Below are 144,179 nucleotides of genomic sequence, written 5' to 3'. Positions count from 1 at the left end.
AGAGCCTAAGCTGGACTCAAATCCTCTTGTCTTAGCTCTCCAAGAGCTGGGATTACAATTGCTTCTATACCCAGCCATAAAAGCATTTTTATGCATAATTGTTTTAAAGCAAAATTTTTACTTTTAGCAGTTGCAGAACAGGAGCTGTCTGTAGCAGCTTGAGAACTCTTTTCAGAGACCTCTACTCAGGTGAAGCCAGGACTCTTAAATGTACCTCAGCAAAGAATTATGGATAAGTCATTATGAAGCAAAGTTGGAGTTTATGAAGAGGTTAGCATAGATTTAATCATCAATTAACAGAAAGAGACACTAATAGAAAAGGAAGTACACACCCAAGTGTAGTTGTGGTCTTCTCAAGAGAGTCCTTTTTAAGTGTCTTAACAATAGCCGTATATACAATCCTGTTACTTCTTAGCTACATTGTTCAAAGAGTTACTAAAGGGCCTTCTCCTTTCCTGTTTTAATAAAATAAAATCACTGTGTAGTCCCTCAGGTGCACTGGATAGGATTACAGTGAATAAGGTAAAGTCATTGGTCACAAGGGTTGCATAGGAGAATTAATACATGTTTTTACAGTAAACAATGTATATAGTCTTGTCAGATTCCAGGAAAATTCAAGTTTACAGCTAAGAAGGTTCAAAACCATATTCTAAAACCATACATGCGTATCCCTTAAACATGTTTATTTCTATTTTAACTTCTTACTTGAAATATTTCTGTGTAAAAGAAATATTGTCTATATGCAAGTCTCCAAAGCAAATTTTAATTGTGACGATTTATTTTCTTTTCACCATCTGTGTTTTATTAACTTGAAACTTTAGAGTTATAAGCAAAAGTTGGTTGCCTAAGGAAAAACAATTGTATATTCAATTTAAAATAAATAAAAGAGTATTTCAGGGGGTTATTGTGCTGGGCCAGCCCCACCCTTTACTGGCCCTAAGATAGCTGGCCCAGCTCTCACTGTATACTACAGAGGAGAGCTGGTCCCATCCCTCAGGGTAGAGCTGGAAAGATGTCTCCACCACTCATCACAGCTGGGTGTGGTACACGTCACCTGGGCACCACACTTGAGCTGACCCTGTTGTCAGGGGCACAGGTGAGCTGGCCCTGAGGGTGTGAGAGCAGGAAAGCTGATCCCACCCTACCTTCCTCTTTCACCCCTTACAGCAGTCAGGAGAGAGGGCCCTGCACCTCATTTGGGCAAAACAGTAGAGCTGGCCCTAGTGGTGTGAGTGTGGGTGAACCAATTCTGAGGACCTAAAAGCAGGAGAACTGGCTTTGCTCCTTGCTGCTGGCTGCCTAGGGTGAGCTAGCTTAGGAATGAGTGCTGGAGAGATTGCCTAGGTAGCCAGGGAGAGCTGGTAGACTGACCAACTCAGCTAACACCCAGGCACAGAACAAGGGCTATGAGTTGGCCCACCCCTAATATCCATACCATCTATGAACTGTCTAGGGGACAAACCTACAGATCCAATGCTATAGGATAACCACCGCACAGGGCAACAAGAGGAGTCCAAGTGAGAGCCCATTACTGGTGGTGAAGCAGAAACCAGAGGCCTCGAGCCAGACCAATGAATCATGGCAATGAACACTTGCAAATAAAGATAAATTGAATAAAGTGTAAACTGTGCGACTCAATGGGCCACATTGCAGCTTCCACTACGAGATTCTCTTTTTTTTCTTTTTTATTTGTTAGTTTAATTTAGTTTTATGTTTTTCTTTTAAATTTTGTTTTGTTTGGTGGAGGGGTTTACAAGATCATAGGGCAGACTCAAGCGGACAGGGATAAAAGAGGGATACAAATGCATGATGTGAAACCCACAAAGAATCAATAAAAGTTTTGTTTTAAAGTGTCTTAAGCCGGGCGGTGGTGGCGCACGCCTTTAATCCCAGCACTCGGGAGGCAGAACCAGGTGGATCTCTGTGAGTTCGAGGCCAGACTGGTCTCCAAAGCAAGTTCCAGGAAAGGCGCAAAGCTACACAGAGAAACCCTGTCTCGAAAAACCAAAAAAATAAAAAATAAATAAAATAAAATAAAATAAAGTGTCTTAAAACACAAGGCTTTGATTCATGCACCTAAAGGGTTTAAAAACTCTTCACAAGTGAAAATGATTTATGCCATTTGAGCATTGGAATGTTTAAGTGCAACACCAGCTTCTTGAAGGAAAAGCAGAGGTCTTTGTTAATTTCTTACTTTAATGTTGCTTCTCTTTTAGATCCCTCCCCAACATGGGTGAGCAACCAAGTCTAGTCTGCAGAGGCCAGAAAAGTGGAGGGTCTGGCCCTGACCACTGATTACAGAATGAGAGCATCCAGGAGGAGGTATTTGTGTTTGGATAGTTTAGTGAAAATTGAGTCACAAAATGTTCCTGTTTGAATCCTTCCATTAAACAAGAAAGAAGAAAGGAAGGAAGCAGGGAGGGAGGGAGGCAGGCAGGAAAGGAGGGAGGGAGGGGTGGAGGGACAGAGGATTGGAGGGAGGGAAGGATGGAGGGAGGGAGGGACAGAAAGTAAGTCTTGACTCTAGTACAGTATAATAGCATTAGTAGCCATTCAGATTCCACTGGTGAGCACAGAAGGTTGAGTAGAATGAAAGAAATTACCAGAAGGGGAAAGAAAGACAAAGAGAACCCAGGAAAGATGACCATCACCACCACTGTCACTGCCTGCACCCACATATACTGCGTGCTTAAGTACAGAGCTTGTGTATAGTGATTAAGGTAAAGCTTCCAGCAGGGAAGTCCAGCTTCCACCACTAGAAAATGTACTGCAGCCACCACAGTCTCTTTGTGTGCCCCTTTCTGTCCATTACCAAGAAATCCACAAGCTCTTAGCTACTGTGTGCCTCATCTACAATGGAAGGAGAGGCTCTCAGACTTTCACTGGAGAGATTCATCTGTGCATTGAAAATTCTCTGCAGACCCACTCTGCATCATGTATTATTTGGAGATCAGCTGACTAGCAGTGAATAAAACAATCTTCACGACATCAGGAAGACAGGTACCAGTTCTCCCACAAATCTGTGTAATTGTACCTAGGGTTAGTATGTGAATGGTAATGATTAGTCTAACCAAAGGTGCTGAGCTGAGCTCCAAATGATTGGAAGGCTCAAGAGCTGAGCTGAAAAGAGGCTCATTCCAGGCAGAGGTAGAGGCTGTAAGGTAAGAGGCAGCTCAACTGCTCTAAGAAATGGGAACCCAGTTTGTGCAGCAGTGCTTCTCATGGAGCCATAAGCACTAGACAATGCCCAGAAGTTCAATAGACATGTAGCTTATTGGGCTCCAATCATAACCACTGAAGCAAAAGAAAGCATCTCTGGGGTGGTTCTATCTTCCTTCAGTGGACTCTGTGTTGATAAGCTGTCCAGGAGATATTTAAGCACATTGACTTTGAAAGCCACTGACCAATGGACACTGAACAGAAAGACAGTGACGCAGTAAGGTTAGAGGAGAACAGGAGCCAGAACAAGGCCCTTTGAACCATGCTAAGAATATTATTTTCCCTCCAGAAGCAATGAAGAGATTAGTCCTTTGGCAGTAAAGGAATAGATTGGACTCGTATTTTAAGATCACCTACTGAAGCTGAAGGAATGGCTCAGTCATTAGGAATTTGCTCTTCCAGAGGACCCAAGCTTTGTTCTTGGCACTTGTACAAAGCAACCTATAACTGCATGTAACTCCAGATCCAGCAAAATCTGATTCCCTTGGCCTCCCCATGTACCCCCACACACATATACACACACCAATAATAATAATAACAAACCTTAAAATCACTTACTGTGTAGAAAGTAGTCTAGCAGAGAACAACAAAAAAGCAGAGAAGTCATTTGAAAGACTTAGCAGATCACAGATGTTAGCTATCAGACTAGAATGGAAGTCATAGAGGCAGAGAGTGGAAAATTGAAAGGAGGATGTGTTGAGAGAAATTGTCAAGGTGATCATCTGCCAGAACGAGTGACTTTAGAATACCAGAGACTGGGTAATTTACAAAGAACACAGATTATTTCTTACAGTTCTAGAGATTTAGAAGTGTAGGATCTAATGTCTTGTATCTGGGGATTGCATTCTGTGTCTTCCCATGGGAGAAAAAGAAATAATAGGAACAACCGCCCAACTAGTCAGAATATCTGCCCAACTAGTCCCCAGTTGCCGGCCAGCAGACAGGACTCCTGAGGGAAGGCTCCTTGTACACCAAGACCACTCAGCAGCAGACCATGTAATCTACACACCCTGCTCCCATTCCCATCTACCTGAGACCCCAGCCACTTCCTGAGGCCTGGAAACCAATCACCAGCTCTATTGGGACCTAGAGTTCTCATCAGGTCTAGAGAGAGAGTTCTCATTGGACAAAGGGCTGTCATTGGGCCAAGAGTAACCTCAGCAGACAGGGAATCTGCCAGCCCTCATAAGACCAAGAGTAGCTTTCTGAGAAGTAGAATCTGCCACCTCTCATTGGACCAAGAGAGGCTTCCTGAAACACAGAATCAGTCAGCTCTGACTGGACCAAGAGTCCTGAGAAGACCAAGAAAGCATCTGTGACTCACAGAATCAACTAGCTTGGGTTGATCCAAGAGCTGCTCTCTGAGACACAGAATCTACCTGCTCCAATAAGACCAAGACCCAGAATAGCCCCCTGAGACACAGACACAACCAATAGCAACTCACTCAGACACAGGTACCTCTTACACCCATTAGAGGAGGAGATGGGCAAACGTCAAGGCAGAAGTACATACAACAACATAAAGAGCAATACAGTACCACCAGAATCTAGTCCTCCTCCAACAGCAAGACCTGAACATCACAGGGTAGAAGAAGCAAAAGAAATCGACCTTAAGAATAGCATCATGAAGATGCTAGAGGTCTTTCAAGAAAAAATGAAAAATGAAATTGAGGAAAAGATAAACAAAAAGTGGAAGAAATCAATAAAGAAATTGAGAAAAAGACAAACAAAACTTGGAAGAAATAGAGGAAAAGACAAATAAAAAATTGGAAGAAAACAATAAATCCCTTAAAGAAAACCATGAAAAAAACAATTAAACAGGTGAGGGAAACATTCAAGACCTGAAAAGGGAAATACAAATAATGAAAAAGACACAATCAAAGGAATGCTGGAAATAGAAAATCTGAGTAAATGAACAGGAACTAAAGATACAAACATAACCAACAGAATACAAGAGATGGAAGAGAGAATCTCTGGTATAGAGGATAAAATAGAGGAAATGGATTTGTCAGTCAAAGAAAATACTAAAGCCAAAAAAGTCATAACACAAAATGTCCAAGAACTCTGGGACACCATGAAAAGACCAAACCGAAGAATAATAGTGATAGAGGAAGGAGAAGAATACCAACTCAAAGACACCGAAAATATATTCAACAGATCATAAAAGAAAACCTTCCCAACTTAAAGAAGGAAATACCTATGAAGATACAAGAAGCCTATAGAACACCAAACAGACTAGACCCCCCAAAAAAAAGTCCCCTTGCCACATAATAATTAAACAAGTAAGCATACAGAATAAAGAAAGAATATTAAGAGCAGCAAAGGAAAAAGGCCAAGTGACTTATAAAGGCAAACCCATCAGAATAACACCCGATTTCTCAATGGAGACTTTGAAGGCCAGAAGGACCTGGACAGATGTAATGCAGACATTAAAGAGACCATGGATGTGAGCCTAGACTAATATACCCAGCAAAACTTTCAATCATCATAGAAGGAGTGAACAAGACATTCTAAGACAAAACCAGATTAAAACAATACCTATCTATAAACCCAGCCCTACAGAAAGCACTAAAAGGAAGTGCTTCCAACCTAAGGAAGTCAGACACACCCACAAAAACACAAGCAATAGATAACCCCATAGCAGTAAATCCCATAGAAGAGAAATACACCCACACTACCACCAAAAGATAACAGGAACTAACAATCACTGGTCATTAATATCCCTTAATATCAATGGACTTAATTCACCTATAAAAAGACACAGGCTAACAGAATGGATATGAAAGCTGGACCTATCTTTCTACTGCATACAAGAAACACACCTCAATTTCAAAGATAGACACTACCTCAGAATAAAAGGCTGAGAAAAGTCTTTCTAATCAAGTGGTCTTAAGAAGCAAGCTGGTGTAGCCATCCTAATAACCAGCAAAATAGACTTCAAACTAAAATCAATCAAAAGAGATCAAGAAGGACATTATACACAAATCACAGGAAAGATCCACCAAGATGAAGTTTCAATTCTGAACATTTATGCCCCAAATACAAGGGCACCCACATATGTAAAAGAAACATTACTAAAGCTTAAATCACATATAAAACCCCACACATTAATAGTGGGAGACTTCAACACCCCTCTGTCACCACTGTACAGATCTGCAAAATTGAAACTTAACAGAGAAATAAGGGACTTAACCGATGTTATGACTCAAATGGACTTAATCAATATCTACAGAACATTCCATCCTAACAAAAAAGAATATACCTTCTTCTCAGCACCCCATGGAAACTTCTCTAAAATTGACCACATACTTGGCCACAAAGCAACTCTCAGAAGATACAAAAAAAAATTGGAATAACCTCCTGTGTTCTATCAGACCACCATGGTTTAAAGTTAGAATTCAACAACAAAAAAATTACAGAAAGCCTACAATCTCATGGAGACTTAATAATGCTCAACTGAATCACCAAAGGGTCAAGGAAGAAATAAAGAAAGAAATTAAAGACTTCCTAGAGATCAATGAAAATGAATATACCACATACCCAAACTTATGGGACACAATGAAAACAGTGCTAAGAGGAAAATTCATAGCACTAAATGCCCACATAAAGAAGTTGGAGAAATCTCACACTAGTGACTTAACAGCACATCTGAAAGCCCTAGAACAAGAAGAAGCAAAGTCACCTAGGAGGAATAGATGCCAAGAAATAATCAAATTGAGAGCTGAAATCAATAAAATAGAAACAAAGAGAACAATACAAAAAATTAATGAAACAAAGAGTTGGTTCTTTGAGAAAATCAACAAGACAGACAAACCCTTATCCAAACTAAACAAAAGGCAGAGAAAGAGCATCCAAATTAGCAAAATCAGAAATGCAAAGGGAGACATAACAACTCACATTGAGGAAATCCAGAGTATCATCAGAACATACTTCAAAAACCTTTACTCCACAAAGCTGGAAAATCTAAAAGAAATGGATAATTTTCTGGATATGTAACACATACCTAAGTTAAATCAAGACCAGATAAACTATTTAAATAGACCAATAACCCCTAAGAAAATAGAAACAGTCATTAAAAGTCTCCCAACCAAAAAAAAAAAAAATCCCAGGACCAGATGGTTTCAACACAGAATTCTACCAGATCTTCAAAGAAGAGCTAATTCCAATACTCTTTAAATTGTTCCACACAATAGAAACAGGAGAAACATTACCAAACTCCTTCTATGAGGCTACAATTACCCTAATTCTCAAGCCCAACAAAGATGCAACAAAGAAAGAGAACTACAGACCAATCTCCCTCATGAACATTAATGCAAAAATACTCAATAAAATATTGGCAAACAGACTCCAAGAACACATCAAAACAATTATCCACCATGATCAAGTAGGCTTCATCCCAAGGATGCAAGGGTGGTTCAGCATATGAAAGTCTGCCAATGTAATACACCATATAAACAAACTGAAAGAAAAAACCACATGATCATCTCACTAGATGCTGAAAAGGCCTTTGACAAAATCCAACATCCCTTCATGATAAAGGTCTTGGAGAGATCAGGAGTACAGGGAACATACCTAAACATAATAAAGAAAATTTACAGCAAGCCAACAACCAACATCAAAGTAAATGCAGAGAAACTCAAAGCGATCCCACTAAAATCAGGAAGAAGACAAGGCTGTCTGCTCTCCCCATACTTGTTCAATATAGTACTTAAAGTTCTAGCCAGAGCAATAAGACAACACAATGAGATCAAGGGAATACAAATGGGAAAGGAAGAAGTCAAGCTTTCACTATTTGCAGATGACATGATAGTATACATAAGTGACCCCAAAAACTTGACCAAGAACTCATACAGCTTGTAAACACCTTCAGCAATGTGGCAGGATACAAGACTAACTCAAAAATATCAGTAGCCCTCCTATATACAAATGACAAATGGGCTGAGAAAGAAATCAGAAATACATCACCCTTTACAATAGCCACAAGTGATATAAAATACCTTGGGATAACTCTAACTAAACAAGCAAAAGACCTGTATGAAAAGAACTTTAAGTCCCTGAAGAAAAATTGAAGAAGATGTCAGAAAATGGAAAGATCTCCCATGCTCATGGATAGGTAGGATTAACATAGTAAAAATGGCAACCTTACCAAAAGCAATCTACAGATTTAATGCAATCCCCATCCAAATCCCAACACAAATCTTCACAGACCTGGAAAGAACAATACTCAATTTCATATGGAAAAACAAAAAACCCAGGATAGCCAAAAGAATCCTGTACAATAAAACAACCTCTGGAGGCATCACGATCCCTGACTTCAAGCTCTACTATAGAGCTACAGTAATAAAAACAGCTTGGTACTGGCATAAAAACCAACATGTGGACCAATGGAACAGAACTGACCCTGACAAGACCCTGACATTAATCCGAACACCTATGAACATATGATTTTCAACAAAGAAGCCAAAACTATACAATGGAAAAAAGAAAGCATCTTCAACAAATGGTGCTGGCATAACTGGATGGCAACATGTAGAAGACTGTAAATAGGTCCATATCTGTCACCATGCACAAAACTTAAGTCCAAGTGGATCAAAGACCTCAACATAATCCAGTTACTCTGAACCTGATAGAAGAGAAAGTAGGAAATAGTCTTGAACACATTGGCACTGGAGACTACTTCCTAAATATAATACTAGAAGCACAGACACTGAGAGAAACAATTAATAAATGGGACCTCTTGAAACTGAGAAGCTTTTGTAGGGCAAAGGACATGGTCAACAAGACAAAATGACAGCCTACAGAATGGGAAAAGATCTTCACCAACCCCATATCTTACAGAGGGCTCATATCCAGAATATATAAAGAACTCAAGAAATTAGACATCAAAATACCTAGCAGTCCAATTTAAAAATGGGCTATAGAACTAAACAGAGAATTCTCAACAGAAGAAACTCAAATGGCTGAAAGACATTTAAGGAATTGCTCAACATCCTTAGTCATCAGGGAAATGCAAATCAAAATGACTATGAGATACTATCTTATACCTGTCATAATGGCTAAGATAAAAAACACTGAAGACAGCTTATATGTTAGAGAGGATGTGGAGCAAGGGGAACACTCCTCCACTGTTGGTGGGAATGCAAGCTTGTACAGCCACTTTGGAAATCAATATGGTGCTTTCTTAGAAAATTGGGAATCAACCTCCCTCAAGACCCAGCTATACCATTCTTGGATATATTCCCAAGGAATGCTCAATCATACCACAAGGACACATGCTCAACTATGTTCATAGCAGCATTATTTGTAATAGCCAGAACCTGGAAACAACCTAGATGCCTTTCAACTGAAAAATGGACGAATAAAATGTGGTACATATACATAATGGAGTACTACTCAGCAGAGAAAAACAATGACAACATGAGGTTTGCAGGCAAATGGGTAGAACTAGAAAAAATCATCCTGAGTGAGGTAACCCAGACTCAGAAAGACAAACGTGGTATGTACTCACTCATAAGTGGATACTAGATGTAAAGCAAAATGTAAACAGACTGCAACTCACAATTCCAGGGAGGCTACCTAGTAAAGAGGACCCTAAGAAAGACACAGGGATTACCCAATGACAGAGAAATGAATGAGATCTACATGAGAAAACTGGGGGGGGGGGATTTGAGGGCAAGGTTCAGGGGTAAGAGAGCTTAGGGGAGTGGGAGGTCCCAGCTGGATCAGGAACAGAATGGGAGAATGGGGAGGGAGACACCATGATGAAAGTAGACCCCAGGGGAATAGGAAGTTGCAGAGTGCTAGAGAGGTCCCCAGAAATCCATAAAGATGACTCCACCATGGACTACTGGCAATTGTCAAGAGAGTGTCTGAGCTGACCTGCTCTGGTAATCAGATGGCCGAACACCCTAGCTGTCATGATAGAACTCTCATTCAGTGTTTGATGGAAGCGGATGCAGAGATCCACAGCCCAGCTCCAGGTGGAGCTCCAGAAGTCCAATCAGCAAGAGAGAGGAGGGACTGTGTGAGCAAGAGATATTGAGACCATGATTGGAAAAAGCACAGGGACAAATAGCCAAACTAGTGGAAATGCATAAACTGTGAACCAATAGCTTAGGAGCCCCCATGGAACTGGAGCAGGCACTCTGGATAAGTGAGACAGTTGATGAGCCTGAACTGTTTGGGAGGCCCCCAGGCAGTGGAGCCGGGACCTGTCCTTGGTGCATGGGCTGGCTTTTTGGAGCCTGGGGCCTATGCTGGGACACTTTGCTCAGCCTTGGTGTAGGGAGGAGGAGACTGGACCTGCCTCAGCTGAGTCTACCAGGCTGGACTGACTCCCCAGGGAAGACCTTGCCTTGGAGGAGGTGGGAATGGGGGGGGTGATTTGGAGGGCAGGGCTGGGGAGTGGGAGGAGGAGGATGGGGGAATCCATGGCTGATATGTGAAATTAAGTTAATTATAAAATAAAAATATTAAATAAATAAAAAATTACTAAAAAAATATGTATAAGAGAACAAGACAGAGCCAAACTCCTTTTTATCCCAATCTCATACTTATTACAAAGAATCCATTTCTGCAATGATAGCTTATACTGTTCTTGAAGGCAGAACCTTCATGAACTTATCACTTCTTAAAATTCTCCTGCCTCTGTACATTGTTGTATAAGACACTAAATTTGTGATACAGTTAACACTGAAGGACACTTTCAAATCACAACATTGCTGGGGGAGTGAGTTTGATGCTCAGTTGTGCTCAGGGATTAGTTGGTTTTGTGCTCTGTGACTGGTTGATTTTCATGCTCAGAGATTGGTTGGATTTCAATTCCTGAGTTGGTTATGGGGAGAGGGTTCTTTCACTGACCCCTTTTACATTACAGTGTCAAACTGACAATAAACCAAGAAGCACATTGTCTTAGTGTCTTTTTCCCACTGCTGTTATAAAAATACCCTAACAAAAGCAACTTAAGGTAAAGTGGGCTTATTCTGACTCAGTTCCAAGGAGATACAGTCCATGACAAAGAAGGCATGGAAGCAGGAATGTGAGCCTGGATGGTCATATTACATTGGCAGCCAAGAAGCAGGAACAAAGCAAATAGTGGAATAGGGCTATAAAAGCTAAAGACTCAGCAGTAGTGAAGTGATGTGCTTTCTCCAGTAAGGCTCCACCTCCTAAAGGTTCCATGACCTTCCCATACAGTGCCAACAACTGGGTCCAATCACATGATCCTATGGGGAATATTTCACATTCAAACTAATATCCCTCCCCTGGTCCTTGTAGACTCATGGCCATCTCATGATGCAAAATTCATTTAGTCCAACTTTAAAAGTTCCCATATCCTTTAATAACCTCAATGTTGTTCCAAAGTTTAAAGTTCAAAGTCTTTTTTTAACTCAAGGCAATCTCTTAACTGTAATTTTCTAAAATAATTTAAAACATATTATACACTCTCAGCATACACTGACACAGAGTAAACATTCCCATTTCAAATAGCAGTGGGAGGCATCGTGGGGCATGCTTGAACCAAAGCAAAACTACAATAAATTTACATGGAAAACACCAGATTATTGGTGAAATTATTAAGGCCACTCCACATAGTTAAAAGGGAGGTTTATTTAGTAGTGTAACTTACAAGTGAAGGGATAGGTAGGTTGCAGGGTCTGGGAAAGTTGTGTCGCAGTCCGGTGGTGTTCTCTGGAGAACTCTGCTTGGTCTACCTCCAGCATCCAGGGTCCAGGAACCAAGAGAGCCAGCGCATCTGGATCTTGGGTCTCCAGGGTCCTCTCTTGGCCCCGCCTTGTAGACGTGACAGTTACTGAAGCCTCAATGGGAGTTGGAAGTTCCAGGTCAAGGTTGGAATGGCTACCCACTACACCAGATCTTGTATCTTCATTTCTAGCACCTGGGGCATATGATGGAATCAACTCAATTCCAAAGAGATTAGGCAATCTCATTTCTCCAGCTTTGCTGCCTATGACATGTCTAGCCTCTCTCTTGGCCTGCTTCCAATCTCTGTACACAGCCTCCTTTGGCAGACATTCTACAGCTCTGGAATTTCCAACATCTTGAAGTTCCTATTACAATGAAAGTTTTACCTTCACAGCTTCACACAATGGCCTCTCGGGGTCTCATTGTAGGATTCCATAGGGACATGCTGTACATTGCTTGTCTTCAACAGCTCTCTATAATCATGGAATAAAACTTTGTGACCTCTTCATCTTCTACCTTTCAAATCTAAAACTAATACAGTATAGAAGATTTCACCAAGTTCTGCCATCTTGAGATGGATCCTGGCCCCCTTGGACCACAGACATTGCAGTTTCTGTCTGCTTTTGCTAGGAAAAATTTCCTTGGGCAGTTGCTTTCCAGGATCAGGGAATCTCTTTGGCATTTTGAGCTTAGACTCTTTTCTTTAAATGAATTCATATTTTCATAAGTTGAAGCCTTCAATGGATTCCTACTCTCAATGCTTCTTTCTCATTGTACTGATCATAACTTAGTTGGTTTGAAAATTTAAAGGTTATTAAAATTCCTAAGGTCAAAATTCAACATTCAGATAGAACTGATGTCTAATTCTCTGTTTACAACCATAAAATCTCTTAAATATTAATCTGCTTGTAATATTGTCTTTTTACTAGGTAAAATATTAAAAAAATAATAAATACATTTATCTTAGTGCTAAATATGTTTTCATTATGTGAAGCCTCCACTTGTTGGAGAGCCACTGCCCTAATATTAGGAGAAGTTCTATTTAAAATAATTATTCCTACCAGGGAATGTAGGAAAACAGAAATAAAAAGAGGACATGACTGCTACTAAGGAGTTGAAAGGAAAAATTTTGTTGTAGACATGAGGGAGAGCATAACCAGAGGCATCTGGAATGGTCCAGACTGAAGATGACTGGCCAACTGAACCAGGCCATGTGAGGATAGTGGGGAGGAGAGAGGAGAGAGGCTGAAGCTAAGAGGCCAGGAGGACAGGAACCAAGAGCAGTGGCCAAGAGGCAAAGAGATTAAAAGACCGAGCAACCAAAAAGACTGGTTATATAGTGAAGAGCAACTGGGGGATTGGAAGTGGAGATTAGGGACTGGCGAGGCTGAGGGTACGGGGTGGGGTATGCCAGACAGGATGATTCTGTAATAGGTAGGGACTGAGGGAGACTGGTGACCAGAGTTTGCTTTGATATACTAAATAGGCACCTAAGCCCTTTGTCCTGAGTTTGAGACCTAACATCCTAGCCTTTTGTTGATGGTAAAAGGGCAATGTAGTCTTTCCTATAATTACTTCCAGATGAAATTGGGGTGTCATTAATGGGGGGCCAAGAAAGCTGGAATTATGGTTACTGGATGGATCAAAGGATGGGCTGTGGGACATCTATTTTGATCACTGCTTCCTGCCCAGATTCTGCAGGACCACCTGGGGCTAGCCACTTTGGATTATTTTGTAATGCAGAGGCTCAAGTGGGACATTCCTTCAGAAGCATCTAGGGCTGGTGTAGCACAAATCTTAAATGGTCTTATTAATAAGATCAAACCCAGAGCCAGGTATTGAGTTAAAGCTGGAAGATAAGAGAAACAGAACAAGCCACAGCTTCCTCACTTCACCAATTCCTCAGCTGATCCTATTTCCTCAGACTGGAAGCCTCTGAGTCCTCATCCAAATGGATCTCAGCTGAACTGCTGCTAAAAGTCTAAAAGCTTAACCAGGCTAGTCCCTGGTTTTCACGCCTTTTATACCTTTCTGCTTTCTGCCATCACTTCCTGGGATTAAAGGCGTGAGTCACCATGTCTGGCTGTTTCCAGTGTGGCTTTAAACTCAAAGAGATCCAGATGGATCTCTGCCTCCCAAGTGATAGGATTAAAGGCGTGTGCTACCATTGTCTAACCTCTGTGTTTAATATTGTGGCTGTTCTGTTCCCTGACTCCAGATAAGTTTATTAGAGTGCACAATATTTGGGGAAACACAATACCACCACAGGCTGGCACATTTGGAGTAGTTTGTAGTCTTCAGTTGATTGGAAACCTGCTGGGACAGATATAGACTAGAAACAGAAGGTAAAGTTATGGAGCTTAGGAGAAAGTTTTTATCTTGAGTATATGCTTGAAACTTCTGGGCCCACGGTCCTGGTAGTTGGAAAAGAAGAGTCTCAAGACCAGGGAAAGGGGGAGAGATCCCACCCTCAGGAATAGGCAGGTGGGAAAACTTAGGCTGTTGACAAGAGTACTTTTCTGGAATCCATTTGACCTGTGAGAAATGAATCCAAGCCAACTCCCTGAAGCTTACATGAACTTTTTGGAGAAGCATTTTCAAGTCTATACTTAGAATACAACCACAGGAAATTTAAAATTTTAAGCTTGTGAGTATTTTAAAATTAGTGCTTTATCAGGGCTAGATTAACAGCTTATCAGAACTCCAGTGGTTAATGTTATAACTCTGAACTTTGAACTCTTGGTATAACAATAGCATACAGAGGGAAAGAAGTCTGAAACATTTTTATTTCTTACATATCTTAAATCATTTCCTTAAGCCTTTACAACTTGCATTTACATACCTTAGAACACTTTCTTAGCCCCTCAGAACTTACATAACCTTTAAAACTTTTTTCTAACCAATTATTTACCTTGATACACCATTTAAAGGTATATTAGAAAGATACTTTGAAACCTGTTTTATGAGTTTGTCTTTATCAATGTGAAGTCTGGCACCAAGGTAAACTGTCCGGGCCTGCCTTTCTCAGCAGGAGACCTAGCAGCTCTAGAAAAGTGAGGCTTGATTGACATATGGAATGAACTGACAAGGCAGCCATAGACTTCCAGAATGAGTTGGTATGCTTGCTGCTGTTAAAATGACAAAGCTACAGTTAGCCTAGCTTTCAATGCTATCAGAGATCTGAGAAGCAAAAAGTGTAATCCAAATGGCAAATACACAGCAACTTAAATGACAGAGACTTGCCTACTCTCCAGGTAGTTACCTTAGGCTCCTGTGGTCTTAATGGCTTCATTAGAGACAGAAATAGTCAGTCTTTGGCTGTCATACTGTACAGCGTTACATCTTCAGTTACCGCTTTGTACCTGTGGGCAGCATCTGCCTTTGGCTGCCAGATCCAGAAGGTCTGAGAGATTTTCCTGTGGATGAGATAGTTAGGAAGATTGGTCTACCTTGACTTAGGCAGAGTATGGCAGTTAACCCAACAGTATCCACACTTTCTTCAGAGTCCTGGTGGCAGATGAGGCATAGGGCAGTTTTGCCCAGTGGCCAGATTACCACAATCCAGGCAAAGTTATCATGTCCCCTCTGTCTTCTTTGGAGACTTCAGGGTTGCCACTAGGAGTTGGCATTTCTGTCTATTGTGGTAAGCCTTTTTTGTTTTTTTTTTTTTTTTTTTTGTTTTGTTTTTTGAGGCAGGTTTTCTCTGTGTAGTTTTGGTGCCTGTCCTGGAACTCCCTCTGTAGACCAGGCTGGTCTCAAACTCACAGATATCCACCTGCCTCTGCCTCCTGAGTACTGGGATTAAAGGAGGGCATCACCACTGCCTGGTATGGTAAGCTTTTTTATTAAACATTTTGGATTCAGCAAATCTCTAAAGAGTTGGAGGACCATCTCTTAAGTACATCTGAGCTAACAAACTTTATTTGATTTTAGTTACTTGCTTTAGGCTTAACCTTTTGAAAACACATACAGGAGCTGAATAAAGCTTGTCACTAAATGAATTACATAACAGCTTACAAGTTAGTGTTTTTATAAGATTTGGATTATATAGCTTTGTCCCTATTAAGTTTGAGCCTTAAAAATTTGAGTTGAAGAGTTAATTAAGACCCTTTAACATCAAAATAAAACATTAAACCATAAATGTAGCCCATAGGTAGACTGGGAACTTTACAAAACCATAAATACAGTTCACAGAGAGACTGGGAAATGTGCCTTTTCAGATCCTTTTTAGCACACCATTACAAAATATCAGGTTTTTTTTAATGACTCAGTTAGCAAAGACAAGCAGGCTAGACATATATTATTGTGAACCTGAGTAGATCTTAGGAATTAAAAAAAATATGTTGTTACTTATTTAAATTTTCTAGAAGTCTGGTATTGAGCAGTTAGCAAGGATATACATAGATAGATAGACATACATCTCTAAGTCACTTTTTGTTAACACATATGCTAAAATTGGAGTAATACAGAGAAGATTAGCATGGTCCCTTCACAAGGATGACATGCAAATTCGTGAAGCATTCCACATTTTTATACTTACAGTTAAGAAGTCTAATGAAGCCTACTACCTGGTTCAAGACCTCTGGTTCATTAACTCTGCAGTGGTCCCCCTTTATCTTGTGCTCCCCAATCCTTATACACTTCTTTTCACTATCCCTTCAAGAACCTCCCATTTCTCAATTCTGGATCTCAAGGACACTTTCTTCTCTATTCCTCTCAGCCCTCAGTCTAAAAATATTTTCACTTTCACCTGGACTGACCCTGACACTCACCTTTCCACACAGCTCACCTGGACTGTCTTGCCACAGGGATTCAGAGACAGCCCACACCTATTTGGTCAGACCCTAGCCTCTGACTTGCTCTCTTTGTCTCTCCCTGGCTCTAAACTCATACAGTATGTAGATGACATTCTACTCTGCAGCTCGTCATTATAAGTTAGCCAAACTAACACCTCTGTTCTCCTAAATTTCTTGTCCAGCCAGGGTTATAGAGTCTCGCCTTCCAAGGTCCAGCTGTCCATTCCTCAGGTCACCTATTTGGGTCTAACCATTACTCCAACCCACAAGGCCATTACTTTAGATGGAAAGCATCTAATCCAGTCTCTTGTAGTCCCCTCTACTAAACTCGAGATTCTATCGTTTCTGGGAATAGCTGGCTTCTTATGATCCTGGGTCCCATCTTTTTCTCTTCTTGCTCATGCCTTATATGAGGCATTTCTTGGCTCCCTGCATGAACCCCTTCTTCACTCCATTACTAAATATTTCCAGAAGCTCCAACAGGCTCTCCTCCAGGCCCTAGCACTTCATCTCCCAGACCTAATTCATCCTTTCTCCCTCTATGTAACAGAAAGAGAGGGATATGCCCTTGGGACCCTTGGGCACCAGCTGGGACCCTCCTTTGTTCCTGTAGCATACCTGTCAAAAAACTAGACCTTACCCCTCAGGGATGGGCACCTTGCATATGTGCTTTATCAGCTGCTGAGCTCCTTACTCGTGAGTCAAAGAAACTAGCCTTTGGGTCACCCATCTATGGGGAACTTCAGGGGTTCCAACTCTTCTATAGCCCTTTCCCAGGTTCCAGGAGAATCTATGACCAGCTGATAACCTAGTCTTTGACAATGTTAAATGAATCTATATACATGAAACTCTTTAGTCCATTCACTTTATTTTTCTGAGTCAAGATTCTATCTACACAGCTTCAGTTCTATTCTCACAATCTGCTCCTCTCTGTCCCTTTTCCTCCTGTCCCAGTCTAGTTCTAACTAAGCTCTTTTTTCCTTGTCTTCATCTTCATCTTCATTTCTCTATCTTGGTTCCTTCTCCTTCCTCCTCTGGAACTGGTCTCAGCTCTACTCGCAGCCTGACTCTTATGATACAATGCAAAAGCTTACAAGGTTTCTACAAGAGCTATTATAGCCAGCTTCATTTGCAACCCAAAAGGGGAGTGAATAGAAGAGGTGGGGTCAGATAAGGCCTGGAATAAGTCAGAAAGGGAATTTATGTGCTCAAAATACGTTCTCATAAGTGGTTAGGTGAAATGTTACAAGTCTATCATAAATGTGCTCAAACTACAATCTTACAGGTGGTTAGGTAAAAGAGTCCATAAGTCATTAAAATAAAACTGTCTCTATTTTCCTATGCCACCATATACTGGCAGAGTGGGGTAACTTTGCTCAGAGCTAGGAAAACCTGTCTCAAAGCTACCTTGCACCTAGTATGCAAAAAAAAAACTTTTATTCTGAGTCAATTTCTCTGGAATGCCACTTAGCCTGTGAGAGGAAGGAGGGTCTGAGCTTCATTAGCACAAGAAACAAAGCTATGTACCTTGTCTCCAAGGCAGTGTCTCTGGAATGATGTTTACCTTAATTCAGGAGACTGCTTGCCATTGGCCTAGGATGCTAGGTAAAATACATTGTTAAAAGTTCTTGGGGAAGTTGTGAGTGCACGTGAAATTCATAGCAGAAGACAGCTGATAGGTTAATAAAGCTGAATAACACCAAATACTCCTTGAGATTTGGGTTCCTCTGGAAGAATGCCTTGATTTTTCCAGGTATAGCTTTATTATATTCAGCTGAATTCTTACTACAATCCTGCAGCTCATAACACCCACCATTATCTTTTTCCGCCATGACCTGTCCCATCTCTTAACTTATAAAGGCTTACAAACTTTACCTCCTTCCGAAGTTCTTTCTCTCCAAGTGGCACACTTATTTTCTAAACTTTCACATCCCTTAATATCTCAAGACTCCCCCCTCTACCTAATACTGACTATTCTCCATCTCATTCCTGCACCAAAAACCCTAGAGGAACTATTGCCCTATTCTTCACATATACAGGAGGGCACATTGCCTTGGGCCTCTTATACCTGGTACACAGATGGCAGATGGCAGCTCCTTTTTACATGAGGGGAACTGTAAAGCAGGCTATGCGATAGTGTCAGATACTGGGGTGGTTTAAGCACAGGCATTCCCCACCCACACTACTAACCGTCAGGCTGAACTAATAGCTCTCACCTGAGCCTTCCAGTTAGCACAGGGACAATCCCTAAATGTTTATACAAACTCCAAACACGCTTCTCACATCCTCCAGTCCCACACTGCAATCTGGAAAGAGCATGGGCTTCTTACAGCAAAAGGAGGATCCATATCTAACACAGGCCAAATAATGGTGATGCTAAAAGCCTCCCATCTCCCCAAAGCTATACAAATTACTCACTGCCAGTCTCATCAGACTGACAGCTCCATCATCTCTAAGGGAAATAACTGGGCCAACCAGTCGGCTAGGACAGCGGCCCTCCAGGTTCCAGATTCACCCTGCCCACCACAGGGAATCCATACACTACAACCCACATCCTCACAGTCACCCCCTGACACTTGGCAAATTCTGTCCTATCTACATCAGCTCTTCCACCCTAATAGTCAGGCTCCATCTCATTTTGTCAAGGCTGACCTACAGCCTACCTTTGAGGACTTACAGTTCTAAAGGACTATTACTTACTCTTGTAAAATTTGTCAAAAGTCAAATCCCAACTCCAAATATTGGAGCCAACCTTTTCCCACCCACCAAGCTAGGGGCTCTCTTCCAGGAACTGACTAGCAACTCAATTTTACCCATATGCCCACTGTCAGACAAATTAAATATCTTCTCTTGCTTGTAGATGGATTCTTTCTCAAGCTGGGTGGAGGCTTTTCTGGTTTCTAATAAATGGGCTCAGACAGTCTCTAATCTCCTTCTTTGAGAGATTATCCCCCAATTTGGGATTCTTGCCTCTTTCTAGTCCAAAAATGGCCCAGAGTTCACCTCCCAGATTTCCCAAACCTTATCTAAAAGTCTTAATATCCCTTGGCATTTCCATATCCCTTACCATCCTCAGTCCTCAGGGACTAAGGTGGAATGGACCAACTGTTCTTTAAAAACCTTATTAAGATGTCACAGGAACTTCACCTTGACTGGGTAAAACTATTACCTCTGGCTTTTTTCAGTCTCTGGGCTGTTTCCTTTTAATCACACCACTTGAACTCATCTATGGGAGGCCAGTTCTAATCCCTGGCCTTCTATCCAAAACTTCAGTCCTCCCTGACCACCTGCTCATGGCCTTACTCTGTCATCTCCCTTCTCTCTTATGGAATTTTGATGACAGTTCCCTACCCCAGCCATGTGACAACCCCTGCCCACCCCAAATCAACATGAGGGATCAGGTCCCTCTTTCAAGAGGGAGCTGAGAGATAGTGTAGTGGCCCTGAAAAGTTTAGAGAGGCTTCTCGACTATAGGCTGCTCTTAGGAGAAGGAGACATGGGAAGGGTTACAGGTAAGTTGTAGGATGGAACTGTAGCCCCCAAGGGGAAGCAAGAGAAAGGTCCAGGAAGGAGCTGAACTGGGGTGGATAAAGTGTCCTTGTGACAAAAATTTCCATCCAGGTCATCTCCAAGTGGAATGGGAAACTTGTTAGAGGGAAATGTTCTGAATCATAGAGGAAAGGTGTCCCTTCCCATGAGGTTGGTGGCCCAGCAGGGAGTCAGGAGGTTCCTGGCAGTAATACCTGTGGCTTTTGTAGTAATAGCAGATAAAGCAGGTAGCTCCAGGGTGACACTTATCCAATAGAGAAGGAGAGGAGAGAACAGCTGAGGCTTTTGGGAAAAAGAGAAAGGCTAAGTGTCTTTAGTAGAAAGATGCTCTCTTATAGGCATAGAGAAATACCCAGATGGGTGTAGCAGGCTAGAGCCAAGAGATACTAAACAAGTGCCCAGGCAGATGCAGAAGGTTCTAGAACCTGAGGGACACTTATGAAGTGGACAAGGAGTAGCAGAAAGAGAGGGAAAGCAGCTGAGGAGTCAGACTTTAGAAACTGAATCTAATTTGGTGAGTGGCAGAAACCAGCAGAAACAAATGGTCCATACATACTTTCATAGAGTCAAATTGGCAGCTTGGTTTAGAAGGGCTGAGGTTTTTTTTTTTGGAAAGGAGCTCAGGACATGGTATGTAGCCAGGATAATTCTATTACAAGTAAGGACTGAGTGAGACTGGTGGCCAGTGTTGGCTTTGATATGTTAAATAGGCACTTCGGCCATTTTTCCAGAGTTTGAGTACTAAGGAGGACATTCTTACCAAAATATATAAAATCATTTTTTTTAAAAAAAAAAGCACATTGAAGTAACAAGTAACATGATTATATTGAGAGAGGCAAGGGATGAAGTAAAGGTTTTTTGAATATTCCATATGAAGTTTTAAAACACATATGTGAGGGAAATCATGTGGGTGGGACAGTGGAATTCATTCTATTACCTGGGCAGTTTTAGATTATGTTTGTTTAATATCTTATCTTTTATGCCTTGGATGTGTGGGAGAAGAGGTTACTTTGAGTACAATTAAACCCTTATGCTCCAGGTATGTAAATATGAGGTGGAGAAGGTAACTGGAACACAGAGAAGAAGGGAGGAGAGAGAGAAATAGCCTTGCTCTGTGAGGTGGGTGTGGCTCAAGGTATTTTGCTGGTTAGAGAAACAGCTTTGGGTCTGCCAACGAAATACAGAAAAGCTTTTCAAAATGTAACTTGGAGATGATTCAGGTGTTGAGATGAGCTCTTTAGAATAAGAGAACATTGTGTTCCCTGATCTGATACCTGGGGGAAATTTTTTTTTTTTAATCACAAGTCAACAGTGAGGGGTGGAAAGTTTCACCATTCCAGGAAAGTAAAGAATTTGACTACTTGTTTTCATTAATAAGTCTATTTGGTAAGAGAACTGATGGTAGAGTTGGAAAATTGGTGGTTAACCTGCATCCCTGGAGGAAGGCCTGGGAGAGGATGTAGGCAGAAGGAAACAGCCAACAGAACCCTGGTCAGGGAAAGCTGATGTTATGATGTAGCAGAAGACAGAGAGAGCATCTGATTGAAGTCTAAGATTTATTTGGCCTAAGCCCAGGTATCCAAGAAGAGCCTGAAATAGTCATATTAGAGGTGGCTGCTGGGATTGGAAAGTCAATGTTGTCCAGGAAGGTGAGGAGAGCCTGGCGGAGGCCAGCTCTACAGGTATCACTTCCAGCATGTCTTTTACCTCAACTGCAGAAAGCTGGCCCAGTGCAAGCAGCTGAGTCTGGTTGAGCTCATAGCAAAAGACCAGGCTGTGCCCAAAGCTCCCATCAGGCAGATCCTGTCTCACTCTGAGAAGTTGCTCTTCATCATGGATGGCAAAGATGAGCCAGCATGGGTCTTGGAGCAGCAGAATCCCAGGCTCTGTCTGCACTGGAGCCAACAACAGCCCATGCACACATGGCTGGCCAGTTTGCTGGGGAAATCCATTGTGCCTGGGGCTTCCTTGCTGCTCATAGCTCAGAAAATAACATTGCAGTTCATATGAGAAATGTTTCAGATTGCTTTCCCCTTCTATTATACAAAATTTCAGAGCTTAACATTTAATAGTATTCTGATAAGCTGGTCTGGTACTGTTGGTACTGTTCAGTTACAAGCTTAAAATTTTAGATTTATTTTGGTTGTCATCTAAATATAAACTTAAAAGTGCTTCTCGTCAGGCCCAAGATATCTCTGTCCAGTCTATACCTGGCTCTCTGGACAAAGGGAAAATGTACATGCTTTTAACCCAAATCTGTAGTTTTTGCTAGGACTCAAAGGTATGGGTTCACTTCTGCTGTTTTATAGATACCCATTACTTGCTTTGTCTATGATATGGATTTCAGTACATATTGGTAATACTAATGTATCTAAAACTTTTTATGTCATTTTATAAAATAAAAATTCATATAGGCCTCAGAGGATTAAAAGTCATAAAACTTGGATCCACTTTGCAGAGGTCAAAAGGACACCCAATAAGTACATCCTAAGTTTTACCCACATGCCTATGCCTGAAGATGGTATTTTTCTCTCTCCTGCTTTTGGGATTCCTGCTTTTCCCAATTACTAAGACTGTGGACCTAAAAGTTCCAAATAAGTTCATAAATTTTAATTTCTGTTCCTAGTTTAAACTTGTCTCAACAGGTTTTCACTTGGCTAACAGACATATTCAAGCACCAGCTGCTGACAACAAGCTCTGGACTTGCTGAAAGCTGATGTGGATCAGCCCAGCCAATGTGATTGTTCCCTGTTTCTACAGCTGGGCCAGATAACTGCATGCTTCTGACTAATGCCCCACTGCCTGAATTCCCTTCTTGCCTTTGACCAGCCTTTCAGCATTTTGGAGCCCTAACAACAATGCCCCAGTGTCAGTTCAAAGCAGAAGAGAATACATGACTCCATGCTCCCTGCCCAAAATAGGTTGAAAGGCTGAGTCAAAAGGAAACTCCCTGGCATAGGGGGCAAAATGGTTAACTATAATGCCCATTGACATACCAGGAAAATAGGCCTAGAGTTATCAATTGATGGATTTATTAATTAAAATGATTCTGCAATTAATAAAATAAGATAATTGACTTTCTTTAGCAGAAACAAAGAGATACTATATGACCTTAAGAAATTACTATTTCTATAAAAATCATTCACGATTATAATCTGGCTGTTCTCAAAGATCAGGACTAAAGGGTCTAAGAACGGCAATAGATGCAAGTGTCACTGTCCTAGAAAAATTTGTTAGCTAATGGTTCTTTGGTCCCAATACCCTTGAACCACTGGACAGATAGGACTCATGATTGAGTCCTGTCATTGGTACTTGTAATGGGAGAATGAGGGGGGTGGGCAAAACAGTTTGATCACACAGTTGCCATGACAGGCTTAGAGGCCCAGACATAGCTGCCATGAAAAGCTTACTGGCAGGCAACACTCAGGTCCAGGAAAAGCCATAAACTGACACCATGCAGGAATCTACCCAGGGATGGGCCAGCATCTAAGTGGAAGAACCTGATATCCCAAATATTCCAACCATTGGATAAGATTAGATAAGATCACCAGATGTCCCTGAGTCTAGCATACACCTATTCCACTTTTACAGATACCCCTAGATCAATCAGGATCCTGAACCCCAGAAATTCCCTCACTCCAACCTCTGCTATGATAAAAACTCTACCCAACCTGGGCTTGGGACTCTCTGCTCTCAACTGCTGCATTGGATAGACAGTCCAAGCTTGAGCTTGAGTAAAGGCTCTTTGCTTTCACATATAGGATTTGGCCTCCGTGGTGATCTTTTGGGGGTCCCTTGGATCTGGGAGTAACAGGAAGCATTCACATTGAGTAGGAGTCCTGGGTTTCTCTGAGTCTGAATGGAAGGAATATTTATACAAAAACTTCATATGGGACAGCCAAGGTATTAGAACCCATTGCTTGGTTGAATCAAACCCAGTGCTCTAGACCCCATGTCTGGTGCCCTAGGTATCCTAATTGCTCTGTACTTTCCTGAAGGAGCAAATGCACTTGGGGGAGGAGACATCTCTCACTGACTTCACAGATCACCACAGCCTTCTGTCTAAATTACCTTTACCTCTTCCTGGTCTTCCTACCTTATCTGGCTGACTCTAGCTCTCAAGTCCCACTTTCAGCACTTCCTTTTTTCTGAGATCTTTGTTTGTTTGTTTTGTTTGCAGTGCTCTGGATGAAGCCTGGAAAATGCTAGACAAGTACTACTACTAAGTCACAGCCTGAGCTTTTGTAACTTAGGCTAGCCTAGAACCCACTATTACAGGCATTCTCTGCTGTTCTGAGCTAATGTTTTGTTGTTGATATGTCAGGTTCATGCTTCTTAAGTTGTTAAACTTAAAATGACACTTAGGCTTTTAGGAGATGGCAATATCTGTTGTCCTCACAAATCTCTGAGCAGCAGGTACACTTGCTGGCCTGGTTTTCCAGTAGACACTGAGTGAAGCATAGCTCTATGTGCAAACAGCAGACTTGTAGCCTCTGTATGGCTCTGTAGACCTGGAGTGGAGATGAATTTGGAATGAAGACACACCAGTATCTAGTAAGTCAAAGAGTTACTAAGGTATTGCAGTAGAGGTATCTGGAAAGAAAATAGAAATAGCCATTTGAAGTTCAAAATTAAGCCTGGATAGCTGAAACATGGCAGCAGATGAGCTTGCTAATGGAATGTATGAGAATGGAGAGATTAAGTGTGAGGAGTTATACAGGGAAAAGTCCACCCAGCACTCTTAGAATCCTCTCCCACTCAGGATACAGACATTCTCTCCCAGAATGTTCCCCTTTGCTCTTTCCATGAACCTTCTCTGTGGTCTTCTATCCTTGGAAGGGATTGATTTCCATGTGAACCAAAAAGGCTACAATGCTTACAGCCATGCTCAACATCCCATCACAGAGTAATTTTAACCAACTTTCCTGAGCACATTACCATACTGTCTGTTTCTGGTTTCTTTTGAGGTCGCTGGGACTCTGGAATTCTGTGTCAAAGGAAGGCAGGTATGTTCACATCCAAGGGAAGAAGAATGTCTGAATTACCAAGATCCTCCTTTGTGTTAAGACCTGTGCTTAGCACTGTAGATTAAAAAGAAAATATGCCAATTAGATGTTTATGCCCTTGAGAAACATTACAACTGAGACACAAGTGAGCACACAGCATGCTATGCTAAAAGTCATAGATAAGGAGCCACACAAAGGAAGAGCCCAGCTAGTGGCAGCAGCTTGTCCATTTTGAGGCTAGCATATTGTAGATGATTAGTAAGACAGTCCCACTCTGCTGTATGGGTGCTGTGTATCTCAGACCATGCACACACAAATAATTGCTCTCCTGTCCTCTATCTCTTCTTCAGGTTCAGGTGGACCACAATCACAAAAGGCACTTGGCAGTTACTATTCTCCAGTGGTATCCTAATAGAGCCAGACCTAAGTTGAAACTCACTGTTCTGTTCAGCAGTGCACATTCTTTATAGGACATTGACACACCCTGACTACCACCTAAAGACTCTGTGGGTAAGTATAGCCTGTTTTCTCCCATAAAATAAGAGTGGATGAATAGAGAAACAAAGGCACTGAGTCTAGGGTGAGGTTTGGTGTTTGTATTCATCAAATATTCACTGAGCACTTTTGACCATTCTGGTAGTTTGAATATAACTGGCCCCCATAAGCTCATAGGGAGTGGCACTCTTAGGCAATGTGGACTTGTTGGAGTAGGGGTGGCCTTGTTGGAGAAAGTGTGTCACTGTGGGGGCTTTGAGGTCTCCTATGATCAATTCACACCCAGTATGACACTCAGCTCACTTGCTGCTGCCTGTGGATCAAACTGAAGAACTCTCAGTTCTTTCTCCAGTACCATGTCTGCCTGCACTTCACCATGCTCCACCATGATGATACTAGACTAAACCTCTAAAACTGTAAGCCACCCTAATAAAATGTTTTCCTTTTTAAGAGTTGCCATGATCATGGTGTCTCATCACAACAAGAGAAACCCTAACTGAGACAGAAGTTGGTACCAGAGACTGGGGTATTACTGTGATAGACCTGACCATCATTTGTCTGGTTTTTGTTTGTTTGTTTGTTTGGTTGGTTGGTTGGTTGGTTGGTTGGTTGGTTTTGTTTTCTTTTGAAGAATTTGGACTTCGGTACTTTGGGTTAGGAAAGCAGTAGAATGAATGCTTTAAGCACTGCTTAATAGGCCATATTAGTAGGAGCATGGAAGATTTGAACTGTGGGGGCCTGGTTCAAGAGGTTTCAGAGGAGAAGAATTGTAGCATGCTGCCTAGAGATCATTCTTGTGATACTTTGGTGAATAATATGGTTGCTTTTTATCTTTTTCCAATGAGTCTGTCTGAGGCTAAAGTGAAGAGATTTGGATTAATTCTATTGGCAGAGGAAACCTCAAAACAGCCTAGTATAGACTCTGTTCTATGGTTATTAGCAGTTACTCTTATGAAGATCCATAATGAAAAAGAGCAAGCTAAGCAAGGAAAAATACAAAATGTACAATCTGGGAAAAAAAGGAGCACCAGGAATTGGAAGGGAACTAAGTCTTGTTTTCAAGGAGATAAACAAATTTAAGAAATGAAATAAAGGGAATGGTGACCTCAGGGAAAGATCCCACCCAATTAAGTTTCCAAATTGTAAAAAGGAATTAAAGAAAAGCTTAGAGCCTGGTATGGTGGTGCATGCCTTTAATCCCAGCACTCCAGAGGAAGAGACTGGTAGATCTCTAACTTTGAGGCCTGTCTGGTCTACAGATCCAGTTCCAGAACAGCCAAGCTTAGGTAGTAAAGGAAACTATCAAAAACAGAAAGCTGATGAAGTAGGAGCATGAAAAATTTGAACTGTGAGGGCCTGGTTCAAGAGGTTTCAGAGGAGAAGAATTTTAACATGTTGCCTAGAGATCATTCTTGTGATATTTTGGTGAATAATGTGGCTGCTTTTTATCTTTGTCCAAAGAGTCTGTCTGAGGCTAAAGTGAAGAGATTTGGATAATTCTATTGGCAGAGGAAACCTAAAAACAGCATAGTATAGACTCTGTCCTGTGGTTATTAGTCAGTTATTAGATGTAATTGAAAGATCTCTGAGTTTAAGTCCAGCCTGGTCTATAGATCCAGTTTCAGGTCAGCCAAACTTAGCCAGTGAAGGAAAACAGGGAAATCAGAAAGCTGGTGAAGACATAATAGGACCAGGTGGCCATGTTCCAGACCAAGCAAGCTCAGAACTTGGTAGCTTCAGCCACATAGTTCTGGTTTTAGTGTCAAGGATAGAAGAAATGGGCTATGGATTCTTCCTCAGTGACTAAGGAAAGCCACTGAGGCCAGGCATGTGTTAGGGATATCCCTGAATGGAGGGCTAGAGAGGCCATTGTATGAATCTCTGAAGGTAAAGCCTGGATTGCCTTGGAGACTCCAAGATGTTGGATATACCAGAGTTGTGGAATACTTGCTGGGAAAGCTGCTAACAGGGAATGGAATCAGTTCAAGAGAGAGAAGTGTCTTGCAGTCAAAAAAGCTGAACAGAGTTGGAGACCTGAAGAGTATTTTGACATTAGACATGGAGATGCATAGTTTGGAGTTTGTCCAGCTGGTTTTTGGTCTTGCTTTGGTGCAGTATTTCCTCAATATGCTTCCTTATGTTTTAGAATAGTAATGTATATCCTGTGCCATTATATGTTGGAAATATGTGATCGGCTTTTTGATTTTTATTTTATAGGGAATTATAGTTAAGAGATTAAATGAATCTCAGGACAGACTTTGAACTTTAGACTTTAAAATAAGTTTGAGACTGTTGTAGACTATGAGGACTTTTAAAATTGGACTGGATGCATTTTTGCATTATGATGTAGCTACAAGCCTTTGGGGCCAGGGAGTAGATTGTAGTGGTTTGAAAGAAAATGACTCCCAAAAGGAGTGGCACTATTCAGAGGTGTGGCCTTTTTGGAGTAGGTGTGGTCTTTTTGTAGGAAGTGTATCACTGTGGAGGTGGGCTTTGAGATCTCAAAAATGCTCAAGCATGCCCAATGAGACAGACTTCTTTCTATTGCCTCTGCGTCAAGATGTAAGGACTCTCAGCTTCAGCACCATGTCTGCATGAATGCTGCTATGTCTCACCATGATGATAATGGACTAAACCTCTGAAACTATAAGGCAGCCCCAATTAAACATTTTCCTTTATAAGAGTTGCTGTGGTCATGGTGTCTCTTTACAGCACTAGAAACCCTAACTAAGACAATCATGCCTGTGACAGATTCTGGATTTGCTATGATAAACAAAAGGGATTCTGTTCTCAGGGATTGTGAGAAAAACTAACATTAATTTGGGAACTCCATTAGCTAATATGAAACAAACCTACAAAGGCTCCATTGGATCAAACCTCCTGAGGCAGTATGGTAAAGGAGAGCTAAAGAACATAGAAGAGGTAAAATAAAGCAGAAGGGATGAAAGCTCTAGTCCCTGGGAATTGTATGTCTCAATTTCCTCATGACAGTCATTCCATTCTCTTTTTCCATGAACTTTCACATGCCTTAAAATTTCAAATGCAAGTGAGATAGTGTCATATTCTGCATCTGGTTTCTTTTGCTTCTGGATGGCTCCTGATATACAAAATTAACTGTCCCTGAGATCTTGATGCTGGGCCTCCTGTAATACTAAGAGCAGAAGAACAGTGAACCCCTGCCTGTATTCAATTGTTCTTGCAGCTCAGCTGTGGGAATCATAAAATTGCTTACCTAAATAAGACACACAGATCAGAGAGTGTATTGCTTCCAGCATATCATGCCAGATGCAGACATGGCTCTAGCATGAGACAACATACACACCACATCACAAAATAAAACCCAGGATAAGCTCTTAGTTCCAAATGAATTTGTAATATTCCTCTTCAACCTCTGATATTATACTAGAAGCTCACTGGTTTATTTCCTAGTCTGGAAATGAATTCAATACTGAAACTACCAGGGCATCATATACCCACTGACTGTGATTATTTGGCTGGGCCAATGTGGTTGACAGTTAAACACAGATATACCCATAGAACATAGAGTAAATTATACATGGAAGATTGATGTGGTAGGTGGGAATGTTCATGGGAATCACAACAGGAATGGGGAAAATATCTGGCCTGAATCCCGAGATACAACTTATCTGCAAGAAGGAAATTAAAACTCTGAGATTACTGCAAGAAAAATAAGCCCCCATCTTTCTTCAATGAGAGCTTCTCTCACTAGAAAGGCAGATCTGTTGTTGACTATGGCCTAACATTCAGCTGCTACCAGGACCTGGCCTCAGTAATAATCAGGAACAACCCCAGCTTGATGGAGCTAGACCTGCAGCTGAATGACCTGGGTGATCATAGTGTGGGGCTGCTGTGTGAGGAGCATGGGAATTCCACCTGCCGCTTAGACTCCTAAGATATGGCCCTGTGTGAGTCCCTTATGGGAACAGGGTAGGGAAGGTAAATAAGTGGGGCACCAGAGGATGGAAGGTAGACAAAGGACAGATAAATGCATAGTCAGCCTGGCTTCTTGACAGCTAGGACATTTATATACAGTGACTTGAACAAGTCATTTTCCTCTCTGAAATTCACTTTTAATGGGAATGTCAAAACTGCCTTGTGGATTATAATGACACAAATATACACATGTAAACACAAGGGTGGTATCAAGAATAGAGCTAGACATCATGAAATAATATTTATTAGTGAGGCTGCATGTTCTAAGAAACTTTCAAGTTCAATTCACTCCTGTGCAATAGTTTACTCATTCATGCATGCATTCATGGCAGACCCATGTGTGGCAAGGACTGGTCCAGATCTTAGGGTGTGGTGGCTATTCTCCACTGTCAACTTGACTACGTCTGGAGTTAACTAAAACCCCAAATGAAGGGCCACATACATGAGGGATTTTTGACTAATTTGAAGTGAGAAGATCTACTTCTAATCTGAGTCTCTGAGGTGGGAAGACAAAACTTTAATACAGATCTCTTGAGGTAGGAAGACCCATCTCTACTCTGGGCCACACCATCTGTTGGAAGCCTATATAAGGAGGACATGGAAGGGTATATCATGGTACTTCCTCTTGGAACTGCTCCTCTCATAATCTCTCTGCCTCCTGTCCACCAAGGGGTGAGCAGCTGTCCACTGCCATGGCATCCCTACGCCACCATGGTGTTTTGTCTTGTCCCAAGCCCACAGGGTTGGGGAAAATTGATCAATTCTGAAATTATGAACCAAATAAATATTTCATCCTGTAAGTTATTCTTCTCAGGGATCTTTTCAAAGCATCAAAATGCTAAGCAATACATACCATTGCCCACACTTACAGCCTCAGGTCATAGCTGCCTCCATTGAATGGTAGCATGTGTTTGAACCAGGCTTGTATGAATTTAAAAGGAGTTTGAGTCCTCTCCTATGACAATGGAAGGGACATGTGAGACTCAGAAATGATACATCACATACCAGTAATGCAGGTTATCTGAAGAACTAGACAGTCTTTGTAACAGGTCTTAAAATCAGGTGCCCATTGTATGAAGCCCTGTCAAAGAAAGCATAACCAGGGCTCAGTTCATTATGGCAAGGAAGGTATGACAGAGTCAATGGTACCAATAGTGTGTGACTGAGACTGACTCCTCACATCTTGAAGGAAAGAAAGCAGAGAATGAGGAACACTGGCACTTGGGTAGCTCTTTCCTATTCAGTCCAGATCCCAGACCATGCTGTCCACATCCAAAATGAGTCTTCCCTCCTCAGTAAAACTAGAAATTCCTAGAAACACCCTCACAAACATACTCAGAGTTGTGTCTCCTATATGTTTTAAATCCAGTTCAGTCAACAATGAAGAGTAGCTGTTACATCTCCCTGTCAAATTATTCCAGTTGGCAGCAAATAAACTTACATCAAGAAGTATTGACTGTGGTGGAAACTTCCTCTGTGTCTACCTATGGGTTTTAATGTATGCGGTAAGGTGGAGAGTGATAGATCCAACCATCTGTTAACTATTCAGCAGCAGCTCTGACCTGAGAAAACATACAGGATAATTTTATTTTTCTTTAAGTGATAGAAGGAATAGATAGAAAATGAGGAATAACAGGGCAAGATTAGGGTGATTATGTTAATGTTTAGAGGGTTCAAAGACAGAATAATAAACAAAGGTCAGCAGTAGAAGACAATGATGGGAAAGGTGTTGAAGAATGAGGGAATCATCTTTTTCTGGCATTCCATGTGGAACTGTCTACTTCTGAAGATGGAAGCCTCTGAAGATTTCCTGAAGGTCCTGTTCAATGTCTTCAGATGGACCATGTGTCCCATAGTTAGAGGAAACTACAGTTTATGTTTTGAGTTAGACACCATGAACTGAAGAGTGAATATTTACTAATCTCCCTATAGTGTCAGTAGTTAACAAAGCATGAAAGAGAAGCATGGTTTTATTATTCAACAAAGACTAACACAGCTCAAGTGAAGTGTTTCCATGGAGACACTATAGTAGACCTGACAGAAAGATTCCTCACATTGGGAAGGAGAACATCCTGGAAGATGTGACCTGCATAGATAATGATGACTGAACACAGCAATATCAAGCATTATGGAGTAAATTTAACATTGTGAGAGAGTGACTGTCACTTTGACTGGAAGGCCAGAGAAGTATCTCTGAGAAGATGTCACTTGAGTGACAGGAAAGCTTCAAGGGGCTGGGGAAATGGGTCAGTCAATGATTGTCATGCAAGCATGAGCACCAGAGTTTAAAACCCCAGCATCCATATAAAAGTCACACAGGCATGGCAGCCCACATATAATCAGGAGGCAGAAACAGTGGATCTTTGGGGCTGCTCGGTAGATAAACTAGAAGAGATAAGCATTAGGGCAGTGAGAGACCCTCCCTCAATAAAATAAAACAGAATGATCAAGGTAGACACTGGATGTCAACCTCTGGCCTCCCCATATTAGTACATACATATTCACAATATCTGAACATATACACATACACAGTGGAAGGAGAAAACTGACTCCTGCATGTTGTCCTGTGCCTTGCAAATGTGTTCCATGGCATGTGCACTTGCATGCACACATGCACACACAAATAAATAAGTACATGTAAATTTAAAAAATAAAAATAATCACCTGTCAGATACTGTGGGCACCTCTGTGTTTACTGTGTGTCAGGCACTAACTTGGGCCCAGGAGACAAAATAATCAAGAAAACAGGCTAAATTCTGTCTTCTAAGATCCTCTGCCAGTATTCATTATCTTTCCATAGTGATGAAATTTCCTCATTAGTTAAAGATACTACAATTTCTGCTAGGTCCATTCCTGTCAACTGGCAAAGTCTTAATTTACCTTTTTGAATCAAATCAGAGATCTTTTCTATATAAGTCTTTAATTTCTTATTTGGTTTATGTGGTAGGAATATCCATTTTGATATAATATCTTCCCCCTGCTTCAAAATACCTGTGGGGGAATATCTGGAGGGGAATATGACAAGAATGCATTTAAGTTCTGAATCCACATGATCCACATGTGCTTCTCAAATTGTCTTTTCTACTAGAGCCAATTCCTTCTCAGCTTTGGCTGATAATTCTCTTGAACTATTTAATTCTTTATCCCCTTCTAGAGTATTAGCCAAATTTTGTAGTGCATCTTTGGGTATTCCCATGATACCCAGTAAGTTGGAAATGCTTCCTAACAACTTTTGAAAATTACTAAGAGTCTTCAACCCATCTCTCCTTAGTTATACCTTTTGGGGTCTAATTTTTTGCAGCTCTATCTTATATCCTAAGTAATTAATAGAATCTCTTCTTTGTATTTTTTTAAGGAGCAATTTGCAGTCCCCAGCGAGGCAAAACATTTTTTACTTCTTCAAACATGCTTTTTAATGTGTCTAATTTTTGGATCAGCTAATAGTATATCATCCATATATTGATAAATTATGGATTGTGGAAACTTTACACGAATTATCTCAAATGGTTTTTGCACAAAGTATTGGCACAAGGTAGGGCTGTTTAACATTCACTGTGGGAGGACCTTCCATTGATATCTCTTGACTGGCTGGGAATTGTTATAATTAGGTACTGTGAAGGCAAATTTTTCTCTATCATTTTCTTGTAAGGGTATGGTAAAGAAACAGTCTTTTAAGTCAATAACTATTATAGGCCATTCTTTGGGTAGCAGAGAGGGCAAGGGCATCCCAGTCTGTAGGGGGCCCATCAGCTGAATTACTTTATTAATAGTTCTCATATCTGTCAGCATTCTCCAATTACCAGACTTTTTTTTAAAATAACAAATATAAGAGAATTCCAAGGGCTGGTAGATTCTTCAATGTGTTGAGCATTTAACTTCTCTTGAACCAGCTGTCTAAAGCCTTTTGTCAAAGGTTATTGTCCAACCCAGGCAGGTTTATTAGTTAGCCATTTTAAAGGTAAGGCAGTTGGTACTTCTGAGAGTTCAATAGCAGTTGTGCTCTGTTTGTGTTTAGCCTGAATGGTTGGTGACTGTTTTTTATAGCATGTTATGATATTATTCCTAGAAACATGCGTTGATCTATATTATTTTTCAGAGAGTGTAGGAATTTTAATCTGGTTATTCCACTGTTGTAACAGATCTTGGCCCCAAAGATTTACTGCTACATTTGTTACATATGGTTTTAGCCTTCCTCTCTGTTCTTCTTGTCCTATGCATTCAACCCATCTCGAACTCTGTTTTATCTGAGATAGGGTTCCAATCCCTAGAAGTTGGACATTTACCAATTCAGATGCCATGATTTTGGTGTAATTATAATTACATCCACACCTGTGTCTACCAGGCCTTTCAGAACCAGGCCATTAATTCGAATTCTAAGCTTTGGTCTTTGTCCATTTATGGAAGTCTGTCAAAATATTTGTTTTATTGTGTTCTTCGTAAACTGTGATTCATTTACCAGAGCTGTTTTATCATCCATTGCAGTATCAGTTTTTACATTAGGCATTGGTTTATTCAGTTGTCCTGGAGAGAAATTTCTTCCACAGTGGCTGGGAATGTTCATACCACGTTTGATTTGGGGGCCTGCAAGAGTCCCCTGAGGCATTTCCCACCAGTAAAGGGTTGCCTCGTATATCTATTTTTGAACTGCACTCACTGGTCCAATGTCGGCCTTTGCCATATCTTCTACATAATCCAGGAGGTGGTTGGGGTCTTCTGTTTAGGCTATTCCTAGAAGGAGTATTATTTCTAGGAGTACCCCATGTACAGTTTTTACTTATATGACCTGGTATACCACATTTAAAACATTTGGTACCATAGGGCCTTCTTTCACCTCTGGGATGTGTCTCTCCCATCCAAGCCCCATTACTGTAGTTAAGAGACTCAACACCATTAGTACATTGAATCCATTCTTCCAAAGGAGCTGATCTGATCTTTAATGGTATAAGTACTCTTTTGCATTCTGCATTAGCATTGTCGAACGTCAAGGACTCAGTTAATACTTTTCTTAATTCTTTATCTGACACAGCTTTTGTTATAGCTGTGTTCAGCCTTTGTAAAAAAAAAATCAGTGAAGTGTTCATGCAGTCCCTGAAATATCTTTGTGTATACCTCAGTTGGTTTTCCAGGTTCTGGATTTTTTTTCCCCAAGCATTTAGAGCTGCTGTATGGCATAGGGATACTGTACGCTCATCATAAGTGGCTTGTACATTCTTGTCAGCAAAACATCCCTCACCAAGTATTTGATCTTGGGAGATCACAAAACCTCTGAGTTTACCTTATTGTTCTAAATTTTTTTGTCTCTTCTCTCAACCAGCTTTTCCACTGTAACTGCTGGCTATACTCTAGAACAGCTGAAATTAACTGATGCCAGTCATCTGGAATGATTCTATGTGAGGTAGACCACGAATTTAACATCTTTCTTACGTATGTGGAGTGTATCCCATATGTAACTACTGTTTCCTTTATATTTTTAAAATCCCTTGTTGAAATTGGTTGTAATGTATATGTCATATATGGCTCGGGGTGTGTGTCATCTGCTGGCTTCTCATGAGTGATAACAGGATAAGCCATTGTATGAGAGCCATTTGGAGATGTTACAACCTGTATGGTCTTGCCCTCCTGCTTATTAGTTCCCTTGTCATGTTTATTGAGTGCTTCCTCCAGGGCTTGCAAACGAGCACCTAGGGTCTGTTCTAGGGAGTAATCCTCCTCTCTTGCAAGGGATTCCAGAATCATGGAAGTTTTTATGTTCTTTTGAAACACATGATTCCATGGACCTTATCTTATCAATTAATGATAATCTTTTTTTTCTTATATAGTGTCTGAGTAGCCACAACTTCACTCTGGAGAGTTAGTGTTCGATCCATTAAATAATTATACTTATTATCAATAAAATCAATTTTGGGTACAAGCCTGTTTTGTAAGTTCTCGTTAGCAGATTCCAGAAAAAGAATATTTTTATGTAAATCTGGTTAGCAGATTCCAGAGAAAGAATCTTTTTCTGTAAGCCTTCATTGCTATTTTTTAAAGCCTGTATCAGTCCCAATAATAACTCATCTTTGTTCTTATTATTAAACCAGTGTTTGAACACTGTGTGAATTATTACAATGAATGCCAAAATGGTACAGGCCAGATATGCCTTAGGAAGGTCGTATATTTCCAGGAAAATGTCATTCATCATATAGGCAAAAAGGATTTTAAATTCTTGTGAAGTAATGTTGTTGGCCATATTACAAGAATTACTCAAAATTTGTTAGTCAATTTTAAGGTTTAAAATTATCAAGAACTTTTAGTTGATAAGACGCTGGTTTGCCTATCTTACCTTTCCATGGTTTTGGGGGTGTAGTAGCACTTTTCAGCCAGCAGGAGGCGTTAGTATAGCTCCAAAGCAGGTCCTGTTGAATGGCTTGGCTGGCCGCAGAGTGAGCACAGGCAGGAGGCAGCAGTAGGCAGTTGTTTTGGTGACTCCCTGGAGCTTCAGGGTGTGGAGAGTTCCAGGCCGCTCTAAGCCCCTCTCTGCCTCTGCAGACAGAAGGTCTGCCAACAGGCTCAACTCCAAACCCTCTCTGTGCCTCTGTAGGGTGCCGCTGCTGGGGACAGTGCCTTGTCTATTTTAATTAGGTGAAACTGTGGAAGCCTCAGGCTAGGGTGGAGAGCCGGCACTCAGGGAGGAGGGGAATGACTCACTCTGTGGTTTCGCTGGTCTGGGGTTAAACTTGCTGCAGAACTGAGACTGGATTAGCTCCTTTTCAGGAATGGAACTCTGTAGGTTTTTCCTGGTTTTAAGAAGCTGTGGTACCCTGCAGCTTCAGGTACCCGCCAGCCGGGGAGGAAGCTGAGGGTGGGAGCCACCCAGGCCTTTGGAATTTGCCCCACGTGAGCACCAGATATTGGTGAAATTATTAAGGTCACTCCATGAGGTTTATTTTGTGGGGTAACTTATAAGTGAATGGATAGTTTACAGAGTCTGGGAAAGGCGTGGTGCATTCCAGCAGTGTTCTCTGGAGAACTCTGTTCAGTCTACCTCCAGCATCCAGGGTCCAGGAACCAAGAGAGCCTGCGCATCTGGATCTTGGGTCTTCAGGTGTGACAGTTACTGAAGCCTCAATGGGGGGTTGAAACTTCCAGATCAAAGCTGGGATGGCTACCCACTACATCTTTGTAGGTAGAAGTAAAAAAAAAAAAAAAAAAAAAAAAAAAAAAAAAAAAAAAGCAAGTTTGTGATGTTAGATGGTTAAAAAAAAAAAAAAGAAAGAAAGAAAGTTTGTGATGTTAGATGGTAAGAAGTGTCAGGCAGAAGAATAAAGGAGGGTAAATTATAGAAGGACAGTGCTTCTTCAGAAAGTAGGTAGCCTTTCCAAAAGAATGGTGAAGCCATCACAAAGGTCCTGAGGTGAGCATCTTCCTAGTGTGTTCAAAGAATAGGAAGATAGAGTAGATGATGCACAGCAGGGTGAGTGAGAAGGATTTAATGCCAGAAAGGACAGGGTGGAATAGGGCGTATCATGTAGAGCCTTGTGACCTAGTGGAAAGAACTTGTGTTTCACCCATAGTGAGACGGGGAGGATTTAAAGATATGTTAGGAGGTTATTTAAAATAATTTACATACTAGATGTATGATTCTGACTTTGAGACTGAGAATAGACCATGAAGCATCAGCAGGGTGAATTAGGAAGCTAGAGCAGAGACCCAAGATTCTGGCTGGACCAGCAGTCTCCTTGGACACAGTGAAAAAAGAGTCAGATTACAGAACTGTTTAAGAGACTTTGTAGGGGCTGGGTAGGACTCAGTAGATAAAGCACTTACTATACAAGCATGAGGACATTTGCTCTGATCTACAGAATCTTCACAATGCCTGCTGGGCATGGCTGTCTACAGGCTTGTCATCTCAGAGCTCAGGAGGAGAAAACAGGAAGTACTCTGGGTTGGCTGGCTAGCTAGACTGTATTAGTCAGGGTTCTCTAGAGTACCAGTACTTGTAGAGTGAATCCCTCTCTATAGAGAGAAAGGAAGTTTATCAGAATGATTTATAGACTGTGACCCAACTAGTCTAACAATAGTCACTTATGAATGAAGGTCCAAGAATCTGGTAGTTGTTCATCCCACAAGGCTGAATGTCTGAGCTGGTCTTTGGTATGCACTGGAATCCCAAAGAAGTAGAATCTAATGCTTGTGAAGAAATGGACTTGCTAGCAAGATAAGAGCATGCAGGCAAAGAACAAAAGTTTCCTTATACAGGCTTTAGGTTGGTTTGAAAAATAATAGCCCCTAAAGGGAGTGGAATTATTAGGAGATATGGCTTTGTTGGAGTAGGAATGGCATTGTAGGAGGAAGTGTGTCACTGTGTAGGTTAGCTTTGAGGTATCCATTGCTCAAGCCACACCTCATAGAGCAGTGGACTTCCTGATGCCTGTGAATCAAGATGTAGGACTCTCAGCTCCTTCTCCAGCACCATGTTTGCCTGCACACCACCCTGTCACATCATGATGATAATAGACTAAACCTCTAAAAGTGTAAGCCACTCAATTAAATGTTTTTCCTTTATAAGAGTTGCCATGATCGTGGTGTCTCTTCATAGCAATAGAAAATCTAACTAAGACAGAGATTAATACCAGAGACTGGGGTATTGCTTTTATAGTCCTAACTATGCTTTTGTTTGAAGGAATATGAACCTTGGGACTGTGAATTAGAAAAGTAGTTGAACAATTTAAGTAATGCTTAATGGGCTATACTAGTAGGATTATGGAAGACAGTGGTGCTGAATGTAATTTGACAAACTGTAGGGGCCTGATTCAAGAGGTTTCAGAGGAGAATTTTAGTATGTTGCCTACAGATCATTTGTGTAATATTTTAGTGAAGAAAGTGGCTGCTTTTTGCCCTTATTCTAAAAGTCTGCCTGAGACTAAAGTGAAGAGTTTTGGGTTAATCCCATCAGCAGAGGAAATCTTTAAAAAAAAAAACTAGTATTGATTTATTGACTCTGTCCTATAGTTATTAGCACTCACTCTTATAAATATTTATAATGAAAAGGAGCACACTGAGAAAGGAAAAATACAAAATATACAATTTGAGAAGAGTACTAGGAAGTAGAATGATGCTAAGTCCCATCTTCAAGATAAACAGATTAAGAAATGGAATAAAGGGAGTGATGACCTCAGGAAAACATCCCACCCAGCTAAGTTTTCAACTTGTGAAAAGGAATTAAAGAAAAGTTTAGTGATGGATGTGATGGTTCATGCCTTTAATCCCAACATTCTGGAGACAGAGGCAAGCAGATCTCTAAATTCAAGTCCAGCCTGGTCTACAGATTGAGTTTTAGAACAGCCAAACTTAGGCAGTTAAGGAAACCATGGGAAACAGAAAGCTGGTGAAGATATAATTGAATGAGGGGGCTATGTCCCAGCCCTAGCAAGCAGCAGATCTTGGCAGCTTCAGCCAACTAGTTCTGACTTTAGAGTCAAAGATAAAATAAAGTGATTATGGACTCTTCCTCTGTGCCTAAGGAAACCTGGGAGAGGTCATGCATGTGTCAGGGGCGTCCCTGAATGGAGGCCTGAAAAGGCCATTGTGTGAAGCTGTGAAGGTGAAGCCTGGATAGCCATGGAGACCCCAAGATGTTTAAGATACCAGAGCCATTTGATACCTGCTGAGAAGAGCTGCTAACAGGGGGTAGAAACAGCCCAAGAGAAAGAAGTGTGTTTCAGAAAGAAGTGTGTTTCAGTCAACAAAGCTGAAAGGAATTGGATATCTGAATAGCATGTAGACATCAGACATGGAAATGCAGAGTTTGGAGCTTGCCCAGCTGGTTTTGTGTCTTGCTTTGGTCCAATATTTTCTCAATACACTCCCTTCTTTATGTTTTAGAATGGTAATCTGTATCCAATGTCATTATGTATTGGAAGTATGTGATCTGCTTTTTGGTTTTCATTTTGAAGGGGATTACAGTTAAGATATTGTATGAATCTCAGAAGAGATTTTAAACTTTAGACTTTGAAATAAGTTTGAGACTGTTATAGCCATGGGGACTTTTGAAGTTGGGCTGAATTCATTTTTGCATTATGATATGGCTATAAGTTTTTGGGTGCCAGGGAGTAGAATGTGGCTATTTGAAAGAAAATGGCCCCCAAAGGAGTGGCACTATTAGGAGATGTGTCTTTGTTGGAGTAGATGTAGCCTTGTTGGAGGAAGTGTGTCACTGTGGGCTTTGAGGTTTCCTTTGTTCAAGCCATACCCAGTGAGACAGTTCACTTCTGTTGCCTGTAGGTCAAGATGTAGGACTCTTAGCTCCTTCTCCAGCACCATATCTGCCTGCACACCACATGTCGCACCATGATAATATTGAACTAAACTTCTGAAATTGTAAGCCACGCAATTAAATGATTTTCCTTTATAAGAGTTGCCATGGTCATGGTGTCTCCTCACAGCAATAGAAAACCTAATGAAGACAGAAGTTCAGCAGAGGGGGTTGCCCAGATTAGAAGTGAATCTTGTCACCTCAAAGGTCCAGATTAGAAATGTATATTCCCTTCAATTAAGTAAATATCCCTCATATGTGTGCCTCATCATTGTTTTTTAGTTAATTCCAAATATAGTCAAGTTGACAGCCAAGAATAGCCATTACATTAACCAAACATATAAGTTCTCAGGGTCACACACATACATACACATGTGAGTCCACATATATATGAACATGCACACACATTACACATCTACAGAAAAAAATATGATGTTAGTGGGAGTCAAAGACTGGGTGTGAGATTTAGGAGAATCAAAAAAAGACCCAAGGTTTGGTACCTAAGGATCATTTACTGAAATGAAAAGTGTGTGGGCTAGGCAAGCTACAGGGGAGGAGAGGAAATGCAGAGATCCAAAGCACAAATCTGGGGAGATCCAGGAGCTTTTGCTGAACTGGGACCTGTTGGCAAACCTGGGAGGCCCACATTAGTAGATGAGTGAAGTGAGGCTCAGACATGAGTCCTGCCCTCAGGAGGCAGGGCCTCTGCAAGCCAAGACAAAGCTCTCAAGTCTGATCTGTCCCAGGCATCTGCAGATTGTATTTCACAACAGGAAATGAGTTGAATAATGTTCAGCATTTACTCCCAGAGTTCAGAGGAATATCTGCACAGGCTTTTTGATGCCTGGCTTCCCGGAGGAGACAGAGTCTCTTTAACTTTCAAAGAACGAGTTTACTAGAAGAGGGCTCAAGAGCCTTGGCCAGGGACACACACACCAGTAGACTCCATAGAAGAGCAGGGTAAGTAATGGGATCAACAAAGTCCACCAAACCATTGGAGTTGTGGAAATGTAAGTTCTGGCCCAATTCCACTAAGGAGTATTGTGGCAGATATGGGGACCTGTCCCGAGAGCCAGGGCCCAGGACCCCAGCACCTACTGGGAGAGCCAGCACAAATCAGCTCTGGTAGGTAGTAGACTGCTGAATTCACTTGTATGCTTCATGTGCCTGTTTCTGTCATAGTCTATCTTATACTTTTCTCTCTCCTGTCTGATCTGAACCTACAGGAATAAGCATCCTGAATGGTAAGGTGTTAAGTGGGAGGATGAGGATGAGAAATAAAGTAGACAAAAGCAATAGCTGGGCATAGGAAACCTTGCATAATAAGCTAATATGTTAATACATAATAAGCATAAGCTGATGTCCTATGCCAAACAAGTTTATTAAGAAATATAGCATCATAAATACTATCTTCATGGGGTGGGGGGATGGCAGAGGTCAGCAGAGAGCTAAGTCAGATAAAGCTGGAAAAGAAGATACAGGATCCCTCAGACGCAGCTACCTTAGGATTGATAACCACAGACCATGAGAAGAGTTAGGTCCCCAGAAACTACAACCTTTATTCTTCTGAGCCCCTGACTCCAGTTTCAGACCAGTTTTGTCAAGTCCACTCCTGGACAAGAACACAGAACTGAAGTTCTTTCTGTCCTTTCATTAGAGCTCCTGAGAAAGTCTTGGGTCAGCCTGGCTCCTCACATATCATATCCCTCCTTTTTAAAAACCAGATGAGTAATAAACACCTGAATGTCTACAAGACCTTGATATTCCTTAAACCAGCAAATGTCTACTAATATTGTCAAAAATTGCCAATACAAGTATTCTGAGTATAATAATTAATGTTGAAGGATGTTAAAAGGGGTTACAGCCTATAGCTTGTATAATAAATCTTGGACAGCTCTAAAGGAGAATTGAATGCAAGATGAGAATGGCCCACATCAGTAACTAATTGCTTAATGGTTAATAAATCTAAACTAACATGTTCATGATGTCATATTTCCTGTAAATGTTTTAAAATTGTATGTCTTTTTTGTATAGATTTATTATAGCCTATAATATCTAAATATCTAAATAATACCTACATATCTAAAGCCAACATGGCACTGTAAATTTAACTGTATCTCCTAGGTATAATACCACAGGTGCTAAAGAATTTAACTTAGTTTTTCATTTTTATCTATATAGTTTTGTGTTGTCAAAGCTACAGAAGTATTATAAGCAAGTTCATTAAGAAAGCTGTTTGCACTTGCTGTGTAAGGATCACTATGGAAGCAGCTGTAGGCACTATAGCAAGGATTATTTAGATTATACTAGTTAAAATAGGGAATATACATAACTAGCAAAGATACAATTGATATAAGTACTTTTGAAGTATCTCCCACTCTTTTGAATGGGAGGACTCCCAGTCAGTCACATATATGAAGAGTGAATCTAAATGTAAAATGATGTCGTATTGGGTGGTTTTGTGTATCAACTTGACACAAGCTAAAGTCAACAGAGGGGAAGGAGCCTTGGCTGAAGAAATGCCTCCATGAGATCCAGCTGTAAGGCATTTTCTCATTTAGTGATCAGTGGGGGAGGATCCAGCCCATGGTAGGTAATGCCATCCATGGCTGCTGGTCCTGGGTACTATAAGAAGATGAGCTAAGCAAGCAATGGGAAGCAAGCCAGTAAGCAGCTCTCCTCCATGGCCTCTGCATCAGCTCTTGCCTCTGGGATACTACTCTGTTTGAGTGATGAACAGCAATTCCAAATAAAACCTTTCCTCCCCAACTTGATTTTTGGCCATGCTGTTTTGTCACAGCAATAGAAACCCTAACTAAGACAGATGTCCATGTCATAATTGCTCATTTTTCTCCAAAAGTCCCATAAATGGTCACATTGTTCAGGGCTGTGGCTAACAGACAAAGGTGACTGAACCTTCTTTTGGAGACATTACAACAGGATGAGGGTTCCTAGGAATTTGACTTCATCCAGATCAGTCGAGTATCTTCAGGACAAGTCAACCAACACCTCAGGTTGTCCACTCAGAGGCACAGAGTTCTTCAGGACCATAGAGCATGTCATCTAAGGGAGAATTCTATCCTGAAACCAAGGCATCAGATTCTCATTGTATACTTGTGAAACATTCATTCAATGGGGTAACCCCATGGGTGGTTAGACTGGAAAACTGAAGTGGTGATTGAATTGATGATGCTTGAAAAACTACAATTGGTCCCTCCCAAGCCCAAGTCCACATGGATCACTCAGATGAGAGGGATCTACCCATAATGATCTACCAACAACAAGCAGGAGTAGTGGATAATATCCCAGTATAGAGAATAAGAAACATCCAGAAAATCAGTTAACTCAGTCTGACACTTATAACATTATGTAACATTTTAATAGCCAGATACTTTTAAACAAATGTTGATTTGACATATATTATAGCCATTTTTGTAAATGTTAATCTTAGGCCTTATAAACTTCAATATCATATATATTGTCTTTAAGTATTATTCTTTACATACCTTAAACAATTTGCTAGGACTTCTGTAGCTTATAAAAGCCTTTTAATGTTTTATTCTATAAACATATATCCACCTCAACCTTAATATATGAATATATGTTTATTAAAATAATTTTATCTTTTAACATATATTTTAAAACAACTTTATCATTATAACATCTTTTTTATTTTTATTTTATTAAAATAGACTCTTTTCTCATACAATATATCCCAATTATAGTTTCTGCTCCTCCCAGTTCCTCCTCAACTACTCTCCCTTCTGGATCCACTTTCTTTCTGTTTCTTATTAGAAAAGAACAGGCTTCTAGGAGATAACAACCAAATGTGACAAAATAAAATTAAAGCAAAAACCATCATATCAAAGTTGGGCACGGCAACCCAATGGGAGAAAAAGAGTACCAAGAGCAGACACAAGAATCAGAGACCCACTTGTTCTCACACTCAAGAGTCTCATAAAAACAAATGTTATATATGCAGATGACATGGTGCAGATCCATGTGCTTGTTGCTTCAGTCTCTGTAAGTACATATGCATCTTGCTTAATTTATTCAAAGGGCCTTGTTCTCCTAGTGTCCTCCATTCCCTCTGTCTTTTACACACTCTGTGCCTCCTCTTCTGCAGGGTTCCATAAACTCTGCCTGGAAGAACTTGTTGGAGACATCCCATTTAGAGCTGTATGTTCTAAGGATGCCCTCTCTGCATAATGTCTAGCTGTGTGTCTCTGCTCTTTTCTCATCTGTTGCTAGAGGAAGCTTCTGTGATGATGATGTAGTATTGAAGTGTCCCACAATTAGGTATGGGGTTCAGTGTATGATTTGTGCTGTAGTATTGTTTCTTTTACAAACCTGGGTGTCCTTGTTTGGGGCATGGATGTTAAGAACTGAAATATTGTCTTAGAGGATTTTTTCCTTTGGTGAGTATGTAGTGTCCTTCTCTATCTCTTCTGATTAGTTTTAGTTTGAAGTCTATTTTGTTAGATATTACAATGACTATACCAGCTGGTTTCTTAGGTTCATTTGCTTGAGATATCTTTTTCCAACCCTTTATCCTGAGGTAATATCTGTTCTTGAAATTGAGGTGTAGTGGTGGTTTGAAGGAAAGTGGCCCCCATAGGTTCATAGGGAGTGCCACTATTAGGAGGTGTGGCCTCGTTAGAGTAGGTGTGGTCTTGTTGGAGGAAGTGTGTCACTGTGGAGGTGGGCTTTCAGGTCTCATATATGCTGAAGATACCACCCAGTGTCTCAGTCCACTTCCTATTGCCTTCTGATTAAGATGTAGCTAGCACCTTGTCTGCCTGCATGTCACCATGCTTCCCACCATGGACTAAACCTCTGAACTATAAGCTGCCACCCAAATTAAATGTTTTCCTTTATAAGAATAAGAATTTCTGTGGTTATGTTGTCTCATTACAGCAATAGAAGTCTTAACTAAGACAGATAGCCTGTTTGGAGCATATCTCTCTCTCTTCTCTCTCTCTCTCTCTCTCTCTCTCTCTCTCTCTCTCTCTCTCTCTCTCTAATTAATTAATTAATTAGTTAAAAATTCTTCTCTTGTATATTACATCCCAACTGCAATTTCTTCTCCCTCATCTCCTCTTGGTCTTTTCCCCCCAGCACCTCCCCTCTCCCCCAGATCCACTCTTACTCCATTTCCCTTCAGAAAAGGGTAGGCCTCCCAGGGATAGCAACCAAACATGACATGTCAAGTTGCAATAAGGCTAGGCACATACCCCCATCTTAAGCTGGATGAGACAACCTAGTAGGAGGAAAGGGGTCACAAAAGCAGGCAAAAGAGTCAAAGACAGCCACCACTCCCACTGGTAGGAATCCCACAAGAACACCAAGCTACACAACCATAACATATATGCAGAGGTCATACCTTTGCAGGCTCCCTGATAATTGCTTCAGTCTCTGTGAGCCCCTAGGAGCCCTGGTTAGTTGATTATATGGGTCATTTTTCTTGTGGTATCCTTGACCCAGATGGCTCCTGCAATCCTTCCTCCCCCTCTTCTGCAGGATTCTCTGAACTTTGCCTAATGTTCAGCTATGGGTGTCTGCGTCTGCTCCCATATGTTGCTGGGTGAAGCCTCTCTGATAATGATTATGCTAGGCTCTGGTCTAGAAGTATAGCATATCATTAGGAATCATCTCATAGACTTTTTTTGTCAGTCATGTTTGGTTCTATCCTAGGTCTCTTGGCTATCCAGCCTCTAGTTCCTGGCCCTCCAAGCAGTGTCAGGCTTTGGCTCCCTCTTGTGGTATGGATCTTAAGTTGGATCACTCACTGGTTGGCCACTCCTACAAGTTCTGCACCACCTTTACCCTGGAGCATCTTGCAGGCAGGACAGGTTTTGTGGCTGGGTTGGTGTTCCAATTCCTTCACTGAAAGACTTGCCTGATTACAGAAGATGGTCATTTCAGACTTCATATTTCCCATTGCTAGGAGTCTTATCTAGGGTTTCCCTCATAGATTTCTGGGAGTTTCCATTGCACTAGGTTTCTACCTTGTTCCCTAAATTTCCCCAATTTCAGCTGTCTAGCCCAGTACTCTCTCCTTCCATCCCCTCACCTGATCCTTCCTGTTCCCATCTCCACCTGCCCCCAGTCAACCTTTGAAATATATTGTACTACCCCTTCCCAGAGAGATCCATGCATCTCTCCTTGAGTCCTCATTACTTAGCCTCTCTGCATCTGAGGATTGTAGCATGATTATCTTTTACTTTACAACTAATATTCACTTATAAGTGAGTATGATTTTTTTTCTAGTTCCATCCATTTGCCTGCAAATTTGATGATGTTATTTTTTTAAATATCTGAGTAATACTCCATTGTGTAAAGGTACCACATTCTCTATGTCCATCCTTTGATTGAGGAACATCTAGGTTTGTTCCAGTTTCTGGCTATTATGTAAAACTGCTATGAACATAGTTGAGCAAGTGTCCTTGTGGTAGGATGGAGTGTCCTTTGGGTATATTCCCAGGATTGGTATAGTTGGGTCTTGAGGTAGATCAATTCTCAATTTTTTGAGAAACCATCATATTGATTTCTAAAGTGATATACAATTTTTCAATCCCACCAACAATGGAGGAATGTTCCCCTTGCTCTACATCCTCACCAGCATGAGCTTAGATCTTTGATTATAGTCATTCTGATAGGTGTAAGATGGAATTGCACAGTCATTTTGATTTGCATTTCCCTGGTGGTTAAGAATGCTGAATATTTTTTTTTGTTTCTCAGCCATTTGAGATTTCTCTATTCAATATTCTGTTCAGACATGTACTACATTTTTAATTGGATTATTTGTTTTTTATGTCTATTTCTTTAGTTCTTTATATTTTGGACATTAGTCATCTGTCAGATGTGGAGTTGGTGAAAATCTTTTTCTGGAGGCTGCCATTTTGTCCTATTGACATGTCAGTTGCCTTAGAGAAGCTTTTCAATTTTATGACATTCCATTTACTAACTGTTGATATTTCAGTTTTATGAGGTCCCACTTATTAATTGATAATCTTAGTGCCTGCACTATTGGTGTTCTGTCTAGGAAGTTGTCTCCTGTATCAATACATTCAAGGTTATTCCCTACTTTCTCTTCTATCAAGTTCAGTGTATGTGGTTTTATATTGAGGTCTTTGATCCACTTGGACTTAGGTTTTGTGCATGGTGATGAGTACGGATCTATTTACTTTCTTCTACAATCTGATATCCATTTAGACCAGCATCATTTGTTAAAGATGCCTTTTTCCCATTGTATATCTCTGTTTGTTTTTCAAGACAGGGTTTCTCTGTGTAAAAGCCTTGGCTATTTCTGATTTCTTTATCAAAAACCAGGTGTCCATAGTAGTGTGGATTTATGTCTGGGTCTTTGATTACACTCCATTGATCAACCTGTCTTTTTTATGGCAATATCATGTGGTTTTTATTACTATATCTCTGTAGAGCAGCTTGAAATCAGGGAAGGTGATACTTGCAGAAGTTCTTTCATTGTACAGGATTGTTTTAGCCATCCTGGGTTTTTTGTTTTTCCATATGAAGTTGATAATTGTCTTTTCAAAGTCTGTAAAGAGTTGTGTTGGTATTTTGATGGTGATTGCATTGAATTTGTAGATTGATTTTGACAAGATGGTCATTTTTACTATATTAATTCTACCAATCTATGAGCATGGGATGTAGCACGAATCCTAAAGGGTCTTACTACTAAAAACAAACCTGGAGCCTGGTATTGGGGTGAATTCTGGAAGATCAGAGAAGCAGAACAAGCCACAGCTACCTCACCTCGCCAGTTCCTCAGCTGATCCTGTTCCCTCAGACTGGAAGCTTCTGAGTCCTCATCTGAATGACTCTCAGCTGAACTGTTGCTCAAAAGCCTAAAAGCTTAACCAGTTATAGTTCCTCGTCCTCATGCCTTAAATACCTTTCTGCCTCCTGCCATTACTTCCTGAGATTAAAGGCGTGAGTCACCATGCTTGGCTGTTTCCAGTGTGGCCTTGAACTCACAGAGATCCAGGTGGACCTCTGCCTCTGGAATGCTAGGATTAAAGGTGTGTGCTACCACCACCTAACCTTTATGTTTAATATTGTGGCTGTTCTGTTCTCTGACCACAGATAAGTTTATTAGAGTGCACAATATTTTGGGGAACACAATACCACCACAATGTGAAATCTTTCATCTACTAATATCTTCTTTAATTTATTTCCTCAAAGTCTTGAAGTTTTTTTTTTAATCAGATAAGTTTTTTATTTGGTTGGTTAGAGTTACCCCAAGATATTTTATATTATTTGTGGTTTTTGTGAAGGATATTGTTTCCCTGATTTCTTTCTCAACCCATTTGTCATTTGTGTATAAGAGGGCTACTGATTTTTTAGTTAATCTTGTATCCAGCCACTTTGCTGAAGGTGTTAATCAGCTGTAGAAGTTCCCTGGTATAATTTTTGGGATCACTTATGTATACTATCATATCATCTGTGAATTTAATTATTCCTTTTCAAAATGTATCCCCTTAATCTCCCTTAATTATCTTATTTCTCTAGCTAGAACTTCAAGTACTATTTTGAATGGATACAGAGAAAGTAGACAGCTTTGTCTTGTTCCTGATTTTAGTGGACTTCCTTTGAGTTTCTCTATATTCAATTTGATGTGGGTTATTGGTTTGCTATAAATTGCCTTTATTATGTTTAGGTATGTCCCTGTATCCTTAATCTCTCCAAGACTTTTATCATGAAGGTGTGTTGGATTTTGTCAAAGGCTTTTTCAGCATCTAATGAGATGATAATGTGGCTTTTTTCAGTTTGTTTATATGGTGGATTACATTGACAGATTTTCATATGTTGAACCATCCCCTCATCTCTGAGATAAAGCCTACTTAGTCATGGTCTTCTTTTTGATGTGTTCTTGGATTCACTTTATAAAAATTTTGTTGAGTATTTTTGCATCAATGTTCATGAGGGAAATTGGTCTTTAATTATCATTATTTTTTGAGTTTTTGGATATTGGGATGACTATGACCTCATAAAATGAATTTGGAAATATTTCTTCTGTTTCCGTTTTGTGGATATAATTCTGCAGTAAAACTGTCTGTCCCTGGGCTTTTTTTGTAGAGAGACTTTAATAACTGTGTCTATATTCTTAGGGGTTATAAGTCTACTTATATTGTTTAATTAATCATAATTTAACTTTGGTAGGTGGTATCCATCAAGATACTTGTCCATTTCTTTTAGATTTTGCACTTTTTTGGAGTAGAGGTTTTTGAAGTATGACCTAGTGATTCTTTAGATTTTCTCAGTGCTTGTTGTTATGTCCCCCTTTTTATTTCTGATTTTGCTAATTTGGATATTCTTTCTGTGTCTTCTAGTTAGTTTGGATAGTTATCTTGTTGATCTTCTCAAAGAACCAACTCTTTGTTTCACTGATTCTTTGTATTGTTCTATTTGTTTCTATTTTATTGATTTCAGCCCTCAGTTTGATTATTTCCTGCTATCCACTCTTCTTGGGTGTGTTTGCTTCTTTTTGTTCTAGCTCTTTCAGTATGCTATTAAATTGGAAGTATGAGATTTCCCTGATTTCTTTATGAAGGCACTTAGTGCTATGAACTTTCTTCTTATCACGACTTTCATTGTGTCCTATAAGTTTGAGTATGTTGTGCATTCATTTTCATTGAATTCTAGGAAGTCATTAATTTCTTTCTTGTTTCTGCCTTGACCCAGTAGTCATTCAGTAGAAAGTTGTTCCATTTTCATGAGTTTGTAGGCTTTCTGTTGTTTAAATCCAACTTTAATCCATGTTGGTCTGATAGGATAAAAGGAGTTATTCTAATTTTCTTGTATCTGTTGAGACTTGCTTTGTGATCAAGTACGTGGTAAATTTTAGAGAATGTTCCATGACTTGCTAAAAAGAAGGTATATTCTTTTGTGTTTGGGTGAAATGTTTTGTAGTTATCTGTTAGGTCCATTTGGTCATAATGTCTGCCAGCTCCAGTATTTCTCTGTTTAGTTTTTGTCTGGATGTTTAGTTTTCCATTGGTTAGAATTGGGTATTGAAGTCTCTCTCTATTAATGTGTGAGGTTTTGTGTGTGACTTAAGCTGTAGTCACATTTATTGTATAAACTTGGGTGCCCTTGTTTTGTGGCATAGGTGTCAAGAATTAAGAAGTCATCTTGGTGGATTTTTCCTTTGATGAGTATAAAGTGTCCTTCCCCCATATCTTTTGATTAATTTTGGTTGGCAGTCTAATTTGTTAAATATTAGACTAGCTTTACCAGCTGGCTTCTCGGGGTCCATTTGCTTGGAAAATCTTTTTCCAACCCTTGCTCTGAGGTAATGTCTATCTTTGATGTTGAGCTGTGTTTCTTGTATGCAGCAGAAGAATGGATCCTATTTTTGTATCCACTCTGTTAGTCTGTGTCTTCTTATTGGGGAATTAAGTCCATTGATATTGAGAGATATTAATGACCAATGATTATTAATTCCTGTTATTTTGATGGTGGTGTAATGGTGATTGTGTATGTGTGGCCGTGCATGTGAGTGTGCATGTGCCTTTGTGTGTGTCTGTGTGTGTGTGTGTGTGTGTGTATGTTTCACTTTTTTGGTTTTGCTGGTGTGAGATTATTTATTTCTAGTGTGTAGTTAACCTTTGGTTATAGTTTTCCTTCTACTACCTTCTGTAGGGCTGGATTTGTGGATAGATAGTGTTTAAATTTGACTTTATCATGGAATATCTTATTTTCTCCATCTATGGCGATTGAAAGTTTTGCTGGGTATAGTAGTCTGAGCTGCCATCTGTGATTTCATAGAGTCTGCAAGACATGTGTCCAGGCCCTTATGGCTTTTAGAGTTTCTATTGAGAAGTTGGGTGTAATGCTAATAGATCTGCCTTTATATGTTACTTAGCCTTTTCACCCTTGCAACTTTTAATATTCTTTCTTTGTTCTGTATGTTTAGTGTTGTAATCATCATGTAGTGTGTGTAGGGGGGTTCTTTTCTGGTCCAATCTGTTTGGTGTTCTTTAAGTTTCTTGTGCCTTTAATAGACATGTCCTTCTTAAGGTTAGGAAATTTTTCTTCTATGATTTTTATTGAAAAGATATTCTGGTCAAGGCCAGGCAGTGGTGACACATGCCTTTAATCCCAGCAATTGGGAGGCAGAGCCAGGTGGATCTCTGTGAGTTCAAGGCCAGCCTGATCTACAGAGGGAGATCCAGGACAGATACCAAAACTATACAGAGAAACCCTGTTTTGAACCCCCCCCTCAAAAAAAAGATTTTCTGGTCCTTTGAGCTGAGATCTTCTTTTTCTACTTCTATTATTCTTAGGTTTGGTCTTTTCATAGTCCTAAATTTCCTGGTTGTTTTGCATCAGGAATTTTTTAGATTTAACATTTTCTTGGACTGATGTATAAATTTCTTCTATTCTAGCTTTAATGCCTGAGATTTTCTCTTCTATCTCTTGAATTCTGTTGGTGATGCTTGTATCTGTAGTTCCTGTTTGCTTACCTAGATTTCCATTTTTCAGGATTCCCTCAATTTGTGTTTTCTTTATTGCTTCTATTTCCATTCTCAGGTCTTAAAGGCTTTTATTCATTTCCTTCTTGTGGTGGTGGCATTATTAGGAGGTGTGACCTTGTTGGAGTAGGTGTGGTTTTGTTGGAGGAAGTGTGTCACTGTAGAGGCAGGCTTTGAGGTTTCATATATATGCTCAAGTTACTGCCCAATGTTTCAAACCACTTACTGTTGCCTGCAAGATGTAGGACTCTCCACTACTTCTTTGTGGATCTGCCATATCCCACCATGAAGATAATGGACTGAACCTCTAAACTGTAAGTGAGCCACCCCAATTAAATGTTTTCCTCTACAAAAGTTGCTGTGATCATGGTGTCTCTTCACAGCAATAGAAACCCTAAGACACTTCAGCTGTTTGTTTTTTCTTGGCTTTCTTTCAGGGATTTATTCATTTCCTCCCATTGTTTGTGTTTTCTTGGATTTCTTTAAGGGATTCATTAATTTCCTTTTTCAGGACCTCTATCATTGTAATAGAGTTGTTTTAAGGTCATTTTCTTGTGCTTCAGCTGTGTTGGAATATTTAGGGGTTGCTGTAGTAAGATAGCTGGGCTCTGATAGTGCCATATTTGCTCTAGATGTTGTTTACTGTGTTCTTACACTGGCATCTAGGCATCTGGGTTGGGATAAATATAGTCTAGGTGCCAATTTCTGAGTTTGTCTTTGTTGGATGGGTGTTTTATTAATTGGTTTCTGTTTCTTCTTTGGTCTTCTGATCTTTGTGGTCTATATTTCTGGTGACTGGTGTGACCCCTGGTCTAGCAGGAGGTCTCCATCAGAGTTTAGGGCTGGATTTCTGGCAGCTAGTGTGACCTTTGGTCCAGCAGAGGGGGTCTGTATTCTTCTGACTACCATGGCCTGCATTTGAGCAGCTGATATCCACCAGTGTAGGAGCAGGGGGCATGGTAGCAGCTGATGAGTGGTGGGTGGAAGGGGATATCAGTGGCTTGGGTCTTTGGGCTCTGAACCAAGTGCTTGAAAAGATTCTGAGGGTAGGTGGGTCTCCTACCTGTTCTGAAGCAATTATCTCTTTTGGCATTAAGACCCAGTAGAACCTACCTTAGTAGCTCTTTAATGACAGTAGCTATAAATATCCCTTGATGTGTGTGTGTGTGTGTGTGTGTGTGTGTGTGTGTGTGTGTGTGTTGTTCAAATTGTCAATCTTAAAGTGTTAGCTTTTTGGATAGTATGTTAGTGTTGTGTTTCATATAAAAACTGTATAACTAAAACAAACCAAAACATTAAAATCATAAACGTCTTTCTGACTCAGGGAAGCTGAGCCAATAGGTAGTGAGAGAGCAGTAGATTTTTTAGATGGGAAAGAGAAAAGGGGAGGGGATAGAGTCAATTTCCCAAGTCTGTCTAAGGAGTGTTACCAGTTCAGTTTTAACTTTTACGTATATAATGCCTTAGGCTGTTTTGTTTTCCTTTTCTTTTTTTGTTATAAAATCAGAAGGTCATTCTGACCCAGGCAAGGGGTTAAGAACATACAAGAAGCCGGGCGGTGGTGGCTCACGCCTTTAATCCCAGCACTTGAGAGGCAGAGCCAGGCGGATCTCTGTGAGTTCGAGGCCAGCCTGGGCTACCGAGTGAGTTCCAGGAAAGGCGCAAAACTACACAGAGAAACCCTGTCTCGAAAAACAAAAAACAAAAAACAAAAAAAACAAAAAAAAAAACAAAAAAAGAACATACAAGGAAGAAAACATGCTTTAATTTGAAATAGGAGTACCAAATCCCATATTTCAGAGTCACTAACTCAAACCTGTCACAAGACAATTAATTGGGCAACAGCAGCTGTTTTGTTTTGATGGAGGTGGGCGCTTATTAGCTTGATTAGCATCCAAATTTGAGCTGGTAAAACCCAACGTGTAGAAATGAAGTGAAAGATACTTGAAGGTGGGAAATACTCTAGACTATATGGCATCATGAAGTTGAGTTGTCTGAGTTAATGTTTGCCCTTCCTCTGCAGGCACTCTTGCCCTGTCTTTCTCCCTGTGGTAACCTCTCTTCCTCCTCTGTCTGTGCAGCTCCCTCTCAGGGCTGTGGTGAGGAGGGTTTCTGCCAGCACATTTCAACTGCTGTGCTTCTCTTTTTCTCTGCTGCAAAATCCCCTGCTTCAGTGGGGGAAATCCAAAAGAAAACAAGAAGGCTCTTTTGTCCAAAATACTTTTTAAGGAGCTCAGGATCCTCTGGCTTCTCCACATGAAGGGTAGAAAGGTGATTTATTAATCCTGTATATGATAAAAGAGGAGGACACTTGACAGCTTAACTAAACTAGTCAGAGACATTTGCAGAGATTTTACAACTGCATTATCAAAGGAGGAGGAGGAAGAGAATATGGGAAAAAAGAAGTGGAAGGAATGGGAAGGAAAAGGAGAAAAGAAGAAAAAGGAGAAAAAATCCTCTTTATCCTCTGAGGCATCATGAAAAAAAAAAAAGTATTTCAAGAATTGACCCCACTTCCTTTTCCTTAGGGATTTTTTTATCTATTTTTTTTTTTTTACTTTCTATTTTTACCTTTTGTCTCCCTGTCTGATTTTGAGTAGACTGACTAGATTTATGGGGCTGTTGAACTACAACTGAATCATTTATGCAGTGAATCTAACCAATCTCCACTCAAATATCACAGTCCCAATTCACCATTGGGAAACTCATGTGACTCTCATAGGCAATATGTTATCTTTAAACTTCCACCTACACATTCCCATGTCTTTAAATTATTAACCCATTTAGGGAACTAAGAGAAGACTTTCAGAATGAAGGCAAAGAACTTCTATAAGTGCTTTAGCAATATTTTACAAGAACTAGAATGAAGAAGGGAAGGAAGTACCTGGGGAGGGGTGTGCTTTTTAAAATCCAGCTGTCTTAATTTTCACTCACATCTATCCCAATTCTTTCTTTCTTTTTGTTTTTTTAACCTTTATTTTACTTGTTTGCTTATTATTTTCAAAGAGTCCACTAGTCTGACTCTTTTACTCTATATATTTATCACAGCCATACTCACTCTTGATGATTTTCTCTGTACTTATAACTCATATTGGGTGCAACTTGAGCCAAACCTTCAGGAATATGGATCCCAAATGGTGAGGTGTTGAGTGGGAGGACTGGAGATGAGAAATAAAGAAGAAAAAAGCAATAGCTGAAACCAGGAGGACTTCCATAGGCTGATGACTTAGGCCAAGCAAGTTTATTAAGAAATGTTATAGAGTTTGAGACCATCAGAAAAAGACCACAGAGTCGATCCAATTACAATTAAATATATTAATTATTACTGCTAGCAGGATGAAAGTCTTGACACCAAGAAGAGATTTAGGGAAGGTTCCCCCCCCATTTTTTATTTTTGTTTTATTTGTTCATTTTTATATAGTCTGTGCCTTCTATGCTATTTCTGATATTTCTGCAGGATTTCCTCTTGCCATTTGGTATTTACTCTTTGGCTTTGCTTTTTTTGTTGTTTTCTTGTTTAGATTTTTTTCTTCCAATGGCTCTCATTTTTAGTATAAATGGAAATAATGTGATCACTTAGACCATTTTGCTCAAAGAAAGGTGCACTCTGCTTTCTCCATTCTGTCTTCTTTTTCGGAATGTTTATTTTCTTTCCAAAAAAATTTTTTTTTATTGACTCTTTGTGGATTTCACAACATACAAACCAATCCCACTCATCTTCCCATTCCCTGGCATCTGCCCTTTGCACTTGGGCAACCTCTCTTGCCCAAACAAAACAAATTTTAAAAGGAAAACCAAAACCAAACAAACAAATAGTAATTCTCAATGTGGAAGCAATAAGTGTGTCTTAGTGAGTCACACCATATATCCTTTAGACCTTATATCTTTACTTGCAAGTGTTAATTGCTATGAATCATTGGTCTGGTTTGAGGCCTCTGGCTTCTGCTACACTATCAATAATGTACCCTCACTGGGACTCCTCTTAGATATTCTATTGTTGCCTTGTGTTATGGAGATCCTGCAGCTTTGTATCTGTAGATCTGGACCCTTCACACGCTCTAACAGTTCATAGATGAGGTGGAGGTTGGGGAGGACTAACTCATAACCCTGGTTCTGGGCCTGGGTGGTAGCTGGATTGGTCAGTCCTCCAGCTTTCCCTTATCATCACCACCCAGGGTCTCCAGTTCTGCCCTGCATAGCTCACCCAATACAGCAGGCAGCAAGGAGTGGGGCCAGTTATTCTGTTCTCATGTCCTTGGGTCTATCTCACCCACATTCACATCACCAGGGCCAGCTTTATTGTTTTGCCCAGGGAAGGTGATGGGTCTGCTTTCCCAATTGTTGTTGGGGAGAATATAAGGGGTGCAGGATCAGCTCTCCTGCTCTCATGCCCTCAGGGCTGGCTTATCTGCATCCACACCAACAGGGTCAGCTTTAGCTTGTTGCTCAGGCAAGGTGTATGGCCTGCTCTCCCATCTGCCACAGGTGGTAAGGGGCACCTCACCTACCCACTCCACTGTATGGCAGATGAGGGGTGGGACCAGATCTCTCATGCACGTTCATCAGGCCAGATCACCTACACCTCCATCAACAAGGTCAGCTTTACTGTGTTGTTCAGGTGAGGTGCAAGGCCTGCTCTCCCAAGTGTTGCAACCAGTGAGGGGCAGGATCAGCTCTCCCACTCTTGTAACCCCAGAGCTAGCTTTTCCATCCAGCAGTAGGTGGTAAGGGGTGAGAGGCAAGGAGTGTGTCTCTCCCTTACCTAGACCACTGCATGACAGACAGTGAGGCTAGCTCTCCCACTCTCATGCCTTCAGGACTGGCTCACCCACACCCCTGCCAGCAGTGACAACTTTGCTATGCTGTCCAGGCATGGCACAGGGCCTACTCTTCCAAGTGCTGCAGTTGGAAAGGGGTAAGACCAATTCTCCATAATTCTATAGACAGTAAAAGGCAGGCCCAACTCTGTGCAGCCCTGTCCTCACTGCCTTTGGTGGTAACAGGAGACCCAGACATCAACACAGACTTGCAGCTGTGGCAGGGCCATGGACTCAGACATGGCCCTTGACAGCAGTCCTGGCCCAGATGTCACTATGGCCCCAGTTAGTAATGCAGGTCACTCTGATTAGCATGGACCCAGTGGCAGCATGGCCCTTGACCACCAACATGGCCCCTGGTAGCGGTGGTGGTGGTCCAGATCCTGAGCATGCACATGGTTTTCTATAGCAACAAGAGCCTCAGACATCAATGCAGACCCTGACTACAACAAGGCCATGAACCCAGAGCTGGCCCCAACAAGAGCTCAGACCCATATGATACCATGGCCCTGGGTGACAAGGCAGCACATGTTACTGAGACAATGTTGACAAAGAGCACATGTAATACCTGAGGCACAGCTGCCTTAGGACTGATAACCACAGCTCAGGAGAAAGAGTCGGGTCCCCAGAAACAGGAACCTTGACTCTCTGAGGAGACACTGGCTCCAGTGTCACACTGGCCTTGCCAATTCCATTCCTGGCAAGGACACACAACTATTTTCATCAGGGCCTCTGGGAAAGCTTTGAGTTGGGCTGGTTCCCCACACCTGTCCATGTGCCTCTTTGGTTTTTCTCTCAGTAATTTATCCTTCCAGCTAGTTGGCTTTGTATTGTTCTCCCCCCCCCCCCCCGTGTGGTATCCAAGGATAGGAGACTTCTAAATTCCTTCACAGAGCCTAGCCTGAACATAGACTGGGCTCTTGAGTCCCCTCTGTGCTGCCTCTCCCTACCTCATCCTCTGTCACAGTAATGGCTGAAGGACTGACCTCCTCAGAGTGGGGCGGTAGAACAGGAAAAGGATGAGGAACAGAATAGTGAGTGTCCCACACATTCCATCCCTGCATCCTCCATCCGTGTCCTCTTATCCTCTCACACTCCTCTCTCTGGAATCCAAACATCCCTTTCTTCCAACCCCCAACCCTTCTCCCTTGCTTAGCATCCTCTAATCCTCCTGCTCCTGCTCCATGTCCTGCATCCTTCCATCTTCTTGCTTTCCCATCCCTACAGTTACCACCCTCTATTCTCCAGATGCCCACCTTCCCACTCCTCCCTCTCCACCACTTTCGATGGCTAGGCCTGAGCCAAGTCTTTGCTTCTGCAAAGTTAGAGACCTGGATCTCCTGTCTGCCGCTAGTGGGGGAACTGTGCCCTCCTCCAGGAACAGCGCTGCTTCTGCACCAGCAAACCCAAGCGGGTAGAGAGGCCAAAGATTTAATTAAGGAGCAGACAAAGATTCAGTGACAGTCATCTTCCTAAGGACAGGCTTTTGTTCCCTCCCACTCTGACTCCACCCCTTGATCTCTCCATTCCTCCTTATCCTCACACTTCCATTTTTCCTGTCCTTTAAAAGTTTTACACAAGTTCCTCCTGGATCAAATCACTGCCATCTCTAGGCCCACATTAAGACAACGGCTGCCCTGGCTAGGAGCTTACTGGGTCTCCTAATCTACAGTCTTACCTTACTCTTTATAGCCCTTTTATGTAATTAATTGTTTTCAGAGGTTTTTCAAGGAGTGAATGACAACAATCACATGATCCACCTCAACAGATCAAGTTAAAACTCTTTCCCTTCTACAAGAACTCAACCTAACCTATGCTCCCTTAAATCCTGGGACAGAGCCTAGCCCCACCTGTATCATTATCCTGCCTCAGGAAGCAGCCAATGAGAGAATACACCTCTCCCCCTTTTTATTTGTCCTCAGGGTCAGATAAATGACCTTAATGGCCTAAAAGAAGAAACCTTAGACAAGCTGAGAGCCCCAGACTCAGCATAACAGCACACCTGCCTGACAAGAAAGCCAGCACAGTAAGGAGAACTTCCACTGGCATCGTTCATGAAACTATAGAGAACACATTTACTGATAAACTTCCTCCCAGAGTTTCCTCTTCTGCCCTATAAAGTCCAAGCCCTGAACCTGGACACACAGTCTCCATCCCCAGAAGAGCCTGGAATCCTTCCGTTGTCCTGACCAGAGGACAATTGTCCCTATAGAGGCTGCTCTGCTCTTTCTATTATTTCCATCTCTCCTCTATCAGTTCCAATCAAACACCCATTTCCTAGATCGAAAATGTCCAGCAGAGACAAGGATCCACTGGCCTCCTGCTCGGAGCAACAAGAGAAGGGGGACGTGAAGCAGGACCAGTGGGAGCTGCACAGCCAAGCATCATCTGGGGACTCTATCACCATGGGAGCAGCTCAGTCCAGGAAGGCGAGTGATACAGAGGAGGCTCAGCATAAAGGTCAAAAGGTCTTGGACCTCATCCACAAAAGGAGGAAGTGGAAGAGCTGGAAGCTGCTGCAGACCAAAGCCCAGGCAAAGAAGGACTTGATGCTAAGTAAGTATACCAAGGATCACAACCCATCACTACTGTGACCCCTTCATCACCACTGAGCCTCCTGCCAGGGTTTCCATGGGCAGGGTAACCTCCTGTCAAAAGAGTTCACAGGTCCAGGAGAGCATGGAACCAGAAGGCATGAAGAAACGCCTAAATGAACCTTAGAGCCCCACACCCTCTTCTACAGGAGTGCATTCTTGGGCCCTTGGGAAAGAGCACTGTGAAGCTGTAGTAGTGGGGAGAGGCTGGCATTCAGAATGACTCTGAAAGGGGTGAGCATAGGGTTCAAACCAGCTACCAAAAGGAAAATTAGGTGACACTTAAGTTACAAACCCAGCCATTCTAGGCTCTTCCACTCAGAACAAGTCACTTTACAGCCCTCAGCCTCCATGTCCCCATCTGCAAAATGGGAGGAGGGTAAACACCTGTCTCCTTGGGCTGTGGAAGAAAAGTGATAATCTTTGTTGAATATTAAATAATCTAACATTCAATAAAAGTTCAATAATTATAAGTACAAGCTCATGAAATTGCTGCTGCTGTTGTTATTATAGTTTAAAACCTGTGAGAAAGAGGCTCAGAGCTACACATAAGGGAGCTTAGGCTCAGAGAGAAGACTAGAGACTCCCACAGAGGACTAATGTAGAACCAGGACAGAGGTATGAACTCCTCCCAGAGCAGGGTCTTTTCTCATCAGGAACTCTGAGAGCATCGTTCTTCCCATGTGACAGTGAAGAAGGTTTTCAGGGTAAGGAGGAAGGAACCCAGGCTTGCTCTCCTGGCTCCTACCTCTGTGTTTCACATAACCACGCAACTGTTTTCTTCCCAGAGCCCATTCTTCGTCATTTCAGGCTCCAGGGCAGGGGCACTTAACATGGAGTCCCTTAGCAAAGCAGCTCACCAGAATCACTGTGCTCAGGCCATGAATCTCAGAGAAACTCAGATGAGAACAAAGAAACTTGTTAAATGGTAACATGACCAGTCTTATGCAGAGATAAAGAAAAGTGGGAGCTGTAAATGGGACTTAAAGTCTGCGTAGATGGTGGTTCTTCACAAATGAGCCTTCAGCTGTATGGGGACCAGAAATAGGAGAACTGAATGGAAAGGCAGAAGAGCCATCATGGGGTTCTGAGAGCCACAGTATAGAAATAATCACTCTGGGCTATGCAATGCTAAAATTGCATTTAACACAAGAAGAAATTGAAATCCATGGGGGTCAGCAGTGAGAGCCTAACACAACTGGCATCAGAGTTCACCTGAAAATATGACTGAGCTCTAAAATTCCAGGGGTTATATATGTCCTAAAGCACAAAGAAGTTCTCTTCTCCTGAGATGGACACCAAGAAGAGGATAGGCTCTTATCTCAATTGTAGCCAGTTTCTCCTATTGACTTCCCTTATTTCATTCTCATTTACAGAGGGCACACACCCTTGCTTTTTCCTCTTCTCAAACATCAAAGCAGTCATATCTTTCCAGTGCATGAGAACTAAAGAGAGAGATTAACTTGTCCAAGCTCACAGCATGAAGAGACAGACTCAGGGCTGGAATCTGGAACAATGGGATCAGAGAAATGATTTCCTCCTTCATCCTTCTGCTACTCTGTGAAAATCCTGCTCACATCTAACCCTTGTTTTTCCCTTCACAGTCCATTCTTTCCACCCCACATTAAGCCTCAGAAACAAAGGCTACAGAGTCAAAAGCCATTGCACTGGTTGTCGACTTGGCATCATTTAATGTGTGACATGGAAAAATCCCTTCAACAATATGTGTCTCAGTTTCATTATCTGAGCATTCACAATGCTTACTCATTGCTCAGCTAACCCCACAATATTTTCATGTCAATAATCTTCAAGCTGTACACAAGAAGACCCCAGCCCATGGGGACATATTAACCCACACTGTTCCAAGCTTCAAAGTTGTTCCATTTAAAACAAAACACACCATCCTCTACTTCCATGCTAAAGTCCCTCTGTTTATCAAAACTGTGTCCTACAGATCCCTATAATCCCTACCATGCCACTTAGTGACCAAAAGTTATTATATGAAATGTGTGCCTCAGACTCTGAGGACTTTGTCCAAATCTCTCTGACTGATGGACACTGCTGTTCCCACCTAGATGTTTTAGATTGAAGACTAAGATAAGACATATGGCTTCAGAACTAAGATCATTAACCTGCTGCAGACATAACCCTATAATCCCAGAACCTGTGAGATTAAGGTAGAAGGAGCCTGATCTCCAGGCAAACCTGAACTACACAGTGAGATCCTACCTGTCCTTGTGGAATAGTAGCTCAGGGATCCACATGAGGGATCTGCAGCTTAAAGAGGAATGGAGACTCACACAAAGGACTGGAGTAGGCCAGCATGAGTGTCATCCTCATGGTGCCAGAGCAGCTCCCTTTTGAGTCAGCATCCCTAAAAGCATCATTCCCTCTGTGAGGCTCTGGATAAAGTTATGAGGTTAAGCAGGAAGACCTCACCTGTGCTCTGCTGGCTGCTACTGCCCCCTAGCTGGGAAGAAAACAACCACTGTCTCTTTCCATAGCCTTTCTTTTATCTCTTGCCTCCATAAGAAAAACCCACACTGGATAGAGCTACCCCACGAGATTCTGTACAAACACTGAGCCCAGGCCAAGAAATTTGTAGGAGACTCCCTCTTTCAGGTAAGTGACTTGTTTAATGAGAACATTAAGATTATATATTCAGAAACAAAGGTAAGCTAACCTGGTAGCTGTGGGTTTGAATTTAAGTCCACATAATGGTGTTTCTTCACAGATGAGCATCTACCTGAAGTGGGACCTGAGACAGATAACTTAGGTGGAAGGTCTTACAGGCCATGGTGGAGTGCTAAGGGACACATATTAGAAATGGTTCCTAAGGGCTCTACAGCACTGAAGTTGCATTTGGCAGATGAGAAGCAGAACCATGGTGGTCAACAGTGAGCCTAGTCCAAGTAGCACCCAGAGCTCAGTTCAGAATCTTAGTTGGCACTAAAGACCTCAGGGGACATGCACGTCCTGAAATGCAAAGAAGGTCTCTCCTCTGGACAGGGACACCAAGGAGACGGTAGGGTCGACTCTCAGCTTCAGCCAGTGTCTTCTACAGACCTCCCGTATTTCATTCTCACCTTCCCAGAACACACCCTTGCCTCTTCTTCTTCACAAACATTTAAGATGCTACATCTCTTCAGTGCACAAGGTCCAGACAGAGAGGTTTATTTGTTCAAAATCACAGCACATGCAGATATGCTCAGGCCTGGAATCTAGAACAATGGGAGCCTTATTCAAGATTGACTCCTGCCTCATCCTTCTGCTGCTCTGTGAAAGTCCTGCCCCCACCTAACCCTTGTCTCTCCCTTCAAAGTCTTTTCTTTCCATTCCACATTAAGACTCAGAAACCAAGGCTGCAGAGTCAAAAGCCATTGGCTTGGTTGTCACCTTGGCATCATTTAAATTGTGACATGGAAAAAGCCCTTCAACTATCTGTGTCTCAGGTTCATTATCTGAGCATTCACAATGTTTACTCTTTTCTCAGCTGCCACCCACAGCATATTCACATCCCACATCTTCAGGCTGTGCCCAAGAAGACCCTCGTACCCAGCGCATGGATAAGTCTCTACTGAGAACACTGTGGTAGAGATTAGACTGCTCATGTCTCTATAGCCCAGGAGACTTTTCCTCTTAGGCTCCCTCCAGCATCCTTGCCTTTCTTTTCTTTTTCAACACTGTTCCCAGCTTCCCTGATGTTCCATTTAAAGGGTTTCACTCTACCCTGAGCTTCCATGCTCAAGTTTCACTGACTATCAACACGGTGATTTAAAGATGCACATTCCCTCCCAAAGGATGCCACTTAGTGACTGTCAGATATGATTTGAAACATGGAGCTCAGCACCCCTGGAAGTTTATCAGAATCTGTCTGCCTAATGGGCAATATCCGTACATATAAGTTTTAGATTGGAAACTAAGAAAAATCATATGGCTTCAAAAATAAGATTAGTACCTTGTTGTATACAAAATCCTATAATATCACAACCTGCAAAATTAGGGCTACCAGAGTCTGAGCGAGAGGCCAGACTAAGCTATTCTATGAGATCCTACCTATTTCTGTGGGATAGAAATACAGAGACCCACATGACGAGTCTCAGGCTCAGAGAGGAATGGAGACTCACACAAGTACTAGAGTAGAACAACATAGGTGTGTGAACTTCATGGTCCCAGAGCAGCACCAGTTCTGTGCAGCATCTGCAAGAGCATCATTCTCTGTATGACACTCTGGAGAAGGGTGTGAGGGGAGGCACACTGGACCCCAGCCTTGCTCCCCATGTTCTTATCACTACCTATCTGATAATGACACCACCACTGTCTCTTCCCGTAGACAGTTTTCCATCATTTTCTGGCTCAAGAAGCACACCCCGTGTGCATTCACCTACCGAACAAGGATATATAGTACTATCAAGACAAGGAGCTGCACTTCACAGAAAAACTCCGCTTCTGAGACCAATTCAGCATTCAGGTAAGGAGGTCATTAAATGAGAAAATTAGAAGTCTGGATTCAGAAGAAAGGTAAGCTGAGCTGTGAACTGTAGGTAAGATTTCAAGTCCATGTAGTTGGTGGTTCTTCACAGGTGAGCCTACACCTGTGTGGGGCCCTGGGACAGGCAACTTAAATGGAAGGGTAGAGGGGCCATGGTGGAGTTCTAAGAGTCACAGGCTAGAAATGATCCCTCTGAGCTCTGTAGTGCTGAAGTTGCATTTGACACAAGGGGAAACTGAAATCTGTGGTTGTCAGCAGTGAGCCTCTCACAACTCCCACCCAGACTTCAGCTCAATATATGACTGAGTATTGGTGAAAATATTAAGGCCACTCCATGTAGTTAAAAGGGAGGTTTATTTTGTGGGGTAACTTACAAGTTAATGGATAGTTTACAGAGTCTGGGAAAGGCGTGGTGTAGTCCGGCGGTGTTCTCTGGAGAACTCTGCTCAGTCTACCTCCAGCGTCCAGGGTCCAGGAACCAAGAGAGCCGGTGCATCCAGATCTTGGGTCTTCATTGTCCTCTCTTGGCCCTGCCTTATAGGCGTGACAGTTACCGAAGCCTCAATGGGGGTTGGAACTTCCAGATCAAAGCTGGAATGGCTACCCACTACATCTCCCCCTTTTGTCTAATAAGAAGGTTCTAACCTAATACAAAATTATATACAAAGGAATGGTTATCAAATATTGTCTAGGAGTAATGAGGGATAATGACCTAGATAAGATGGAACTACAGTCAATGCGAACAATATCATGCAAGAAACACATACTAAAATCCAGAGAAGTCTAGAGCATAGGTAAATGGCATGTTATAAAGATCATTCCAAAAGGTGTCCTATCATAAAGAACCTGAATCTAATACTTAATATGTTCTAAGATTATATATATATATATATATATATATATATATATATATATATATATATATATATATATATATATGTTGTGACTATAACTGCTAGTCTTCAGTCCCATCAAAGACCTGAGAAGGAATATAATGGTACCTGAGAAATAGAAGATGGATGCAAGCAACTTTCGGGAATCTTGCAAGAGTAGTCAGAGACAGCTGGCAGCCTGGACAGTCACTTAATGTTTCTCAACATTGTTGGTGCATTCAAATGGGCTACAGGCCTAGAGTATCTGACAGATCATTTTCAGAAGCAGGAATTTTGAAAGACCATCTTACCCTGTCATGGCAGAGTTCAGAAGTCACTTTTCCTTGTGACCTGCTTGTCCAGAAGGACATTTACTCGTATTGTCAACAGTTGAGGCAAGGGCAGTTCTTTGCCCAATAGGCCATTTTGTGCCAAGAAGACAAACTTCCAAATGGAAATGTCTTAGAAGCCCAACGTTCTCTCGGGATCAAATTGGTGCTGCCAGGAGCAATTGTGTCTCACGTCAACAGAATTCTAAGTTATTTAAATGCCATATTCTCTAGGTCTATGAAGTGTTTGAAGATTACCTGTCCATCCAACAATGTATCTGTAAATCTGGATAACCTAACTAATGTAACTATAGAGATAACAAGCATAGGTGATTATAAATCTATAAGTCTTATCTACCAAAATAACCTAAGGACTAAGGCTTCATGTAAACAAGGTAAACAGTCTATAAGCAAATGTACGGTAAAGGACGAAGACTTCAAAATTGTGACAATACACAAAATATTTATAACAGAGGTAGGAATGTATAGTGCGATATACAATATGACATAATATTAAATACATATCAATATACAGAATATCCTAAACAGAAGTAGAACATACATACAGTATGACAGATATAAATTTACATTTGTATCAATGTACAAATATTTCAAATAAGAGTAGAAATATATGTACATTATAACAAATATAATTCTGTATTTGTATCAATATACAAATTATTAAACAGGAATATAAAAATAGTTTACATTTGTATCAACATATAAGAATCCATAACAGTGCAAATTATCTAAGGCTGCTATTTTACTAAATTTGTTTACTAGTATATACAATAATCTACCATAGTATCTTATACCTATCCATTCCATTTCTTCTTTTCTCTTTTTTTAGACACTTTTTCTTTTCTTAAGGAGAATACTGAGTTTAATATTTTCTTTCACCCCCAACCCTATAACCATCATCCATAACCCTGAGAAATATGAAACCTTAGGAAGAAGGGGTGTCATTTTCTTAGAATTGCTTCCTGCTGTTTAGGGAGTGATGGTGTCTCTGTTGGGTGCTGTGAGAAAGCTCAGATAGTTAAATCTCATTTAGACTAACTGTAGGTTCTGCAGCAAGTCTTAGAGTAATGGGTAAGATCGTCTGAAATTCTGGCAAGAAGTGTAGTATGATGATGATTACCATGGCATCATTCTGGATTGGGTAGAGTTGTTGTTGGGGCCCCATCTTCCTTCTGGAGACTTCTGAGATTGCTATTGGAAAAACTTATTTTTTATCAAAATGGAAAGTTTGGATTTAAAGAGGACATAACATGTAGGAAAGGATTCCAAGAAATCAAGAGTAAGCATGGAGAGAATTAGAATCTTGAAGACAATGGTCCCTTTTTATTGGTTTCCTTCTGTCCCACACCAGAGGGCTCTTCTGATATGGGACTGAAGAATCTTTCAATTTTTTCTTTTAGCAATATGCATGGGTTTAGAGAAGGAGTGAGCCAATTCCATCTCCAAAGCCAGCTTGGTTTATAATTGAATTGGAACCACAACTTTTCTAGATTGATAGAGATATAGATGTTAGACAGTGATATTTTACCCTGTGTAGATTGGTACCAATAGATTCTTTCTTTCTGCTGTAGACATCCGGATATCCAATGCCTTATGATTTCTGGAAGATGGGTATTTCCATTATCCTGGAAAGACAAAAACAGAAACCTACCCCAACCTTTGATTGTTAAATTTTTCTTAGAACTTGGAGAGATGTCACTTTGGTGGATGATCTTTTACTTCTCTTCATCAAGGGGTTTCTCCTGTTCAAATCAAATTTTTATTAATTTTGTTGGTATCCATAACTTTTCTTCTGCAGAAACAAAGGCAAAACCCCTTCCCCAACATAGGACATATCCAGGTTTCCATTCTGAGGTCAACACATCTTGGAAATAAACCAGTTGGTTTAGCTCAGGAGTTTTGTCTGTTGTCCAATGCCTCTCCGCAGCTGTTGTTCCTTTCTCAGCAGCATTGAGAAAATTCAAGATTAATAAAGCACTATGCAATCTATTTCTAGGAGTCATTGTTACCTGTTGCTGTTTCTGTAGCATAACCTTTAAAGCTCAATTGGATCTTTCTATGACTGCTTGGCCTGTGGGATTGTGTAGTATACCTGTACCATGCTTTATATTGTAATAAGCAAAGAACTGTCTCATTTTATTGGAGACATATGCTGGGGCATTGTCTGTCTTAATTTGTACAGGTATTCCCATGATGGCCATAACTTCTAATAGGTGTGTAATCACAGAATCAGCCTTTTCAGAACTCATAGGAGTTGCCCATTGAAATCCTGAATAGGTATCAATGGTATGGTGTACATACTTTAATCTTCCAAATTCTGCAAAATGAAACACATCCACTTGCTGCAGAACTGAACTGGATTAGCTCCTTTTCAGGAATGGAACCCTTTAGGTTTTTCCTGGTTTTAAGAAACTGTGGTACCCTGCAGCTTCAGGTACCTGCCAGTTGGAGAGGAAGCTGAGGGTGGGAGCCACTGAGGCCTTTGGAATTTGCCCCATGTGAGTGCCAGATATTAGTGAAATTATTAAGGCCACTCCATGTAGTTAAAAGGAAGGTTTATTTTGTGGGGTAACTTACAAGTGAATGGATAGTTTACAGAGTATAAGAAAGGCGTGGTGCTGTCCGGTGATGTTCTCTGGAGAACTCTGCTCAGTCTACCTCCAGCATTCAGGGTCCAGGAACCAAGAGAGCTGGCGCATCCAGATCTCTGGTCTTTAGGGTCCTCTCTTGGCACCACCTGTAGGCGTTACAGTTACCGAAGCCTCAGTTGGGGTTGGAACTTCCAGATCAAAGCTGGAATGGCTACCCACTACAACTGAGCTCTGAATCTCTGGGGTCATATATGTCCTGAATCTCAAAGAAGGTCTGTGATCTTGAACTAGACCCGAAGGAGTGGGCAGGTCTTGCCTCAGCTTCAACCGGTGTCTTCAAGGGACTCTTTCATATCTAGTTACCCAGGCCACACCTTTGCCTCTTCCTCTTCTTGAGTATTGAAGTAGCCACCTCTCTCCAGCTCACAAGGTCTAGAGAGAGAGATTAACTTGACCTAGCTCACAACACGTAGAGACAGGCACAGGGCTGGAATCTAGAACAATGGGAGCCTGAGAAGTGACTTGTTCCCTCTTCATTTTGTAGATACTCTGTGGAAGTCCTGCCTAGAGATAACCCTTGTATCTCCCTTCAAAGTTCATTCCTCCCTCCCACCCCACATTAAGCCTTGAAAATTTAGGCTACAGAACCCATGCCATTACCTCTGTTTGTCACCTTGGCATCATTTAAAGTGTGACATATAAAGCCATTCCATACTCTGTGTTTCATTTTCATTATCTGAGAATTCACGATGCTCACCCCTTGCTCTGTTGCTACTTCTATAACATACGGAGATCCCAAATCTTCAAGCTGCACACAAGAAGGTCCTGGCACACAGGGCTAAGGCAGGACTCCTCTGATGACGTTGTAGCTGAGGTTATGGAGTTCATGTCTGTATCCCCACAAAGGTTCCTCTTAGACTCACATCAGTATCGTGTCTCTCCTCTGTTACCTTGCCCTTCCCCCAGCTTCCAAGTTGTTCCATTTGAAACAATACCACTCCATCCACTACTTCCATGCTCAAGTCCCTCTGTCTATCAAAACTGTGTCCTACAGATACCTACCATCCCTACGATGACACTTTGTTACCAAAAGCTTATGAAATGTGTGCCTCAGTCTACGAGGACTTTGTCTGAATCTCTCTGACTGATGGACACTGCTGTTCCCACCTAGATGTTTTAGATTGTAGACTAAGAAAAGACATATGGATTCAAAATTAAGATCATTAACCTGCTGTAGACATATCCTATAATCCCAGAATCTGTGAGATTAAGGGAGAAGGAGCCTGAGATCCAGGCAAATCTGAACTACACAGTGAGATCCTACCTGTTCCTGTGGGATAGTAACTCAGCGACCCACAAGAGGAATCTGCAGCTCAAAAAGGAATGCAGCTCAGACAAAGAACTAGAGTAGGCCAGAATGAGTATGTGAACCTCATGGCTTCAGAGCAGCTTCCTTTCCAGTCAGCAGCTGTTTGAGCATCATTCTCTCCATGAGGCTCTGGATAAGGCTCTGAGGTTAAGCAGGCAGACCTCACCCTTGCTCTGCTGGCTGCTACTGCCTCCTCTCTGACAAAGACACCACTACTGTCTCTTTCCATAGCCTTTTCTTCATCATCTCTTGGCTCCACAAGCACACCCACCCTGGATACAGCTACCCTCCAAGATTCTGTACAACTACTGAGCTCAGGTCATGGAATTTTTAGGATGAGACCTCATTCAAGTAAGTAACTTGTTTAATGGGAACATTCAGATTCTACATTCAGAAACAAAGGTAAGCTGAGCTGGTACCTGTGGATGCAACTTTCAGTGCACACCATGTTGGTTCTTCACAGGTGAGCCTCTGGCTGTAGTGGGACCTGGGACACCCAACTTAAATGGAAATGTCTAGAAGCTATGATTGAATGGTAAAGGTCACAGGCTTCAGATGATCTCACTGGACTCTGCAGTGGTGACATTCATTTTGATGTAAGGGAACCTCCAATCTCTGGTGGTCAGCAGGAAGCCTATCCTAACTTGAATCCAGAGTTCATCTTAAAACATAAATTGCGATCTGAAATTCCATGGGTCATGCAAGTTCTGAAGCACAAAGAAGGTCTCTTCTCCTGAGATGGACTCCAAGGAGTAGGTAGGCTTCTGCTTCGGCTTCAGTCAATGTCTTCTACTGACTTCCCTTATTCCATTCTCACTCACCCAGGCCACACCCTTGCCTGTTCCTCTCCTCAACCATTGAAGTAGCCACCTCTCTCCAGTGCACAATGTGTACAGAGAGAGAGTTTAACTTGTCAAAGCTCACAGCACACAGAGACAGATGCAGGGCTGGTCTAGAACAATAGAGTCCTGAGAAATGATTTCCTCATCCATCATCCTTCTGCTAGTCTATAAATGTCCTGTCTAGAGCTAACAATCTCCCCTCAAAGTTCATTCTTTCCACCCCAAATTAAGCTGTTTGTTCATGTCAAACCTGGGATATATAGTGATATCCTCTTATAAGTTATTAACTTTTCTGTATTAATTTCCTCTCCACTTATTTGACAGAAGAATTTGAAGAAGAAAATATTTGTTTTCTTCACAGATGAATTTTGTCCTTCAGGTCAGAAAATCTATAGCTGTAGCTAGAGTTTTCCTGCCTGGCCCACAGTCAGGACAAATCTTTGTCACCCGCCAGTCCCACAGCCGTCAGACCCAACCAAGTAAACACAGAGACTTACATTGCTTACAAACTGTATGGCCGTGGCAGGCTTCTTGCTAACTGTTCTTATAGCTTAAATTAATCCATTTCCACAAATCTATACCCTGCCACACGTCTCGTGGCTTACTGGCATCTTCACATGCTGCTTGTCCTGGTGGCAGTTGGCAGTGACTCCTTCTGCCTTCCTGTTCTTTCTTTTCTCCTCTCTGTTAGTCCCGCCTATACTTCCTGCCTAGCCACTGGCCAATCAGTGTTTTATTTATTGACCAATCAGAGCAACACATTTGCCATACAGAACATGCCACGAGAATTGAAATAGCGGATTACACTGTGTTTAGTTAGGAAACAGATAGCATTAAGGCTGGTTCTCTTCTGAGTTTTCCTTTTATTCTGTGTTGAATTCATTTCTGGAATGGTGTCATCTACAGTTAAGCTGGGCTGTTTTATGTCAATTAACCTAATCTATCTTTTACAAATCTTCCCTGGGACATTTCTGCTAGGTATTTCTAGATCCTTGACATTGACAATATTAGGTATCACACCATCACATGATATCACAGGATCATTCAAAGAATTCGAAGTATAAGTTTGTAACCATTCTGAAGCAGAGTGGTTTAGGGAACTAGTTGTTTCTTTCTTGTTTTCTCACTGTGAGAGCCCTACTCACTCATTCACTGTGGGGCGTTTACCCAACCACCCCCAGAGTTTTTCTTGAGTGCGAGCAGCAGGAAATATTAGATAGAAGGATTTATTGCAGAGAATATCACGGAGATAAACAGATAGAAAATAAAGGATAGCCTCGAGAGGGCCTGGAACCTATTCCAATGGACCCTGGACTGTCTGTGCCTCAGGGTTTTTATAGAGACGCCAAGGGGTGGAGCAAAAGACCTCCTCCCCCAGCACAGCCAAGTGCAGACCATCTCAGACACCTGCACTCAGGCCCATGGTCCTAATCATCCTCTATGCGGACCTGCTGGGTAAAGCCACGAGGAACCCGAGAACGGGCTCCCACAATTCACCAAGCTTTTCCAGCCCCACTCCACAGACCATGAGTTTCCAGCTCAAGTGTCACTCAATCTTCCAACGTCATAGGGGGTGTCTTTGGCTGGAACCTCCTTCCAGCCCATAGTACAGCAATCTGGAAGCTCCTGGGACAAAGCGGCCTCCAGCTGAAAGTTTAAATTCACTGCTCAGGCGACATGCTATTCTTAAGGGTGAAGCAAAGACTCAGTCCTCTTGGAAGCAAATTGCCCATACAGCTCCCTGGACCTTGAGAACCCTAGAGAGCAGCCTAGAGATCCTGGTTCTTTAGTCTCACTGTTGGGCATGGCACTGCTCCCAGGAGGCCCTTGGAATTAAGGGCAATGTCTTATCCAGCACAAGCATACAGCTGAATTCCTGTGAAGGGAACTGGCAGACAAGAGAATCCATTACCACAGGATCCCTCATCACTCACTTTCCCAAGTAGCCAAAGGGGTTATCAGGTGTTTGCTGAGCACCCACTCATGTCAGGACCCATGCCCAGGGCTTCCCTTGTGTCTCACTTGCACTTAAATCTCACAGTCATGAGAGAGAGAGAGAGAGACAGAGACAGAGACAGAGACAGAGACAGAGACAGAGACACAGAGAGAGACAGAGACAGAGAGAGACAGAGAGACAGAGACAGAGACTGCTATTGTCCCCACCTGGGGACAAGAAGAGCAAGGCTTAGAGAAGTGAAGTCTCACACTTTAAGAACTGAATTCAGTCTTTAATGTCACAATTCACACTTAACACCTCTGTCTTCCTCTCTCTGGCATCAGGGCAACAAGGACAGTCGCAGGTTCTAGGTGCCAAGGGCCTGACCTTGAGCAACACTGCTTTTCAGTGCTGGGAATGCCACCTTTGAAATCTGAGCTAAACTCGAAGAAAAGCATTCCTTCTACTGCCAGATTGCAGTAAACTTGTAGAATCCAGGGCCTTAAAATATGGCCCAGGCTTAAAGTGCACCAATTGACTTAATCAGTCCCATCATTTCCCGTTCAAAATAGAAAGGGAGTAAGACAAATAGGAAGGACTTTAGGCATCTTATAGAAACATACAAATGCAATACCATCCATGAAATGCAGTAACCTTAAAAACAAATTAGAAAGTATGAAGCTATGAGGACTAAAGAGTTGCTGTAACTAAACAGCTCATTAGATTAGAGGATCCTGGCATGCAGGCTGATGGGGAAATAAGTTCTTTATTAGCTATTATCAGCATCAGAGAAAAGATCAGTTGAAGAGAAAGGTACTTTTCATTAATTCTAGGTTCCAACAGGGTGTCTCAAATGAGATCTTGAATAACTTAATATCCAACAACAGCTTTACAGTAAATGTTTAATCCACATGGCATGTTTTGTGACATATCAAGGAGGGAAACTCTGAGTCAAGGACATGATGGTTGATATTGTAGACTTTTGGGTCTCTGTCACACCTGTACAGCTCTGCTGACACAGTGACAAATACAGAACAGACAGGGAACAACAAATGGCCATGCCCTGCTCCAACTGTGTTCATGCTGTGTTTATGGACACTACTTTTTGTTTTATTTTGATGTCTTCCTGTGGTTACAATGCCATGCTATGGGCTATGGGCTATGGGCTAAATATATATATATATTTACATCATCAAACTTTGGACCTTATTTTTCTCTTACTGTCCTCCCCTTTGCCCCTCCCTCTCTTCCCAGCCTCTTCCTCTCTCCAGATAGCCTCCCTCCTTTTGTGACATATGTGTCTCTCTTTTCTTGTGCTCTCCCTCTCTTTTCAGATTTTCCTTTTTTCATTGTCAATCATCTTACACTAAACACCAATACTGATTTTCATATACTTTTCCTGACATGAAATATTCTTCTTCTGTTTTTATCTAACTATTCACTCATAACCACCATTCTCAGCTTATAAAATCAAGTGGCCAGCTGAGGTTGTCAAACATTGGCCAAATATAGCCAGGTACCTCTGTAAGTGTGTGTGTGCCTCTGTGTGAGTGTGTGTGTGTGTGTGTGTGTGTGTGTGTGTGTGTGTGTATGTGTTTCAATAGAGTTTGTTAACCCAGATCACAAAAATTTTAAATTAAACTCATTAGGAGTCTTAGAGATGGGAATTTTCTAAGGAAAGCCGAACTGAAGAAACAAAATTTCTTTTTTTTCTCATATTTTAGAATAACTTTTTTTCTTATGGCCCTATCCTGCTCCTTCTCAAATTCATGATCTCTTTTTTTTAATTACTATTGTTTTACACAAACACATATACTTATGTATGTATATTCAAATAAATATTTAAATGCAACTCCTGAGTCCATGTAGTGTTGCTTGTATGTATATGATTATAGAATTTCTTGAGACCATCTGATGTTTGATAACCATTAGGGAAATTTCCCTGGGAAAGACTAATGCTCTTTCACATAGCTTTCATCTAAAGATGGCTCCTTATGAGATACTCCCATCCACAATGGCATATCAGCAGGTATGGTCATTGTTCATGTCTTCTTTAAGCAGTCATATTGTTAAGATTTTATGGGTGCAGCTTTCTGCCATATCTTTAGACAAAATCTTACAGCAGCCTAGGTGTCTTACTTTCACAATCTTCCTCCTCTTCTGCAATGTTCTCTGGGCATTAGGTGTGAGGGTTGTGTTGTCAATGTATCAGTTGGAGCTGTTTATCTTACCAGTCAATTATTACCCGCATTTTAACCAGTTTTGACTTTATGTAATGGTCTCCATCTGCTTCAAAAGAAGATGCTTGATGATGAATAAGAGCTACACTCATCTCTGGGTATAAGGACAAGTACTTAAAATGCAGTGAGGGATTAGACTGGTTTAGTACAGTGACAACAGTAGCATCTCCTCTAAGATCCATGACCTCACTAGCCATGGGTGGTTGGCTAGGTCTATGGCACAAGGCATTATTTCCTTCCTGTTGAGTGACCTTGAGTCCCATTAGGCAGCTGTTGTTTACCACCAAGATATAAGTGCCACCATTGCACCTTTAGGGATATCTTACCATGGTGATAATCGTGGTTCATAGGTGTCACAACTGGTTAGGTGTCTTAGTTAGGGTTGTTATTGCTGTGATGAAACACCATAACCAAAGAAACTTGGGTGTGGGAGGGCTATTCAGCTTATACTTCCACATCACAATTCATTATGAAAGGAAGTCAGGACAGGAACTCAAGCAGGGAAAGACCTTGGAGACAGGAGCTGGCACAAAAGCCATGAGGAGTGCTACTTACTGGCTTACTTGTTAGGGTTTGCTCAGCTTCCTTTCTTATAGAACCCAGGACCATAAGCCCCGGCATGGCACCACATGTAATATACTGAGCCCTCCTCCATCAATCACTAATTAAGAAAATGTCCCACATGCTTACCCACAACCCATCTTATAGAGGCATTTTCTCAAGTGAGGCTACCTCCTCTCTGATGACCCTAGCTTTTGTTGAATTGGCATAAAACTGCCAGTATGGTAGGACTATTGGTTGCTTTCCACCATTGGCAATTAATATAGCATCCTCCAGAACTATGAAAGCTAATCCTCAAGGAGAAAGGTTTCTGGATCAGATATACCATGAATCCTCCAAGTCCTGTGTCCAAAGTGTGAGGTGTTTTCAGAAATAAGGACTTACCTTTAACTTCTAAGAGGCAACCAAGAGCATGGGAATAGCCCATATTGTTTTAGGAGACCCTGCACTCCCTTGACTAACAACTCAATGGAAAGTTTCTCATGCCTGTTAATAAAGTTTATGTTAGATAGTATATGGCTTTTAGAGGAATCAACATCATTGCAAATGGAATATCTTCATTAATGTATGTGTACATATGTGTCTACATATGTGTGTATATACATGCACTTAAGAGTATTAGATGTAATTGTAAGTAATATAAAACAATGTGATTCCCTAAATAGTATCTTTAGTGTTGTTTATCCCTCTTTCTTCTATTTCTATATTGTCCTCTATGCCCTCCTCTATAAAAGCCCCCCCACCTCATTTCCTATTTCCCTCTTCATAGAACCTGTATCATTCTATTCCTCTTTCTAGAGTTCCTCCTCAGATAATGGTCCCTTTTCTCTTCCCTGGTTTCTGCAGTAACTCCAGGTAACATAATAACATCTGAAGATTTGTAGGTAGTAATCATAAATGAGAGAGAACATGAGTGTGTCTTCCTAGGTCTGGGTTACTCAGCTTTATGTATTTTCTAATTACACCCATTTACCTATAAAATTTATGATTTTATTTTTTAGAGTTAATAGTATTTCATTTTGTGTATATACCACATTTTCATTATTCATTCATCAGTTGAAGCATTTGCATTGTTTCTATTCCCTAGCTCTTGTGAATAGATAGACTATGACCATGGCTGAGCAAGTTTCTATGGAGTAGGATGTTGAGTTCTTTGAGCTTATACCAAGGAGTACTACTGCTAGATCAGTTTTTAGCTCATTTTTTTAAATTTCCACGCTGACTTCCTGAACAGATGGACCAGTTTGCAATCCCACCAACAGTGAATGAGGGATCCATCTTCCTTGCTTCCTCCCCAGCATTTGTTGTTGGTTGTTTTCTTAATCTTAGCCATTCTGACTGGGGAGAATTACAAAGTTGTTTTATTTTGCATGTTCCTAATTGCTAAGGATGATGAACACTTTGAAAGATATTCCTTGTCCATTTTTATTTCTTCTTCTGAAAATTCTCTTCAAATACATAGCCTATTTTTAATTGGACCATTTGGGTTTTTTTTTTGACTCCTTATTTTTTGAGTTCTTTATATATTCTGTATATTAATCCTCTGTCAGATGTGTAGGTTGTAAAGATTTTCTCTTCACTCAACTTATTATTTTCTTAGATGTACAGAGTTTTTAGTTTGATGAAGTCCCATTTATCAGTTGTTGGACTTAATTCCGGGGCAGATGGAAGCCTATTAAGAATGTCCTTTCTTACACCTATATCCTGTAGGGTACTGCCTATGTTTTTTCTAGCAGTTTCAGTGTCCAGATTTCACAGGTCTCGAGCCATTTGGATTTGGGTTTTGTGCAGGGTGATATAGAGGAGTTTAGTTTCATTCTTCTAAATGTATGCATCCAGTTTTTCAGGGCCACTTGTTGAGGACATTGTCTTTTATCCAGTGTACATTTTTGGCATCTTTGTTAATTATCAGATGACTATAGCTAGGTACATACATGTTGTGGTCTTCTGCTTCTTCCACGGGTCTAAATGCCTGTTTTGTGCTATTATCAAACTTTTTTAATCACTGTAGTCCTGTAATGAGTCTTGAAATCTGGAATGGTAATCCCTCTGGCATTGTTTTGCTCAGGATTGCTCTGGCTAACAGGGGTCTTTTGTGGCTCCATCTGAATTTTTGGATTTTTTTCTCATTTCTGTGAATAATGTTGTGGTAAAGTGGGTATGGTGGAACACATCTCTTATACCAGTTTTCGGGAGGCAGAAGCAGGCAGATCTCTGATAGTTCAATGCCAACCTCATCTGCATAGTGAGTTTCTGAAAGGCAGAGCTGTATAGAGAGACTCTGTCTGAAAAAAATGTTGTGGTAGGTGCAGAGAAATTGCACTGTGGTTAAGAGAACTTACTGCTTTTGCAGAGGACCTAGGTTTAGTTCCCAGCATCCATGCAGTGGCTCACAACCATCTGTAACTCCAGTTCCATGTCCTCTTTTGACCCCCACAGGCAACTAGGCACGTATATGGTACACATACATACATACAGGCAAAATATTCATAGACATAAAATAAAATAAATAAAATGGTTCCTAAAAAGGAAAAAAAAATAATTTTTGACTAATGTTGTGGCCATTTTGACTGAGATTGCATTGAATCTGTAAATTACTTTTACTAAAATGGTCATTTTCACAATATTTTGCCAATCTCCAAGCATATAAGTTCTTTTTATTTTCTAATGCCTTCCTCAATCCGTTTATTCAGGGATTTGAAGTTTTTATTTTAGAATTCTTTCACTTATTAGTTAGGCTTATTCCTAATATTTTATTTTCTTTGATGCTATTGTAAATGGGAAAGTGTCTGTGATCTTTTTCTCAGTATTTGTTGATGGTTCATAGAAACTCTACTGATTTTTGTAAGTTGATTTTTACAACTTGCCACTCTGGTACAATTGTTGATTATTTTATCAAGTCTTCTGGTGGACTTTCTGGGATCTCTTACATATAATGTCATATCATGTGTAAATAGAGATAATCTGACTTCTTTTCCTATTTGTATCCATTTAATTTTCTTCTCTTGCCTTATTGCTCCAGCTACTGCTGTGAGCACTATATGAAAAGTATCTTAGTTAGGGTTTTTATTGCTGTAAAAAGACACCATGACCAGAACAACTCTTATTAAAAAAACATTTAATTGAGGGGGCTCACTTACAGTTTCAGATGTTCAGTCCATTATGATCATGACGGGGAGCATGGTGCCATGCTGGCAGATGTGGTGCTGGAGCTGAGAGTCCTACATCTTGCAGGCAACAGGAAGTCAACTGACACACCAGGCAGTATCCTGAGTATATGAAACCTCAAAGCCTGCTCCCACAGTGATACACTTCCAACAGAAGTTATAGCCCAGATTAAAGGTGTGGCCTCCAGCCCCAAGGTCTAGATTAAAGGCCTGTGTCATTGAACCTCCTCCAACAAGACCACACTTCCTCCAACAAGGCCACACCTCCTAAAAGTACCACACCCTATGAGCTTATGGGGGCCAAATACATTCGAACTACCACATTTCACTCCTTGGCCCTCATAAACCATTAACAGTATCATAATGCAAAATGTATTCAGTCCAATTACAAAAGTTTTCATAGTCTATCACAGTCTCAATGTTTAAAAGTCCAAAGTTCAAAGTCTTTTTGAGATTTGTGTAATCTCTTAACTATATTCCCCTTTAAAGTCAAATCAAAAAGCAGATCATATACTTCTAACATATAATGGCATAGATACACTGCCATTCCAAAACATAGGGAAGAGAGCATAGTGAGAAAATACTGCACAAAAGCAAGACCAAAACCAGCTGGGCAAACTCCAAACACTGCATTTCCATGTCTGATGTCAAAAGGCTCTTCAGGTCTCCAATTCCGTTCAGCTTTGTTGACTGCAACATACTTCTTTCTCTTGGACTAGTTCCACTCCTTGTTAGCAGCTCTCCTCAGCAGGTATCCCACAACTCTAGCATCTCTAACATCTTGGGTAATTACAAAATTCCAACCATCCAATATCTGGGATCCACTCATGATCCTCTGGACTCCTCCAGAGGGCTTGGGTCACTTCTCTGGCTCTGCGCTCTACAGGACACACAGCTCGTCTTCTAGGCTCCAGCTGGCTCCATTCCACTGCTGCTGCTGCTCTTGGTGGTCATCCCATGGTACTGGCATCTCCAAAACACTGGGATGTTCTGCTGCAACTGGACTGTACTTTCACCAATAGCTTCCCATAGGCTCTCTTCATGGTGCCAACCCTCAACTTCTTTGCATGACCCCTTCTGTCCTGAACCTTCAACTGTCACTGAGGCTGCACCTTCACCAATGGCCTTTCCTGGCTTCTCGTAGTGCCAAAATAAAATATTTAGGAATAAGAGGTGAAAAACTTCTACAATTAAAACTTCAAATCCCTGAATAAACAGCTTCTCTCCATGACCCCTTCATGCCTTCAAACCCAGTACCACATGGGTGATGCTTACATATTACCAAGGTCAGCTGCCAGCAAGCTGCCTCTTTCACTGTGGTGATATATTGTGTAGCCCAATATATTGTGTACCCTAATAAATTTATCTGGGGATCAGAGGACAGAACCAGCCACTAGATTAGACATAGAGGCCAGACAGTGGTGGCACACATCCTTAATCCTATCACTCAGGAGGCAGAGATCTGTCTGGATCTCTATGAGTTCAAGGCCACACTGGAAATAGAGCCAGGCAGTGGTGACCCACATCTTTAATCCCAGGACTTGAGATCTCATGTTTTTGCTTAGGAAGGACACATGCCTTTAATCACAGGAAGTGATATGGCAGGACACAGAAAGGTATATAAGGCATGAGGAAACAGAAACTTATTCTCTTGAGACAGAGGATTTCATAGAGATAAGAACATGGCTGGCTTGTTCTGTTTCTCTGATCTTTCAGCTTTTACCCCAATATCTGGCTCTGGTTTTTTTTTTTTTATTAATAAGACTGTTTAGCAATTCATATGGCTTTTTTCCTTTCCTGGTGGGGTCTGGCTTTCTCTGGATCTCCATCTTTGGCTGCTATTACACTAGGTAGCTGCCTTGAAATCCTCTTAGGTATCTACTATTCTATAGAGAAGCAGTCAGCCCCATATCTGAGTTGTCATTGTTAAAAAATTTGTGAGTCAATTAAGATAACTTAAAGGGAGAAATTAGTTAAAAGATAATTTTTCCCACATTAAAAAATGGGAAACATTTTTTACAATGGAAGGTGTTTGGTCTCTGTTTGATAAAACATTAGGCAGTCTGAAAATGGAACAATTAAAGAGAGGATAATTAATGTTGATAGGATTTACATACACTCAATAATAAGTATTATTTATTTGGTCATTTCTGTTACATAATTTAAAAAGTTGGTTAATGTGAGTACCAAGATAAAAATTTTAGAAAAATTTGTTAAAACGAATCATAGAGAAATTCAGACCCTGACAAAAGAATTTAAAGGTGAATCTATCTCAGCATTGCATTATACGATTACAGACAAACAACCTAAGGCTTTCAAACGACCAAACTTAATCTATCCTGTAACCTTACAGGAACTGCCAAATGCTCAAGGCCATGAATGAGCTGATTGGACACCTGTGCAAATGTTAGATTTGAAAAAATTTAAAGAAGCTATAGTGTCATATGGTATGCATTCTCCATTTGTGAAACAGATGTTAAACTCATGGTCAACTTGTAATAGAATTATCCCTAAAGACTGGAAAGATTTGGTTACAATGGTCTTAGAAGATGGTTCCCAGTTACAATGGAGGACCTGGTGCAAAGATGAGGCTAAGACCATTGAACAACAATGTAGGGCAAGAAGTATGAAAATTCCTCAAGATCAACTTCTTGGAGAAGGCAATTATGCTGATATACAAAGACAATCTTTATATGATGACCATACCCTAATTTTATGTCAAATGGCAGTCTTGAATGCTTGTGACAGAATTGAAGAAGTAGGAAAGAAAATTGAGTCATTTACAAAAGCTATACAGGGCCCAAAGAAACCTTAATGGATTTCTTACAAAGGCTGTCTTCAGCAGTAAATAGAATGATACTAAATTCAGAAGGTAGACAGATAATAATTAAATCTCTGGCTTTTGAAAATGTTAATGCACAATGCAAAAGGATATGTAGGCCATCAAAGGCAAGATCAGCACCCTTGGAGGAATGGATCTGAGATAAAAATAATATTAAATCTCATGACCATGATGATACTTGGATAGGAGAGGTGATTTCCAGAGGTTTGAAGGAAAATAGTAATGTCAGATGTTTCAAATATGGGAAACAAGGTCACATAAAAAGGGACTGTAAACAGAGCATTCCTAGAAACAATATTTTTTCAAGGAATTATCCCAACAGAATGCCATTCCCTTCTGTATTGCAAAAGGTGTGGTAAAGGCAGACATTTGACTAACAAATGTAAACCAACAAGGGATAGACAAAGTAATCCCTTGCCTTTTCTGGTGGGGGAATACCCTAAGGGACCTCTTGCAGGCCCCTGTGACAAATTCTATTTAGTCTTTTCCTGTCACCATGGGAGAAATTCCTTCCCAGAGCAATTAAAGATCCTAATTCCTATTGTAAAAATCCATACTGCTCTGGATGATAGAACAGCTATAAAAGAGAGAACAAACAGTTCAGGAAAAACCATAAATCAAATTTGATAAAGATTAGATTTAGAAACTCCCCAAAGTTAGAGTTAGGGAAGGGTTTTGTTTTTTGTCTTTTCAGGAAAATAAAAATAACCATCTTGAGAAATTTAAAGACCTTTGGACAAATGACAACTAAGCATCCAAAGAAGTAGAAGGAAGAACTACCTTGGAAATATTACCAAGAAAAGGAATAGTCTGGCCTAATGCAATCTCTGAAGTCTCCAAAAAGATAATGGGATCCCACAGTGATGATTCCACATGGACTACAATAATGCCATTAAGCTGACAAACACCACCTAAAGATCAGCTTTGGACTACAAAATGCTCAGGACAATTCAAGGTGGCTAGCTGAGATGATCCATCCTCACAGACTATTTGATTGAGGACTTGAGATAAGCCCTGCACTTTCCCATTATGCAGAGACTGGACAAATGATACAGCTAACTCTCTCAGGATTTGACAACTAACCCAAAAATTTTCTTATCAGGATCCCCTAAAGATGCCATCACCCGTAGACAGCAAGAAATAATTTTAAGAACATGATACCCACATTTCCAAAAGGTGGAGTGGGTGGCTTTTGGTCATTCAATGGGTTATGGATAATTGTCATTGTTTAGGATAGTTGGTTACAAGTAGTTAATTGATAATGGTCAGGAAAAAAGCTAAACAAAGGAAATTAGATTCAGGGTTCTCATTTAAAAAAGAGGATATAGATAAAATGTAGATTATTGAATCTACTCTGAAAAAAAGATACAGATTGAAATGATAGGATAAAAGATAGATTATTGAATCTACTCTGGAAAGAAAAGGGAGAATATAGATATGGTAAGATAAAAAGGTAGATTATTGAATCTACTTTTAAAAGGCAACTACTAGTTTTAAACATTTTATATTGGATTGGATTTTTGTATATTGTATACAAATTATGTATATTGGTACAAATTTGAGGTTGATTTTGTTAGAAAATACTGTATATATATTTCTATTCTTGTTCAAGGTATTGTACCTATACATTTTATTTAACAATGTAATGCAAATTGCTAGTCCTTGAAAGTTATTATTACCAACTATTTAGGATAATAAAGAAATGCAGGTGAGTAGTTAGTCATTACAATCAAACTTGTAGTCACATTAGGTATATTTTCAAAGGCAAGCAGAGATATATTTTAGATAGACAAGTCATCTTCAAACACTTCAGAGATCTACAGAATATGGCATTTAAGATGTTTTAGTAACATAGATTTTTTTTCTTTTTTTTATGACTATGAGACATGTCTGCTCCTGGCAGCACCAATCTACTTCAGAGAAGATGATGGGCATTGAAGAAACTCCTTATGGAGTTTACTTTCACTGTGGCAAAAGTTAGCCACTGGGCAAGAAAGTGACCTTACCTCAACTGCTGACAGTATGCTGTCCAAAATGGACAAGCAGGACACAAAGTAAAGGACTGCCAATCCTTACCAAGACAAGGTAGGAAGGGTCTTTAGGAAATCCTGCTTCACAGATGACAGATATGCTAGGCTTATAAGCCAGAGATGTATGCCCCAATGTTGCAGAGAAATCTTGTGTGACTAAAGAAGCAGCCAGCTGTTTCTATCATTTCTCACATTTTTTGGAAGTCACTTGTTTGCACTTCCTGTTTACTCAGTTAATATTATTTCCTTCTTGGGTCTCTGAGGAAGTTGAAGATTAGATAGTTATAGTTACAGTTTTCCTTGTTAAGAAATTCAGAAAAGAAACTCACTGAAGAGGTATAAAGTGTAAAAGTTTGAAAGACATCAAAAGATAGTTTTCATTCATAATGAAATTATGATAGAAGGTGAATTAGACACAATCCTTTGGATTCATGAAGATAGGATAGATAATGGATTATTTTCTCTGAATTTGTCAAATGTTAATGGACTGGATTATCCAAAAAGGAGAAATGTAGTGATATATTGTGTACCCTTGAGATATTGTGCACCCTAATAAACTTATCTAGGGATCAGAGGACAGAACCAGCCACTAGATTAGACATAGAGGCCAGACAGTGGTGGCACACATCCTTAATCCTATCACTCAGGAGGCAGAGATCTGTCTGGATCTCTATGAGTTCAAGGTCACACTGGAAACAGAGCCAGGCAGTGGTGACCCACACCTTTAATCCCAGGACTTGAGATCTCATGTCTTTGCTTGGGAAGGACACAGGCCTTTAATCACAGGAAGTAATATGGCAGAACACAGAAAGGTATATAAGGCATGAGGAAACAGAAACTTACTCTCTTGAGACAGAGGATTTCATAGAGATAAGAACATGGCTGGCTTGTTCTGTTTCTCTGATCTTTCAGCTATTACCTCAATATCTGTCTCAGGGTTTTTTTTATTAATAAGACCATTTAGCATTTCATGTTACATTCATTCTTTCTGCCAACTCTTTTGTCATATTCCCAGAGTCTTGGTGACCCCACTTAGACATCTTATTTAGGACCAAGATCTCAACAGACACTTAATCACCATTTTGACTACGAGTCTCTACATTAATTTTTGCCCACTGCAGAGAATCTTCTCTGGCTGGGGTTGAGAGAAATATTAGTCAATGGGAATAAACATAAATATTCAGAAGGCAGTTTAATAATATGTCCATTTGGCAAAACAACAGCAATAAGTCTTCCCCTAGGGCCCATGACCTTCTGAGCCATAGACTTTGGACCATGTTTACGGTACCAGGCATGCTCTGTCCCATAGAATTCAAACTTAATCAGCAATTCCTCAAATCTAATCATAAAGCAGTTGGTTACACTATGACCTTCATGCCACTGTTGCACCAGTGAGCATGTCTTGCCTTACAGGTTAGTATTGTAGCATTCAGGGTCATCACCAGGAAGTGGATTGATGGATTTTTCTCCACCAGCAGCCTCATAACACCTAGTATTATGAAAGCTAGCCAGGATAGAAGTTTCATGTATGTTCCAACTTGGTTTCTCTATGTCCTGTAACAAAAATATGTTCTGTCTTCACAATAGGGTCTTAACTCTAGTTCTGGTAGACTACCAAGAGCAAGAGCAACAGGCTTTGCTGTTTTTAGAGTCTCTGCATCCTCCCTGACCAGTAACTCTTAGGAAGTTACACCATACTTGGCATTGGGGTTTCCCTTTAATAACTCATGTCATCTAAGGAAAGCATTGTTTACCCATTGCTTAATAGCTTACATTTATTTAAGTCATATTTTTGACTAGCTTAATGTCTTAGGTGCTAGAGTTACTATTGCTGTGATGAAACACCATGACCAAAGCTCCTTGGAGAGGAAAGGATTTATTTGGCTTATGCTTCATCAACACTGTTGTTCATCAAATCAAGACAGGAACTCAAACAGGGCAGGAACCTGGAGGCAGGAGCTGATGTAGAAGCTATGGAGGGGTGCTACTTACTAACTTGCTCCACATGGCTTTCTCCAACTGCTTTCTTATGTAACTGAGGACCATCATCCCAGGCAGGGATGCCACCACCCACAATGGGCTGGGCCCTCAATCACTAATAAGAAAATGCCCTACAGACTTGCATACAGACCCATCTTAAGGAGACATTTACTTAATTGAGATTCCTTCCTCTCTAAATTCACTAAAGATGGCTTTAGCTTGCATGAAGTAGACATAAATCCATCTAGAACACTTATAAGTAGTGTGTTTCTATACAAATAATTCATACATTATTAGTTTGTGTTAACCAATCCTCACCCATTCCTCTCCCCTGACATACAATCCTTATCTTCACTTAAAATGTGAACCCCACTTTCATATCACATGTGTTCTACTCTGTCTGCACTCCATAAGATCTCTTACCCCAGTCCTCCCTTGGGCTCATTATAGTTTCCTGAACACTAGAGACACTCCAAATAAATCTCACATGGACCCACCTCTAGACGAAAAGGTACAAGCAATTAGTGGCTGCTGAGAGAGGGAGAATCAGAATTCTCCAGAGATGAGCCCCTCATAGGTTATCTAGTCCCAAGTGGTCAGCATTAAATATATAACAGCAACACTAAATAGACTCAGCAGAATGTGTGTATGCATGTACGTACGTACGTATGTATGTATGTAAGTATGTATTGTGTAAAAATCAATAAAGAATAAAAGGTGAGCTTAGTGGGAAAGAAGGGACGCAGTAGGAATTAGAGGATGTAGAAAAGTTAGAGAAAGGGGGAAATGATGTAAATATAGTATGCATGTAGGAAATTCTCCAAAATTAACCTAAGAAAAACTTAAAAAACAAATTATACATATAAATCTAAATATATCAAGCTAGGATTCATAAATGACAGAGAAAATGTACATTGTCTCCCTATGGATGAGTTATCTCACTTAGAAAGATATATCCTATTTCCATCCATTTTCTGTAGTTTTTTAATTGGCCTTTTCATTTTATGTATGTATGTGCTATGGATATATATGTGTATGTGTATTTGCATATGTTGGGCATACATATGTTGGGAATTGCACTGTGTGTGTAGGTGGACACCCTAAATTGATGTTGAGAATCTTCTTCAGTTGTTCTCCCTTTATTCATTGAGACAGAATCTCCCATCATCCACATCCAGAGCTTGTCAATGGAGCAAGTCTAGCTAGAGATCTTGCTCTAGGGACCCCCTGTCTCAGCTTACTGGCCTGAAGTAACAGAGGGCCACAGTGTAAACACAGCATGTGCATGGGGCCCTGGGACCCAAATTCTAGTCTGCATGCTCCTGCTGATAGCTCTTTAACTTCTGAGCCATCTCGCTGCCCCAGTGACATTTGAAGTGTGACAGAACTAAAGAAGATTTAGATGTGTAGGTGGTAATAGACACATTCCAGCTGGAAGATCCTGGAGAGCATAGCCTAGGAAGAACTGAGCCATCCCTTTGCATCTGGGCCAGACATGGCCCAAGTGAAGCAGACCTTGGTCATAGATATGAGTGGCCAGTCTGCTGTACTCAGATGTTAGAAGTCTTCCTACAAAGACAATAAGAGCTGATCTATAGATCCTGATTTCAGAGGCAAGTTGGCCCCTGAAACCAGTCTCTCAAGGGACAATTCTAACCAAATTTTCATCACACCTTAGCCAAGGCAGTACTGGCAGCTGCCTTGTCCTTTGGGAAACCTGCAGATGCTGAGTGATGAACTTGAATTCTGGTCCATGGAGCATCCTCCTATATGCTTTATCTTGAGTTCCTTCCAAAGAAGATGCTGAGATGAGATTTGTGGTCATGACAAAAACTAGAGAGAGGACTTCTCAAATGCACTGGTTGGAGGAAGGGGTGTAGGGCAGGAGGAAGGAAGCCAGCGAAGTGTGCTGTGTGAACAGTGGGGCATGTGACATCAAGAGCAAGTGTGTTAGTTGTCCATTGCCAGGACAGGAAACAGAGACTGGGTAACTTTTGTTGTTTTTGTTGTTTGTTTATTTGATTGACTGATTGACTGACTGACTGACTGACTGACTGATTTTAATACTCCAGAATGATTCCAAATTCATCATATGGAAAAGTTGGCCCTGAGCTCCTGATTCTCCTGCCTCTATCTTCTGAGTGATGAATTACAGGACTATACAATCATGCTTAGTGGTTATAGTTTTTTGTTTGTTTATTTGTTTGTTTAGAATATGTATATTTAATTATAGTTCTGGAATCTGGAAGTCCAAGTAGAGATTACAACCACTCAGCTTAAGAAGAAAAGTATACAGGCAAGAAGGTGCCTACAAGAGAGAAGGGGAACCCCTTCCCACTACAGCTTGTTCATTCCTAGAAGAAAAGTATTGAACAATTAAGGGGCCTGCTCCCATGACTCCACACACTCACACTAGACCCTTGTCCCTATACTGTTACACTGGCAACTGAGTTTCAGTGAGAAGAAAAGACATTCAAACAGTAACCACAAATAAGGCTTATTGTTACCAAACATACTGGAAGAAACTACAAGACACCTGGGATTGCCAGGGCCGTGGACAGGGGACCAAGTCTATGATCTGAAACGTAAACACTACAGCATTCCTAGACCATCACATCAGACACATGCTGGTAACATAGTTTTATTAGAAGTGCAGCAGATGGCAACTGAAGTTCAGATGTCAGTCCACCAGAAGAATATCTCTCTGATGGATATGTCTCGTTCAAGCAAGGCTTAAGAGAATACAGACTCCAAAATGTATTTTGCTTCTGTTGTCTCCCTGCATGCTGCTGCTACTATGTATATGGCATGGAAATTCCCCCCACTGCCTGTGTGTTTATCTCATGAATATATTCCATTTACTGGGCATATGTATACCTGTAGATGGTCAGGAAGATGATTTCTTCTTAATCTGTATAATTTTGTTGAATAAAAATAATACTAGGATATTTTTCATAGCTAGGCTTGTGGTTACACATGAGGCCTGTGAGTTATACCTAAAAGCTGTTTTATATCAGAGCTCAGGCTTACATAGGAAATTAGTCATATCTCCCCAGCACTAAGACAGCTGATTTAAGGCTTCAAAGTAACTTTATATTAATACCAGATGTCTTTATAATGGATTTAAAAATATACATTCTCAGAAATAGCAATCTAGTTCACAAGGACATACTAAGCTGCCTGGCCAGGTTGTAAATACAAAGACAGCACAATTATTGCTAGCTGGCAAATGATTAAATTCTTACACCCATTCCTGTCCTCAAATTGTAAAAATTTGTTCTAATTAGTCAAGGCTAAAGAAAATAACTTGACTCTGAACCCACTAATGAGGGCTGTAAGTATTCTTAGACAATCAGAAGTTACACACAGGATAGGAAAATATATTTCAAGATTTACAAACTTTTTATCATTACTGTGCCTTGGAGAATGCCATAATGAGCTCATATTAAGAAATTTAAAGTAAACCTGAATTTCAACCAAAGCATTTATGACACAGCTCTCTTTCTGTAAACACTTCGAGAAAGCCCAGCATTTCTGTCAATTACAAAATGTTAGTTTAAAATGTTATTACAGTTAGAAATATAGAATATATGCACAAATTCCTTATTTCTCTTAGATTCCTCAATAGTTTGACAATCTCTATAAATAGATAACAATAACTAGAACTTTCTTTGAAGTTGCAACTGCAAGATTACAGCCCCACAATTAGAGAGCTAAGATTTATTACATATGTGTCATCAGAATGAGTCTGTTTCTTATCATTTACTGAAATGTGACCTTAAAATGTAACTCCTATATTCTGCATGAAATAGGCTATTGGATGGATGGATAGAAAGATAATTAGATAGATAGATAGATAGATAGATAGATAGATAGATAGATAGATAGACAGATAGATAGCTGTTGAGACAAAGAAGAGCTGGAGCCAACATGAGAAAATAGACAGAAAAGCCAAGATGAGAAAAGAGAGCAACACAAGAAAATAAAGAAAGTAACCATCAGAACGCGCTTGTTCCTTTCCTAAAAACCTCAGATAGAAAAGGTTCTTGAGGCCCTGCTACTCTGTGGCATTTTCTTTGCTACCATGCCAGCAGCCTGGAAGCTGGTCTTAAAGGCTGCATTAGACACAGTCTCAGGACTTAACAGAATGATGTCAGGACTGCAATGGTGGGGGTCAATGGGATCTGTCAGGAACAGACATTGGCTTCACTGTCTGTTCTAGTACTTCCTGGCCTCCTACAGGGAAAGACCACAGCCCCCAAAATTACAAATGGGAAAGCTGAGCTTAGAGAAGCTATAAGATCATCCCATAGACTGAATGAGGACAAAGTTGCTTCTGTGAACTCACAACTTATTCTTGATCCCAAGAGTAGGTCTAGCACAGAGTAAGACATTGATAAATATATGGTGTGTGGGTGAAGGCCAAACAATTGTTATAGGTCAAGTGAATAATTGAACTAAATTCTTCTACTATAAAGCTCACCTTCTTTGCACTGAACTGTTCAGCTATCCCAGCACCCACAGAAAGTCTGTTGTACAGCTTAGACAGATGCCTAAGCTTGTCCGGTTGTTGAAGGATGAAGAGAAGGAAAAAAGAAAGGAATGAAAGAACAAACAACTCTACTGTGTACACTTATGCTCCATCTTTCTCTCCTTTATTTAGAAATCATTCAAGAAATATATCAGAACCAAGGAAGAGAGAATCTTTACCCCACACAGACGTTGAAAACAGCGGATTTGCTCCAAAATTTCACACAGCTACTACTCCTACAAAATTCTTGCCCGAGAGGCTGGGAGACCTTGGTGAGGGAAAGCTGGCATCAATGTGTAGCAGAAGAGAGAGGACATCTGATTGAGGCCAAAGACTTATTTCTCCCAAGCACAGGTACTCAGGAGGAGCCTCAGTTAGTCATATTAGAGGGGGCTGCTGGGATTGGGAAGTCAACGCTGGCCAGGCATGTGAAGAGAGCCTGGAAGGAAGGCCAGCTCTACAGGGATCGCTTCCAGCATGTCTTCTACTTCAGCTGCAGAGAGCTGGCCCAATGCAAGCAGCTGAGTCTGGCTGAGCTCATAGCAAAAGATGAGACTGTGTCTGCAGCTCCCATCAGACAAATCCTGTATCACCCTGAAAAGCTGCTCTTCATCCTGGATGGCATAGATGAGCCAGCATGGGTCTTGGAGGAACAGAATCCTGAGCTCTGTCTGCACTGGAGCCAACAACAGCCAGTGCACACACTGTTAGGTGGTTTGCTGAGGAAATCCATCCTGCCTGGGGCTTCCTTGCTGCTCACATCTCGGACCACAGTTCTGAGGAAGCTCATTTCTTCTTTGGGGCAGCCACGTTGGGTGGAAATCCTGGGTTTCTCTGAGTCAGGACGGAAGGAATACTTCAACAAATATTTTACAAAGCAAAGAGAATCAATTGCAGCTTTTAGCTTCATTGAATCAAACCCAATGCTCTCAACACTATGTTTTATGCCCTGGGTGTCCTGGCTGGTCTGCACTTGCCTGAAGCAGCAGATGGAACAGGGGGGAGACCTCTCAATGACTGTTCAGACCACCACAGCTCTCTGCCTGAAATATCTTTCCCAGACTCTCCCATCCAAGTACCAGGGGAATGAGCTCACAGGGCTCTGCTCACTGGCTGCTGAGGGGATCTGCCAAAGAAGGACCCTGTTCAGTGAGAGAGATCTCCAGGAGCAAAGGTTATCTGAAGACGTCATTGCCACTTTCCTGAAGATTGGTATCCTTCAAAAGCAACCCAGTTCTCTGAGCTATAGCTTCTCTCACTTGTGTCTCCAGGAGTTCTTTGCAGCAATGTCCTGCATTTTGGGAGATAATGAGAGACATGGTGATATGGAAAACTACAGAATTGTGGAAACACTTATAGAAGTGTATGGAAGACAAGATCTGTTTGAAGCACCCACCATACGCTTCCTATTTGGCCTTTTAAGTGAACAGGGGATTAAAGAGATAAGGAAGATCTTCACAGGCCCCTTGATCCTGCACACACCATGGGACCTGCTGGGGAAATCCAGCACATTGCTCCAGCATCAGCAGCTATATTCTCTGGGGTTGTTTCATTGTCTGTATGAGATTCAAAATGAGGATCTCTTGACAGAAGTGATGCATGATCTTCTAAAAATGAGGGACAATGCCCTGACAGATATGGCTCACCCAGTGTTTCAGACAAATGTGAAGCATTTGATTGTCCAGACAGATGTGGAGCTAATGGTGGTCACTTTCTGCATTAAGTTCTGCCACCATGTGAAGAGGCTTCAGCTGGATGGGGGTAGACAGCAAGGACAAACGCTGATGGCCCCCAGGATGGTTCTGTGAGTATCCAGACACAGCCCTTTGTCCAGCTTCCCTGTGGATCCCACGAGCACACATGTTCTGAGCACTAGCAACACTCTTAGCTGCATCAAGGACAGCATGATACAGATCATCAGTGACATCTAACTGCTGAATCTGACTTTTTCTATTTGCCTCTGTGTGGTTGACCAGGGGTGGGCTTTGAACTTCTGTCTCTTCCTATACCTTGGTGAAGACCACACACCTTCTCAGATTCAAATCATCTTTACCCTTCAGAAGGTTCAAATGGCCTACAGTTACTGATCTTCTCTCTTACCATGCTTTCTCTCTGAGAAACTGCTCATTCAGTTCCTGCAGGCCCTATCCCTTATCCGCATGACAATGACATTGACCTTGAAGTCTTCCCCCATTACCTCAGAATGCTTATGTAAGAGAGTCCCTTTATTTCCCCTATCCAGATGACTTCCTTGTTTGTATCAATTAAGGCAACATGGCCCTGGTACTCAGCCTGAAGGCTTCCTAACTTCCTGCCAATCCTAGAAGCAAGGTAGACTTCCCCTTCCACTGTGCTGTAGTGGTGACTCAGTACCAGGATGTGTCTCTTTCCCCTCTAGATGATTCTCACCATCAATATTCATTAAGTGCTCATTTTATGACAGTCTCTATCAATCAATTACAGGAGGAGAACTACAGTTACTGCCAGGAGGACCTCAAAAGTTGGACATAATGCAGTCAAGTACACAAATTACATAGGGTGTGACTCCTGCAATGATCAGGCACACACCAGGTATCAGGGAAGAGAATGCTCACTCAAGTGGACCAGAAGGGAGAGATTCTCAGAGGAAGAGATGTTTTTTTTTTTCTTTGAGTCTTCTGTTTCTACACACTGAAACTTTTCCCCAGATAAGTTGAGCTGGACTTGGCCAGCATACATTTGAAATCCCATCATTTTGGTGGCTAAAACTGGGAGATTCCTTGAGTTCTGGCTTTTATACCAATCTGAACAACATACAAAAGCCCACATGAAAAGTAAATGGCTTAAAAGTAATGGAACAACTGTCAGAGAACAGGAAGGGGATGAAGAGAGGAAAGAAAATGGGTCAGAGAGCACAGATGTGATCAAACTGTGTTGCACACATATTGGAAGTTGTCTCAATGACTCATTTTATATGATTAGGATGGACTAATAAAAATCTGCTTGCTGTAGAAGAGTGAGGATCTATCAATTATCAAAAAAAAAAAATAGTATCCTCCAGAATTCCATTTCTCAGAAAGGACAGCATTAAGAACTGGGATAGCTGAACTTGGTCATGCACACCTGTCATCCCAAACTCAGAAGGCTGAGGTAAGAAGGTCAGAAGACCCAGTATAGCCTGGGCTACATAGTGTTATGCTGTCTAAAAATATCATGAGATAAGGATGTAGATCATTGGTAGAAAGATTGTCTTGATTAATTTGGGTTAAGTCAGTGTGGTAGTTTAAATGTATCTGGCCCCCATAATCTCATAGGAAGTGTCACTATTAGGAGGTGTGACCTTGTTGAAGGAAGCATGTCACTGTGGGGGCAGGCTTTGAGGTCTCATATATGTTGAATATACTGCTCAGTGAGACACACTACTTCCTGTTTCCTTCTGATAAGATGTAGTCAGCACCATGTCTGCCTACATGCTGCCATGCTTCAGCCATGATGATAATAGACTGAACTGCTGAACTGTAAGGGAGCCACCACAATTAAATGTTTTCTTTATAAGAGTTGCCATGGTCCTGCTGTCCCTTCACAGCATATAGAAATCTAACCAAGACAGGCAACTTACAGAAGAGTTTATTTGGACTTGTGGTCTAGAGGGATCAGGGATCACCATTGTGACAGAGGGAAAAGATGTGACTGGAGCAGCAGATGAAGCTCATTTCTTGAAACAACAAACAAGAAGCAAAAAAAAGAGTGTAGTGGGAATGGCTCAAGGCTTTGAAATCTTAAAGCCTGCCCCCAAAGACATATTTTCTCCCACAGAGTCATACCTCTAAAGCCTCTCCAATGAGTACCACTAATCAGGGATCAACCATTCAAATGCTCATTATTCTGGGTGAAATCTCACCACCTAATAAGCCCAAGACCCTGTGTTTAATTAACAACATGAAAGAAAAAATGTGACATGCCCTTTAACCTTTTTACTATGTACTTTTCTATGGAAAAACTGAGCCACACTATCTCAGTTGTCATATATTCATACTTATTTTCTTAATGAATCAAGGCTGTCTTCTCCAGTCACTAAAAGTTTACTACAAATACAATACCATTCTGAATAGCATTACTATATTCTCTTGTGAGAATACCTTGGCCAAATGAACCATTTTTCTGTTCTTAGCCATTTTAGGTTGTTTCTAAATGTCTCTGGTTAAAAATAAGTAATCCTGGAACTCACTTGGTAGCCCAGGCTGGCCTCGAACTCACAGAGATCCGCCTGGCTCTGCCTCCCCTGTCTCGAAAAACCAATAAATAAATAAATAAATAAATAAATAAATAAATAAATAAATAAATAAATAATCCTTGAAGCATCTTGATATAGATGTTGCAAATAGAAGTGGTCTGCTGTGGAGCCTCAGATTTCTGAGTATGTACTAAGACAGAGACCAGTTAGGACAAGAGAAACAAGGAACACCAGCCTGATTGCAAAGGCTAGTGGCCTTAGGAGCCTGGGGACAACCCCATGGGAAAGATAAAGGCTTCAACCACTAGTGAGAAAGAAAAAAAGAGGGGAAGAGACAGCAAGACAAGGTAGAGAGACAAGCAGGAGGCCATTGGACACAAGGAAAACAGTTCAGAGGTGGAGACTGGCCAAAGCCAAGGGAAGGGAAAGGACAAGCAAAGGAAATTAAGGCATCAAAGATGGCAAAGTGAGCAACTTCTATGTGTATGGCTCATAATGACACCACTGGATTTTTTAATAGTACATTCTGAAATTCCACTTTAAGTCAGTGTGACTATTAGCCATGCATCAAAACTGTCATCCTTTCAGGGATAGATGAGTGGTTCCAAGATTAAGACCACTTGCTGTTCTTATAGAGGATGTAAATCCATTCCCAGGACCCACATCAGATGGCTCACAACCAACTTTAATTACAGTGTCAGAGGATCTGAGGCCCTGCTTCTACCCACTCCAGGCTTATGCACACACACATACAAGCAGGCATACAAATATACACATAAAGTAAAAAATAATAAAGCTTTAAAAAATACCATCCTTGCCGGGCGGTGGTGGTCCATGCCTTTAATCCCAGCACTCGGGAGGCAGAGCCAGGCAGATCTCTGTGAGTTCAAGGCCAGCCTGGGCTACCAAGTGAGTTCCAGGAAAGGCACAAAACTACACAGAGAAACCCTGTCTCGAAAAACAAAAACAAACAAAAAAAAATACCATCCTTTAAAATTAAGTATTTGGTTACCTTGACATTTCTTTGGTTTTGTACAATTAGAATAAAATGTCTATAGTTTTTGTCTCAGTCAAAGTTGGCCGCTTTTAGTCTATGTTTTTTGGTGTTGTGGTTTTTTGACTTTGTCATTTTGTTTTGTTTGGAGGGTTTGGGATAGAACATTGCACAGGCCAGGCTTGGAGTTACTCAAAGCCTCTTCAGGTTTGTAGCTTAGGCTGGCCTAGAACTCACCATTTTCCTGCTTTTGTATGCTTGGTTGCTGTCATTACAGGAATTGCACTACCACTCTGAGATGATCTTCCCTCTCCCTTATTTCCCCTTCTCTGTGTTCTTCTATCCTTGGAAGGATATAGGGACCACGTGAACAAACACATCTATAGTTTTTATGACCGTGCTCAATATCTCATCACAGAGTCATTCTCAACCACTTCTGCTGAGCTCTCTTTCCACTTCCCCTTTCCAATTTTCCTTCATGAATCTCTAAAATACTGTTCCAAAGGAAAGCAAGTACATTCACATCAAAAGGAAGAAGGCTGTCTGAGTTACCAAGGTCCTTCTTTGTGCCAGGGCCTGTGGTAAGCACTAGATTAAAAAGAAAACATGCAAGTCACCTGTTCACACCCTATGGGACACCTAGACTAGTCAGAAAAAGACACACAAAATGAGAACACAAATTACTACGATAAGGATGTAGATGAGGAACCACCCAGAGGAGAGGATCCAGATGTTGGAGCAAAGGAGCATATGGAAGCTGGTGAATCCTGGGGTTAGCATATTGAGGCCTAGTGCTAAGGCAGATAGAAATCTAATGTGCTGTGTGAGGATGTGCACCTCAGACCATGGACACACAAGTTACATCCCTCATTTCCCCCCCCCTTTTCTTTCTCCTTCAGGTCCAGGTGGATCCCTATCACAGATACCAGTTGGCAGATTCTCTTCTCCACTATTGAGATCACAGGAAACCTGGAGGAGCTGGACCTAAGTGGAAATCCAATGAGCTACTTCGCACTGTGTAGTCTTTGTAGGACCCTGAGTTGCCCTGGATGTCACCTAAAGATATTGTGGTGAGTCTGGCCTCGATTCTCCCTTGAAGCAGAGATGGATGGACTGGAGACTAAATGCAAAACCTGAGTCTAGGGTGAGGACTGGTATTCATCAAATATTCACCAAACTGTTTTGACCACACCTGTGACAGATGCCAGATTTGCTATGATAAATGGAATTCTGTTCTTTGTGATCATGAAAGACTGACACACATCAAGGAATCCCACTACCAACAGGCCTATGAGGTCTCCAGTGGAGCAAAATTCCTCAGAAAGTGGCTAGGAAAGCTGAAGAACACAGAGACAAAGGGAAGCCCAAAGGGAGAAAGCTGCAAGCTCAGGCAATGCCCTCTTGCCCTATTTTCTCCTGCCCTCTGACCTCATATCCAGCCTTCTACTCTGTTTTTATGGACTCCACCATTATTATGATTTTATGTAATGAGTCAGATGCCCTATTCTCTGGTGATTTTTACTTCAGATGGCTCTTGAAATATAAGTTAGCTGTCCTGGGCCTCATGAAGCTCTGCAATGTCCAGTCACAGCAGAGCAGTGGTCTCCAGCCTATACTCCATTGTATTTGTAGCTCAGCTGTGGGAAGCATGGAATTATCCACCCATACTAGAAAATACACTCCAGAGAGCTAAACACTGCTAGCATAGCACACCAGGGCTCACAAAAGGAGACCTGAGGTAAGTTCCCAAGAGCAGTTGGCCCTGGAGAAGCTAATGGTGAGCATCTCCCATGCAGGCTAATCAACTGCAGCCTCACATCCAGACACTGTGTGAACCTGGCCTCAGTGCTCAAGGCCAGTTCCAGCCTGGCTGAGCTAGACCTACAGCTGAATGACCTGGGCGACCATGGTGTGAGGCTACTGTGTGAGGGGCTAAGAAGTCCTATCTGCAGCCTCAGAATCCTACGGTAAGTAATAACCTGAGATTCCCTGTGGGCAGAAGGCAAGGGAAAGACATGGGGGTTACAGAACATGGGACACAGTAAAGAAAGGGGACAGAAAATGCATCATTAGCCTGGCCAGCTGTGCCATTTACACCCTATGACTTAGGAAAGCTGCTCTCTTCTCTAACCCTCAGTTTCCTCATCTATCAAATGGAGTGTCATACCCACCTTGTGGATTACAATGACACAAAATATACGTATTTAAAAACAAAGATAAATCAGGTAGGTAGCTGGGCACAGTGAAATCATAGGTTTTAGCAAGGCTGTATATCCTGAAAGATTCCCAGGTTTGCCTTACTCCAGGACAGTACTTCAATCATGTATTCATTCATGAATCCATACATGCATGAATCCATATCAGGCCTTATATACATAAGCATTGATCCAGGCCCTACTGATACAATCACAAATACACATGGCTCTGTCCCCCTGAAGCTGTGTGGAAAGAAACAGACATAGATCACCCAACAGCCTCTATGACAAGCTCTACTGAATGATGTGGAGGCAACAGTATTTTGAGAATGTCATGCTGTGAGAGATGCTACTTTATTAAATGGCTTAGGAGGGTTTTCTGAGGCCTGAAGGAGATATAGGACTTGGTTGGGCCAAGCTGAGACCAGGGCCCAGACAAAGGAGGAGTTGGGGAAAACTCTGGAACAGAAAGAGGCTGGACACCTGAAGGGCCATAGATTTCACTACAGGAGCCAGAGGTTGTCCTCTTAGTGCCTGAAATGGTGCCATCACCTTTGCACTAGAGTTTCATACAAGCTTGGAAGCCTCCAAACTACAGCTCTGAAGACTGCCATCCTCCACTAAGCCTCTTCACACTGTCTCTGAGCTTCTCCCTCTCCTGTCCTTCTGCAGCTGAAGTTTTCCTGGTCCTGCCTGGCTCCCGCAGTCCCAAATAAACACACACAGGCTTGTATTATTTTTAAACTATGCCCATGGCAGACCTCTTACCAGCTAGCTCTTCTATCCCAAATCAGCCCATAACTATCAATCTATGTATTGCAACATGTTCCATGGCTTTACCTGTGTCCCATTGCATGTTGCTCCTTGGGCAGCTTGCTGGCATCTCTCTCGCCCTCTTCCTGTCTCTCTCTTTGAATTCCCCACCTGCCTTTAAGCTGCCTTGCCATAGGCCAAATGGCTTTATTCATTGACCAATGAGAACAACATATTTTCACAGCATACAGAAAGACATTCCCATCATTTCCCCTTTTTTTCTATTCAAAAGGAAGGTTTTAATTTTAACATAGTAAAATTACATATAATAGAACAGTTATCAAGCAAGAATTACAGTTACAATATCTATTCTATTTGTATTTGGCAAAATTAAGGAAGATATTCTATCTATCTTATATTTGTGAATCTAAGGTTTTGTATATCTACCTTATCTCTTGTCATAACCAAGGAAAACTATAATTATAACTATCTAGTCTTCAACTACATCAAAGACCTCAGAAGGATATAATATTACCTAAGTAAACAGGAAGAGCATTGTACGCAACTTCCAAATATCTAGAATGACAGAGACAGCTGGCTGCCTGGACAGTTATCCAAAGTTCCTCTGCAATGCTGGGGCTTCTATCTTCAGCCCATAGGCTTAGTCTCTCAGTCACTTTTCTCTGTGTCCTGCAAAATGTCTGGCAGTCTCCTCTGTGAAGCAGGAACCTGAAGGACCATATCGCCTTGCAAAGTTTAGTGGTCACTTTCCTATGGGTCCTGCATGTCCAGTTGATACAACATTTTATCAAGCAGTCCAGGCAAGAACAGTTTCTTGCCCAAATGGCTATTTTTGCAAGAAGAAGATAAACTCCATATGGAGTGTCTTTGATGCCCATCTTTCTCTTTGAAATAAATCGGCGCTGCCAGAAGCAGACTTATCTCACAGTCCAGAAAGTCTGAGTTTTAAAAACATTTTAAATGCCATATTCTGTAGGTCTTTGAAGTGTTTGAAGATGGCCTACCTTATTGAAATATATCTATGTATACCTAGAAAACTTAACTAACATGACTATAAGTTTGATTATCATAGATGACTAATTATTAATCTGTATTTCTCAACTATACACTACAATTTCAAATGAGTTGCACAAACAAAATACTTTAAACAAGAGTAGAAATATACATGCAGTATAACGAAAATAGCTTTAAATTTGTATCAATAAACTAAAATCCATAGCAATGTAAAACATTTCAAACAAGTTGTTGCTCTTTAAAAGTAGGTTCAATAATCTACCCTTTCATCCTATCATATCTATATCCTATATTTCTATATCATATCTCCCTTTCTTGTTTTAGAAAGAGATTAACTATGACCAATAACAATTTGCAACCAATAAGCTAAACAAAGACAGACATCCATAATCCATTTTTTGGGGATGTGGGCGTAGTGTTCTAGGCTACTTCCTGCTGATAGGGAGCACTGGTAGTCTTATGGGGATCCTGAGAAAATTAAGAATTATGGTCAAGTCCTGGCTGGAATAATCTGTGAGGCTGCATTGTTTAAGCCAGTTGCCTTGAAGCAATTTTTGGATGTTGGATCATCTGGGTCTCTCAGGGGGTCTTGACTGGTCAAACCATATTATTCTGGAAGCAATCCACACATTCTCATCCTCTGTTGAAACAAAAACAGAATCTCTTTTCCAAAGCAACATATCCTTAAATAAATTTTGAAGTCAAGATACCTTTAAAATATACATACTGATTTAACTCAGCAGCCTTTACAATCAAATGTCTCTCTGCAGTTAAAATTCCCAAAGACAACACAATCAGAATTCTCTGTATAATACCAATCTTTATATGGCTTATTTTTATATTACTTTTACTGTCTCTTTAAAGACTTTATTTTTTAAAACTATTTCTTTATATAACTGTCAATATTCCTTTTCATCTCTCTTCCAAGCCTACGTACATTTTTACACATACCTTAAACCATTTAAAGTCTTATTCCATCTGAATCTGTTTTATTGTGAATCTATTGCTCTAAACTGCAGCATTACTAGGACTGAAATGGCAGCTTTGGTTTCTGGCTCTGCCAACCTCAGCTTCCCAACATGGCAGAATTACGTTTACAGTCAGCTCTGGGAACCATGCTCACCTCAGACTCTGGGAAGCAGTGGGTCTGTGCTTCCATCCAGCAGCATATAGCCCAGAAACCTCTTTTTTTTTTTAGTAGCAAAAGCTGTATCCACCGTGCACCATGTTGCATGGCTTGCAGAAACCTCTGTGTAACTTGGGCTCAAGCCCGAATACTTTGGTGTCCAGCCACCCGCATATGATATAGAAATGTAGAATATAGATATGATAGGATGAAAGGGTAGATTATTGAACCTACTTTTAAAGAGCAACAACTTGTTTGAAATGTTTTACATTGCTATGGATTTTAGTTTATTGATACAAATTTAAAGCTATTTTCGTTATACTGCATGTATATTTCTACTCTTGTTTAAAGTATTTTGTTTGTGCAACTCATTTGAAATTGTAGTGTATAGTTGAGAAATACAGATTAATAATTAGTCATCTATGATAATCAAACTTATAGTCATGTTAGTTAAGTTTTCTAGGTATACATAGATATATTTCAATAAGGTAGGCCATCTTCAAACACTTCAAAGACCTACAGAATATGGCATTTAAAATGTTTTTAAAACTCAGACTTTCTGGACTGTGAGATAAGTCTGCTTCTGGCAGCGCCGATTTATTTCAAAGAGAAAGATGGGCATCAAAGACACTCCATATGGAGTTTATCTTCTTCTTGCAAAAATAGCCATTTGGGCAAGAAACTGTTCTTGCCTGGACTGCTTGATAAAATGTTGTATCAACTGGACATGCAGGACCCATAGGAAAGTGACCACTAAACTTTGCAAGGTGATATGGTCCTTCAGGTTCCTGTTTCACAGAGGAGACACCACCCTGTCATCCAGGGATCAGCATGTAATGGCACACAGAACATGTGGCAACATATGGATTAACGTTAATGGGCTGAGTTTAAGGGTAAGAGCTAGTCAATAGTTAACCTGAGCTAATGGCAGAACAGTTTTAATTAATATAAGCCTCTGTGTGTTTACTTGGGTCTGAGCAGCTGCAGACTGGGTAGGACACAGAAAACCTTCAGCTGAATCCTTCCACCTCCCCAGCCCAAGCCTACAGCCAGTTTCTAGAGGAACTTCCCAGAGGTTGCTGGCCAGTGCCCTTCATGTGATCAGAGAACCATAGAGAGTACCAAACCCTGTCTTGTGGTGCCACCAGCCAATAGGAGGGGTACAGCAAGCCTGTTCCCTAAGACTTCCCTCTGTCAGGCCTTCTGCTTCAACTCTCAAAGCTAAAGGAGCAGTTGGGCAGTGAAGACTCTTCTTTCTGGGAGCTGAAACTGGCCCAGCTGCTCAGCACCTTTGTTCCCCAGCCTGCTTTCAGCCATGACTGTTTCTCACAGGCTGAAGAGCCTGTTCAGAGCTGGCACATGATGCACCTGACATTGCTTAACCTCTCACAGATGCAGGAACCTTTGCCCTCCTTCCTTGTCTGTGCCTCACAGACATGGAAGTGATGTAGTTATGGTTCTGGCCTGAGGATGGGGAAACCCAGGGAAGGTCACTACCCTAACATCCAGAAATCCTAGGACTTGGGGATAATAAAGATGGGACCAGCAGACCTCAGGTAGTGGGTGCTGTATAAGGACAAGGCTTTCTCCCTTAGCACTAAAGGAAAGGGGGAGAGAGGTAAGAATGGAGCCAAGGCTCTTTCCCTCAAGGAGAGTACCCATGATCCCAGCACTATGTGTTTACTTTGAACACCTGCCCAGAATACCTTTGGGGATACGGCCATGACCTCCAGCCACTAGGAATGCTGATGGCTACTATGTGGCCCTTTTCCAACATGAATCCCCTCATCTATGGCTATGTTTCCTTCCCTGGGAGAGTCTGTTACCAATGACTGACATGTGGGAAAAGGGGTATAAAGGGCAAGACCTTCATTTCAGTTCTGAAAAGTTCCAAAGGTCCACATCCTGGCTTCAGATCTCCACACACACACTGGCAAAGCCCCAATGAGACTCATCTCCATGCTTTGTCCTGGGTTTGGGTCAGGAATAAGCTTTAACAAGCTTCCTCACTAGCTCCATCTACAGATAACAGAGAAGAGTCCAGGATCCTGGATCCTGAAGTCTCTTGATCCTACGGTCCCAGAAGAAACAGCCCCCTCTTGTGCTTATAGGATGGATCAGGCCCCTCTCAGTGACCAGGTGATGATGGAGCTCAGGGCCATGGAAGCAGAGAATCCACGGCTGCACATCTCCAGCACATGGTAAGGGGTAGACACAGAACTCTTACTGGTCAACCCAGGCACTATGTGGCTTCTGCAAAGCTGAGAGGTGGAAAAGGGTCTTGGGGGAATGATAAAGACAATGAGAGTGAGAGAACCTAGAAAACCACAGTGACCAAAGTGAGATGTGTGTGTGTGTGTGTGTGTGTGTGTGTGTGATAGTTGTATGATTTAAAAAATAGAATCATATAACATGCCTTCTTAATTTTGTCAATCAAGATAAAAGAATATGAAAAGCTGAGTTAGTGGTAAGTCCCCTGGCAAAGCAAATGTATTAATAGTAGATAATAGTAGCCAGCAGTGAATCCAGACTACTGAACAATGAAAGCAGTCACCAACCCAAGGAGAGACACAGAATGGAAGACTCTTAGGGGATTAAAAAACATGATATGTATCATTGTCCCAACTCCAATATTCAAACATATGTGCACACACGCGTGCACACACACACACACACACACACACACACACACACTGTACAATGGGATTGAGGGGAAGCTGCAGGACAGGAAAGTCATCTTCCATTCCAGAGACTGTGCTGAAGCCCCAAGTTTTCCCACCTTGTCACATTTCAGTTCACAACCCTGAATTCCTTCTGTTCTCAAGTTTCTAGCTGCTATGACACACTTGAAATGAAGGGTGTACTAAAGACTTAGGAGGGTCAGAAATTCATTGAACAAACATTCCTGCAAATCCACTGTGCTTTTTACACTATTTGGGAGTCTGAGGGCACATCAGTAAATAAGACAGACATGACCCAACATTCATTATATCAGTCAGTGGGAAGAGACACTTGTTCCCCCATAGTCCACAGAATTATACCTTGGAAATCCTTGAGTTCAGTTGCAGTTTGTCTAAACTCCTCCAAAGCTGAGGTGAGCTTTCAAAGATGGGAAATAAGGAATGGGCCAAGAAGGAGAAAATTCCAGGAAGAAGTAAAGGATAAGGAAGCAGAGAGAGCAGTTCCATTGAGGACAGGAAACCATGTGTGGGACCATCTGCTCTGCCTCACCATCACCGGGGAGCTCCACAGAAATGCAGGTTCTCAGGCCCCACCCCATGTCTTCTGATTCAGAATCTCAGGTATAGCAGCTTCCTTCAGTGAGATTTCTGATTTAGCAGGCCATCCAGTTGACATTTTAACACAGATTTGAGAGCCACTGGTCTAGTAGTCACTGAACAGGAAAGCATGGCATAGGAGGGCCTGGAGAGGGATAGAGGCCACAGCAAGAACTATGAACCATACTAAGAATCTTCTGCTTCTTCCCAGAGGAAATGAGAGGCATTCCAGTGCCTCAGCCATGCAGGGGCATCTCTGCTCATATTTTATGATCAGCTACTATGTAGAAAATGAGCAAGAAGGGACCAGATCAGAAGCAGGGATGTCTGTCAGACGATTCTGGAGAGGTTCAGGACACTGCTCACTCCATCCTGGGACAAGAATGGAGTTTGTGGAAGTGGAGAGCACAGAACAGAAAGGAGAGAGATTTGGGAGGTACTGTCTAGGAAATTAGCATTAAGGGTGGGTGATTATTAGTCTGTTTTGTGCAGTTATAACACAGTGTCTGACACTGGGCACTTAACATAAAGAATCAAGATTATTTCTTGCAGTTATGGATAGAAGGAAGGACATGGGCATGGACTCTGCTTCTAGAGAAGTCCTTCTTCCTGTTCTATCTGATTGCACAACTGGGAAGGCTGAGAGTGAGAGGCCAAGGTGGCTTTTGTGACAACTCCTGTCAGGCCACAGGAATCTACTTCTGTGATGATGACATTAACCCTTTCACGAAAGCAAAGCCTTAATGACCTCACTGGGTCTTACCCTTCATCCTATCAGCACTGTGGCATTGGGGATTATTGTTCCAATGTATGAACATTGGGATACACATTCAAACTAGAGCAAAGGAAGGGTTGAGATGGTTCCTGTTTAGGCAGTATGGATGCCTAGGAGGATGGAGACCTTCATAGAGTTCTGGCCCAGAGAAGAAGCATGAGACTTAGTTCAAATCCATAAGAGTTGACTTTTAGGTGGAGATATTGTGTACACAGCCCTGGTTTCCCTGGTTTCTCCTGACATCTGAGGGAAAGAACATCTCTGTGTGTAGGAAACCACCTGTGATGGTCCCTACTGAGAACCTAGATGGAGAAGAAATGAGTGATAACCCTCTCTCATTTAAGCGGCAGAGACTACAGTCAGGTATGTGATGGGTTCAGACCTAGAGCACTATGAGTCTATACTATAGGATGAAGGGGCATCTGTTGGAGGAAATCATCATTACTTTATTTTTTAAATTTATCTTAATTTTTTAGAATTTTATACATGAGTATTGTATGTAGATCATTTCTACCCCTCTCTCTGCCCACTCTATCTTCCTGTGACCTACCCACAAACTCTCTCTTCCTCTCTCTCAAGTTCATGACCTCTTTTTAAATATTAGTGTTAAATATATGTGTAAACACACATATATATTCATATGTATATATTAATACAACTTGATGACCCACCCCATTTGGTGTTGGTCATATATATATACATATATATGTGTGTGTTTATACATATATAAATGTACATATATGTATATATACATATATAATATATTATAATATATTTATACATATATATACATATATGTATAAACACACACATATATATGTTTAAGACTGACCATTTGGGGTTGAATAACCTATTATGGAGTTATTTCTGAGGAGAACTGATTTTATCCCTCTCTAACAGATATTATCTATGGGTGGGGCCTTGTGAGATTTCCTCCATCCACATTAGCATGACAACTGCTATTGTCATTGTGCAGATCTTATATAGGCAGCAATATTGTTAATATTTCATGGGTGCAATGTCCCTGTCACATATAGAAGACATGATCTCAGGTGTGCTGGAAATCATTTCTATTCCCCTGTCTCTGACATGGACCAGGACATGCTCTCCACAAAGAGCCCCACTCCGTTAAAGATCTTCCTCAACTAGAACACAGAGGGAATACTGCTTCCTTCTCTCCCAGCCTTGGGGACTGGTGCTGCCCCTCTATCAATCTCTGGCTTGCATCAGGCTCTGTACCAGGACTCCCTGTCTCATTCTGAGCTGCTATGCCCTGGGACTCACCTCCAATCCCTGCTCATTCATCTTTTCAGTTAGGTTCTTTTCACAACCTACCCATTGGAGGCATGTTAGGAAAAATCAATACATCTGGGCTGATAGAAAATGAAATACAACAACTGGATTGGGACCAGATATTGGGGTTGTAGAGTTGCTCAGAAGGCAAAGAGTTGTAAGAAAACTATAATTTATATATATATATATATATATATATATGAAAAGCATGCAAGTAGCCACAGGAACAGCAATAAAATCTGTAGACGTACTTCCTGGTAAGGCCCAGGCTGGCCAATCTGGAAAAGAGTTCAGTCTTGGGCTAGTATAAGGGAGGGCTGGGGAGAGGAGCCTGCACATATAGTAACGAGTGCCTGGGCTCTTACAGAACAGTGGTGCCCACAACTTGAACCACTGGACCCCTTCCATCCATCTTCTCCTGTCTCTCGAGGAAACAAACACACAGAACCACTGGAGCCTGAAGATGACTTCTGGGGCCCTATAGGGCTTGTGGCTACTGAGGTGGTTGACAGAGAGAGGAACCTGTACCGGTGAGTGAGCTTTGCCTGGCAAAGGATGGTTTTCCCCAGAACACTTTCCACAAGGGATCCCCACAGATAGCACCCACCTAGTCTCTACTGTGTCTCCTCCTCCCTTCAGCAACCCAGGAGGCAAGGACTGGAATAAGAAGTGTGGGCTACCATGGAAATAGGGATTTTTATCATGAAATTTTCAAACATTTACAAAACAGGAGAGCACAAGAACTTCCCTGGCCAATTACTCTGCTCCAGCAACCATTTTTCCAAGTTTGTTTCAACTACTCATATTCCCCCTTTGTCATCACTGTCACAGTATTGTGAGTACAGGACATCAGGTGACTTCACACACAAACATTTCACTATCCCTCCCCTATAGATAAGACAGGACCTCATCTTCCATAACAAGCATACCATTACCACATCAACAGAGCTGACAGGAGTCCTTCATTCCATCTAAACAGTCTTGGCTCATTATCTGAACTGTGGTTTTTCTGCAGAATATTTTATTCATGGTATAAACAGCATCCCTCCCTTCATTATATTCGGTTTCTCCTGTCTCTTAGATTCCCTTAAATCCCCATAGTCTCTGCATTCCTGCTTCACTAACAGCCACTGTGTGTCAAGAAACCACTAGGAGCTGAGAATGTGAGGATGGATATAGCAGCCTTGTCCTTCAAGGGCCATTAGGAGTGACTGTATCCACACTTGCCTTCCATAACTTGTTACCCTCCTCCGACACTGTTATAGTTACTGTCTCGGGTAGAGAAACTGTCACTTTTGACTTTCTCCTACAAAAACTGACACTTTTCTACCCACCAGGTACCAAACAGAAAGACTTGAAAAAAATCACAAAAATTCTTGGTAAAGCCTTGTTTCAAGGCCAAGGATTTATCATAACTCTTATTATTGGGAAATATATACTTCAAGAACATAACTGCTATAAACTGAATATGTACCTCAGTGATAGTCTTTGGCTAGTGTGCAAGGTCCTAGCTTGATTCCCAGAACGTAACACACACACACACACACACACACACACACACACACACACACACCTCTATTTCATCACCCTCATCATCATCATCACAGGCATATCCAATTGCTCTATGTATGGGTTACCTGTAGGTTTGCTCTAAATCACTCAGTGCTCACAGGTCTATAAGATGATGTTGGTGTTGTTACCCCCGTGTAGAGATGAGAAAACAGATTTGAGGGTTAAATGACTTAGTCAGGGATCCACAGACAGACAGCAGAGGAACCAGACCTCAGAGCCATCTGGCTGAAGTCTGCTGTGTCCCCAGCCCTGCACTGGGTCTGCAACCAGCAGAGGAGCAGAGCTGGTGTTCACTGGTGTCTGCCTCTCCCTCTTCCAGAGTTCAGTTCCCTGTGCCTGGTTCCTACCACTGTCCCAACACAGGACTCTGCTTTGTGGTGACAAGGGCCGTGACCATTGAGATTGGATTCTGTGCCTGGAGCCAACACCTGGACAAGACTCCCTTGCAGCACAGTCACATGGTGGCTGGGCCTCTGTTTGACATCAAGGCTGAGCAGGGAGCTGTGACTGCTGTGTACCTCCCTCATTTTGTGGATCTCCAAGGTAACCAAGGGAAGCATAAGGAGTAGAGTGGAGATAATGAGTGGAGTAGACATGTCACATAGCAGACTGTAGAATGATGATGAAGAGGAAAGGATTCATGATTTCCTTAATGAGTCAGAGTAGGTTGTGAAGGTGGGCACTGAGATGTTTTGTTATCTGTCTGATTTATCTTCTTTGAAGCACATGTCTCCCAGCCTTATGACTATATATACTTCTGTTTTTCCTAAAGGAGTCCCTAAGTGGAAAGTGATGTCCTCAGTAGCAATATTAGTTGCTGATTATTAAGTACTCTTTGCAGAGCTTGTTCCTTCAGGGCCCAGCAGGAAGCTGAGAATAAATTGAGCAATTTGAAGAGATTGTTACAAAGCAAGAATAATGAAATTAATAAGGAACATTTGATACCTTGTGTCTACCAACACTGTAATCCATTAAACTACTTCAGACAGGAAGAAAATGATGTCACCAGATTCCATTTGAGAGCTGGAGCAACAGAAGAGGGGCTGCCTAAGAAAAGAGGGGCTTATAAAGTGTCCCAACCTCAGCGATCTCCAGAGATTCCTTCAGAAGATTTTTTCATTTTATTATTCTCTTATACAATACATCCCTTCTGACATCTCCCCTCTCTCCTCTCCTTCCAGTTGTCCCCCTAAATTCCCCTCTTGCACAGATCCACACTGTTCCTCTGTTTCCCTTGAGAAAAGAGCTGGCCTTTCAGTAATATCAACTGAACATGGCATAACAAAATGCAATAAGACTAGGCACAAACCTTCATATCAAGGGTAGATGAAGCAATCCAGTAGGAGGAAAACTGTGAGAGCAAAAAAGGCAGAGACACCCCAACTCCCACTGTTAGGAGTCTCACAAGAACACCAAGCTAAACAACCACAGCATGTGACCAAAAAGAAGATGTTTTAATAAATACAAAGTTATCCGTAAAAGATCTCATAAAGAAACCCATTACTACCTGTCTGTAATCCCAGCTCTCCTGAGGATGAGGCAGGAGAATTTAGAATTCAAGCGCAGCCTAGGCTACACAGCCAGACTATACTTACAAAAGGAAAAAGCAACAACAAGGGAACCAGAAATTATACAAGAGGCTAGTGAGGTGAATTTCCTCTCCTGCTTCAAGGAGCACAGCAATAGGCCCACCATAGAGACCCGGGGAATCCAGCTCACAGCAGAGAAAGATGGTGTTTGCTCATGGTGATGAAGATAAGGAGTAGGTCAAGAGGGTATACCCAAGATCTGAAGAAGTCATAAAAACTAAAGAAGAAATACAGACTGTTCCAGCTGATAGAATAACCATACATAGAAAATGAACAAAACATCCATCAGATTAAAAATATTCACTTTAAATGTCAAGCTTCAAAGAAGAAAACAAATGAAGATGAAGAAAACAAGCAGGACTCAGCTAAAAAGAACTCACAAAACAAATAAAAACAATAGTCACATTCATAAACACATGAGACCCTGAGCTACAGACCCTGACACAGGAGCACTGCTACCCAGATGATGCCTCCCCAGTGTGTCTAATGAGGCCAGCCTAGCAGGTGCACACAGAGCTTCTGGTCTCCCCAACAAAACTGCCCCAGTCACCACTCAAGCTTCTTCCCTGCAGGCCACAACCTTTCCTGTGTCTTACTCCCACTCTCAGATCAGAAAACTACAGAGTTGGAAAATTCAATATATATGATTAGTTAAAGTTTATAGAAGGACAAAATGTGTAGAAGGACAGTTACAGGGACAGGTATTAGCACATACCTGTGGTCCCAGAGTTCTACATGCTGGGCCTGAGTATTGTGACTTCTACCTAGAAACACAGTGAATCCCTGTATCCAAAATCCCAAAAGGAGAAAAGAAATGCAAAAACATACCAAGTCATCTTAGATGCCTCAGGAAATTTCTGGTCTTAACAACAAAAGTCCAGGTCTCCACATTCCCCTCAAGTCCTGGGAAGGTCATGACTAGTGTTTACTCTAACAAGAAGGGAGGTTGGAGAGGTACAGCTTCTTCTGGGATTCTGTGAAAATTGGCACAGCACAAAGCATGGATAAGTGCTAGGATCTGGTGCTGGGGCTGAAGGTGACATGAGGAAAGCCAGGGTTTCAAGGCCCAGAACTGTCACACAGAAGGCATGTTAGTGCTGTGTGATTCCATGTGAAACTATTGGCTGGCATTTTGTTGATGGAAATTCCAAACTGTACAACCTCAAGCAGGAGCAATTTCATTGTCTTATTTCCTGGTGATTATTGATTCCAAAGCAAACACCTAAGAGAAATAGAAATGTTCTCTGCTAAATGTTATACATTACAACACTGTTTGTCATGGTGTAAGTTAGAAGCAAACTCAGTGCTGAAGGGGCCGGCAACTGGTGGATTGTAGAGTGGCAATTCCGTTACCAGGGATCACATTACTGACAAGTGACATTCATCATCAGGATTCTACCATTGTCAACTAGACACCCAAGCACATCACTTTAATTCATAACTTCCTATCTCATGTCTCCAAAGTTTCAGTTTCATCTCATAATTCAAAATATAATCAAATTTCAAAGGTCCCCATGGTCCTTAATACTTCTAGCAGTTTAAAACTCCATAAAGTCCACCTCTCAACATAGACTCAAGGCAGTGTCTTAACTATGAACCCCTATAAAATTAAAAACAAGTTACATACTCTCAACATATAATGGAACAGAATAAACATTACCATTCAAAAATGGAAGAATCAGGTCATACCAAGGAATGATCAGACCACAGCAAGACAAAACTCCACCAGCATAAACATAAAATCCTGCAGCTTCATGTCCAGCTATGGAGCTCATGATGTCATTCACTAGACTCCAAAGGTAACTTCTCTCTTTAGGCCATCTCTCTAATCATTGCCTAAAACTTTATTTAGCAGGTAAAAATGTGTTTCAGGCTTCTCTCTTATGCATGATCTCCATTCCAACTTAGTCTGTACTTTCAAAGGTTCATAGAATGACCTCGCAGATTTCCTTGCAGGATCTTTGATTCAGACATATTGCCTGGTTCTAGCTATTGTCTGAAATTGTGAAGCATGACTCAGTGACGCCCTCAATATAGTATCTTTCAAGCCTGAAAACCTACAGGGATGATACTGACAAGTTCTTCTACCAGCTTGCAATGTGGCCACCCACACCACAGTTGTATTATGGGGAAACACTTTCTTGCATTTACGTCTAGGGAACAGGAACACCATCGCTTCAGGCTTTCTGCCTTTAAATGAATGTGGATCTTCACAAGATGAGTCTGTGAAGAATGAGATTTTCCCTCAGGACCCCTTTCCTGTTGTCACCTGCACTGCAGCCTTCCCCTCAGTGACGCTGTTCTCTCACAGCTACAGCGGGTTGTGTAGAATCATTCTGGATGTTTTCTGTCCTGAAACTTCTCCTGCCAAATTAGTCCCTTAAATTCATCTTCAGTCACATTCAGGGCATTAACACAATAAATCTAAATTCTTAGCCAAACTGTCACATGAATGGATCCTCTTACAGTTCCCAATGGAAAACTTGCTGCTCTCTGCAACCTCATGGACTGGCCTCCACTGTCTCTCTCAGCATTCTTGTCTTCCTGCTTCCACCTGAATGTCCCCATAAGCTCTGCTCTCAGCATGGAAGTGTTTTCCTAGTCCTAAGAATGAAACTCTTCACATTCCAGCCACAAAACAGTTCCAAAGGCTTAAGAACCACATGATAAGGCTTTTTACAGCATCAATCCAACTTTTTGTATCCATTTTCTGTCAAGGTTGCTTTACTTATAGTTCAAACAAAATACCTGACCAAAGACACTTAAGAGAGAAAGGATTTATTTTCCTCACAGTCAAAGAAACAGTTAATCATGACATGGAAGTCTGAGAACATGGAGTTTTCAGCACCTGATAAACTTGAGTCAACAGAGGAAGCAGAGAACAGTGAATACTTGTGCTCATGTGACCTTCTTCATTTTGCACAGTCCTAGGTCCTAGTCCATAGAATAGTACCACACACAGTGTGTAGGTCTTCCCTACTCAATTAACCCAATCAAGATAATCTCTTACTATCATGTCCTGAGGCCTGTATCTATGATGATTCTAGATTTTTACCAATTTCACCTATAATATTAACCATTCCAGTGATCTATCCAGCTTTTCTTCAGTTGACAAAGGTACCCTTGGGTCTCTTTCATAGCAGAAAACTCCATCCTGCAACTAAGAATTTTGAGGACACCATCAATCCCAAGACACTGAGGCTGGTGATAGCAGCACCTCAGAGAACCTGCTAGGTGTCAAGTTTCTGACAGTAACCTCTGAGACTGTATTCTTTATAGCAGCCATGGACATGATAATAAAAAAAAAAAACCTCCACTCCACTGTGAATGCTCACCCAGCAGCTAGCCAGGGGCAAAGCCAAGATTGATCCAATGAGGGTCAGTCTGCATGAGTCACCACTGACAACAGGTCACACTCACCCTCACTGGCATGGTGATTGATAATGAGGAAACAGTTGATAGTTCTGCTGTGCTGTCACTGGAATTTAGTTATTAGAATTTAAATTTTGGTCATAGTTTTTCTCATAAACATCAAAACATAAATACAAACTAAATAAAAATCATAACCAAAGCAACTTATAGGAGTAAGACTTTATTGGGGCTTAGATTCAGAGGGTGAGTTCATGACCAATATGGCAGGGAACATGTCAGAAAGCAGGTAGGCTTGGTACTGGAGAAGTAGCTGAGAGTTTACATCCTGATCCACAAGTAGGAGAGAGAGAAAAAAATGATAAAAGCATGAGCTTTTGAAAATCTCAAATCTCACCAGTGACACAGCTCCCCCAACAAGGCCATACCTCCTAATGCTTCCCAAACAGTTCCACCAAATATAGGGGCCCATTCTCATTCAAATCACCACAATCATTCTAAGTCATAGGGTGCTATTTTCCCAGCCAAGCATGGATCAATGGAAACACTAAATCTATATCTCTTGAATCTTTTCCTTCACAGAGGGACAGGTGAACATTTCCTTGTTCCGTGTGGCCCATTTTCAAGAACATGGGATAGTCCTAGAAACGCCATCCAGGGTGGAGCAGTGTTTTGCAGTGCTGGAAAACCCAAGCTTCTCCCCAATTGGAGTTCTAATGAGAATGATACCTGCTGTCGGGCACTTCATCCCCATCACTGCCACCACATTGATCTACTATCACCTCAATCTCAAGGAAGCGACATTTCACCTTTACCTGGTCCCTAATGACTGTACCATTCGTAAGGTGATGCTGAGGATCACAGAAGTGGGTGCAGGGTGGGCTGAGAGAAAACTTGAGATGCAAATAGTGAGCCCCTTGGAGAGATTCTCAACTCAGAGTTGGGATGCAGTTCTATAAGGAAATCCCTCGTGTGTGTGCATAATTCTGTTCTCTTCTTGGATACTTCACACCACAGTCCCTGAACTGCCTTTGACGCCCATTTACTAATTTCTGAACAGCCTTCTATAGCCTCTTTTTACCCATCAGAAGGATGGGAATTCTCTGTGCACAATCTGTAGCCAACTCCCTTCATTTGTGGCAGTGACCCTGTTCCCACAATGAACATGAAAGGGGCCAATAAGTCAACAGATATCTATGTTGCAGACCACAAGGTATTAAAGTGACTTAAAGGTGTCACCACCCTTATCCCAACAAATGTACTGATAAACTATCTCACCTTATTCAGACCAGATGTTGTGGTCCAGAAATCTAGGTAAATTACTGTCTACAATGTTCCCTAGGCCATTAATGATGAAGAAAAGATGGCCCAATTTATTCGAATAAACAAGCCACCCCCAGTAGACTCTCTGTACATTGGATCCCGCTACATTGTGTCTGGTTCCAAGAAACTGGAAATCATCCCAAAGGTGAGCATCCAAGTATTTGTTACTCTTCAAGGTCAGGTGACAGGCTTGGAGAAACCTATGGGGCAGGTTACAAGGCTTTGCAGAAAACTGAGATTGGATAGAAAGCAGTTATGATTGGGATAAGCAAGAATACATCACAGTTAGGTGGAAAGCAATTTAAGGGACCACACAGGAATGCAGATTGAGCCTGGGGAATTGAGGAATTAGATTCAATATGGCACAGGGGAGAGTCCAGCTAAATATAGAGAGCAATACCTGGCTTAGGCTACGTGAGCAAGACTTTCAGGATGAACTCTCACTCATCCATAGATGTTAAGGGTTTGAATTTGAAATGTCTCATATAGACATCCATGTTTAAACACTTGGAACACAGCTAGTGGTAGTATTTTGAGAGTTTGTGGAAACAAATATGTGAGCCCTGGCTATCAAAAGCATGTCATTAGTGTCAGGTCTTGAGGCTTATAGTCATGCCCTGATACTTATCCTAGACTGCTGATTTGCTGGTCCTCTGGGACATAATGAGCCCTGACACCAAGAATGGAGCCCCAGCTTCCATGCATTTCCCACCTTGGTACTAAACAACAATACAAACCCTTACTTGAGTTGCCTCCTGTCAGGTTTTTGTCAGAGTGATGAGAAAAGAACAGCATGATGGGGTCCCATCTGGGTCCTTAACCTTATGAATAAAGATGTGTGTTCAAAGTCTGTGGGTTACTTCATGCAAAAGATAGCCAGTGTCTAATATGGTGTGCAAGATCAAGAAAGTATGGGGGTGGGGACAGCCCTCCTTCATAGGATGTGTAGTTCACTCTTACACGGTAATTCTTTCTCTCTTCAGGAACTGGAGCTGTGCTACCGGAGCCCTGGGGAATCCCAGCTCTTCTCTGAGATCTACGTTGGCCACATGGGTTCAGGGATTAAGCTGAAAATCAGAGACAAGAAATATAAGAATCTCATATGGAAAGCCCTGCTGAAACCAGGTAAAATTAGTTTAAGGCCAGAGACCCCAAATGTAGAAGAAAGGCAATGAGTGGGAGAGGTGAGTGGTCATTGTTTCTGTGACACAAAATAGATTAGTTTTGTGACCTCTGCTCGATCCATAACAGGTGTTCTGACCACAGTTTAATAACTAATGCTGTGTTAGTTAGCTTTCCTAATAGTGACAAAATACAAGAGATAAACAACTTAAGAATAAAGGTTTGTTTTGATTCATAGTCTTAGAATCAAGTTTCAGTCCACAGTGAGCTGCCTCCATCTCTTTGACCCTGAGGTGAAACAGGATATCATGTAATGGGAGCTTGTGAAAGAAAAGGCTTTTTACCTGTTAGCTCCAAAGCAGAGTGGGGGGAAGGAGAGGGACAGAGATGAGGGGAGAAGAGGAGGATGCTAGGAGAAGAGGAGTAGAAGAGAAGAGGAGGAGGAAGAGGTGGAGGAAAGGATAGGAAGAGGAAACGAGGAAGGAAGAGGAAAAGGGAAGAAATTCATGCAAGTTATTCTCTTCCAGGACATGGCCCCAGTGACCTACTTCCTCCAGCTATACATTCTTATATAGTTTCCACTACCATTCTTACTACTCACGTAATTATGAGTTCATTAGTATATGATTTCATTCATAAAATCACAGTCCTCATGACCAGTCACCTCTGATTGCTGCTGCAGGACTAATCCTTCAACACGTAATAATTTTCCAGGAAAAACATCTTATCCTACCCACCACATACCCTAAAACCCATTTTCTCAGTCCTGTATCCTGATTTCTGCCTCCGCTTGAAGTGACAGATTTTGAGAAGCACAAAGCAACTGGCTCCAGTTCACATAATAACTCAGCTTTAAAATGAAGGGATTTTGCCAATATGCGATACTCAATCTTAAATTTATCCATAATTTGAATAACAAATTTTTTTTAACAAATTTTAGATGCATATAATCCATTCTAGTCACTCTACCCTACAAAAAAACCTTATCTCTCTTCTACTCCTACCAGCCCCTCTTCTTTTCTACAAAGCTCTTCTCCACATTTATAAAGTTTTTCTTTGTGTCTCACACAAACTGGAACCATCTATGCATCCATGGATTTTACACTATTCAGTAGAGTTTAATGAGCTCACCAGCAGGCATACAGATAGAGTGTATACCTCCCTTGTCCCCATCATCTATTATCTGTCAATAGTTTAGCAGTAAGTGGTACTATCCCTGGGAGCTGATTCCCCATGTCTAGCTGACTGATGGGCTGGCCCAACTTGTGTGGGTCCAGAGGTGGTAGGTGCAGGTGCTATGAGTTCATTATTGTGATAGCCATGTCATGCTTAGAAGACAGCACTTCCCAGCCTTTTTCATATCTTCTGTTGCTACATTCTGTTGTTGTTTGTTTTTACTCTTTTGGGTGGCCTGCCACACAGCTCCCAAGTAAATCACACACTGAGGCCTATTCTTAATTATAAATGTCTGGCCTTAGCCTGGCTTGTTTCTTGCCAGCTTTCTTTAACTTTAATCATCCCAGTTATCTTTTGCCTCTGGCCTTTTCCTTTTCTATTCCTGTATACCTTCCTTTGTTTCTTACTCCATGGCTTGCTATGTAGCTGGTTGTCTGGTCCCTGAAGTCCTCCTCCTTCTCTGGTACTTTTTTATGTAGCTCTTTCCTCCCAGTTTTCTCCTTCTACTTATCCTCTCTGCCTTCCAGCTTCACATATCCTTTCTCCTGCCTTGCTATTGGCCATTTAGTTCTTCATTAGACCATCAGGTATTTAGACAGGCAGAATTACATAGCTTCACAGAGTTAAACAAAAGCAACATAAACAAAAGTAACATACCTTAAAATAATATTCTACAACAACATTCTTTCCACTTCCTCTTCTACAATTTTCCTTGAGCCTTAAGCAGGTGGTATAAATATCTACTTATAAAGATGACTACTCAGCCATTCCTTATTCTCAGTATCCTGTACAGCCATCGGTGTAGATGAACAGTCTTATTAAATAGGAAACACAGAGCCAATATGGTGATATTTTATTTGTACTGAGATGTGATTTTATTTGTATGTTAATAAATAAAGTTGCATTTCAGTACAAATAAAATATCACCATACATAGTTATCTGCATTCACCTCCATTCACAGCAAAGAGAAGCTTTTCTGATGAAAGCTGAAAGTAGCTTTTGTCTATGGCATAAACATAGATATTTAGAAGGTCATTGATACTATGCCAGTTTAGCTTAGCAACAATAGTAGCTTCTCTCAAGGCCCTAAGACCTCCTCAGATCTGTGTTTGTTTGTTTTACCAGTTTTATAGTATTTGGGATGGATTCTATTTTGTAGAGTGGACCTGAAATATAATTAGGGAGCTACTGATTGCTCCCCTTATAATTATATCACTATTGCAGCAGTGGGACCATGTAGCATAGCAGGTTGCTTATAGAATATAGACCACAGAATCAACTAACCAGGGATCATAGGGGTTCACAGAAACTGAACTGATACTCAGGGAGCCAGTATGGGTCCAGTCTAGGTTCTCTGCATATATGCTTTGTTTGAGCAGCTTAGTGTTCTTGTGAGACTACTAACAGTGGGAGTGGAGGCTGTCTTGGAGCTGGAGTTTTGTCCAGTCCTGCCTGGCCCACGGTCAGGACAAATCTCTCTCACCCACCAGTCCCACAGCTGCTCAGACGCAACCAAGTAAACACCAGAGACTTATATTACTTATAAACTGTATGACCGTGGCAGGCTTCTTGCTAACTGTTCTTATATCTTAAATCAACCCATTTCTATTGATCAGTTGCCACATGGCTCGTGGCTTACCAGTATCCTAACATCTGCTTCTCATTGTGGCAGCTGGCAGCATTTCTGTTTCAGCCTTCCTCCTCCCAGAATTCTCCTCTCATGTGTACTGGTGTTTCCCATAATAGTGTTTTTGTCCAAAGTTACCCTCCCTTTGTCTCTTGTGGTTCCATGTGTATTTCAGGGTTTTTTTTCTACTATGTGTTAAGAATGTCCCTGGAATCTTAATTGTGCCGCATCAAAACTGTAGATTTCTTTTAAGAGGGTGATGATTTTCACAATATTGATTCTTCCAAACACGGTAGGGGTGTCTTTCAAAGGTCTTTCTTGATTTATTTCTTTGATGTATGTTATAAAGTTTTTGTAGTAGAGTTCTTTGATTTCTATGGTTAGGCTTTTCTGTCCAACATTTTGTTTTATTTATTTATTTGTTTATTTGTTGGCTCTTGTAAGTCATCTATATTTTCAAGATGACATGGACAAGAGAAAACTAAATAGTGAAATTTCTTGAGTAAAGTAACAATACAATCTTAGTCCAGTGTTCACAATGCCATAACTAAGCTCCCATAATCAGTACCTATTGGGATGCCCAGCCCTTGACAGCTGTCAAACAGTGGTGGTTCCCACTCCTGAGCTGCTAGAAACAGGCTACACATATGGTCAAAGAGTAGACTTTTCTTATCCTTGACTTGAGTGAGCCACAGGTGGAGAACTGGCCTGCCCCAGCATCAGGCCAGGGTTTGAATCTCACTCCAGCACTGACTTTGAAGGCAATCTTGGAAAGTGACTTAATTCACTTAAGTCTGACCTTCCTCACCTATAAACTGAAGATCAGAATGAGGAACTTGTAGGATGGTTGGAAAGGTTAAATATTGTTCATACACATCTCGTAGTATGGTCCTTAGCTGATGGGAGCAATGTTGTTGTTTTTCTTTATATTAAGCGAATCTCTTCCATGTATTTTTCTTAATTGTGTCCTTTGGGACTCATCAAAATCTACTCCTATCCATGTGGGAAATTATTCAAGTACTAGAAGATTATAATCATGGCCCTCTTGTTTTCCTAATCTTTCATCTTGGCTTTACAATTCACAGTCACTCAGACACTTTCTTTATTAGATGCTGAAGTTTATTCACAAGTCAGGATGCACCAAGATGGTACAGCTAACATGGAGTGGAAGCAATATCATCCTTCATATAAATAGAACCAGGGATTCCAATACTACAAACTGAATCCTTGGGCTGACTTCCCTAAACCATTAGAGAACAGTGAATTTAGGGTCTTCTCAAACCCTTGAGGCTTATTCATGAACTGAAATTTATTTATCTCCTGCACTTGTTGATAAAATTAACTCACTGGTCCCATGTGCTCAGTCTTGCCTCATCTGACTCCGCCATCAAATCAAGAACACACGTTTGTGGCATGTGAGTGTACAAGGTCAAACAAGGACAAGAAAATAGTTTTCTACCCAGAATCAATGTCAAATAGTTTAAACCAGCAAAGGACTTTGTTAGTTATCCACAGGGAATACAATCTAAGATAAAATTGAGGATATGATCCTGTGGGAGAAATGTTTATTGCTCATTCACATGTCTTCTCTCTCTATGATGACAGGCCTGGTGCCCATATTGCCTGTGTGAGTAAGGAAATGTTCACCATCCAGATTATAAAGAATTTCTGTAGTTCATTCTCAAAATTTCAGGAGTGGGTGAGAGTTTCAAAAGTGCACTTAATGTTGATGACAGGCATCATTACAGATGTATCATCTCTCCTTTCTTCCAGGGGACCTCAGACCTGCATCACCCATGAGTGTTGAAACCCACAAAGGTAACTAATAGCTATACAAAGCCAGATAAGTCAATAGTATTCTGCTAATAGATCATCTGACCCTTGAGAGAAAGGCAATGAGAAAGGAGGGAGCCTCTATTTGCAAGACTCACAAGAACAGGAATGAGAGATGCATTCCCAGGGCAGAGTTCCTCCTGTGACCCTTGCTACTTCCTTCCCATAGAAACAATAACTCCACCCACTCCCAACCTGAACACCCCACCATGAACCCCTCCTCCTTGTCAGGCAGAGTGTCACACTAATAACTGGACTCAAGAATGTAAATATGTTTTTCAAATGACTTCCCAGCAAAAGAAAGGAGCCAGGGATAGAGATGAAATACATGAAAAGTGCAAGAAGTGGTCAGACAATGGGAGACCCAGATAGAGCCTTTGTTTGCTCAGTGCCAGTCTCATCTTCACTCCTAGATACTTGTGCCTTGCTGCACTTTGTGGACCAGTATCGGAGGCAGCTGGTGGCCCGAGTGACATCAGTGGACCCTGTCTTGGACAAACTGCATGGTCTGGTGCTGAATGAAGAGGATTATGAGGCGGTGCGGGCTGAAGCCACCAACCAAGGCAAGATGCGGAAGCTCTTCAGCCTCAGTAGATCCTGGACCAGGGCCAACAAAGACCAAGTCTACCAAGCTCTGAAGGAGACCCATCCTCATCTGATCATGGAACTCCATGAAAAGTCGAGCAGCATCTCTGTGGGATCCTGACATCTTAGTGGCTGTGGCATGAGCACTCCCCTTGGAGTCCTGGATTTACCTAATTTTTCTTTGGCCCTCAATTTCTCCATCTACAAACCAGTTGTCATCTGAGTTGCCTCTCTGATAGCACTGTTATCAGGACACCTTTTGGGGACCCAGATGTCCCCTCTTGGCCTTTCCCAGCCAGATGGTCATGTGGGATGAGCATCTCAGTAAACATCCAGTGGAGTCAGCAAGTCTATTCAGCCCTTGTCCAGTCTGTTCTTAGTGCCTGAGTGGCCAGTCTCATGCCCACCTGGCCCATGATAGTATAAGCAGTACTGGGGAGCATGGGAATAGAGACAAATAGAAGGTACTTTTCCCTGGAAAGTATATGTCTTATAAATAGGAAAGGAAGAAAGCTTCTTAAACATTTTCCACCCTCAGTTTGGTTTTATTTACTAATTTAATTTCCATTTCCAAGTCTCAAATAGTTTATTCATTTCATTCCACTGTTTGGGGGATATTATCTGGATTTTTTTATTTTATAATTTAATTTAATTTTATATATCAGCCCCGGATTCCCCTGTCCTCCCCCCGCCTTTCCTCCAGCCCACCCCCCATTCCCATCTCCTCCAGGGCAAAGACTCCTCTGAGGATTCAGCTCAACCTGGTAGATTCAGTCCAGGCAGGTCCAGTCCCCTCCTCCCAGGCTGAGCAAAGTATCCCTGCATAAGCCCCAGGTTCCAAACAGCCAGCTCATACACTAAGGACAGGTCCTGGTCCCACTGCCTGGGTGCCTCCCAAATGGTTCAAGCTAATCAACTGTCTCACTTATCCAGAGGGCCTGATCCAGTTGGGGGCTCCTCAGCTATTGGTTCATAGTTCATGTGTTTCCATTAGTTTGGCTACTTGTCCCTGTGCTTTTTCCAAGCTTGGTCTCAACAATATCGCTCTTACAATCCCTCCTCTTTCTCACCAATTAGACTCCTGGAGCTCCACCTGGGGCCTGGCTGTGGATCTTTGCATCCGCTTCCCTCAGTCATTGGATGAGATTTCTAGCACGACAGTTAGGGTGTTTGGCCATTCTATCACCAGAGTAGGTCAGTTTTGGCTTTCTCTCGACCATTCCCAGTAGTCTATTGTGGAGGTATCTTTGAGGATTTCTGGGGACCACTCTAGCACTTTGCTTCTTCCTATTCCCATGTGGTCTTCATTTATCATGGCCTCTCATTCCTAGTTCTCCCCCTCTGTTCTTGATCCAGCTGGGATCTCCCACTCCCCTAAGCTCTCTTTCCCTCGAACCTTGCCCTTCCTTACCACTCCCCCTCACGTCCAGGTTGTTCATGTAGATCTCATCCATTTCTCTGTCACTGGGTGATCCCTGTGTCTTTCTTAGGTTCCTGTTTTCTAGATAGCCTCCCTGGAGTTGTGAGTAGCAGTCTAATTATCTTTGTTTTATATCTAGTATCCTCCTATGAGTGAGTACATACCATATTTGTCTTTCTGGGTCTGGGTTACCTCACTCAGGATGATTTTTTTTCTAGATCCATCCATTTGCCTGCAAACCTCATGATGCCGTTGTTTTTCTCTGCTGAGTAGTACTCCATTGTGTATATGTACCACATTTTGTTTATCCATTCTTCAGTAGAAGGGCATCTAGGTTGTTTCCAGGTTCTGGCTATTACAAACAATGCTGATATGAACATAGCTGAGCAAGTGCCTCTGTGGTATGATTGAGCATTCCTTGGGTATATGCCCAAGAGTGGTATAGCTGGGTCTTGGGGGAGATTGATTCCCAATTTTCTAAGAAAGCGCCATATTGATTTCCAAAGTGGCTGTACAAGCTTGCATTCCCACCCCTTGCTCCACATCCTCTCCAGCATAAGCTGTCTTCAGTGTTTTTGATCTTAGCCATTCTGACAGATGTAAGGTGGTATCTCAGAGTTGTTTTTATTTGAATTTCCCTAATGATTAAGGATGTTGAGCAATTCCTTAAATGTCTTTCAGCCATTTGAGCTTCCTCTGTTGAGAATTCTCTGTTTAGTTCTATAGCCCATTTCTTAATTGGACTCTTGGGCATTTTGATGTCTAATTTCTTGAGTTCTTTATATATCCTGGATATCAGCCCTCTGTCAGATGTGGGGTTGGTGAAGACTTTTCCCATTCTGTAGGCTGTCGCTTTGTCTTGTTGACCGTGTCCTTTGCTCTACAAAAGGTTCTAAGTTTCAAGAAGTCCCATTGATTGATTGTTTCTCTCAGTGTCTGTGCTACTGGTGTTATATTTAGGAAGTGATCTCCTATGCCAATGCGTTCAAGACTACTTCCTACTTTCTCTTAACCTACAGGTTCAGAGTAACTGGATTTATGTTGAGGTCTTTGATCCACTTGGACTTAAGTTTTGTGCACTGTGACAGATATGGATCTATTTACAGCCTTCTACACATTGACATCCAGTTGTGCCAGCACCATTTGTTGAAGATGCTTTCTTTTTTTTCATTGTACAGTTTTGGCTTCTTTGTCAAAAATCATATGTTCATAGGTGTGCAGATTAATGTCAGGGTCTTCAATTCGATTCCATTGGTCCACATGTCAGTTTTTGTGCTAGTACCAATCTGTTTTTATTACTGTAGCTCTATAGTAGAGCTTGAGGTCAGGGATTGTGATACCTCCCAAGGTTGTTTTATTGTACAGGATTCTTTTGGCTATCCTGGGTTTTTTTTGTTTTTCCATATAAAGTTGAGTATTATTCTTTCAGAGTCTGTGAAGAATTGTGTTGATATTTTGACGGAGATTGCATTGAATCTGTAGATTGCTTTTGGTAAGATTGCCATTTTTACTATGTTAATCCTGCCTATCCATGAGCATGGGAGATCTTTCCATTTTCTGACATCTTCTTCAATTTCTTTTTTCAGGGACTTAAAGTTCTTGTCATATAGGTTCTTCACTTGCTTAGTTAGAGTTACACCAAGGTATTTTATATCATTTGTGGCTATTGTAAAGGGTGATGTATCTCTGATTTCCTTCTCAGCCTGTTTGTCAACTGTATATAGGTGGGCTACTGATTTTTTTGAGTTGATCTTGTATCCTGCTATGTTGCTGAAGGTGTTTATAAGCTGTATCAGTTCCTTGGTTGTATTTTTGGGGTCACTCAAGTATACTATCATGTCATCTGCAAATAGGGAAAGCTTGACTTCTTCCTTTCCAATTTGTATCCCCTTAATCTCCTTATGTTGTCTTATTGCTCTGGCTAGAACTTCAACTACTATATTGAATACGTATGGGGAGAGCGGACAGCCTTGCCTCGTTCCTGATTTTAGTGGAATCACTTTGAGTTTCTCTCCATTTAATTTGATGTTGGCTGTTGGCTTGCTGTAAATTGCCTTTATTATGTTTAGGTATGTTCCCTGTATTCCTGATCTCTCCAAGACCTTTATTATGAAGGGGTGTTGGATTTTGTCAAATGCCTTTTCTGTATCTAGTGAGATGATCATGTGTTTTTTTTTTCCTTTGAGTTTGTTTATATGGTGTATTACATTGACGAACTTTCATATGTTGAACCACCCTTGCATCCCTGGGATGAAGCCTACTTGATCATGGTAGATAATTGTTTTGATGTGTTCTTGGAGTCTGTTTGCCAGTATTTTATTGAGTATTTTTGCATCAATGTTCATGAGGGAGATCGGTCTGTAGTTCTCCTTCTTTGTTGCATCTTTGTTTGGTTTAGGAATCAGGGTAATTGTAGACCCATAGAAGGAGTTTGGTAATGTTCCTTCTGCTTCTATTGTGTGGAACAATTTAAAGAGTATTGGTATTAATTCTTCTTTGAATATCTGGTAGAATTCTGTGCTGAAACCATCTGGTCCTGGGCTTTTTTTGGTTGGGAGACTTTTAATGACTGATTCTATTTCTTTAGGGGTTATTGGACTATTTAAATAGTTTATCTGGTCTTGATTTAACTTAGGTATGTGGTACCTATCCAGAAAATTATCCATTTCTTTTAGATTTTCCAGTTTTGTGGAGTAGAGGTTTTTGAAGTATGACCTGATGATTCTCTGAATTTCCTCATTGTCTGTTGTTATGTCCCCCTTTTTATTTCTGATTTTGTTAATTTGGATGCTCTCTCTGTCTTTTGGTTAGTTTGGATAAGGACTTGTCTATCTTGTTGATTTTCTCAAAGAACCAACTCTTTGTTTCATTAATTTTTTGTATTGTTCTCTTTGTTTCTATTTTATTGATTTCAGCTCTCAATTTGATAATTTCCTGGCATCTATTCTTCCTGGGAGACTTTGCTTCTTCTTGTTCTAGAGCTTTCAGGTGTGCTGTTAAGTCACTAGTGTGAGATTTCTCCAACTTCTTTATGTGGGCATTTAGTGCTATGAATTTCCCTCTTAGCATTGCTTTCATAGTGTCCCATAAGTTTGGGTATGTGGTGTATTCATTTTCATTGATCTCTAGGAAGTCTTTAATTTCTTTCTTTATTTCTTCCTTAACCCATTGGTGATTCAGTTGAGCATTATTTAGTTTCCATGAGATTGCAGGTTTTCTGTAGTTCTTGTTGTTGTTGAAATCTAACTTTAAACCATGGTGGTCTGATAGAATGCAGGAGGTTATTCCAATTGTTTTGTATCTGTTGAGATTTGCTTTGTGGCCAAGTATGTGGTCAATTTTAGAGAAAGTTCCATGGGGTGCTGAGAAGAAGGTATATTCTTTTTTGTTAGGATGGAATGTTCTGTAGATATCAATTAAGTCCATTTGAGTCATAACATCAGTTAAATCCTTTATTTCTCTGTTAAGTTTCAATTTGGGAGATCTGTCCAGTGGTGAAAGTGGGGTGTTGAAGTCTCCCACTATTAATGTGTGGGGTTTTATTTGTGATTTAAGCTTTAATAATGTTTCTTTTACATATGTGGGTACCCTTGTGTTTGGGGCATATGTGTTGAGAATTGAAACTTCATCTTGGTGGATCTTTCCTGTGATGAGCATGTAATGCCCTTCTTGATCTCTTTTGATTGATTTTAGTTTGAAGTCTATTTTGCTGGATTTTAGGATGGCTGCATTCACTTGCTTCTTAAGACCATTTAATTGGAAAGTCTTTTCCCAGCCTTTTATTCTTAGGTAGTGTCTATCTTTGAATTTGAGGTGTGTTTCTTGTATGCAGCAGAAAGATGGGTCCTGCTTTCATATCCATTCTGTTAGCCTGTGTTTTTTTATAGGTGAATTAAGTCCATTGATATTAAGGGATATTAATTACCAGTGATTGTTCATTCATTATTTTTTTTGGTGGTAGTGTGTGTGTACTTCTCTTCTTTGGGGTTTACTGCCATGGTGTTATCTATTGCCTGTGTTTTTGAGGGTGCATCTGACTTCCTTAGGTTGGAATTTTCCTTCTAGTGCTTTCTGTAGGGCTGGGTTTGTGGATAAGTATTGTTTAAATCTGGCTTTGTCTTGGAATGTCTTGTTCACTCTATCTATGATGATTGAAAGTTTTGCTGGGTATATTAGTCTAGGTTGGCATCCATGGTCTCTTAATGTCTACATTACATCTGTCCAGGTCCTTCTGGCTTTCAAAGTCTCCATTGAGAATTTGGGTGTTATTCTGATGGATTTGCCTTTATAAGTCACTTGGCCTTTTTCCTTTGCTGCTCTTAATATTCTTTCTTTATTCTGTACATTTAGTTGTTTAATTATTATGTGGAGGGGACTTTTTTGGGGGGTCTAGTCTGTATGGTGTTCTATAGGCTTCTTGTATCTTCATAGGCATTTCCTTCTTTAAGTTGGGAAAGTTTTCTTCTATGATCTTGTTGAATACATTTTCTGTGCCTTTGAGTTGGTATTCTTCTCCTTCCTCTATCCCTATTTTTCATAGGTTTGGTCTTTTCATGGTATCCCAAATTTCTTGGACATTTTGGGTCATGACTTTGTTGGCTTTAGTGTTTTCTTTGACTGATTAATCTATTTCTTCTACCATATCTTCAACGCTAGAGATCCTCTCTTCCATCTCTTGCGTTCTGTTGGTTATACTTGCATCTGAAGTTCCTGTTCATTTACTCAGATTTTCTATTTCCAGCATTCCCTCTGTTTGTGTCTTCTTCATTTTTTCTGTTTCCCTTTTCAGGTCTTGGACTGTTTCCTTCATCTGTTTCATTTCTTTTTCATGATTTTCTTTCAGGGATTTATTGTTTTCTTCTGCTTTATTTGTCCTTTCCTCTAGTTTTTTATAGCGTTCTTCCCATTTTTTGTTTGTCTGTTCCTCAATTTTACTTTTTATTTCTTCGTTATAAGCCTCTAGCCTCTTCATAATGTTATTCATAAGGTTGCTTTCTTCTGCTTCTTCCATTTTGTGATGTTCAGGTCTAGCTGTTGGAGGAGGGCTAGGTTCTGGTGATGCTGTATTGCTCTTCATCTTGTTGTATGTACTTCTGCCTTGACATCTGCCCATCTCCTTGTGGATTCGCCCTTGGTCTTATCAGTGCTCTTGGTCCAGACAGAGCTGACAGATTCAGGAAGCCTCTCTCTGGTCCAAATGGAAGCTCTGGGCTGGATGGGAGCTGGGGGCTGGTCTCTGAGTTTCAGGCAGTGGCTGGGGTCTCCCGCAGATGGGTGAGGGGGCAGGGCATGGAGATTGCAGGGTCTGCTGGGGGGCAGTCTTGGAGAAGGGGAACCTTGGGGGGAGGGTCCTGCCTGATGGCCAGAACCTGGGGCCAAGTTGGGAAGGTCTTCCTTGGAATGGCTGGTGCCCAGGGATGGCACCTAGGGGCAGGCCTCTCTGGGTATGACCCCAGGCACTCACCTCTTGTCCAGATGGGAGCTCCTGGGCCTTATCTGGATTTTAAAGGGACTTATTCATTTCCTCACATTGTGTTTTCATAGATTTCTTTAAGGGACTTATTCACTTCTTCACAATGTGTATTCCTGCATTTCTTTAAGGGATTTATTAATTTCCTCTTTAAGGACTTTTATCATCTTCATACAGGCTCTTAAGATATTTTTCTTGAGCTTTGACTATATTGGAATATTCAGGGCCTGCTGTGGTAGGAGAGCTGGGCTGTAGTGGCAACACATTGACCTGGCTATTATTGATCATGTTTTTATGCATGATCTGGCATCTAAGCATCTGGGATTGGGATGATTATTCGTCAAAGTGCTGATTTCTGAGCTTGTTTTGTTGGGTGGCTGTTTTGTTCTTTGGTTTCTGTTTCTTCTCTGGAATTTAGGAGAGTATGATGGATGTTTGTTGCCTGGTAAGAAATTTCCTGGACCTGATATGTGTGGCCACTGGGGTTTCTAGCCATTAGGAGCTGACACTTAGGAATGGGGATAGGCATGACATCTGAAGGAGTTAATAAGAGGGAGGAGATCAGAGTGTTTAACAAGGATCTGTTTATTTTTTTCTCCTTGGAATGGGGGAGAGACAGTGAAGAGATGTCACCCCAGAAGATCTGCTATAGCTCTGGAGGTAAGACTGGTGGTACCTAGAGGAACAGAAGGAGAAAGGAAAATCTATAGACAGCCTACCTGCTTCCCTGGCAGAAGTACTCTGTTGGTTATCAGGGGTTACCTGGTAGAATTTGAGGCTGGGATAAAGCAACATATAGGGAGAGGGAATTTAGGAGGGGAAGGTTTGTTTGATCCACAGGAGATGTGGTCAAAAGGGGAAGAGAGGTGATCTGTTGCAGAGATAGAAATGAGACTAGGGGATTGGGTTTGGAGGAGAAAGAAGAATAGTAAAGGTCTTTAGTTAGCTTACCTGTTTCGCTGCATCCTGTCAGACCACCATGGATTAAAGCTGGATATCAACAACAATAGAAAGTTTATAAACTCATAGAAACTGAACAACTCTCTACTACATAAAAATGGGTCATGACAGAAATAAAGAAAGAAATTAAAGACTTTCTAGAACTCAATGGAAATGAATTCACAACATACTCAAACTTATGGGACACAATGAAAGCAATTCTAAGAAGAAAGTTCATAGCACTAAATGCCTACATTTAAAAAAAAATGGAAAGATCTCACACTAGCAAATTAACAGCATACCTAAAAGCTCTAGAACAAAAAATAGTGATCACATTAGAGAGGAGTAAATGATATTTCAGTAAATGAAATCCATAAGATAGAAACAAAGGGAAAATACGAAGAATCACTGAAACAGACTTGGTTCTTGGAAAAAATCAACAAGATCTACAAACCCTTATCCAAACTAACTAAAAAGTAGAGAGAGAATATTCAAATTACTAAAATCAGAAACAAAAGGGGGGACACAACAACAGACACCAAGGAAATCTAGAGTATCATAAGGACATGTTTTAAAAACCAGTATGCCACCAGGTTGAAAAATCTAAAAATATGGATAATTTTCTCAATACACACCACTTACCAAGTTACATCAAGATCACATAAGTAATTTAAACAGACTAACCCCTAGTGATATAGAGATAGTCATTAAAAGTCTCCCAACCAAAAAAAGTCCATGTACAGATGATTTTATCAAAGAATTCTACCAGATGATCAAAGAAGACTTAATATCAATACTCCTCAAATTATTCCACAAAAGAGAAACAGAAGAAACATTCCCCAATTCATTTTATCAGACCATAGTTACCACACCAAAACTACAAAATAATTCAAAAAAGAAAAAGAATTACAGACCAATTTCCCATATGAACATAGATACAAAAAAACTTATAAAATACTTGCAAATCAAAGTCAATAACACATAAAAAATTGTCAATGATGTTCAAGTAAGCTTCATTCCAGAGTTGCAGAGATGGTATGAAATCAATATATGAAAAATCAATAAAGGTAATCTACCATAGAAACAAACTAAAAGACCAAAAATAACCAAAAAAAATAAAAATAAAACATATCATCATATCTTTAGATGCAAAAAAGGCTTTTGAGAAAATCCAATACCCCTCCATGATAAAAGTCCTGGAGACATTAGGGATACAAAGAACATATCTAAGCATAATAAAGGCAGTTTACAGAAAGCTCATATCCAGCATCAACTTAAATGGAGAGAAATTAAAAACAATTCCACTAAAATAAGAAATAAGACAAGATTATCCACTCTCTCTATACTTAGTCAATATAGTATTTGAAGTCTTAGCTTAGCAAAGTCTTAGCAATAAGACTACTAAAGGAGATCAAGAGGATATAAATTAGAAAGGAAGAATTCCAAATATCTTTATTTGCAGATGATTTGATAGTATACAAAAGTGACCCTAAAACTTCCACAGGGAATCTCCCACATCAAAGTAACTGGATACAAAATTAACTCACAAAAATCAGTAGCCCTGCTATATATAAATGACAAATGGACTGAAAAATAAACCATGGAAACAACACCTTAGCCTCCAATAATATAAAATACCTTGAGGTAACTCTAACCAAGCAAGGGAAAGACTATGATAAAAAAAAAAAACTTCAAGTCTTTAAAAAAAGAATTTGAAGAACAAACATATCAGAAGATGGAAAGATCAAATGAATCAAAGACCTCAACATAAAACTAGATGCAGAAGCATGTAGACAGCAGGAAATAATCAAACTCCCAGCTGAAATCAATAAAATAGAAACAAAGATAATAATACAAAGAATCAATGAAACAAAGAGTTGGTTCTATGAGAAAATCAACAATATAGACAAATCCTTATCGAAACTAACCAAAAGGCAGAGAGAGAATATCCAAGTTAACAAAATCAGAAATGAAAAGGGGATATAATAAGAGACATTGAGGAAATCCAGAGAATCATCAGGTCATACTTAAAAAACCTGTACTCCACAAAATTGGAAAATCTAAAAGAAATGGACAATTTTCTGGATAGGTACCACACACCAAAATTAATCAAGATCAGATAAACAATTTAAATAGAACAACAACCCCTAAAGAAATAGAAGCATTCATAAAAAGTTTCACAACAAAAAAAAGGCCAGGGCCAGATGGTTTCAGTGCAGAATTCTACCAGAATTTCAAAGAAGAGCTAATACCAATACTCCTCAAACTGTTCCACATAATAAAAACAGAAGGAACATTGCCAGATTCTTTTTATGAGGCTACAGTTATCCTGATACCCAAACCACACAAAGATGCAACAATAAAAAAAAGAATTACAGACCAATCTCCCTCATGAACATTGATGCAAAAATACTCAATAAAATACTGGCAAACTGAATCCAAGAACACATTAAAAATTTCACCATAACCAAATAGGCTTCATCCTAGAGATGCAGGGATGGTTCAACACATGAAAATCTGTTAATGTGGGGCTGGAGAGATGGTTCAGTGGTTAAGGGTATTAACTGCTCTTCCAGAGGACCCGGGTTCAATTCCCAGCACCCACATAACAGCTCATACCTGTCTGTAACTCCAGTTCTAGGAGATCTGATTCTCACACCAATGCACATAAAATAAAATAAAATAAAATAAATAATAATAAAAGAAAATCTGTTAATGTAATCCACCATTTAAACAAACTGAAAGAAAAAAACCACATTATCATCTCATTAGATTCTGAAAAAGGCTTTCACAACATCAAACACGATAAAGGTCTTGGAGAGATCAGGAATGCAAAGAAAATATCCAAACATAATGAAACCAATATACAGCAAACTAACAAACAACATCAAATTAAATGGAGAGAAACTCAAAGAATTACACTAAAATCAGGTACAAGACAAGGCTGTCCACTCTCTTCATACCTATTAAATATAGTACTCAAAATTCTAGCTAGAGCAATAAAACAACAAAAGGAATTTATGAGGATACAAATTGGAAAAGAAGAAGTCAAACTTTCGCATTTTACAGATATGATAGTATAATAAGTGACCCCAAAAAATCTACCAGGGAACTCCTAGAGCTGATAAACACCTTCAGTAATGTGGCAGGATACAAGATTAACTAAAAAAAAATCAGTAGCCCTCCTATATACAATAAGCAGGCTGAGAAAGAAATCAGAGAAACGACACCCTTTACAATAGCCACAGATAACATAAAATACCTTGGGGTAACTCTAACCAAACAACTGCAGTGTTTGTATGCCCAGAACTTTAAGTCTCTGAAGAAAGAAACTGAAGAAGACATCAGAAAATTGAAAGATCTCCCATGCTCATGGATAGGTAGAATTAACATAGCAAAAATGTCAATCTTACCAAAAGCAATTTACAGATTCAATGCAATCTGTAGCTTAAGTTTTCCTGCCTGGTCCACAGTCAGGACAAATCTCTGCCACCCGCCAGTCCCACAACTGCTCAGACCCAACCAAGTAAACACAGAGACTTATATTGCTTACAAACTGTATGGCCGTACCAGGCTTCTTGCTAACTGTTCTTATATCTTAAATTAATCCATTTCTATAAATCTATACCTTGCCACATGGCTCGTGGCTTACCGGCATCTTCACATGCTGTTTGTCATGCCTTCCACTTCCCAGAATTCTTCTCCTCCTTATCCCGCCTATACTTCCTCCTGCCTGACTACTGGCCAATCAGTGTTTTATTTACTAAACAATCAGAGCAACACATTTGCCATACAGAACATCCCACAGCAGCAATCCCCATTCAAATCTCAACAACAATTCTTCACAGACCTCAAAAGAATAACGCTCAACTTCATATGGAAAAGCAAAAAACCAGGATAGCTAAAACAATCCTGTACAATAAAGGAACTTCCCTTCTGGAGGTATCACCATCCCTGACTTCAAGCTCTACTATAGTAATAAAAACAGCTTGGTATTGGCATAAAGACAGACATGTGTATCAATGGAGTTGAATTAAAGACCATGACATAAATCCACATACCTATGATTACCTAGTTTTTGACAAAGAAGCCAAAATTATACAATGGAAAAAAGAAAGCATCTTCAACAAATGGTGCTGGAATAACTGGATGTTGGCATGTATAAGAATATATATGAATCCATATCCATTTCCCTACACAAAACTCAAGTTCAGTGGATCAAAAACCTCAACATAAATATACTTACACTAAAACTGACAGAAAAGAAAGTGAGAAGCAGCCTTGAACACATTGGCATAGGAGACAACTTCCTGAATATAACACCAGTAACACAGACACTGAGATTGACAATTAACAAATGGGACCTCCTAAAACTAAAAAGCTTCTGTAAGGCAAAGGACACTGTCAATAATACATAATGGCAAACTACAGAATGGGAAAAGGTCTTCACCATCCCCACATCTGACAAACGGGTTGATCTCCAAAATATATAAAGAACTCAAGAAACTAGACATCAAAATACCAAATAATCCAATTAAAATAGGATTTTTATTGGTAAAATGGGATACAGATCTAAATAGAGAATTCTTAACAGAAGAACCTCAAATGACCAAAATACACTTAAAAATTGTCCAACACCCTTAGTCATCAGGGAATGCAAATCAAAATGACTCTGAGATATCATCTTACACCTGTCAGAATGGCTAAGATCAAAAACAGTAATGAAAGCTTATTTTGGAGAGGATGTGGAATAAGGGGAACACTCCTCCACTGCTAGTGGCAGTGCAAACTTGTACAGCCACTTTGGAAATCAATATGGTGGTTTCTCAGAAAAATGGGAATCAATCTACCTCAAGACCCAGCTATACTGATCTTGGGCATATACCCAAAGGATGCTGAATCATACCCCAAGGACATTTGCTCAACTATGTTCATAGCAGCATTATTCATAATAGCCAGAACTTGGAAACAACCTAGATGCTTTTCAACTGAAGAATGGATAAGGAAAATGTGGTACATTTACACAATGGAAAATCACTCAGGTATATATATATATATATATATATATATATATATATATATATATATATATATATATATATACCTCCCAAGTGCATGGATCACCCTAGGAAGGGGAAATAGGTAAAATCTCCTGGGTAAACTGAGGGTAGGGGAGTACAGGAGAGGGGCTGGGAGATGGGAAAATGAGGGTTCAGGAAGGTTGAGTTGGGGAAGGGATGGAGAGGGAGAGCAACAAAAAGCTATCTTGACAGAGGTGGCCATTATGGGGTTAGGAAGAAACCTGGTTCCAGGGATACTCCCAGGAATGTACAAGGATGACCACAGCTAAGACTCCTAGCAATAGTGAAGAGGGTGCCTGAACTGGCCTTCTCCTGTAATCAGATTGGTGAGGACCCTAATTGTCACAGAACCTTCATCCAGTAACTGATGGAAGCAGATGAAGAGATCCACAGCCAAGCACTGGGTCGAGCTTTGGGAGTCCAGTTGAAGAGAGGGAGGAGGGATTATATGAGCAAGGGGGTGGGTCAAGATCATGATGGGGAAACCCACAGAGACAGCTGACCAGAGCTCATGAGAGCTCACAGACTCTAGACAGACAGCTTGGGAGCCTGTATAGGACTGACCTAGGCCCTCTGCATGTGGGAGACAGTTGTATAGCTTGGTTTGTCTGTGAGGCTCCTAGCAGCAAGATCATGACCTGTCCCTAGCAGGCTTGGCTGGCTTTAGGGAAACTGTTCCCCATGCTGGACTACCTTGCCCAGCCTTGATGCAGGAGGAGGAGCTTGGCCTGCTTCAACTTGATGTGCCTTGCTTTGTTCATGCCCATGGGAGGCCTTCCCCTTTCTGAATGGAGAAAAAGGTAAGAGGAAAGTAAGTGGATAGATGGGAGGCATGGGAGCAGGAGGAGAGGAGGGAGGGAGCGGAAACTGTGGTTAGTATGTAAAATAAATGAAAAAAATCTAATAAATAATAATAATAATAGTAAACCAGGTGCACTGAGCCTGATAGAAGAGAAGGTTTGTCATAGCTTTGAGCTTATGGGCACAGGAGGAGACTTCCTGAACATAATAACATTGATTGCACAGGCTCTAAGATTAACAATTAATAAATGGGACCTCATGAAATTGAAAAGCTTCTATAAGGCAGAGGACACCATCAGTCTTAAAAAACAGTAGCCTTTGGAATGGGAAAAGATGTTTACCAACTCCACACCCAATACAAAACTCATATCCAAATATATTAAAAAAAAACTCAAGAATTCCAGAAACTAGATATCAAAGAAGCCAAACAATTTAATTAAAAACTGGGGTACAGATCTAAACTGGGATTTCTCAATAGAGGAATCTCTTAAAGAAATAGAGAAACACTTAAAGAAATGTTTAACATCCTTAAGCCATCAGGGAAATGCAAAACAAATCTACTTTGAAATTCCATCTTATACCTGTCAGAATGTCTGTTTTCAATAACACAAGTGACATCTCATTTTGCAAAGGTTTAGAATAAGGGAAACACTTCCCCATTGCTGGTGGGAGTTCAAACTTGTACAGCCACTATGAAAATCAATATGGTAGTTTTTCAGAAAGCTTGGAATTGATCCACCACAAATTCAAGCTATACCATTCTTGGGCATAATGCCCAAAGGATGCTTCATCCTACCACAAGGACATTTGCTCAAACATGTTCATTGCAGCTTGAGTAATAATAATCAGGAATCAACCTAGATGTCCCTCAACTAAAGAATGGATAAAGAAAATGTGGTATTTTTACACAATGGGATATTATCACTCAACTGTCAAAAAATGAAATCAAATGCACAGGCAAATGGATGGAACTAGAAAAAAAAATCATCCCGAGTGAGGTAACCCAGACCCAGAAAAATAAATACAGATGTATTCACTTATTATGTGGACATTCCCTGTTAAATAAATGAAAACCAACCTATAATCCTATAGAACAGATACAGATACAGAGACCCACAGCCAGGCACTACACAGAGAGAAAAAGACCCTGCAACATGCAGCTCTAAATGGGGTGTTTCCATCAAATCCCTCTCTAGGAGTTCAGTGAATCCTGCAGAAGATGTGGTAGAAGGAATGTAAGAGCCAGAGGTGATGGAAGACACCAGGAGAACAGGCCCTCGGAATCAACTGAGCAAGGCTCATATGAACTCAGAGACTAAAACAGCAGGCATAAGACCTACATGGGTCTGCACTAGGTCCTCTGTGTATACACTGTAGCTTTCAGCTTAGTATTTTTATGAGACGCCTGAGTGTGTGGATGAGTGGGTCTCTGATTATTGTGTCTTCTCTTGGCATTCTCTTCCTTCTTTTTGTTTGCCTTATCCAGCACCAACACAATGTTATATTCCTTGTTTTATCTTGTTATATTTTACTTTATCATGCTTGTTATCTCTTAGAAGTCTATTCTCTTCTGATAAGAAACAGAAAGGGATTGTATCTGGAGAGAAACTTAGAGTAGTAGGGGAGGGGAAGCCATGCTCAGGATATATTATAAGAGAAAAGAATCTATTTTCAATAAAAGAAAAAATATTCAAACACATAAAAAAATTTTCCAACCTCAACCTCCTTTTCCCAAATTATTTTTTACTTAATTTTTGGTATGTAGCTATATAAAATAATATATAAAACAAATTTTTTTACTGAAAATAAATCTTAAAGAAATTTATTTTAAACAGCTCTTTATTGTAATAAAATTTTACCAAAAGATACACAATTTTAACAGAAGATGAAAGCAAATTTGCAAAATAATGAGGTAGATGTATTTGTTTATTTTTGCATAAGGAACTAAATCTTGGTTGAATATTTGATGCTGTAGACATAGGAAAACTTCAGTATCTCTCAGAGTTCGTGGATATTCTGCATTTCTCATGCTTTACACAGATGTGGAGCTCACATGCCAGAAGCTGGTGGAAATTTTGTCCTATTCCCAAGCCAAAATTCACTTAGCATCTCTTTATGAAACTCAAGTCAGCAACTCAAAACACAAATTTGTAAACTCAAATATTCTCCCACAACACAATGCAAATACATGTTAACATGATACTGCCATGCTAAAGAACAAAAATAGAAAAATATTTAAATCTTCATATTCCATAATGAAGCTATCATGTTTCTATGAGAGCAGAAAATCATGTATGTACTGGGAAATGCTGTGATCACAGCAAACAATAGCTTAGACTCTGAGCCAAGGTGTTTCAGAAGCATCATTGGGATAGTGTGCTGTGCCAGCTCACGCAGTACAAAGTACTCTTGCTGTGTGCTCAGAACCACAGGTGTGAGGAAGTCACATGATGGAAAATTGCAGAAACACCTCAGATTCAGTGCACATTGTGAATTAAGCTTGGTCATTGCATATGCACAAATCTTCTGTTCTTGTTGAAATGTTGAAAGTGTCACAGTTACATCATTCCATATGGAGGTATGATTCACAGCCTACAAAACTGATGTACAGCTGGGTGGTGGTGGCCCACATCTTTAATCCCAGCACCAGGAGGCGAGGCAGGTGGATCTCTGTGAGTTCCAAACCAACCTGGTCTACAAAGCGAGTTTCAGGACAGCCAGGACTGTTATACAGGGAAATTCTGTCTCAAAAAAACAAAGAGAATGAGAGAAACTGATGTACAGTGGTAAAATGAGGGGCTGAATAAAAGGCTCCATGGTTAAGAGCACTTGCTGCTATTGCAGAGGATCAGAGTACTGCTCCTAGCACCCATGTCAAACAGATGCACACTCAAACACACACATGCGCGCGCGCGCGCGCGCGCGCGCACACACACGCACACACACACACACACACACACACACAGATACACATTTTTTTTTTAATTTTTATAAAAGAATAACAAAATGAAATTCCTGTCCACTGCTCACCCATCTCCCAGAGAAATCTGTATCATCAGACCCTCAGCGGAACTTGAGGCTTCCAAGGTTATGTGTTTTCTGCAAGGATAGGCCTGCCAGTCCAGTCTCTTTCCCCAGGTCACTGGCTTCCCTTCAGAATCAATCTACTGTGCGCTTCCTGCTAGGCCCATAGCCAGAGCTGTTAGTCTGGCTTCTCAGTGCCTCCCATTTTTGCTCTGGGCTTTACAGGTATGCTAGCACTGCTTGTGTGAATCTCTGAAGCTCTCCCTCTTTTTCTCTCTTGGAACACAGTATTTTCTTTATTCTAACCCCTGCCCTTCACTGCATCACAAGCAGGCAGCTTCTCCCCAGACTTCTTACCCAGAATCCCCTAGGGTTTTATTTGACAAGAGATAATTCCAAGTTTTGACCTCCCTTCCTGCTATAACTTAAAACTAAACAAATTGGGTAATTACAGTGAGGTCAAGGTTCTTAAATATGTATGACAGACACAACCCACTGGGGTTATTTGTAAATAAGAGAAAATACTAAAATATCAATTGCTAAATACAAATCTAAGTCCAAGCTTCTTAAAATCCATAAAAAGGAAATATATTTAGGTCTACTAAATTTGATTTCATGAATTATTGGTGTATAAAAACAAGTTCACATCACTTTCTTCTGGCTGCTTACTGCAATGCAAGGTCAGTGAGGGCTCTAAGTAACCCATGTCTCCTTACTGGTGCAGTAAGGATGCTCTGAGAAGCAAGCCATGACAGGACGGACTCTGTTCGGCAGCAAATCTGCACTGAGGCAGTCCCCATAGCTAAGTTTTCAACTTGGCTCCTCTGGAGGCCATGTCACCTAGACAATGGCCAAGTGATTTGTTGCTTCAGTTAGATATTAGCACATATGTTTTGTATCAAGTTACCAGCTGTGGCTTAGCTGTCAATAAAATGTGTTTATCAATGTGACCTGACACCAATAGTCACAACAGAGATCAAAGAGAACCTGCTTCTTTGTTGGGGGATGGGGCTTGGGAGGGTAGGAGAGTTATGGGGATGGGGTGTGAAAGGGGGGGCTTTGTTTTTCTTCCTTATGTTGCAGAATAATTTTTGTGTGTTTATAAGAAATTATATATATTATTAAGAAATTTTCTATTCCATCCATTTGCCTGAAAGTTTCATGATGTCATTGTTTTTTACTGCTGGGTAATATTCCATTGTGTTTATGTGACACATTTTATTTATCCATTCTTTGGTTGAAGGGCATCTAGGTAGTTTCCAGGTTCTGGCTATTATGAGCAATGGTGCTATGAACATAGTTGAGCATGTGTCCTTGTGGTATAATTGAGCATCCATTGGGTATATGCTCAAAAGTGGTATCATTGGGTCTTCAGGGATATTGATTTCCAATTTTCTGAGAAACTGCCATACTGATTGCCAAAGTGGCTGTACAAGTTTACACTCCCACCAACAGTGAAGAAGTGTTCCCCTTGCTCCACATCCTCTCCAACATAAGCTGTCATCAGTGTTTTTGATCATAGCCATTCTGACAGGCATAAAATGATATCTCAGTGTCATTTTGATTTGCATTTCCCTGACAACTAAGGATGTTGAGCAATTCCTTAAATGTCTTTTGGTCATTTGAGATTCTTTTGTAGAGAATTCTCTGTTTAGCCCTATAGCCCATTTTTTAATTGAATTGTTTGGTATTTTGCTGTCTAGTTTCTTGAGTTCTTTATATATTTGGAGATCAGCCCTCTATCAGATATGGGGCTGGTGAAGATCTTTTCCCATTCTGTAGGCTGTCATTTTGTTTTATTGACCATGTCCTTTGCCCTACAAAATGTTCTGTTTCAAGAGGTCCCATTTATTAATTGTTAATCTCAGTGTCTGTGCTACTGGTATTATAATTAGGAAGTAATCTCCTGTGTCAATGCGTTCAAGACTACATCCTACTTTCTCTTCTATCAAGTCTAGTGTAACTGTATTTATGTTGAAATTTTTGATCCACTTGGACTTGAGGTTTGTGCATGAAGATAGATATGGATCTATTTACAATCTTCTACATGTTGACATCCAGTTATGCCAGTCCTATTTGTTGAAGATGCTTTCTTTTTTCCATTGTACAGTTTTGGCCTCTTTTTCAAAAATCAGGTGTTCATAAGTGTGTGGATTAATGTCAGCATCATCAATTCAATTCCATTGGTCCATGTGCCAGTTTTTATGCCAAGACCAAGCTGGTTTTATTACTACAGCTCTATAGTGGAACTTGAGATCAGGGATAGTGATGCCTCCAGAGGTTGCTTTACTGTACAGAATTGTTTTAGTTATCCTGGGTTTTTTGTTTTTCCATATGAAGTTGAGTATTGTTCTTTCCAGGTCTGTGAAAATTTGTGTTGGGATTTTGATGGGGATTGCACTGAATCTGTAGATTGCTTTTGGTAAGATTACCATTTTTACTATTAATTCTACCTATTCATTAGCATGGGACGTCTTTCCATTTTCTGATATCTTCTTGAGTTTCTTTCTTCAGAGACTTAAAGTTCTTGCCATACAATGCTTTCTCTTTTTTTTGTTTTCTTTTTTTTTTGTTTGTTTTGTTTTGTTTTGTTTTTTCAAGACAGGGTTTCTCTGTGTAGCTTTGCGCCTTTCCTGGAACTCACTTGGTAGTCCAGGTTGGCCTCAAACTCACAGAGATTCACCTGGCTCTGCCTTCCGAGTGCTGGGATTAAAGGTGTGCTCCACCACCACCCGGCAATACAGTGTTTTCACTTGCATAGTTAGTGTTACCCCAGGGTATTTTATATTATATGTGGCTATTGTAAAGGGTGATGTTTCTCTGATTTTTTTCTCATCCCATTTTTCATTTGTATATAGGAGGGTTACTGATTTTTTAGTTAATCTTGCATCTTGCTACATTACTGAAGTTCTTTATCAGCTATAGGAGTTCCCTGGTGGAGTTTTGGTGGTCACTTATGTATAAGATATTCTGCAAATAGTGAAAGTTTGACTTCTACCTTTCCAATTTGTATTCCCTTGATCTCCATTTGTTGTCTTATTGTTCTAGCTAGAACTTCGAGTAGTATATTGAATAAATAAGGTGAGAGTAGGCAGCCTTGTCTTGTTCCTGATTTTAGTGGAATTGCTCTGAATTTTTCTCCATTTAATTTGATGTTTGCTTTCATCTGGCTGTAAATTGCCTTTATTATGTTTAGGTATGTTCCTTGTATTTCTGATCTCTCCAAGACCTTTATCATAAAGGGATGTTGGACTTTGTCAAAGGATTTTTCAGCATCTAATGAGATCATAGTGTGTTTTTTTTCCTTTGAGTTTGTTTATATGGTATATTACATTAACAGATTTTCATATGTTGAACCATCTCTGCATCTCCAGGATGAAGCCTACTTGGTCATGATGGATAAGGTTTTTTTTATGTGTTCTTGGATTCAGTTTGCCAGTATTTTATTGAGTATTTTTGCATCAATGTTCATGAGGGGAATTGGTCTGTAATTCTCTTTCTTTGTTGCATCTTTGTATAGTTTGGGTATCATCGTAACTGTAGCTTCATAAAAAAGAGTTTGGTAATGTTCCTTCTGTTTCTATTGTGTGGAACAACCTGAAGAGTATTGGTATTAGCTCTTCTTTGAAAATCTAATAGAATTCTGCACTGAAGCCATCTTGTCCTGGGCTTTTTTGGTTGGGAGACTTTTAATGACTGTTTCTGTTTCCTTAGGGGTTATTGGTCTGTTTAAATTGTTTATCTAGTCTTGATTTAATTTTAGTATGTGGTACTTTGTTGACTTTAATGTTTTCTCTGACTGAAAAATCTGTTTCCTCTATCGTATCTTCAATGCCTAAAGATTCTCTCTTCCATCTCTTGCATTCTGTTGATTATGCTTGCATATGTACTTCCTGTTTGTTTACTCAGATTTTCCATTTTCAACTTTCCCCCAATTTGTGTCTTCTTTATTGTGTCTATTTCAGTTTTCAAATCTCAACTGTTTCCTTCTCCTGTTTAGTAGCTTTTTCTTGGTTTTCTTAACTTTCTTTAAGGGATTTATTGATTTCTTCCAATTTTTTGTTTGTCTTTTTCTCAATTTCTTTAAGGGAATTTTTCATTTCTTCCTTGAGGGCCTCTATCATCTTCTTAAAGTAATTTTTAAGATCGATTTCTACTGCTTCTTTTGTGGTGGGATGTTCAGGTCTTGATGATATACAACCACTATGTTCTGGTGGTGCCATATTGGTCTTTTTGTTGCTGACTGTATTTTTGCACTGGCATCTACCCATCTCTTCCTCCACTCACTGCAAGCAGTGTCCCTGTCTGAGGGGGCCTTTCTTGGTCCAATAAGAGCTCTTGGCCCTCTTAGTCCAATCAGCTCTGAGAGGCTCTGTCTCAGGGAGCAGTGTGGTATCAGAGGGTGGGGGAGGGCTTGTAAGTTACAGGATCTGGTGGGGGGGATGGTAGTAGTTTGGCCTGCCTGCAGCCTGAAACTGGGTCTGCAATGGGTGGTGGTTTGGGGGTGCGAGGTTGTGCACCCAGAAGCTGGAGTGATCAGCTAGAAGAACAAAGACCCACCTCTTCATCAAATTGGCACTTGTGGGATCTGTATCAGGGAGAAGCTGCAGTCTCTGAGGGTGGGTGAGTTTGGGGAGTAGAGTTGAGGATGATGGTAGTTTCACTTGCCTGCAGGAGACCTGCCTGCTGGTCTGAGATTAGGTCTGCAATGGGTGGTGTTGTGGGGGCATGGGGTTGTGCCCCTGGGCCCAAAGCCTAGAGGCTGGAGTGATCTTCTAGGAGAATAAAGACTCACCTCTTAGTCCAATCGACACTGGCAGGCTCTGTCACATTGCAGAATTTTTATTTAACATTTTGTGTCTTCCAGGAGACATATTGCAAAATTAAAAAACACAATCTTTGGCTCTTGAAATCTTAAATATGTTTCCTTTTGTTTTCCAACATAATATTTTCATTGATTGTTTGGGAATTTCACATCATGCACCCCAATCACACTCACCTCCCTGTTCTCCATGTCTACTCCTTCACCCTTGCAACATCCCATCCAAAACAAAAAGAAAGAAAGAAAGAAAATAAAGGAAAAAAATACAAGTCCAATTTCTGTTGCCTATATACTCACTGGAGCATGGTTAAACTCCCAGTGGCCATCCCCTTAAAGAAAACTGTGACTTTCACTACCTGAATCCCCGCCAGATGCCATCAATTGTGGAGAGCTACACTTCAGCATCCTTATTACAAATTTTAAGAGTTCTCTTCGATGGCTTCCTTTTTAGGCTGTTACTGTTTTTAAGAGGGTTTGGGGGTAGAGGTTGTCACAGAAGCCTTCTATGTCCATCTTTCTGAACTGTGAGTCTGCAGTCATTGGTACCACTGCAAAAGTAGCCTCCTTTCCCTTTACAGTCACCAGGAGCATGGATTATGGGTTTCCACATGGTTCCTGGTGACAGCATGGACCCATAAACAGATACATGGTCTCTAGCATCAGCATGTGTTAAGGACCTCCACTTGGTCTCTGGTGGCAGTATAGACCACAGACATCAAGATGGCCCACTGACAAAGCAAGGGCCACAGACACCATCATAGCTTTCAGCAACAGTACAGGCCAAGGACATCAACATGGCCTCTAGAAGCGGCGTGGCCCACAGACATCAACGTAATTTTAGGCAGTGACATACACCATGGACATCTACATGGCCCTCCATGGCAACAGAGGCCTTGGATATTAACACAACCCTTGACTGTGGTAGAACCAGGGGCGCAAACATAACCTTCAGCTGCAGCACAGACTGCAGACATTAACATGGATTCGGTGGCAGCATAGACCATGCACATCCGCATTGACCTCGAGCTCCATCATGGCCTGGGGCAGCAGCACAGATCACTGATATGAACAGTCCAAGGGAAGTACAGACCATGGAGGTCTTTTTTTGTTTTGTTTTGTTTTGTTTTGTTTTGTTTTTCGAGACAGGGTTTCTCTGTGTAGCTTTGCGCCTTTCCTGGAACTCACTTGGTAGCCCAGGCTGGCCTCAAACTCACAAAGATCCACCTGTCTCTGCCTCCCGAGTGCGGGGTTTAAAGGCATGCGCCACCACGGCACGACTTAACCATGGAGGTCTTTAAAGGAGGTCCAATCCAGAAAATGAACCATTCTTCATCACAAACATCCTGTCCTTGCTCAGAGTCAGGGCAATCATGCTGCGCAGCTTGTTCAGGGGCTGAGTCTGCACAAGCTCCAGGCTGCTGTACAGCACCCTGCCAACCCTACTGGACAACATGTTCCTCCATCAACTGCAGCATTCTCTTATACCTGTCACAGCTGTAGCATCTCCAATTCTGCCTCTCTCCACTGTTCACTCATGGCTTTTTTTCCTCCATTTTTCCCACCTCTTCAAAACATATTCACATATCCATTCATCAGAGTGGCATTGGAAATTGCAGTGTGTCACATAGTATATTTTTTGCCCAACCAGCTTTATATTTAAATATTCATTGCAATGAGTCCTTGGTCTGGTTCAGGGTTTCTGACACACAATTGATTGTAGTGAGTAGCTATATGAACCATGCCCTGAAAAACTGCCCCTAGTGAGCAGCTGTAGCTGTTACACCTGCCTATGACCTTGAGGTACCTGCCCCTGGGACATGGCCACCGGGGACCCTTAACACCTGGGATGTATGTATGCCCCCTCTCTTGGCTACCTTGTGGTTTTAGATGCTGAGATCTTGGACCAAGCCTTTCAGTGTGGAACATAGATCAGCTTTTTCATACCCTACGATACATCTCCCGTGGTTGTGACTTTACCCTCAAATAAATTCCTTTGATCATCAAATAGACTCCATGGATTAATCCCATTAATAGATACTGGACCATCACTGAGACTGGTCTTGGATATCCTGTGTTGCCCAGAGCCAGGGTGTTCCTGCAGCTCTGGTTCTGCAGGACCAGCTCCATCACATGCACCAACAGCTCATAGTTGGAGTAGATGTTGGGGTGGAATGACTCTAAGTGCTGAATCTGGGCCCAGATGGTAGCTGAACTGATCAGCCTAGGCCACTGCCTAAGAGGCCTGCCTACCTACATCTCTCTTTTTTTTAAGTCACAAATACTTTTATTTTTTAGGCAAAAATGATTTTTTTCCTCAAAAATAATTATAATTAGCTTTTCCCCTAAAATAATTATGATTAGCTTAGAAAAATGGGTGTATATTGTGAGGATAAGACCACTCCAAGGTATGGTTGAGGGGAAAGTTTTATTGGAGATATAAGGGAGAGAACAGCCAGGGACATCTGGAAGAGTCCAGAGCATGGAGAAAAAGTTGTAGACTAAACATGGCCAGCAGACTGAACTTGATCATGAGAGGACTCAGGGAGAGCAAGAGAGGAGGGCCAAAGGGGGAAGACAAAAGAGAGGGCAAAAAGAAAGTGCAGGGCCCAAAGGACAGGGCTGTACAGGAATGAGGAGCTGGGGAATGGAAACCCATGAACCCTTGAGAAGTGTAGGCTAGGGGCCAGGATGAGAAGACCTGAGAAGAGCCACAGGTACTGGGTGAACCTGGAGGCCAGCATGTGCTTTGGTATGCCCATAAGCACCACAGATAGCCTTTTGTCTCTTAGGACAGTGATGAAGAATGGCCCGGTGAGAGAAAAAAGGGCACTAGAAATTGGGGGACTAGAGTTTCCTTTGGACCTGACACATATCTTTAAAGTACTTCCCTTTAATGGAAACTTCCCTCCATGAAATCTAAATATTAACAGTTTAAAAGAAACCAGAATTTAGCATAACTCAAGGAAATCCATTGTTACTTCAGCCGGTCTTCTCTAGGAACCAGCACTGTTACATTGTTTCCATTTAGAAAAATCTGGTCTAATTTTTCCTTCTGGTGTAATTTCAAACTATGACATCTTCGAACACAATATTGACAAAGTCATCATATCCTAGAAATGTATCAACAATTTATCATTTTTCACCACGGTGTCAGTTCTTGATCCTATAAAATTTTCCATAAGCTCTAGTGGCAGGAGCTGCCGTAGGTTCATGGTTGCATTAAAAGCCATGGCCATGCAGGAAGTGTGTTTTACTTTAAGTGTGCAGTGTTTCCTTCCAGATGTGGCAGCCATGTTGGTCTGGACACAGCTGGTGAATGATCCAGCCCTCTGAATCCTCATCACCTCCATCTTGCAGCAAGCCTGATTGCAACAAAACAAGCAAACCTTCCCAAGATGGGCAGTGCTTGCCCAAACAGCAGAGACTCTGGGAAGGGCAAGGGCAATCAATACATGAACACATAGCTAGCAGTGTGAGGCTGGTGTCACCTCTGCCGCTTTCACACTAGGTGGCGCTAGGAACCTAAGTTTCCATCAATTCTGGGGCAGACACAGCCTGGGGCCTATGCTGAAACACTTTGCTCAGCCTTGGTGTAGGGAGGAGGGGACTGGACCTGCCTTGGCTGAGTCTGCCAGGCTGGGCTGACTCCCCAGGGGAGACCTTGCCTTGGAGGAGGTAGGAGTGGGAGGTGGATGGGGGGAGGCTTGGGAGGGAGGAGGGAGGACGGGGGAGGGGGGGAATCCGTGGCTGATAAGTGAAATTAAGTTAATTATAAAATAAAAATACTAAAAAAAAAAAAAAAAAAAAGAGCTCTGTAAGAGAAGGTGGGGCAACTTCAGGGGAGGGATCCATGCAAATGCCTGTGGTCTTCCATTGCTCCATTAGTAATCTTGAATAAATTTATTTCTATTCATAAAGATGAGCTTAATAAGTCATTCTTTGGACAGTGGGATGGTCAGAAGTTAGGGACAGATATTAATTTTACATCTCCCCAGAAAAGTCACACAACAGTTGATCAACAAATATTTGAGC

General features: G+C 41.0%; 1 protein-coding gene and 2 pseudogenes across 1 annotated transcript; 2 read left to right on the top strand and 1 right to left on the bottom strand.

Moving 5' to 3' along the window:
- The first annotated feature begins 16,359 nt into the window (after positions 1-16,359).
- On the top strand, positions 16,360-16,457 carry LOC131918078 (U6 spliceosomal RNA; annotated as a pseudogene).
- A 42,165-nt stretch (positions 16,458-58,622) lies between these two features.
- LOC131917014 (NACHT, LRR and PYD domains-containing protein 1a-like) lies at positions 58,623-118,711 on the top strand. The gene is made up of 13 exons (XM_059270664.1): positions 58,623-58,890; positions 88,864-90,535; positions 94,838-95,008; positions 95,735-95,905; positions 101,159-101,248; positions 103,372-103,463; positions 104,824-104,923; positions 106,285-106,508; positions 111,506-111,768; positions 112,266-112,391; positions 113,230-113,371; positions 117,946-117,972; positions 118,401-118,711. The coding sequence occupies exons 1-13, from the start codon at positions 58,623-58,625 to the stop codon at positions 118,709-118,711; spliced, it is 3,657 nt and encodes a 1,218-aa protein (XP_059126647.1).
- Positions 118,712-143,121: 24,410 nt separating this feature from the next.
- Positions 143,122-143,377, bottom strand: LOC131917013 (U6 snRNA-associated Sm-like protein LSm5; annotated as a pseudogene).
- Positions 143,378-144,179: the final 802 nt, after the last annotated feature.

Source organism: Peromyscus eremicus, chromosome 8a (genome assembly GCF_949786415.1).
Source record: "Peromyscus eremicus chromosome 8a, PerEre_H2_v1, whole genome shotgun sequence".
In the NCBI taxonomy this organism is placed as follows: Eukaryota; Metazoa; Chordata; class Mammalia; order Rodentia; family Cricetidae; genus Peromyscus; species Peromyscus eremicus.
This window is presented reverse-complemented; position numbering and strand designations above follow the sequence as displayed.

What these genes read in the sequence shown, in the direction of transcription:
- LOC131917014 (XM_059270664.1), top strand. Translation starts at nt 58,623, where the DNA reads ATGTCCAGCAGAGACAAGGATCCACTGGCCTCCTGCTCGGAGCAACAA. An exon ending in TGTCACCTAAAGATATTGTG is followed by an intron (nt 95,009 to 95,734) that starts GTGAGTCTGGCC and finishes TCTCCCATGCAG; the next exon opens with GCTAATCAACTGCAGCCTCA. An exon ending in AACTGGAAATCATCCCAAAG is followed by an intron (nt 112,392 to 113,229) that starts GTGAGCATCCAA and finishes TTCTCTCTTCAG; the next exon opens with GAACTGGAGCTGTGCTACCG.